Genomic DNA, 144,179 nt, shown 5'->3' with positions numbered 1-144,179 from the left:
AAAGGCTGCCGATTGAGAAAACGTTATCACTTCTAGCCTTCCACTTGACTTTATATTCAATCATAGGATCAACTTTAAAGTTTTCCTTAATGAAGTTCCAGGCATTGAGGGTACTGCCATCCATAGGATCAGGTAAGCACCAACTATTATTCCTCCAAAGCGTGTAAACTTTAAAGGATTTGGGAATATTAGAGTCTATTATCACCACTTCTGAGAATCTATCAGAAAAGGACTTTCCATTTGCCCATGGATCATACCAGAAAAAGAACTTCTTACCATCCTCTAACTTATAATCAAAGAAAGGGCCAATCTAAGATCTAATCTTGAGAAGACCTCTCTAGCTCTAAGAACTATCGAATGGTTTAGCAATTCCTTAGTAGCTAAGCTAGCTAGAGCTTGTTATCAATCACCCAATTAGCCCACATAGAAGGCTTGAAAGACACAATTAACGAAGTCCACCGTCTAGCCCGAATAGGACACAATTAACAAAGTTAACCGCCCAGCAGCCACCGGCAGCCTATCTTGTAGTGGGACGGTCTAAGTAGTGAGAGACGAAGTTCACTAGAAGTCCTCCCCAAGATTATCGATCAATGATCGAGTACAATACTCACATCAAAAAGTCAATTACGAAAATCCGAATTGACTAATTGATAATAGGGCTACGACCACTTGAAACATAAAGTATCTCAATTGTACCAGCTATTGAATGAATTAGCGGAATGAATCTTTTACCATACGTGCATATCACGATTATTGACCAGCGCATGTTCCTAGAAAGGACAGACAAATGATCATAAATCTTAAAAGCATAACTTTTGAGACAATGGAATAAAAAAATTATATTGTAAACTTTGCAATTCAAAAATTTTCTTATGCATTTTCCAGTAGCGTTGTTGATAGTCGAATGTGCAAAAATTGTCATAGAGACAACATACATGGTCCGTCCAAAACCATACAGCAGAATCTAGAGTCATGGACAAGCAGCTAAGACTCTTCATTGAAACATTCAATTATCTGACCAGAAATCTAAATGCTTCAATGAGGGGGAAATATAGAGTTTAGAATTGAAAAACGATAAAGTGAAATGAAAAATTGGGCCAATTTTTACAAATTTCGACACTTCAATCAAGAGATGGACCTCTACATACGAGAAGACTCCAGAACATGCGACATGCCTTTGCTATCCTTTAATACCCCGTAAGTCCAAATTACACAATTGGACCACTGATAGGAGTAAAATACTCCTATATCTAGAGTCATTTCCATTACGTTTTGATACATATTAACACGTATTTTGAGGTGTTTTGGTGCATTATCGTATGTGTATGCATTTCAGGAGCATTGGAGCGTAATGGAGACTATTTGGCCCAAAAAGCGGAAAGAACCGGCAAAGAATCGATTTGGCAAAGTTTTGGAGCAAGAAAATGGCGAAGAGGCATTTTTAAAGGAGGTCACGATCTGGACCTTGAGGGTCACGATCTGGACCTTGAGGGTCACGATCTGGACCAAGCATGAAAATGGTACCGAGAGGAATGCTCTAAGGAAGGTCACGATCTGGACCTGAGGGTCACGATCTAGACCAGTGCAAAATTAATTCTCAGCTTTCAAATTTCAAAGGCTCAAGACTTAGGCCCACTTCCTTATTTGGCCAAACACTCTTGTAATAGGTTGTCTTTTATTACCTTTCTAGGAGTACTATATAAACAACTTTATCTCTTCTTTTAGGGTATGCCTCATTAGTGTAGGAGACATCAATTTTTAGTGTAGTTGTAATTTCTTTTTTCTCTCTACTTTTAGAATAGGATCTTCATAGTTCTTAGTGTTCTTCAATTAATTTCCAGATTTTGTAATTTGGGTTTCATCTCCATTAATGCAAGCTTTTGGTTTTCTATCTTCATTATCTTGTTTATGATATGTCTTCCCTTCTTGCTTAAGGTAATCACTCTAACTTTTATTATGTTTATTGATTATTGCTTAGTTGTTAATGTTAGATTAGTGATGGGGGGCTAAACCCTCTTGTTTGGGGGTTGTTATGAATCCTAGTTAATGCATGATTGGGTTAGGGTTTGGGTTAGTTTGATTGTTCTAATTAATGCTCCTAAGGCTTGCTTAGACTAGCTACCTAAGTATTGTTGTTAGATTAAGATTCACCTTGAGAGAGGGTTTATTAATTGGAAAGAGTTAATTAGATGCTTAATTAGTGACACCATGGGTTAGTAATTAAGTGGCCTTTGAGTTGTGATTTATTGTAATTGCTCTAATTGTGTTTAGTGCTACGAGAGTAGGTTAAGCTTGATTAGTTGTGGTTTTGTAGCTCTTTGAGGCTCGAGAGAGCGGGAGTTGCGATTTAGAAACGCTCGACCCTCGTTTTATGACCCTATACCCGAATACCGAGAATGCATGACCTAGGTGGATTGTTGACCTCCAAACCTCGTTTATCATTTGAATTTTTGTTAATTGTTAATCGTTTTAGTCTTTTATAATTGTTAAATTAGTTGTTAGTTGCTAGATTAGTGTTAGTTGATGGTTAGTTGTTTAATTGTTACCAAAAACCAATCTATTTGTTGCTTTCCGAATTGAATTTCACAATCGAATTCATTCACTTTAAACCTCTCATCTCTGTGGGTTCGACAACCCGGACTTAAAGTCCACTTTATTACGAGTTGGTATTTTCACCAACAAGTTTTTGGCGCCGTTGCCGGGGATGAGGTTGCGTTTAATTGATTGAAAATGAACGAAGGATCATTTTACCCCCTGAACTTGGCACAAAGTATCAAAAACGTCCAAATTGAGAAAACCGGATCACTTATACCCTGAACTTGGCAAAACCGGTTCAAAAACACCCTTTTTGCTGACGTGGCACTTAATTGGAGAGTGGGATTTATAAAAATCATAACTAAATTTTAGGTATCTTTTTATACCTTTTTCAAAAAAAAAATCAATTTTTTTTCTTTCTCTTCAACATCCAAAACCGATCAAACCACCACCCTCTTCCTCCACCTCCACTGTCTACCACCCAAAACCGACAACCACCGCCCCAAACCGACCAACCACCCCCTGAAGCTGTCGGATCGTCTCCGTTGAGAGACGAACTCGTTCGTCTCTCAACAGAGACAGATTTGTCTCTGTTGAGAGACAAACCCAGATGGGTTTGTCTCTCAACGGAGACAAACCGTCGTCTCCGTTGAGAGACGAACCCATCTGGTTCGTCTCTCAACGGAGACGACAAGCTGCGTCTCTGTGAGAGACGAGCTCGTCGTCTCTGTGAGAGACGGCGAGATCCGTCTCTCACAGAGACGAGTTCGTTGTCTCTGTGAGAGACGGATCTCGCCGTCTCTCACAGAGACGGCGATGAGCAGCTGCCGGTGAAGAAACCGGCAGCTGCTCATCGGTTTTTTTTTTAAAATGAATTTTGTTTTGTAAAAAATACATAAAGATCCTTCATATTTTTGGTTAATAAAATTTGATATATAAAGTTTTAAAATTAATTTGATTTTTTTAATTATTATGGATTAATTTGAAAAAATAGATAAAATTTAGGATCATTTTAACCTTTTTTCCATTAAAAACCACCTAATACCGGAGAGTGTATCTCACTCTCTTGGGTGAGAGTGGGGAGGGTGGTTTTTGTACCATTTTTAACAAGTTCAGGGTAAAAGTGATCCCGTTTTGCTAATTTGGACGTTTTTGATACTTTGTGCCAAGTTCAGGGGGTAAAATGATCCTTCGTTCGATTGAAAATATTTTGAAATTCGGTCGAGTTAGCGTTATTTTCTGTTTTTATTTTTTTTATTGTTCATTTGTGCGTTTTTCGTGGTTTACGCTTGGTGTACTTGTTTGTGGTTGTGCATGAATTTTGTGTAGTTGTTGGTTTATCTTCAATATTATTTTTATGGTTAAACACAATTTTCCAATAGCGTTGTTGATAGTCGAATGTGCATAAATTTTCATAGAGACAACATACATGGTCCGTCCAAAACCATACAGCAGAATCCAGAGTCATGGACAAGCAGCTAAGACTCTTCATTGAAACATTCAATTACCTGACCAGAAATCTAAATGCTTCAATGAGGGGGAAATACAGAGTTTAGAATTGACAAACGATAAAGTGAAATGAAAAATTGGGCCAATTTTTACAAATTTCGACACTTCAATCAAGAGATGGACCTCTACATACAAGAAGACTCCAGAACATGCGACATGCCTTTGCTATCCTGTAATACTCCGTAAGTCCAAATTACACAATTGGACCACGTGTCAAATTCTGGGCCAACTAAGTGGCGGTAATGAAGAAATTACAAAGAGAATTAAAATAATTAAGACCCTAGTATGTCAGTTTTAAGAATCTCGATACGAAAAGTTTGTTATTAGGACTTAATTAAAAGATATAATTGGAACTAAAGAAAATATTAAGAAAAAGTTACTAAGATAAAGTTTAAGCCCCAAATTGGAAATTTACCAATTAAGCCTCGAGAATAGCAATCAAAGATTATTGACGGAAAATAATAATTTTGGGTTAGTATTATTTATTTGGATATAAATAATACGTATGTAATTGAGTTAAAGCGGATAATTAACTGTTTGGTTAAAATAGAAAGTTTAAAAGAGAAATGGTTTAAGATAAAGAAATGAAGGATTAATGTGGTACATTTGCCAAAATATATATCAGATGAAGATATGAAATATGAAAGGAAAAAGAATGATCCAGAAGAAAGGAAACGTATCAGAGAAGAAAAAGTGGCAATCCATTTTGTTTTGCCGTCGTTTCGCCGTTTCTCGTCTAAATCACGCGTTCTTTATATCGATTTGCTCGGAATTCGATTCTCTATCAATCACGAGCATCAAATAAAGGTAAGATTCAAGCTTAATTTCGGGAATTTATGATTAAAGGCTGTTTTCGTTTTAAACAAATTGAATGGATTGTAACCACGTTTCTATTATCGTTTTTGATGAAATTTGAATTGGGATTTGTGTTAAAACGAAGTGGGAGCATGACGGAATTGAGTTAACGCACGTCGGAGCGGCCCGGAAGTAGATTTCGGGCTGTGCGAATGCACAACATGGAGTGCGATCGCACAGCAGGGGTGTGCGAACGCACACTAGTGTGCGAACGCACACCAATGTGTGCGAATGCATAGAAGACTGTGCGAACGCACAGGCCCTCTTGTGCGCTCGCACGGCCAACGAAGACACTTGTTGGACCATTTTCGCCCTGTTACGACCCCGTTGCCCGACTTTAAGTATATCAGATATTGGAAATGAATCACGGACCCCGAAAACGTGAAATTTGGATATCGAATGTGACGTGTATGACTAAGGTTTTGATATATAAGAAATCTATAGTTGGAAATCGATAAAAGGAGTATGACAAGTATCTCGACTAAGTATAAGAATGCGATTAAGAAGTTATCAAAGTTAAGAGTTGTATTTGGAATAATATCGTGTCAACCTAAGTTTGTAACTTAGGATTTCAGCGTTAAGTTTACGTTTATGAATTAAATGTGCGTGTGACTTGAATAGGTTAATGACGTATCGACGAGCTGGAATAGCTACGGGATTGAGTGGTGTATGGAACTTGCACGACTCGAATTACGATATTGCATTTTTGGATAGCTGTTTCTGTGAGTTGCATTTACTTTCGCATATTATTTATAAAAGTTAATTTCATATATTATGAATATTATCGTTAATTGCATCGCATTTATATGATTTGATTGTATGATATATTGTTTTATTGATTGTTTTGAACATATGAATCTAGTGTGCGATCCGAAGAAACTAACTACCTATTGGGTGTCAATAGGTTGTGAGATCACCAGTACTTGAGTCAGTCTAGCGTGTCTAGATTGTTATTAACAAGATGAATTGCCATGATATGAATATGAAAGATGGAATATGAATGAGAGATACGAGGTGTAACTCGGTGGAACTATCTCGAGACCCGTATCCAGTGGGTTGAACTCGGTTGAACTATCTCGGGACCCACGACTTGGAATTTAGTGATTGGTCGCGGTTGAACTCGGTTGAATTATCTCGGGCCCAGACCACTTGGAATGATATGATTCGATATGAATACGATACAGTAAAATGAGTTAGGAGCTTAAGACTAGGGTTTCTATCGGATCTAACACTTGAGAAGGTAACAATATTTTCTTGTATCATGTATTGATTTATATACGTTTTAAACATGCGATGCTATATTTTAATAATATAGTTAGTAATTTGCAAGCTCACTCGGTATTTTCCAAATACTGACCCCTCACTGTTACTTTTCAGGTGACTGGAGTCGGATCAGACAGACTATCTCCTTTGTGCCATAAGTCAATTGGCTTGCATAAAGTATGAATTCATTTAGAGCTGCAGTAGTCAGTAGGTGTCAGTATACGATTATGATTTGATTTCTAACGGTATATTTAATTGTAAGCTCTATTATAGTTTCATAAATAAACAGTTTATATAGATGTGTTTTATCCGTTTGATTTTTGTACCAATTGCCATGTATGAAATTGGTTGAGATTATGACTAGAAACAGGGCAGTGACAGATATGAGATATCGCTTTGTAAGACCCCTGGTTTCTAAGAATCGTTTCGCATCAGTTTTCAGAAAATGCATATGATAATTTGATCTCTTAAGTATATTATTAAAGGATTTTTTCTGAAAACATTTTATATATAGTATTTGCGAAAAAACATTATAGTGATTCTAAGCTCGCCACGGGATTTGGAGCTACAACTCCCATTCCCTAGCGCCTGTCGCGGCTTAATAATTTGGGTCGTGACATATCCATAGACAAAAATTCAGATAGCATGGGGGCATCAAAGTCCTCACATACTCAGAATGGGCGCCGAGCCCCCAGTTCCAACATAGAAATAGGTGACAAGCCTTATTATTTAGAATGAGCATCGGGCCTCCAAGACCAGAATCACAACAGGCGTCGGCCCTCCGCTACTAGAAAATCTCAGAATAGGCGATATGCCTTCATTATCTAGAGACAGAAATCAGGATAGCGGAGGGCACCAAAGTCCTCAGAATAGGCGACAGAACTCTACTACCAGAAGTATCCAGAGATGAAAATCTAGATAGCAGCGGAGGCATCAGATCTCCATCAGCCAGAAAGCTAGGGGGCATCGGATCTCCATTGGCCAAAAAATAGGGGGCGTCGAGTCTCCTTCAAACAGAAAACAGGGGGCGTCGGATCTCCATAAACCAGAAACCAATGGGCATCAGGCCTCTACTATTCAAATATGACGGGACTAAGGCTTCCTGCAAGGCAAACATCATAGGACTATGGACTCATATTACAGCAACATCTCGGGACTACGGGCTCCCACAATTCAAGCTACGGGACTACGGCTTCCCAACATTCAAGCATTTGGGGACGTCATATGACTACGAGTTCCTAATTACCACATCAAAAAAGCTAGGCTGAATCTAGCAAAAACAGAAAATCAGATTACTTCCCACAAAGAAGAAACACAAACAAAGCATGTAAAATGCAAAACACATGAAATAGTGTACTAACATACATAACGTCACTATCAAAGTAGGACAACATCTAAAATATCAAGCAAATACAAGGGTTATGATATATTTGTCAGAATCCCAGTCCTGTAGCAACGGCTTCGTGCCTCTGTGTCGCCACCATGCTACCGGAGAGCATCACATCATCATCGTACCTAGTATGCGCACAACAGAAGAAGAAGCATGGTCTCCATGACCGCCATGGCCTCAACTCAAAATCTAAGTCCACGAGCGCCAAAGTCACCACATTTGCCGCCGGGGAATCCGAGAGGAACGTCATCTCCACTGTCAGTAGGGCCCAGCTCAGTCTACCGCAGTCTCTCCTCCAGACCATCAATACAATTGTAATACCCCATATATTTTAAAGTAATTAGATCGCTCCAGGTGTCCTAAAATACGAAGTAGGTCGGAAATAAGAATCGAGTGGGAAATAATGGTCGGAATAATTTTATAAGATTTATCGCGAAATGATAAATTTATTTGAAAATTATTATTCATCCGAGTGGGTATTAGCGGCACTAAGAAAAAGTCAAAGAAATTAATATAAAATAAAGTACAAGTCCCAAGTTAATTATTTTTACGCCATCGTCCGTAAAATAATTTTAAGAATTTATCGGTAAAGTTTCGTGTCAATCGGAGACTGTTTTAATTTTGGACGCGGACGTTAGTTAAGGTTTTGGGTTAAAGTACGAATTTGAGCTGCTTGAGCTTAGTGGCACTTTAGCCACATATATATAAGATAATGAATCATCGAGAAGCTTAAAACCTCATTTCATTTCATTATCACCACTGTCACCATCGTTTTGACTTTCGATCTTTGTTTCTCGACCGTTTTTGACATTTCTAAGCTCGAATTTATCGTATTTCAACTGGTAATTAAGGTGAACACGTCGTTTTGTTGTTCGTTTGAGTTTATTTGATAGATTTTTTATTAAAACGATTAAGGTTTTGAGGAAAACTTATCGAATTCACGTAATCAATTCGTTTTAAGCGTATTTCACATGTTATTGATGGATTCAGGTGTTATGTTGATGTTGGGTATGTTCGAATGTATCTCAAGCATGTCAGATTGAGTTTTTGAGTGATTTTGTGGCTGTTAGGACTTGTTGCCCTCGTCTGCACGACGTGCCAAGAATTGGCACGACGTGCAGATTGACAAGACATGCCAAGGCTTGGCATGACGTACCAATGCTAAGGCATGGGTGCGTTGATCGTTTTTGATCCATTTTATGTACCAACTTTGTCATGACCCAAAATCTCGAGCCGAGACCGGCGCTAGGCAATGGGAATTGTAGCTCCAAAACCCGTAGCAAGCCTAACACTATAAACAATTTTTCGCATAATCATCATATATCATGCATGACAAACACAAACACGTGTCATGCTATAAACATACCAGGCCTTACATCATCAATTGGCATTGAACAAACTGTTATAGCGTAAAACACATCGTAAACATACTTTAAAACATCAGAGTTACATTTATAGAAAACCGTTTGATACAAACATAACTTAAATCACATATCTACTGCAGCTCTAGAAGTAAAGTATTGTATTCTTTACATACTTCAAAATATCAGACTTTTGGAACAAGGATAAAAGTCTGTCACTTTAAAAGATCCTTTGACTTGAGAGAAAAAACTGTAAGGGGTCAGTATACGGGAATGTACTGCGTGAGTTCATATAATTTACTAATAAGCATTTATATAAAAAAACTTAGAACGATGCTAAGAACATTTCAATCTCGTGTCGCCAAGTAATGGATTCGATTGAAATCCTAATCCTCAGTCATGCCAAATATATTCAATCAATCAATCATTCAATGCAATGGCCCGGTCCCGGGATAGTTCAACTAAGTTCAATCGCTGCCAGTCTCTTAATCCCAAGTCGTGTGTCCCGAGATAGTTCGACCGAGTTCAACCCACTAGATACGGGTTCCGAGATAGTTCGACAGTGTTCAACCTTGTATCTATCAATCATGTATCCGACTTCTAAACTCACTGAACCGCTATCCAAAAACACCACGTTGCTCAGAAACCGTCAAGCTTCACGAGATCCTTGTCCGGTAGCTGCTGGCCTCGCCGGATCTAGGAGACACATAAACACAGTTCGAGTAAGGATCTAACTCTAGAGACACTCTAGACTCGAGACACAACATAACTCGACGAGTTCTAATCGCGTCTAACTTGACTCACTTGCATTTTACTTATCGATCCTAGATATCGCCTTAACACGACTTTAAGTTTACAATATGAACCTTAAGTCTATACGTTTAACTCCGTATATCAAAACCCTAGTTATATTTCTAATGTTCCATGTCCAAATTCCACATTTTTGGAGAAACTTTGTCACGACCCAAAATCTCGAGCCGAGACTGGCGCTAGGGAATGGGAGTGGTAGCTCCAAAACCCGTAGCAAGCCTATTATTATAAACAATTTTTCGCGTAATTATCATACATCATACATGACAAACATAAACATGTGTCATGCCATAAACATGCCAGGGCATACATCATCATCTGGCACCAAACAAACGGTCACAGCGCAGGAAACATATCATATGTATATTTTCAAACATCAGAGTTATGTTTATAGAAAACCGTTTGATACAGACCGAAACATAAATCACCTATCTACTGCATCTCTAGAAGTAAAGTACCATATCTTTACATACTTCAAAATATTAGACTTCTCAGACAATGATAGAAGTCCGTCACTTTAAAAGATTCTTTAACCTGAGAGGGAAAACAGTTAGAGGTCAGTATATGGGAATATACTGAGTGAGTTCATATAATTTACTAATAAGCATTTTACAAAAACATAAAACAATTCTGTAAACATTTTATTCACGTATAGCCAAGTAAAGGATCTGATTGAAACCCTAATCCTCAAACATGCCAATCATATTCAATCAAATTAATCGTTTAATCCATTGGCCCGGTCCCGAGATAGTTCAACCGAGTTCAACTGCTGCCAGCTTAATCCCAAGTTGTGGGTTCCGAGATAGTTTGACCGAGTTCAACCCACTAGATACGAGTCCCGAGATAGTTCCACCGAGTTCAACCTCGTATCTATCATTCATATGTCCAACTTTCACATTTGTATCCATAATCATATTCTCAGCTGATATCAATCAAAATTGGTGATCATGCAGTCCTATTACCGCCTAATAGGAAGGCACGTTATACTGGTTTCAAACTAAACATGTGTGCATCTCATGTAAAACACTTGTAAAAGTAAACATTCATTTCAAAAGTAAAGCAATATAAAACGTTTTCTTTATAAACAATACTCTTTTAAATACTTTAAAAGTAAATATATAAACTCACTCAGTATATTAATTGATTTTATTCGGCTGTCACAAGCGTCCATTTCTTCCATTTGGAAGTCAAACTCTTTCGTTGTGTAAGCTTTAGCAGCGCCTAGAAATATATCCTTCATTTGCTTGTGCTTTCTTTTAAAGTCCACCTTTAAATTGTTAAACAAATGGAATATACATACCCCACGTTGCACTTGTCCATTGTAAACTTCAGTTATTGCATTTGATATGCTTTATGTTTGTCAGAAACTATGCACATTCCTTCCCTCACACCATAAACTTCCCATAGTTTCAAAAAACCAATTACATGAATTGTTATTCTCAAAGTCTGTCACTACAAAAGCAAGAGGAACAATTCTACCTGTATATAGAAACATATTAATTAATATATTTGACTTTAAAAAATAAGAAAAAAATTAAGAACAATAGAAAATTTTACATTTTTTAATACTGTAAATCAACTGTTTGATATAGTAAAGTATACCATCATAAACCGTTAACAACAGTTTGATACTGTAAATAGTTTACAGTAGAATTCTTAAGGAAACTGTTAGAAATGATTTGATATAGTAAACCATACTATTATATACGGTTAGTAATGATATGATAGAACAAATTATAATAAAAGGTTTGATAACGCAACTGTTAGGAATGAATTGATATAGTTATATACTCTATATGATACTGTTTCTAAAAAGTTTTAATCCTTACCAGATGCATCATGGGTTGAAGCTGCAAGAAGTGTTCCACCATATGGTCCTTTTAAGAATGTTCCATCCACTACAACAATAGGTATGCAATGTTTCCACCCTTTTAGTGATGCATTTAGAGCCATAAATGCATATAAGAATGCAAAGTATGCATCAGCTTCTAATTTTACATAGGATCCTAGATTTGTTGCCTTTACCATGTGGAAATAACTTGGCAGTTGTGAATATGATTCTTTCGGTTTTCCTCTTACTAGATTCATAGCTATTCCTCTACATCTCCAAACTTTCCAATAGTCAATATCAATAATGTAGTCATTTTTGATGTCCCGCCTAATGTCATTAGGTGTATAAATTGTCTTAACATCGATGAACTTTTGTTTTATAATAATTCGCAATGACTTTTGAACTAGCTTGACATTGACTGCTCATCCTTTTCTCCAAACGACAAGTATGGATATCATAAAACTTCCGTATCACAAATGCTTTTGTGAGACCTATCTTTGATGCATATAGATTCCAATGACAATCTTCATCAATGCATTTCAATCTGTATTGTCTTGCGCATGATTTGATAACCTGTTATAAATAATTAGAAACACTTTATAAAAATGATTGTTGAAACTGTATGCATAGGTTATAATCTATTGTAAACTGTTATAAACTATAAAGGAAATTATTGTAATCAAATTAGGTAATTTATACCTTGAATTGGAAATGCTCTGATAATGCATTGAGGCTTATTTCAGTCTTCAATTCTTCTTTATCTCTATATCTTTTTCCTTCTTCTATATTCCTTGATCCTTGAATATTAACTTGGAGGTCTTCTTCAAGATTTTCCTCTCCAATATCACATAGAAGATTTGCATATTCATTCATATTAATGCTATTTTCTGAGACATCTCTTGCTGCCGAAGATTCTTCCTCTGTATTTGACATGTTACTGTGTAAAATCAATTCCATTTTGTCTTGGTTAACTGTTGCATATGATGTTTCGCTAGAATCTATTCGTTTTCTCTTTTTATCAAAAGTAACACAGATCCTGAATTTTGTGATGCCATTTTCTTTTCTTTTCAACTCTTTATAGAACATTAGACTTCTATCATCATCAATATTTATATGAGGACAATCTTCACTGATTTTGTACTTAATATCTAACTTAGCTTGTGTAAGCTGTATCTTCATTTGAGCAGAGACTATATTAATACGATTTCTGAAATTACAGTTATTTGGAAGTAGGATTCCAGATACTTTGTAATTTGTATAGCATGAATCATCTCCCCAATAGCCATCATACTGTAACAAAACTTTTAAATCTTCCATTCCTGAAAGAGAACTTATATTATATACCATTGTAATTGAAATCCCAAATGCTACCTTATAGGAGGGGGGGGGGTGAATAAGGTGTTTTAAAAATTAAGAAGAGATTAAGAGATAAAGATTGACACAAGGGATTTAGGATCACAAGTCGATCCTACTCCACTACTCAATCAAAAATTGAGATTTTGATAATTCACTAATATGTGTTTTAAAGCTCAATACAAACTAATACAAAAAGAGATTTTATAAAGCTAATCTCAAACTTACAAAGTAATTTTTCAAGGCTAATCACAAACCTACAAACACTTAATGATTAATCAAACAATTGATAATCAACAAGAAGAAAGTAAAATAATCAGTGTAAATTGATGCACAATACATGTTTTAGAAATAAGAAATTGAATGCTTGTAATCTTTGCTTGTTGATAAAGTGTCTAACCAAATAAATGTGGTAGATAAGGGGTATTTATAACCCCAACAACCTTCCCTTGAAGCTTCTAGATCAAAGTATAATTTGCTCTGAAAAAGTCCCTGTCGCGCCCGTGATTCAGTGTGTCGCGACCGTGATATTTGAACTTCAGGGATTCCGCCAATGGGTGCAAGCCAAGTGTCACACTTTGGTAGGGGTGCTCAGAAAGAGCCGTTGGACCTCCAAAGGTCATATGCATCGCGCCCGTGATGGGTCTGTAGCGCCCATGATGAAAGTCCAAACCCAAAGGGGTTTTGATCTGGCCATGGATCTCGCCTGTGATTGATAGTATAGCGCCCGAGATATGTGTATCACGCCCATGATGCCAAAGGCATCTCGGGCGCGATATGCTACTGGAACTAGTCGAAATTTGGATTTTTCGATTCTCTCTAGAAAGCTCTGATTCGATCCGGGATGGTTTCTATATGTTCCTACACACTAATAAACATGATTAGCCTCTTTAAATTGATTGTCAAACTCAAAATTAGGGTTCAAATGGGACTTGGTCCAACAATAATCTATTATCACCACTTGTAAACTATTTTAAACTGATAGAAAACACAAATAAAACTGTTATATTTACATTGAAACTGTTATATTTTAACAATTTTGATATTAAATAACATTGATACTTATGTAAGCTCTTATAAACACATTTAAATTACAAGATAAAATACAAGATAATCTTTTATAAGTACATATAAACTGTTTGCAATTATAATAAACATTTGTAAACTAGTTTAAACTGATAGAAAATACAAATAAAACTGTTATATTTTAATTGAAATTGTTATATTTTAACAATTTTGATATTAAATATCATTTGTACTTACATAAACTCTTATAAACACATGTAAATTACAAAAATATTTACAAGATAATCTTTTATAATTAAATATAAACTGTTTGAAACTGTAAGCATTCTATTTAATTATACATCGATGCTCTTTTCATAAAGTATATCATAGAAACTGTTATAAACTCTTGTAAACAAATATAAACTGAATATATGAAATAAAACAAAACTCTAGGAAAATCACTGCATGTTCATTTCGAATTAAAACTAATACACTTATAAATTGTTATAATTAAATATAAACTGTTTGAAACTGTAAGCATTCTATTTAATCATACATCGATGCTCTTTTCATCAAGTATATTATAGAAACTGTTATAAACTCTTGTAAACAAATATAAACTGCATCTTAATCTGTTTTGATATGAAATAAAATAAAACTCTAGAAAAATCACTGCATGTTCATTTAGATTTAAAACTAATACACTTATAAACTGTTATAATTAAATATAAACTGTTTGAAACTGTAAGCATTCTATTTAATCATACATCAATGCTCTTTTCATAAAGTATATCATAAAAACTGTTATAAACTCTTGTAAACAAATGTAAAGTGTATATTAATCTGTTTTCATATGAAATAAAACAAAACTCTAGCAAAATCACTGCATGTTCATTTATAATTAAAACTAATACACTTATAAACTGCTATAATTAAATATAAACTGTTTGAAACTGTAAGCATTCTATTTAATCATATATTGATACTATTTTTCGTGAATTATATTGTATAAACTGTTTCAAACAAAAATTAACAAGCGAAAATATGTAAAATTATAAGAACTTCAATAATTAAACTGTTTGCAACTGTTATATAGATTTTAGCACAATATAAATAATTTAAACAGTTTGAAACAGTTTGAAATCAATAATTAACATATTAAAAAGAAGAAATAATTCAATTTAATAATTTCATACCGTTTTTTTTTGTTGATTTTGCAGATCTTGATGAAGTTTCGATCTAAATTTGAATATCTTGTTTAGAATTTTATTATGAAGCAGTAATTTGATCGGATCTGAAAGAATTTAGAGAAAGAATGAAAATCTGGACAGAAAAAAAGAGAGGGAAATCGAGCTGAAAAATAGTTGAAAACGAGTTGAAAGTTTTTTGGAGAAGAAGAAGTTTGTTAGAAAACAAAACACGTGGAGTAAAAACTAGGTATAAAAACTAAGTGAACATGGTAAAAAAATAGTAAATGTTAGACACTGCTAGAATGGGAGAATAAAAACTTTAAAATAGGATAACAATTGCTAATATTTTCGCTATGCCTAATTTTCCCTATATTATATTGTTATTCGTAAAGTTAATAAATATAAATTAGAATAGCGAAATGTAGATATAGAGTAAAAAAGTTTAAAATTACAAAATAGAGTAAATTGATAGAGTATATTTTGAGGTGACATTTTATTGTAGAGTTGAATTAGAGGTAGATCGAAAATTTTGAAATTAGGATTTGAGGGAGGTAAGAGAGATTTGGTTGAAGAATAGTGTTGATGGGCGATAGAAGCAGCAGCTTATCATCATCATCATCATCATCATCATCATCATCATCATGCTGCGCTATAACAAAAATAACACAGGACCATCTCTTGGCAATCTTACTTCTACTGCCGGTGGATTCAGTTGTATCATTTGGGATGACGTGCAAGAGGTACAGATGTTTAGCAAGCTGTGATTCACTGTGGGAGTCCATTTGCCGACGAGATTGGGGAGCTACATCGGTGGATGCACTCACTGTGTCGTCGTCTTCTTCAACAGATAGTCAAATGTCACTGTCATGGATGAATCTCTACAAGCGGTTCTCCCTGCTTGACTCTGTTTCTTGCCATCAATTGAGTTGCCCAGATGCCAATTCTTTGCTTCCAGTCGCTAGAGCTTCTCACTCTCTCAACTTTCTCGCTGATTGCTTGGTTTTGTTCGGTGGTGGCTGTGAGGGAGGTCCGTCTTTTTTTCTTTTTCTTAATGCTTATTTTGCTGGTTGAATTTGGAGTTCTTGTTATATGTGAAGTGGGTTTCAACTTTGATTAGGCAAATCTAGAGACTCTTATGACTTAGATGTTAGTTAGTTAGTTGTTAGCGGGAATTAGCGGAGATTAATTAGTTGGTATTATGATGCTATTTTTAAGCAAGCAAACCACGGTCTTAGAGAATCAGGGGTCGAACCCCCGACCCCATGCACGGAAGGACTAGGCCCTTCAAGTGCATAGACACTTTGATTGATTTCTCAGTTGTGAATTGCAGTGGCTGTTTGAGCATGAAACCTAGGCTTTAAACTTATTGTTGTAGAGCCTAATAATTTGATTTTTCAACTTATTCTTCTATGTCTACTTTGTGTCTTCTGATGCACTATCAAAGTGTACATCATGTCCTATTATTACTTTTTCCTGGTATAGACTGTCGTCTCACATTGTATACATGTCTCTGCTGCTATGTTGTTGCTTTTGTAGGACGCCATCTTGACGATACATGGATAGCTTATATAGGGAATGAGCTTCCCAGGACATTAAGGTGGCAGAAGGTGGAGTCAGGAGTTCCGAGTGGGAGATTTGGGCACACATGTGTTGTTATTGGTGGTTTTCTTGTTCTCTTTGGAGGGATCAATGACAGGGGGATGCGTCAAAATGATACATGGATTGGCCAGATAGACAACCTTCATATCTCACTCTCGTGGAGGCTGCTCAATGTGCAATCCCTTGCACCGACACCACGTGGGGCTCATGCTGCCTGTTGCACTGATCAAAGGAAGATGGTTATCCAGGGCGGAATTGGGCTGAATGGTCTCAGATTGGGCGACACCTGGGTGTTGGAACTGTCCGAGAATCTTTGTTTCGGAACATGGCATGAGCTTGTGATTCATCCATCACCTGCGCCTCGTTCAGGGCATTCATTAACATGCGTTGGAGGAAGTGGATTAGTTTTATTTGGTGGTAGAGGATCGGGATATGAGGTGCTTGGTGATGTGTGGTTGTTGAAAATGTGTGAGAATCAGTTGAAGTGGGTAGAGATGATGTATGAAATGCAAAACATACCTGAAGGAATCTCCCTTCCTCGAGTTGGTCACTCAGCTGCGCTTATTCTGGGGGGCCGTATCTTAATTTATGGAGGTGAAGATTCAGGCAGACATAAAAAGGATGACTTTTGGGTGTTAGATATGAGTTCAATCATATCGAATCAGATGAAGCCGGCAAATATGTGGAAATGTCTCAAGGCAAAGGGTTATAAACCTGAGTGCAGGTCGTTCCACCAGGCGTGCGCAGACATTTCAGGGCGTCACATGTTTGTGTTTGGTGGAATGGTTAATGCGGAAGCTGGCGGGTTGAGGTTTGACGGGGACCTGTTTCTACTACAGCTTCAGACTCTGCTATGAATGAATAGATGCTGGGAGCTAATAATGTTCAACATCAAATACTGTCGTTGGAAAGATGTACATAATGGAACGAAGCCAGATAAGGAACTTGTATTTGAACCAACTCCATGTACAAAAGGGTCTTTGGGACTCCTACTTAAACTATGATACTCAACTGCCTACTTTGCAAATCTAGATTTTTATAGAATTTAATCATATATTTTTCTCCACTTTATAAAATTTTAAAATACATTTCCTCAAATAAAAAATATATAAATTTTGTTCTATATTTTGTCCACCATATTAATTTTTTGTAAGGTAACAATGCCAGAATTAGAAATGATAATTAAAGAGCGGAATTTTTAGATAGTAAATCATGCAATTTTGAAAAATATAATATGTTGGTTTGTTTTAATTTATTTTAATTATTTAATTTTAACAAAAAAAGTTAAAAAGTTAAATTGAACTAATTACAGTCGATTTCTAATAATTAATATACATGGTGGAATAAAAATTTATTAATTATCAGAATTATTAATTTATTGAATACTTTATAAGATGTAATATTGAAATTGGTTTCTTGAAATTTTATTAATTACTAAAATCATTAATTTATTGAGTATTAATTATTAGAAGATCTATTGTAATTAGATCAAACAAATTTGATTTTATTTGAAGTTTGACTTTGCGTTTTGGACATAAATTACAAAAAATGATTTATTTTCAAAGCTTATTTGCAAAACACACAAAGCAAATATTAAAAATAAATTTTCATTCCAAATTTTTAATAGATAAAAAATAGAAAGACACATTTTCTATTATTCATTAAAAAAATTAAAGTCTAGCAAATTAAATTTTGAAGAAATTACAACAATAAATCAATTTTTGAAGCTTTTTATAATAGTGACTCACAAATTATTTTTTGCAACCTCTCATTTTAAAAATTTGTTTACATTAATGGAAAAAAATTAATGAGGCGAGGTATTTTTGAGTGATTAAACCTAAGTTAATAGTGAACTAAAAGTAAATTATCTAAGATTTGACTCAAAATAAGCAAATATAAATTTAAAGTAAATTGAATATAAACTAAATATAAACTTAAAGTTAACTTAAATAAACTTAAAGTAAATTTAACGTAAACCGAATGGAAATTTAAAATAAACTAACCTAGAGTAAATTTTTTAGTTAATTGATTGTAAGTTTAAAATTTATTTAGGCTAACTAAAAGGGTAATGGTCTGAAAAAAGAGAAAACAACAAAAATGCCAAAAAGTGGGCTCCAATTACACTAATTGTCATTTATCTCATTTATTTTACATTCATATCACAAAACATCAAAACTTTACATTCATGCCATCCCAATAAGAAGAAGACATGTGGTCTCTCTTTCTCTTTCCACATGGTCCCCTTTTCTCTCTCATGTATCCCCTCCCTCTCTTTCTCTCTCTTTCTTATCACGTGGTCCCCCTTTTTCTCCCTCTTTTGTCCTTTTCTCTCTCATGTGTTTCTCTTTCTTTCTCCCTCTCTTGCCACGTGACCCCCTTTTCTCATACACACACCATATGTCTAAATAATTCATTTATATAACATAAATTTTGAAAACAATATTACTTTTAATTTTAAAAACTTAAATTTATTAAAATAAATAAATACACAAATAATACAATTTTTATAAATTATTTAATTTTTATGCCATGTATAATTATATATTATGATGTATCTATCATGTATAAATATATATCATGATGTATCTATAAAGTACATTTTAAAAATGTATCTATCATGCATAAAATATGTATCGGAAAATGTATAAATATATAAATGAACCTATCAAATTAGTCGGTTGATTCAATTAAATCGATAAAAACTAAAGATAAAAATTAAAAAGTTTAATTAATTCGGTTAATTAAACTCCAATTTACTACATATAATTCACTTTCTCGATCAAAAGATTTTGAAAAAGATAAATTAATCCACCTACGCGTCTTTTAACTATTTATTTTTTTAAATAATAAATTAATAATCATCTAATATAACTGAGATGTATCAAAAATGAATCAAATATGTATCGAAAATGAACCAAATATGTATAAAAATGAATCAAATATGTATAAAAATGTATCAAAAATGTATCGGAAATGTATCAAATATGTATATAAATACGTAACAAAACGAAAAAATATATAAAAACAAGAAAAAATATTTTGAACGATCGAATATTATATCAAATATGCATCAAGTATGTATCGGGAATGTATCGAAAATGTATCAGAAATGTACGTTTCGAAAATGTATCAAATATGTATCAGAGCTGTATCAAATATATCTCCAACATTTTTGTAAAAGGAATCAATCTAATTAGTCGATTGATTCAATTAAATCGATAAAAATAAAAATAATAATTATAAAATTTAATTAATTCAGTTAATGAAACTCCAATTTTATTATATCTAATTCACTTTCTCAATCCAAGATTTTAGAAAAGAGAAATTAACCAACCTACGCGTCATTTTACTATTTATTTTTAAAACAATAACTCAATAATTATCTGAGATGTATCAAAAATATATCAAAAATGTATCTGAAATGTACTAGAGATGTATCTGCTCTACAAATAATACTCCAACGATTACGGTTCTTGAAACAATAGAACTTGACAGATCAAATATGCATCAGCGATGTATGAAATATGTATCGGCGATGTATCATATATGTATCCGTTATATACGATTTGAAGATGATAATTTAAATTTAATTGTTCAAGAGCCTTGTTTTATGTTTGATAGTTTCTTAATTTTTTCTACGTAAATTTGATTCACTGTATTTCATTATTATTGAAAATTAATTTTTTAGTAACTTAATTTTTTTAATTCAATTTTTTTTTTCAATTATAACAAGTGTATCATACATATATCTATTATATAAATTATAATAATTTATTGTAAAAACAAAGCCATATAAAAAATCGTTATTTAAATTGAAAAACAGAAGGTAATTGAGAAATGAAGGGAACAAATGCCAATGACATTAATTAAGTAAAAGAGAAAGATGAGGGTCATTAATTACAGAGATTTCATATTCAATTATACTTCCTAATCATTAATTACACCTATTTCTCATTCTTGATGGATTTTCTCATCTTCTTTATGTCATCTCCATTAAATTACAAAAAATTAGCAAATTTGTAGAACCTAAAAGCTCCATTTTTTTCTTTCTTAATTATCATGAAGAGGAGGAAGAAAGGTGAGCCATCAAATTCGGATTTAGCATGGGAGCAACAATTGTCTCCAGCTGCGGGTTGATTTAGGAGAAAAAGGAAAAGAGAATAGGGATAGAGGAAGGTCAAAGGGAAGAGGTGATGCACGTGGCAGATGGCACTGGGTGAAAAAAATTGATAAATTTTGGCATTGTGTGAAAAGAATTGATCAATTTTGGCACAGATGGAAAATTAATGCAAACAATGGTAGTTGATGTAAAAAAGTAGAGTTTTGTGATTTTTTTTGTTATTTTCTCCTGAAAAAACCTCCACCTTTTAGCCCCTTTTCATTTGCACTTTCGCGTTGTAAAATCGTCGATTATAGCGAAACACACCTTTCATTTTTAGTTCCACCTTAAAACATTAAATTGACATCTTTTCCATTTAGAATAAATTCAAATCAATACCTCATATTATAATATATATATATTTAAAATAGTCCTTCATATTATAATTATAAAAAAATTATTCTTCTCTTCTACCCTCCACTCTCGATGTTGCTACTCCGACCACCGTCATCCTCTCCATAGCCGGACCATGTGGATGGAGAAATTCGGCAACGGTTGTTCTTCTCCATGTCGAGAAGAACAGATATGATGTTCTTCTCAGTCATGGGAGAAGGATAGATCATTGTTCTTCTCCATCATGGAGAAGAACAAATGACCATGGTCGGACTTCTCCATCCATAAATGACGATAGTTGGGGGCAGATTTTTTTGAAGCTGGTGGTGAACAGAGAAATGGAATCGAATGTTGTCGGAGTATGGAGAAGTTCGAGGCGGCCGGAGTTAATTTTTTATTAAATTAATTAATTAACTACATTTTTATTATTTATCAGACATCGTTTGATTTCCTCGAAACAGTATTTTTCTACTTATTTAAAAAAAATTATTAGAAATATATTTTAACTTTTGTATCTAAAGTTTAATTAAATTATTAAGAATTATTTAAGTTAATTAAGATTTTAAATTACGAAGAAGAATAGTTTTTTTCTAATTATAACATTAAAGACTATTTAAAATATATGTTAAAATATAAGACATTGATTTGAATTTATTCAGAACGGAAAAGAGGTCAATCTAATGCTTTAGGGTGGAATTGAAAGTGAAAGGTGTTTATTTGAGTGTAATCGGCGAGTTTACAACATGAGTGTGCAAACGAAAATGCTAAAAGATGGAGGTTTTTTTATACCATTAGCCTAATTAAAATAACATAGCTAAATTTTATTGAAAGTAAACTGAATATAAATTTAAAATAAATTAACTTAAGGTGAACTCTTAATATATTAATTATAAACTTAAGATAGTCTTTGTTTTACTAATTTATTATAGTACTAAAAGTAAAATTATAAATAGAAAATTATCATAATTGAACTAACTAAGGTTTTATGGTATGTAAAAAAAAAGTAGACTGAACATATAACTAAAGTAAACTAATTTAAAACAAACTCTTATTAAACTGATCTTAAACTGAATATAAACTTAATAAATTGAGTATAAATTTTAAATAAACTTGTTCTAACTAAAATTATTGACCGAAAATTGTAATATCAAAAATAATTTTTATAAATTAGAAAATAAATAGATATCAAATTTAGATTATACTGAAAATAAATTGTGCGTAATGTAATTCGAACGAAAGATTAAAAAAAATTGATTTAAATTGAACTAGTGCTGGTCGACAATGGTTGGTGGTAGCTGAAGATGTTTGATTTTATTCAAATTGTCAATTTAAAATAGTATGTGATAATTATTTATCATTATATATGAAGGATAAATAAAATGCCGACACATGGAATGAGAACAATGCATTATTAACTAAAAGCTTATTTATTATCTATAGCAAAAATAAAATAACGACAAACTATTGGTTTAGTGGTAGAGTATGTGGTGAGTGACTTAGAGATCAAGAGTTAAATTTGAAATGGTATAAATATGAGATTTTAATTAGTTATTTTAAATGTTGGCCAACTCAGATTAACCGACTCGGGTTAACTATCAACGGATCAACACAAGTTGACCGCCGCCGGATTGACTGGATCTCCACTGCCGGACCCTCTATCGGACAACAATCAGCACCAGCAAAGAAAAAGAAGAAGTAAACAAAAATGTTGGGGATTCCTCTCTCTCTAAAAAGTTGTTTTCTCCACTCTCTCTAGAAAAACTCCTCCTTTCTTCTTTGTTCTAAGGGTGGAAGAAGATGATTTTCCGGTTAACCGAAAGATCATCTTCTCTCCGCCCATTTTAATAACTATTATAGATCTACTATTCCCTTCAATAAATCCTTGTTAAAATTTTAGCTTTGATTTGGATCTTTTTTTTGAGAGAGAGAAAGAAAGCGCTTTATTGATTAAGAATGATTAACAAAGAGTTCGTTCATCGGGAAAGGCACTTCACCGTCAAACAAGCGATTTCTACCTATGGACATACCTCATTTAGCAATGGCATGGGCTATATAATTACAGGATCTACTAACGTGCTGAAAGCGAACCGGACAATGCAGAGAATTAGCAAGGCAATCCTCTACGATCAGCTGCACGTGGTCAGTAGCTGTACTCGGGTTATGGAGTCTCTGAACAATAGCAAGACAATCAGATTCGACAAAAATCTCCTCACAGTCAATATCAGCAGCCAACTTCAAACCAAACTAGAAAGCTGAAGCTTCGGCAAAATAATGCCTTGCAACACCAACACACCGCTCTTAATAACTGAGCCTGCGCTGTTTCTGCAAACAACACCCACCACTGATTGTTTCCTCTCAATCAAGACAGCCGCATCCGTATTAACTTTGATGGATAGAGCTGGAGGGGGTTGCCACGACGCAGCAACATCAGCTACTTCACCGGTAGAGCGCTATAGGCAGATAGGATTATTAGAAATCAGCGCCTGGATATTATTGAACATCCGATCTGGGAGCAGCCTGTTATTACCGAACACAATATTATTTCTATCGTTCCATATCATCCAAAAAGATAGAATAAAAGTTTGAAGCTCCTCTGCCTTTAACGATTGAGACATCGTACCAAGCCATTCTGATAGGGAATTAGTGAGCATGTTATCCACGCGCAGCGATAATGGCGATAACAGCCAAAGCCCACGAACTTCCTCACATTCCTTTAACGCATGAAGGCTCGTTTCCTCCTTTAAACCACATCTAGGACACATAACAGACACCATGGGTATTCTCTTCACCACGTTCACATTGCATGGCAGTGAATCATGTCCAATTCGCCATAGGAAATGCTTAACCTTCGGCTGAACATTACACCGCCAAATCAGCTTCCAATAACCTCTCCTATTAGAAACCCCTGATGACGTAGCTCTCTCCCTCTCCATCATATTCTGAGCTTGATAATATCCGGATTTAACTGAATAATTACCATTCTTGTTAGGAACCCATAATAACTTATCAGGTGGGAGTCTCTCACTAATAGGGATTTGAAGGATGCAATCCACGTCATTAGAATGAAATCCCAATTGAAGTTTCTCCACATCCCATCTGGCTGATTCCTCATTAATGAATTCACTAACACGACTTCCATCCTGCACATTCAGACATACCGTCAGTCTCATATAATCTGATGAAGTAATCCATTTATCCGCTTTCACATCAATGGATTTGCCATTTCCCACCCTCCACGCTAAACCACAGTCTATAACCTTATTCCCTTCCATAATACTACGCCATAAGAAACTACAATCTGGCCGAACTCTAGCCTGCAGAAACTCAGCATTAGGAAAATACTTAGCTCGAAGAACCCTAGCACAAAGAGAGTTTGGATCCTGAGTAAGTTTCCAAGCTTGCTTCCCTAACATGGCAACATCAAACGCCCGGAGATTTCGAAAACCCAGACCCCCATCCTTCTTAGCTTGACAAATAGTACGCCAGCTAACCCACATAATTTTCCTTTTATCATCAGTACCACTCCACCAGAATCTTGAGATAATACTCTGTATCTCGTCGCAAAACGAGGTAGGCAAAAGGAAACAACTCATAATATACGTAGGAATAGATTATGCAACGGACTTGATAAGCACTTCTCTTCCCCCCTTAGATAGAAAATTCTCCTTCCAACCTAAGACTCGTTTGTGTAGCCTATCTCGAAGAAAGCCAAAAATAAATTTCTTTGAGCGACCCACCATAGTCGGCATACCCAAGTACTTTTTGAAATGGCTAACAACCTTGTATCCCAGAATATTCTGAATCGACTGCCTATTAGCAAGAGGAGTAGCAGTGCTGAATAACAATTCTGATATATCTCCATTGACAACTTGACCCGAAGCGTCTTCGAAGACTGAAATAATCCTTTTAATGGCTGAACACTCCCTATCCGTGGCTTTCACGAATAACACGCTGTCATCCGCAAAGAAAAGATGATTAATCTTTTGGACCACCTCTACAAACACTACCTCCCGTGATATCCCCATTTAGCACTCCCTGCCGCAGTAATGCTGAGAAGCCCTCTGCACATAATAAAAATAAGTAGGGGGAGAGAGGATCTCCCTGTCGGAGCCCTCGCTGGGGACATAAGTGGCCACACGGAGAACCATTGATCATCACAGTGAAAGATACTGAAGTAATACAGCCCATTATAAGCTTTATGAAGTGAGCGGGAAACTTCATTTTCGCCATAATTGATTCGATAAAACTCCATTCCACTTTGTCGTACGCCTTACTCATATCGAGTTTAAGCGCTATCGAACCATTTTTCCCTTGCGATCTCTTAGTCATAGAGTGAAACATTTCAAACGCAACAATAGCGTTGTCAGTAATGAGTCTACCCGGAACAAACGCACTTTGTGCCTCATCAATGATATTCAGCAGCACACATTTCAGTCTATTAGCCAACACTTACGAAATCAGCTTATAAATCACATTACATAGGCTAATCGGACGCAAATCTTTCATAGATTCAGGGGCCACAATCTTCGGTATGAGCGTTATTAACGTGTGGTTCATATTAGCTGGCATCACACCTGTACGCATAAACTCAAGAACGCAATTCACAACATCACTACCGATAAATTGCCAATACGAATTATAGAATAAAGCACGCATACCGTCCGGTCCTAGGGCTTTTATCGGACCCATTTACTTTAAAGCCGTTCGAATCTCATCTTCTTGAAACGGTCTTTGGAGTTCGTCATACTGTTCAGGAGTTAGCACTGTATTCGTTAAGAACCAACTCCTGATTTGTGGGATTAGTGTTAGCAAAAACACTAACTTGTAGTAATCCGGAAATACGGAATCGATCCCACGAAGACAAGAGGTTTAAAGTGAGCGAACACGTAATTGGAAATTCAATTCGGAAAGCAATGATCAATTGGAATTATAATAATGGCTACGGAATTTTAAACTAGCGAAATTAACACTTTAAGCAATTAAAAACTAAAACACTTAATTAATAAACGGGATAAAACAATAGGAAAAAGGCGTTTAGAGGTTGCTAGTCATGCCAAAGTCATATCTAAGTAGTTTGGGTTGAGGTGATGGGAACTTAGGTCGGGTCAAGCTATTCTACGGAATCAATTCCGCTCTCTCGAGCCGGAATTGAAAGAGTCGAAACTTGATTAACAATCCCGAAATTTAATCCACTCTCATGCTCATAAATTTCAAGAGAGTTAATAAAGCCAACTAAATCAAGCAAACTCCACAACCAAAATAGCCCTAGATCATGCTAATGCATCTAGGTCTAAAGCATGTACTCCCCTAGGTATAGTCTAATTAGTTAACTCTCGTTCTCCTAATTAAACCACATAGCAAAGAATAAGAGGCCAACCTATTCTAAGCATTAAGCTCAAGAAGCACAACAACCAACATCACCCATAAACCCTCACCCTAATCACCTATCTAATCAATCATGGCAATCATAACAACCCCCAAACAAGGGGTTTAGCTACTAATCATCATCATGGCATAACTAATTAAGCAATAGTAAAGATTGGGCATAGAGTAAAGAATAAATACCTTGGAGTAATAATTGAACTTAAAACACATGAACAAGATAATGAAGCTTGAATTAAAAGATCAATACTTGTGTTTAATAAGTTTCCCAATATAGCAAAATCTGGAAATTAAATGAAGAACACCAAGAACTATGAAGATTCTATCTAAAATAGAGAGCAAAAAGGGAAAGAATTGATTGATTCCAATTGTTGTCTACAAAAGTGAATGATCTTTGACCTAAAATATAAAGTGCCTTATATAGTCTGGATAAAAAGGGGAATAAAAACACCCTAGTACAAGAGATGTTGGGCTAAAAAGGGAAGTGGGCCACTTAAAGCTCTATCTTCAAACAAAATTTCGTCTTCAGCTTTTTTTTTCCATGTCTTGGTCGAGAAGCTCATTTAAGTTGAGCTTCTCGATCGAGAAGCTTCTTTGATGACCCTTCGTGCAAAATGGTCCTTCATGTCTTGGTCGAGAAGCACCATGTCTTGGTCGAGACATGTGTTAAATTACACATGTTTCTTTTGCTTCTCAGCTTCTCTTTCGCTCATGAACTTCTCTTCCAAGACATGCTTTAAAAACTTGATTTCTCTTTCACTCTTTGCTTTAGCTTCCGACTTTGATATTTCTTTAATTCTTCACTCTTTTTAGCCCAAATAGTTCCGCAAACACTCCAAATCACCTGAAACGCCAACACACATAATAAGGTATCGAAACACCTAAAAACACATGTCAAAACGCAATAAAGCGATGCGAAAACTATCTAAATACTAGGAGTATTCTACTCCTATCAAACCTCCTCACACTAAACCCTTGCTTGTCCTCAAGCAAGAAATGAATCTTACTACTAACACAATCAACAACCATGGCAATTATGAACAAATGTCAACAACGAATTCCCAATCAATGAAGTTACAACTGCAATCGTCTAATATCATCAACCAAAAGCGATGCAAACAAATGACGAATGCAATTATAATGACATATTCCGATGACAATGAGACTACTAATGATATGGCAATATGTCAAACGATCTCGAGCTTACCATCATCTACGGGAAATGCAACACATTGGTTAATCAAAATTAGCAAATCATGGCACTATGTTCATAAGCATCAAGTAAGGGCATCATTCCTCACAAGGGATCACTCTAACACTCAAGTGTTTCGGGTGCGAAAGTAAAGCTCAATACATATGCAAATTCACCATAGGCTTGCTCTTAGTCCCGGACTCCACTACTTAGTTCGGTAATCAACAACTATCATATGGACTTGTTAAGGGTTGTAACTTGGCTAAGGGTTAGGGGTAGGTAAAAAATGGATAAATATGGCTACAACTTGACTTGAAAACTTACTTATAAAACACTACTAACTTTCGATCTAGCTCGAAATTTTCCGCACTTGTGAACTTTTCAATCTTTGATTGCCTTTGTTTATTTTCTTTGTTTTCTTTTTCATGCTTTTCTTATTCTCTTTTCTTTTCTTTTCTTGGCATCTAAGTTTGTTTTCACATTTTCTTTCTTTTAAGCACTTGTTCACATTTTCTTTCTTTTAAGCACTTGTTCACATTTTCTTTCTTTTTCAACAAGCTAGCATCAAATTTTTCAATTTTTAAGTTAATCAAGTCAAATTGGGGTGTTTTTAGAGGTAAAATGTTGAAGGAAAACAATGTGTGAAAGTGTGTTCAAAAATCAATGAAAATTGGCTAAGGCTCAAGGGGTGTAATCTAGTGGTAATGGGTAGGCTTTTAAGTGGTTTTAAGAAAATGGGGTAATCCTAATGCCATACTCATCTAGTTATCGACACTCAACCATATAGTCTCGAACGGACACCGAGCAAGTTCTAGGAATTAGGCAAGCAAAGGACACTCACAAAAAACAATTAGGCTCAAAATATGCTCAAATAAAAATGGTGTCATGCCCAAATACTTAATTCTTATGAAAAAGTGCCAAAGTGTGACAAATAATTCAGTTTTTGAAAGGTTTCTTTTTGTCCCAGCAGTGTGCTTCTCGATCGAGAAGCATTACTTAAAAGTGCTTCTCGATCAAGAAGCCATGAAGAATTCACTTCGTCGAAAAGTGGCCTTCATGTCTTGGTCGAGAAGCACCACTTAAAAGTGCTTCTCGATCAAGACATGCCAAAAACTGAATTTTCACAACTTAAATTTCTTTCAACTTTTTGGTACAAATCATGAATCCGCATTAAGTAACCTCTTAAAATTCAAAATTCACACAAGCCAAAACTCAAATTCACCCTACTCTTATCGAAACATGTCATACAAATTGCATTTCATTAGGCAAGCATCGACATTCTATTGATTAAACTAGAAAACGCATTTGAATAAATTCATTGATCGGGACATAACAATTGTCGAAACATTTCATACGTACACCAAAGTTACCAATCATGCTCTCAACATGCTAAGCCAATGATTTAGTGCTAGAGGTGCCAAAAACAACTACTCAAAACTAAACAATCCTAAACACACGACATAAAATAAAAGACATAAAGCAATAAACAAGATAAAACACGAGATACAATTTCACAACCCTCCTCACACTATTTCTAGCTTAGTCCCTAAAGCATAGAAATAAAATAAAGCACGAAATTGTATGAGAGAGTTAGAAAGTGCAAATCTCGCTAGTCGAACTCCGGGGTAGGGGGAGTTTGAGGTGGAGTGTCAATCCACTCAATGATGCCTTGACCATTCACATAATTCCGGAAATCCCTCCTTTGGCGCTCGATTTTATCCTTCAACCGCCCTTGCTTATATTCAATTCGTGCCATTCCCCGCCTTTGGGCCTTCTCCATCCGCTCCAAAATTTCTTTTTGTTCCGCCCAAGCTTGGCGGTTGTAATCCGCCATTTCATTAAATCGATGGTCAAAAGCGGACCATTGGGCCTCGGCCCCCCCATAATTTGCTTCCGCAAAATCTCCTTGTGGTGCCTCTTCTTCTCCTTGAGCGCTAGATTGCGCGACTCCCTTTCCTTTCCTTCGTGGTTGCTCCTTTTGCCTTCTCGGAGCCGGCGGTGGGATGTCCTCGGGCACAAACTCGGCTTCCTCCCCAAATTCCGCTCGACGAGCCGCCTCCGCTCCATGTTCCTTAATCCAAGTCGGACGCTTGTAGTAAGGAAGGACTACCCCGCTATGAACATACTTAGCCCGCTCCAAATGCTCCGTGTTAATCATTCTCGGAGCCGTGTAGGTGTAGTCGGAGGTATCGGTTAACCCTTTGCGTTGTGCCAAAAAATACACGAGTGAAGCAAACCCAAGAGGTGTGGTATTATCCGGGACCGCTTGCAACTTCCGATATAGCATTTCCGCCGAATCCACTTGATATGCTTCCACCTCGGGGTGCATAATCGCGTTCAACATGAATAACTCGCTTTCGCCCACCTTGTTGTACTCGGTTCGCCCCCCAAAAGTGTGGCCTAACCACTTGATTACCACCACCAAAGCCGTATCTTTTATGTCGTTTACTTTCGACACCCTTGCTCGGAACATCTCCTTATCGGATAACTCACGCCATGCCGCATCCCAATCAAACTGTGATGGTGTCGCTTTCAAACCCGAATTCCGCAATCGGAAATACCTTGTCAATTCACCCTTACTAAGACTCCAACACTCATTCCGCAATCGAAATTGCATGTCTCCCGGCATTTGAGGAAGGGGTTCCAAGGTGGTGAAAAATTCATATACCAATTCTTCAAATACGTCATGAGAGAGTTCCGCCATGAATTGCAAACCCAACACCGCCAAGTGACGCTTCACTTCTTCTTCTAAACCCAATTCCCTCATGGAATTCCAACAAATTCCGAATGGGATTGCCAAACCGCGTTCCTTCAAAGCTTCATACTTTTTCCCTTCTTCTTCACTACGGATTTCAAAGGGAGCATTAAATTGGCGAGTTAAGGCCGTGGTGGAATTTGGTCCGGCGGCGGCTGCTTTCCGGCGTGAAGCACGTTGTGGTCGTGGTTCTTGAGCGGAACTTGGGGCTTGGCGAGACCCGCTAGGTTTGGTGGCTTTCTTCATGATTTGGTGAGGAAAAGTGGTAGGATTTTTGGGTGGGTAGAGTGGTGGCCGGATTTCTTGAGAGGGAGGAGAGGCTATGGAGTTGATTTTCTAATTTGAGAAAAAGTGGGGAAGAAGATGAAGGGTTAGGTGTTCTTATAAGGTAAAAGATTCTTATTTGGATTTCAATGGCTGAGATTTTCTTGTTTTGGTGATCCATGTGAAGTGTGCTTCTTGTGAATGGCTTGGATCATTGCCACGTCATCAATCCATGTGCCTTTGACCCATTTGAATTTTGAAATTTGTGAGAAAAGTTCAGTTTTGGCTCAGCAGTGTGCTTCTCGATCGAGAAGCACTTTAAGTGATGCTTCTCGATCGAGAAGCAATGTTTAAATTGCTTCGTCTGAAAATTGCCTTCATGTCTCGACCGAGAAGCATCACTTAAAAGTGCTTCTCGATCGAGACATGCATAAAACTGACATTTCTCTCAAAAATTTCAAATATGAAATCCTACACAACACAAGCAAGGCAAATACCCCGAAGTTATCTTGAACAAAAAGACATAAATAACTCAAATAAAAATACTAAACTTAAAATATTAACAAGATGAAAATTAAACAAGAAAGGAAATCGAACCTCTCGGGATTGCCTCCCGAGTGCGCTTGTTTAAAGTCGAAAGCTCGACTATCACATGGCGAACTCAAGTGGGTGGGTCGAGGTAACATTGCTCCCCAATTTGATCCGTCAAAGGCCCCAAGTAAGGCTTGCAACGGTGTCCGTTGACCTTAAACGTTTCACCTCCTTGGTTTTCTAGCTCGATGGCTCCGTGACTTGCCACACTTCGAATTTTGAATGGCCCACTCCATCGGGACTTAAGCTTGCCCGGAAATAGCCTCAACCGTGAATTATACACTAAAACATAAGCTCCTACCTCAAAGCTTTTGGGGGAAATGTGAGCGTCATGCCAACGCTTGGTCTTCTCCTTATAGAGTTTCGCATTTTCATATGCCGAGAACCGGAATTCCTCCAATTCATTTAATTGCAACAAACGTTTTTCCCCCGCCGCCTTAAGGTCAAAGTTCAACTTTTTAATCGCCCAATAAGCCCGGTGCTCCAATTCCAAAGGCAAATGGCACGCCTTACCATACACAATGCGATAGGGGGTCATTCCTAAAGGCGTTTTGAATGCCGTGCGGTATGCCCATAATGCGTCATCAAGCTTCAAGCTCCAATCCTTACGAGTGCCATTCACCGTCTTCTCGAGTATCCGTTTCAACTCTCGGTTGGAGACCTCAACTTGCCCGCTCGTTTGTGGGTGATAGGGGGTAGCAACCCGATGGTACACATTGTATTTCTTCATCAAAGCATCGAATTGCCGGTTGCAAAAATGTGACCCACCGTCACTAATGATAATCCTAGGAGTGCCAAACCTATTCATCAAACGCTTGAGGAACTTCAAAACCACTTTGGCGTCATTTGTAGGCAAGGCCTCCGCCTCTACCCACTTCGAAACATAGCACACGCCGACTAAGATATATAGGTTCCCATGCGACATTGGAAACGGCCCCATGAAGTCAATCCCCCATACATCAAATATCTCTACCTCTTGCACGGAGGTCAATGGCATCTCGTCCCTCTTTGAGATGTTGCCAACCCGTTGACACCTATCACAATGGCTCACAAAGTCTTTGGCATCGCGGAATAATGTGGGCCAAAAGAATCCGCTCTCCAACACCTTAGCGGCGGTTCTTGCCACTCCGTAATGACCGGCATAATCGGATGTGTGACAAGCCTCCAAAATGGGCATCATCTCCTTCAAAGCGACACATCGCCTCAACATCCCGTCTCCACATTCCTTAAACAAATACGGCTCATCCCAAAGAAACCTCTTGGCATCGGAGAGGAATTTCTTCCTTTGATGGTGTGTCAAATCCGGAGGCATGACATTAGAGGCAAGAAAATTAGCTATATCGGCATACCATGGTGTTTCTACCTCCCGAATCACCATAAGTGTCTCATCCGGAAACCACTCATTAATCTCCATGCCAATAGGAATAGGCTCCGGATTTTCAAATCTCGATAGGTGGTCCGCCACCACATTTTCCGTGCCCTTTTTATCCCGAATTTCTATGTCAAACTCTTGCATGAGAAGGATCCATCGGATGAGTCTTGGTTTGGCATCTTGATTTGTGAATAGATACTTCAAGGCGGCATGGTCGGTGTAAATAATGCATTTAGAGCCGAGCAAGTATTGCCGAAACTTATCTAGAGCAAAGACTACCGCCAACATCTTCTTCTCGGTAGTGGTATAATTGAGTTGAGCTCCCGCCATGGTTCGGCTAGCATAGTATATCACATGCACCTTCTTGTCCTTTCTTTGACCCAATACGCACCCCAAAGCTTGGTCGCTTGCATCACACATAAGCTCAAAGGGCAAACTCCAATCCGGAGATGAGATAATAGGTGCGGTCACAAGAGCCTCTTTCAATTTCTCGAAGGCCTCATGACAATCCTTGGTAAAGTCAAAGGGAGCATCCTTTACTAACAAACTCGTTAGGGGCCTTGCAATAGATGAAAAATCCTTAATAAAACGCCGATAAAACCCCGCATGGCCCAAGAATGCCCGGACTCCTTTAACCGTAGCCGGAGCGACTAATTTCTCTATAACCGACGTCTTTGCTCTATCCACTTCGATTCCCGCTTCCGATATCCGATGCCCGAGTACGATGCCCTCATCCACCATAAAATGGCATTTCTCCCAATTGAGTACTAAATTAGTCTCGACACATCGTGCTAACACCCGCCTTAGATTCGCTAAACAACCATCGAATGAATCGCCAAACACGGAGAAGTCATCCATGAACACCTCCATAATATCTTCAATCATATCGTTGAAGATTGAGGTCATACATCTTTGAAATGTGGCGGGTGCGTTGCATAGTCCGAAGGGCATTCGCCGGTATGCAAAGGTACCGTAGGGGCATGTGAAGGTCGTCTTCTCTTGATCTTCCGGGAGGATTAATATTTGATTGTAACCCGAGTACCCATCAAGGAAACAATAAAACTTGTGTCAAAAACACTAACTTGTAGTAGTGAACAGCTGATTAAAATAAGAATAGCAACCTTTGGGACGTCCTCACCATATTTCCAAATCCCAAACTCGTCGCGAATTCTGAAGATGCTATTGTTTTTCTTTCGGCTAGACGCTTTGTGGTGGAATAATTTAGTGTTACGGTCCCCTTCCCGGAGCCAATCAGCCCTTGAGCATTGGCGCCACATGATTTCTTCCCTCATTAGACACTCATCGAGTTCAGCAGTCAGACCTGAAATCTGTCGTTCCGAATCAGCACTATAAACATCTTCTTGCAACTTTTTAATGCTATCCATCTTCAGTTTCAGTTGCTTTCTAATACTTTCGAAAGTATCATGAGCCCAAGATTTCAGTTGATTACCACAAGCTTCAAGCTTAGACATGAAATCCGTCGATCTCCCCCTATTCATATACCACGACTCGAGAACAACTCCCTCGAATTGGTTGTGGGTCATCCACATCTGTTCGAAGCGGAACGGCCTCGGAGCTTTAAGGACCGGAATAACACTAGTATCGAGCACAATTGGACAATGGTCTGAATGGTAGCGCGCTAGGTGAGTAATGCGACCATCCGGATAGAGATCTCGCCACTGGTTATTAGCAACAAATCTATCCAAGCGGATCTGAATATTATGATTGGCCTCTCGCCTATTAGACCAAGTATACACGTTACTAGAGAAACCCAGATCAACAAGGCCACTGTCGACCAACGCCTCACTGAACCCATCGATCTCCCGCTGCTCCCCATCTCTCCCACCTTTCTTCTCATAATGATTGAGAAATAAATTGAAATCACCAAACAATAATAGAAAATCACTATCATTCAGCCCCAAGCTTCGAACTAACTCACAGGTAAGGTGTTTATTATTCGATTCAAGCCAACCATATATACCAGCACCCCTCCACCTACAGTTGGCAACTACATCCGCAAATTCGAACTCAATGTGGTTATTTGAAAAACCCCCGATCTGAATATCAACATTACTCTTCCAAAAGAGAGCTAATCCCTCTTTTCTGCCATTAGAATCAACAATAAAAACTTATACGAACAAAAACTCCTACAAATACTATTAAACTCACTCTTAACTAATTTAGTCTCCATCAAAAAGAAAATGGAAGGGGAAGTATTATGAATAAAATACTTAAGTACCCGTACCGTCCAAGGATTCCCAGACCTTGGAGGTTCCAACTTAGGAGTTTCATTGCTTCCGGCGAGACTGCTCAGCAGTGTCCGCCTATATCTCAAAATTGTTAAACGATTCCAGCAACCCATCTTTAGCTTTCTTAGAGAAAAGGTTACCTGGAATAATCTCCACCTGCATATCATCAATACCTCTTTTCGATCCACCCTGAAGTCTAGCTGTCTCAGTCGCCTTCCCTGGCTTCCTTTGAGAATTGCTCTCTACCATGTGCTTTTCCTACTCTTTTTCCCACTAGATGTCTGTTTATCATTCGTTTCGGTCCCCTCAGAATGGATTTGAGTGGTGTCATTTATTTGTGCTACCTGAACTTCAATGAAATTGTCATGCGCTCCCTGTTTAGTCAAAACAGTGAATTCAGTCGATTCCATACCAACTTTGGTTTTGGTAGCAGTCCTAAACGACTGAATTTCAGCATCATGCCCTCCTTGTTCCTCCATATACATCTCTCTACGAACATTACCAGCTCTAACAGTTGAATTTTCTGGGGTATGGCTCGTCGTGTTTACCCTGCTTCTCGGTGAACCTTCGCTATGGTAACTACCCTGTCTTTCTCCCATTAAGTAACGCTTTTTAGGTGTAGCACGTAATACAGGTCCATACGGCTAGTCCTCCACTTCCGTCTCTTCAGGTTTAACTTCACAATCCGCAACTGTATGATCAAGCATCCCGCACCAGTAGCAGTAGTTTTGGATTTTCTCATACTTAAACGAAACCCAGCAGTTCTCGCCAAGGGGGTTTATAATTTTTGTACCTCTAAAAATAGGTTTTGTGACATCAATCATAACACGACCATATCGTCCCCAGTTAGCCATATCCTCATCGGTCCATTCCACAATCCGCCCCACTTTTCCCCCTATTTTCATAACAGCAGCTTTACCTCTACAATTGAGGGGAAGATTATATATCCGCATCCAACACGGGCTCAACTCCAACCCAACATCACCTAGCTGTAAATTACCACAGAGCGGTTCAAATATGATCAGTTGTTTGTCAAAGTGCCAAGGTCCATCTTTCAGAATACGAGCTCTATCATTCTTTGATTTAAATTCGCACACAAAGAGATTATCCCCAATCTCCTTGATATAGAATCCCTTGGCCAGTCTCCATGCACTCGTAAATGCGTTTTTCATATGGTTAAGATTGTAAGGTTTCTTCGTTAAAAGCTTACCTACAAGGCTAAGGTCTGCTTTCTGTTCAATCTCATCGTCAATCACATCTTCTAAATTGATCGCCTCGTCTTTGTTTTCTGTAAGATTCAGTTTGGCACACATATCAGCAATATCTCCATCCATCGCAATTGACACTGCTAAACTCAAAACAGCGGAGAAACTATGTAACCAGCTAACACCCAAACCCTAATCCTGTAACAGGAACAGATAGGGATGGCAAGCTTTCACAGGGAAAGAATTAGGGCTTCAGAGACGAAGAGAAACCCTAACCCTAGAAACCTAGCGTAGGGAAAAGGCTTCACGAAAGTCGGGAGATTTAAAGAAAGGGCTTTGATTTGGATCTTTATTTTGTGTTTTTATTAAATAAATAATAAGGTCTTTAATGTCCCTTCTTTTATTTATATTTCTTAGATCTCCAAGAACATAATGTTTGAATGAGCTTTAGATCAAAATTTTGCAGTTCTAAGAAATAGTGAGGATGTAGAGCTATCTTTTTAGGATCTAAATGAAGATGGAGATCGAAATAGTAGGCTTCAACGGATTCAAGCGTTTCGTCGAATAAATCGGAAAAGAAACTTTTTAAACACCCGCTCAACGTAATCGTTGTGTTTAAGTTTCGGGATCATAAGTCTAGGTTGTTCTCTATTTTTTGATTTTTTATAACTTGTATTTGAATTGTTACTTATTATTTAATCTCTTTTATTTTGGAAGATCATATATATATATATATATATATATATATATATATATATATATATATATTATTGTTATATGACTTTCATTTGATGTAATTTTTAATTTTTATAATTGATCCTAATTTGAAAAAGACAATCAGCACCGGCCACAACAAGAAAAAAGAAAGAAAGAGAGTAGTGGCAAGGCAAATACATGAGTCGTTCCAATTTTATCGGATGTCCCCGAAGGGACAAGGCAAATACATGAATCATTACAGGTCCTTGGAACCTAGCTCGTGGTTCTGCCCCTAAAAGGTGGTGATGGCTGGGTGGCTAAGTTGTGGCATATGAATTTGATGGTCATTGGTTCATTTGCAATGTTTTTAAAATTTGACCGGAAATAAAATCAATTTCATCAGGGTTTATGGTCCGACCAGTTAAACTAGGTTTGATCAAATTTTTTAATTTTAATAAATATAATTATTTAAAGGCTTAATGCCTTAAAAATCCCGACCTTTCGTCCCTTTTTTAATCCTACCCTAACGTTGAAAAATTGTTAATTTTACCCCAATTTGCATTTTTTTCATTTCAATAATACCCTGAAGCATAAAATTGACCTTTATTTATTTGACAATAGTTCAATAAATTTTTCTAAAGATGGTCAATTTAATATAAAAAGTTAATCCAATGCAAAAAAAAAGTCATTTTAGAGAATTTTTGCCAAATAAAAAAAAGTCAATTTTATGTTTTAGGGTACAATTGGAATAAAAAAAATGCAAAATAGGGTAAGATTGACAAATTTGCAACGTCAGGGTAGGATTGAAAAGGGAATGAAAGGTCAAGGTTTTTTTTAAAGACATTAAGCTTTATTTAAATTAACAATACATAATATTAGAAAGGTCAAACGACCAAAAAAGGTCAAACTTTTACAAAAAGTTTTCTTATCTGAAAACCTTTTAATGGTGCCCATATCATACCGAAACACGGGTTTTTGTTTCAAAAATGTTCATTTGTTCATCTAAGAGACGAACTCTGTCGCGAGTGCTTTTAAGTTGATTGACATTTTTAAAATAAAAATTCGTGTTTCGGAACGATACACACGCTTTTGAAAAATTTGGACATCAATGAAAATTTTGGCAAACATTTGGCCTTTTTGATTATTTGGCCTATAAATAAAAAATATGATACTATATATAAATAAAATTGTCTATTAAATTTGTTTATGTAAAATTTAATAATAAATGATCGGCGTTTAAGAGTATATAGAAAAAGTACGACAAAATTACAAAAAAAAGGCCAAACAAAGCCTTCATTTTCACGCGCTACTTTTTTTAAAGTACAGTTAAGATCATTACCACTTTTATTACAATTTTATTATTTTTCTGCAACACTTTTCATCAGCACGCTCTTTTTTCTTAAGCCTATACATTGCAAAAAAGAAACTACGTCAATTTCACCGACCTTCATCTTCCTCCATTTCTATCTCTTCCGCTTCCTAATTCTCCTCAACTCTTTCATATTCTTCTTCATTATTTTCTTATAGAATCCGTCTCATCCTTCCCACCACTACAAATATTTGCCTATGGATTAAGTGAGTTAAGTTTGATTTTCATGGAAATTGATTTTTCAAAGTTTATGGGTAAAATGCTTAATAAAGGGTAACTGGGTATGGAATTTGTTGAGATGGATCGTTATTATCATGTGAAAGGGATGGGTCATCAATTTTTTGACTTCACTGTTAATACCTTTCGTTGTCACGATTGCGCTTCTGCGACTTGTTGAGACCAGCACCGCTACTGCTGCCACTTTGTTCGTCTTCAGAGTTGTGTTGTTAGTGTTGGTGGCGGTGGTGCGAGAATTGCTGATGTTTCTGTTGCTGGTGGTGTAATTGAAAGTCTCTGGTGTGGAACGGCGACGAAAGAGAATGGATTGTTTATGGGGAATTATGATTTTTAAAGAATCTAAAAGCTCTATTACTCACCTGAACAGAAAAAATGGGATTTTTTTATGGGGAATTATGATTAATATGGATTGTTTATGTCACAATGGGAATTTGTTTTTGAAATTCTATGTTCTGCAGAGTATTTGGCAAATAGTTTTGTTTTGTTTTCCAATTTCTCATGTTAGATGAGCTGCTAACTTGTTCTTTCAGGTTTTATGTAGAATCAATAACACAAAGCATATAATTATAGTTGTGGCATATTAAACTATTGTGAACTTGCCTTAGTTGTGGTGTATTATGATTTGTGAATTGCATTTGCCCTGACAGTGCAAGTTGTAGCTTATTTGATACTTGGATACAAATTTGATACATTTCCGATATGTATTTTATACATATTCGGTCATTTGAACTTTTTTTTTGTTTTTAGTTTTGTTACATTTATTTTTATACATATTTGATACATCTCCGATACATATTTAATACATCTCTGATACATAATTTATACACGATAAATAATTTTAAATTGTTAACTTTTATTTTTATTGATTTAATTGAATTAACGGACTAATTCAATCAATTTGTTTTCATATGTTGAAAATTGTAGTTAATTTGGTTAGTATTATTACATAAATGTTTTATACATATTAAATAAATGGTAGATACATTTATTGTAATAATATAACACATGCATTTTCGATACATTTATTATCGGTTTGTAATTTATATTGTAAATAGATGATTGTCAAAATTTTATATTATGGATATATTTTCGATACATAATTGATACATGTCCGATACATAATATTTATCAAAAAATAACAATTCAACATGATAAATATATTTTTTAAATGTACTTAATAGATACAACGCTGATACATAATTTATACATGATAGATACATTTTTATAATATTATTTTTAATTTTATTACATATTTTTTTTGTACATATTTAATAAATCTCTGATACATATTTTATATATGATAGATACATTTTTTTACTATATAGTTTATACACAATATATACATTTTTAAAATATACTTAATAGATACATCGACTTTACATAATTTATACATAATATATACATTTGCTACATGTACTTAAATGGATATATTGTTGATATATAATTTATATATAATATATGCATTTTTTAAAAATATAATGAATACATCTCTGATACATAAATTATTCATGATATATATTATTATGAACTAGACCGGCGTTTGATCTATATCAATAATATATCAGATAAATAATTCATAAAGTTTCACGTCTAAAAATTGTATCATTTTTGTATTTTTGTATTTTTTAAATTTTAAATTTTTAATTTTTAAAATAAAATTAATAATAGTATTTTGAAATTTAAATATCAAGCAAGTAGTATATAACAATATATTTGTTCTATTAAAAAGTAACAGCACAAAGAAAAGCTCCAGGTACACACTGACCCGCGCGTGTGGCTGGTGCACCAGCTCATGCTGACACGCTGATGTCAGGGATCACGTGTTGGTGAAAGTTTTTGTTCAAATTGGACATGAAAAGTAACAAGCTTAGGGAAAAAAGTACTGCATGAAAATAACATCCTTTTTTAGGATATTTTTGTGATTGTCTCAAAAAGTACTATGTATTCAAGAAAAAAATAATTTTTCAATTTAATAATTATTAAATTAAAATTATATTTTTTTATCAATGATATGTTATACACGAATGTTAGAAATTAGTTGAAACAACATTTTAAGGAAATCCACCAACGGAAGGCAGGGTCGAACCCCTGACCTTTCGAGGAATGTATATAACCAAAGTTTATAAATTATCCTTAAAAATATGATTGCTATTTAAATAAAATTAATTATTCAATTTGTGAAATATAATTAAAATTTCAATATTTAGGTGTATATAGAATAATTATATTGTATGAGAGAAAAACAAATTCTTAAATTTTCATAAATAATAATTACTCCCTCCGTCCCACAAAGATAGGCCGTTTGGACAAACACGGGAATTAAGAAAAAAGTAGTTAGATTAGTTAAAATTAGTTTATTTGTGTACTTTTTCATTTTTAGCCTTTAATATTTTTTTAAATAAATAAATAATGTATTGATGACTAATTTTTGTATTGGTGTATTTTGCATTAGTATTAAAAAATGACATTTATTCCATATTGGAACATGGAGCAATTAATTAAGTTGAAGATAACAATGTACATTTATTAGGGGTAAGTAAGACTTTTAGGTTTAAAATTATTAACCAAAAATAGAAGGTGACCTATAATTTGGGACGCCCAAAATAGAAAGGTGGCCTATCTGTCACGACCCAAAATTGAGGGCCGCGACCGGCGCTAGGGAATGCGAGTGATAGCTCCGAAACCCGTAGCAAGCCTAAAATTTCACTATAAATTTTTTCGCGAAACATTCTCAAAACGTTTTTATAAAACTTCTTTAAACGATACAAAACGATCTTTAGAAATCAGGGTCTTACAAAGCGATATCTCATATCAAGCAATGCCCTGTTTCTCACATATATATATAAACGGTTTAAAAGCGCAGTTTAAAACCTTTATACATGTCAGAGTATAAACAACATATATAAAACCGTTTGACAAAACATAATTACACTCTAGGACTCGACTACTGCAGCACTACTGATTTATTCCTTCTTTCTGTACTCGCGGACTTCTGGAACAAGGATAGAAGTCTGTTACATCCGATACTATACACCTGAAACATAACACTATTGGGGGGTCAGACAACGCTAGGGGTGAGCATTTGGTCGGTTCGGTTAAAACCGAACCGATTATTGACAAACCGATCAAACCGACACTTGTTTATTTTATAACCGAACCGACCAAACATATAACATTAACCGCTTCATTTTCGACCGAAATTTTTTTGGTCGGTTTGGTCGGTTCGGTCAAATGGACTTTTTATGGACTTTTATGATTTTTTTAATTAAAGCCTACGTAAATAGCAATTATTCCATACAAAAAATACATAACTGAACAATTCAGCAGCTATGTCTTAAAAAAAAATACTCAACTGCTAATGACAATATATCATGATAAAACATTATAATGAAAACATAATGTATAAAAATAAAATTAGTAACAAGATATAAGTAATACAACCCAGAGAGAAAACTTAACACTCTAATTTTTGAATTCCAATTGTCCATACAATCATTCATAATTATGGTAATACATCAAAAGCACTAATAATAGCTGGAATGCAGCCTCCAAAACGAGCCTAATATCACCAATTATATCCAAGAGAATGATTCAAAATACTTAACCAAAACAACCAAAATACTTAACAAAATGTCATTCTCAACTAATCCAAAATAAAAGCAGCAGCAACGAGGACCTCCAAAAATAGCAGCATAAGCTTCCAACAAAAGAAGCAGCAGCAACCTACAAAAGTAGCAGCAACAACCTACAAAAAACAGGAGCATGATATTCTCAAAAAAAAAAAAACAGGAGCATGATTATGCAAAACAGGAGCAAACTTTTTCAAACTTTTGAGCCGCATGTAACATAAGGTAGGTTGAGTTCCACCTTGTAGGCACATCTAGACACAACAAACTCTTACTTTGAATTTTTTCACTTGCCACACATTCTTTAAATCTTTTCAACCTAGCCGGGGATTGTCTAATGAATCGCACCGCCAACCTAATTTTTTTGACCGACTCACCAATTTCTTTCAATCCATCATTAACAACTAAATTAATGATATGAGCAATGCATCTCATATGAAGATATTCACATTTAAGAATGCAATTTTTTGAATCAGCAAATTGTTCTTTCAAGAATTTTATTGCAGTATCATTTGAACTTGCATTATCCATAGTAATGGTGAAAACATTCTCATTCTCAATTCCCCACTCTTTCAAACAATTTTCTATTTCAAATCCAATATCCGCACCTTTGTGACTAGAAACCGGACAAAAGTTAATAATTTTTTTATGCAAACTCCATTCATTATCAATAAAATGAATAGTGAGACACATATAGTTAATTCTTTGTATAGAAGTCCACGTGTCTGTAGTCAAACAAACCTTTTGTCCTACATTTTTCAACAATTTCTGTATTTTTTTCTTTTCATCCAAATAAAGATCATAGCAATCACGAGAAACAGTAAATCTAGATGGCATCTTAAATCTAGGACAAGCTATTGAAAGTAAATGCTTAAACCCTTCCCTTTCCACAAACTTAAACGGGAGTTCATCGACAACAATCATATAAGATATGGCTTTTCTTATAGCTTTTTGATCGAATTTCCAAGTAGTAAGACATCCTACATTATTTTCAGTTTCATTCTTCAAAGGTTGCAAATTCAGTAGCTTTTGTCTTGCTTCTAACCTAGCGGGGAGTTTCAAACAAACAGTTATATGGTGTTGTAATGAAGACGTACCATTTTTCTTTGCATCACAAAAATACTCTTTGCCACAATGTTTGCACTTGGATTTTTTCTCTCCCCCGACTGAGATGATATCAAAATGATCCCACACAATGGATCTTGGCCTCGTACTTGTAGCTCTCTTTTTAGTGATCACCTTTTGTTCTTGAGGTTGTGCTTCTTTCTCATTCAATGTCTGTAAATTAAATTAAAAAACAGAATAAATATCAAATGTCAGTTCTTATAAAAATCAAAATCAGGTTCTTAACTGTTGCTGATCATATAATGTTAACTGTTACTACTCATATAATGTTAACTTTTATTACTCATCAAATGATAATGCTTATACCTAGATAAATAAAACATCATAAAAAAAAATTTGCTATAGAAACTAACCTAACATGGATGAATAAAAAGGCCAGTAATTAATTGCGTATTATGATTATCAAAAATTAAAATTATTTTTTTCAAAAATCAATAAATCGTTCAAAATAATTAAAGATGAAGTTAATTTTCTTTATTAGTTTAATAACCAAAATTAATTCAAAATTATAACCATTAAATAAAGGAAAAAAAACTGACCGGTTGAATCAATTCATTCTCTTCTTCGGTCTCCATTAGGTGATTGAGAATTTGTTGATAGCTTGGTGAATCAGAGATTATATCATCGTCGATTTCCATTTATGAATGAAAAGAGAAATGAGGATTGGAAGATTTGAAATAGGAAGGGAAATGGGTGACGGCTGCAGTGTAAGGAGTTTGCTAGGTTAAGAAAAATGGTGTTATGCCTTAAGGAATAAAACCTTAAAATTTAGAAAGAGTAAAACGCTGTGTATTAGTAAATGTAAAGCAAATTGTTTCATTTAATCGGTCGGTTCGGTTATAGTATAAAAATTAAATTAAAAACCGAACCGAAAACCGAAAACTAAAAATTTTAATTTTTATAACCGAACCGACCGAATAGAAGTTTAACACCGAACCAAACCGACCGAAAATCATCGGTTCGGTCGGTTTGGTCGGTTAGTTCAAAATTTTGCTCACCCCTAGACAACGCTGAGTGAGTTCGCATTTACTTAAGATATTATGAATATAAATTGCATGAGCATATATTAAAACAAACAACAATATTTGATCCGATGAAACCCTAATCTTAAATTAATACTATTTCCTATTCGTATCCTACTCATATTGTATCCATTAATATTATATCAAATCATTTTAATCCAAGTGGTACGGTCCCGAGATAGTTTAACCGAGTTACTCGTTACCACGTGACATAGTCCCGAGATAGTTCAACCGAGTTACACCATGTCACTGCTTAATCCCAAAGTGTGAGTCCCGAGATAGTTCAACCGAGTTACTCACTAGATACGGGTCCCGAGATAGTTCGACCGAGTTACCTCGTATCTTCCAAAATTATAATCCTCCTTTCCGATACCCAATCATGATTAGTGTATATTGAGCTCAAATCAAACATTTTCAAATACAAACATCTATCGACACTAATTCTATGACTGACCCGGACACTGGTGATCACACAGCCTATTGACGTCCAATAGATAGCTCGTTTCCTCGGATCATTAAAGCAAACATCACAATTTACAAATAACAACAATACGTCAAATAGTGCATCCAAGCCATATCATGAGCAAAGTATTCATATGAAGTACCTAACCCCATCTACAACTTTCGTTTAAATTTTAAACTGAAATTATCGTCCTAAGGTGTCGGAAATTGGTCCTGAAGTCGACTCCTTAAAATTGGCAGTTTTGGACTGCAAAATAGCTCACTACAGCTGCTGTTTCGGGCTTAGAAACAGAGCACGTAAACTAGTCATAATCCAAAATAAATTTGACATTCCTATAGTTCACAACGTCCTCTACAATTTTCGTTTAGATCTTCAATTCAAAATCAAACCCGAAGATATCGGAAACTAGCTCCGAAGTTGCTTCCCCGGGCTGTTTTATCGACAGCAGAACAGCCCTATGGGCTTCTGTTTACAGCCATTTTTGCAGCTGTCTGTCCATTGTTGTGGCAGTGGCTGTCCAATACTTACATTCTTTGTTCCGAAACGAACAAAACGACACCAAAATCGACTCATTCCGACATTTCGTTAGCCCGCAATCCGCTCTCAAAGTTTGACTCCTAACCACATTTTAACTAATGTTCAAAAATAGTTTTGACTAACTCAAAACGTATTCAATCCATTTTTAATCCGTCCAAACGAAGTTTAGTATCATTTTTAACTTCAATAATCAATACGTTACAACTCCGTCATTCCATTTTATTTAAACTTACTCACGTTAACTTTCGAAACCAATTATTTTTAATAGAAAACCATTGCAAATAACTCGCCAAACGATCGTCAAACATACGTTTTTAACTCAAGTTTTAAACCATTCGAAAGGGGGCCAGGTTAGCGTCGAGTTCACATCTTTCTCGACGACCGAGGGCTGCGATGGCAGCCTTCAAAGGGCTGTTCAGCTCTGCTCATAAGAGCAGAGCTGAACTCTGCTCTCTCGGCAGAATTCTGCCGAAGCAGAATTCTGCTTTTGAGAGCAGATTTCACTGCTCTTGGTGAGCAGCAATTGCAGCTCACCGGAGCAAATTCCGGCCACCGTAGACCCCTTCCGTCGTGCCCTTAAGTTCAGCCCTTAATTCGTCCATTTATTTGCTCAAAATCTCCATTAAATCAACTCTCAAACTTACCCACAACACACAACATGCCATAGCTAAAAACTCAACAAAAACCTTAAGCTTTCTATCATCAAAATCATTATAAACAACCAATAACTCATTAAATTATTCACCATACCTTGATCTCCTTGAAGTCTAGTGTTATTTGTCTCCAAAATCTTGGTGTTTGGATGAGAAATTTTGAGTGTGTGGGTGGTTGATGGAGTTCGGCTATGGCTTAGAGAAAATAGGGGTTTTAATTTTTCTTTCTTAGCTTAAAGAAGAAGAAGATGAGATAATGATCTAGTGGTTTCTATAATAAACACTTAATGGTTAAAGTACCAATTAACTCCACAATTTTCCTTTGCAATTTAGTCCAATTCCGTAACTAACGTTGCGTCCAATTTTAATACGACTTCGGAATTCAATAAAATTTTCACGATCACTTTTTAATATTATTTTATGGACGATGTCACATAATTTATTAGCTTAGGACTAAATTTTTATTTTAAATTATCCTTAATTATTAATTAGTCCCGCTAATAAGCGCTTCTAGCGAAATAATAATTTTCCAATTAAATTATTATTTCTCGACCAATTCCATTCGTTTATTTTCACCATACTTCTTGACTTGAATCTCATTTCCGACTCACTTGTCATAAATTTCTTAATTTAGGATTTGCAGCACGAGCTAATCCTTAAAAAAAATTCGGGTTATTACATTCACCCCCCCTTATAATAAATTCGTCCTCGAATTTAAACCTTCGCCACTTAATTCTCCGTTTAACAATCACAACGGTTAACTTCTAAATTGCGATATTGACTCTATCCAACGGTCACATCAAAAGGTATCTTAATTTTATTCATCTCGACGATCTTTCTTGATACTCCTTCGTACAATAACTCTTTAATTACTTCGTCTGTCTGTGGTTAAATTCACAGAAGAGAAGTCAGATTGGAACTTTCTACTTTTATCCAAAACGACTACACTTTTCCTAGGCGTTTTCCTTTATTTTGTATAGTTCATACTTGAATAACGGCCTTTGTTATCAAGTTTTTACGATGTCTGCAAATCTTCTTTAAAGATGGATACTCTTTTCATACTTCCTTAGTATGATATTTACTAGTACATTGATGTCTAATGTCCGTTGTACAAGAGATGACTAATCTCTTCGTGAACTTCTTTCGTTCGCGCATAGCTGTAAACGATTGTTGTACTGGTGGAATAACAACTGATAGGACATTAATTGTTATCCCGTTGGGATTTTAATCCCGTCGCCTATTAACTCCTTGCCTTATTAGGCTCGTATTCTTTTACTTCTTAGCTTTGGTACTCGTTAACCTTTATTCGTCATTCATTTCCTTAGTATTATATGGGTAGTGTCATCCTGGACACAAACTTTGAACTTTTCTTTTTAAATACTTTTGGTATTAATCAAAACTATATTTGATTAACTATCCCAATCCAATAGGGTAACTTATGGTTTCAAGTTACTTTAAACATGTCCAAAATCTTGCTTATCTAGCTTACTTTGGCTGTCCATATTGCTTATTCAGAAACGTTTGTTCACTAAACGAAACTGGTATCCGTAATGTTCACAATATCCTTTATCACTTCCCTTTGTACTTTGGATTGAAATTGAAACCCGCAAGCGTCGAAAATTGGCCCAAAAGTCACTTCCTGGGACTATCGTTAACTGCTTGCATATGCTGTTGTTTGAGCCTATGGACTAAGCATCCGATCAATCCTTACACTTGAATGGCTCTTTGTAGGTATCTTAGTTCAAGCTTTTATGGGTGTCCTTCTTTATTGCCTTTTGTTTCGAGCTGTCCGATAACATCTTCGTGTTATAGCTCAACCCCTTTGTTGAGTCCTTCTTTCCTATTTCCTTACATCCCTTGATGCCTATATACTTACTAGCCTTAAAGATTTCTTACTTTATTTGCTTCCTCTAAGATTTATCGGTATATATCCTTGTTTTCCTTTAGAGCTTATATACTCGCGTACCATGAGTTCACACCATCGTGTTTATTATCCATATCGATCATATATCCCGATGTCGTTATTTTTTATCATCACTGCACCTCTTACTCTTGAGGTGGCTTACTTGCCTTATGCGATTCTTACTTTCATAGGTTCTACCTATGAGGTGTGAACTATGTTCACCATTAAACTATCTTTGTACAATCTTTTATATTTGTTATTGCTCTTTATTAAAGTTTATATATTGGTGTCACAGGAAATTCCATCTGGTTTTCTTACGTTTCAAATCAATTTGACTTTGCCCGTGGGACTTTTAAAATAATTTCTTTTCAAATCGAATACAATTTCAATCATATCGTTTCAAAATCTTTTAGTATAATTGTGCATCAGAGTGATGACACCTCTCATCACTAAAGAGTTGCTATTTTAAATTCTTCTAATTGCTCGTATCAGCGAATGCATGATGTAGAGTAAAATTATGGTTTTATATCAAAATATTTATACATATATGCTGATACTACAATGTGTTTTCAATCATGTCTTTCATGCTTTCTATGGCATACTATATGTTGGGTCTTCGCACAATTATACTTTTAAAAGAAATCTCAAAACTCTACTTCTTTTGTAAACACCATAAGTCAACTCAGATCGGAAGTTCTGTGACATTTTTACTTTTCTTTATTATGGCTTTTTATCAATCTTATTGGTGTATTTTATTCTCGTTCTCTATCTTCCTATCACCTACTATAAAGCTATGTTAAGGGCATAGCTTAGGTTATTCATGCATATTTGACATTTTGTAGAGTATGTCGAACTCTTTCAATGTGTGTTCGATGTGTGTTCAATGTATGTTCTCTATGTTTTGTTCCCTTCCTAAAGGAATATCTTAGGTTATGCACCTAGGTTCTCATTCTTCCTAGTGCATCATCTATTCAATAACAATTTATCTCTAATATGATACGTCTATACTATAATGGCTTGTCTTATTGGTCAAACCATAGCTACTATAGGAAATGTGACAGCACAAAGTATACGCATCGTACTTGGGGGTGCTTGACTAGATTCGCCCCGTTCTCAGATCACAATTCCTAATCGACGACCTCTGATTCTCTTCGGGCTACACCTGGTATACGGGAGGTACACCTCTCGTTTGATATAGCGTGTGGTTGAGTCTCGTCTTGCCCAGACATGCTTGTGAGAGTCCATTTCTCACATGTCCTTCTCCGTATGCACATTGCTTATGCATATTTTATCGTAAATGAAACACGCATCCTCATCGTATACATATATTCCATATAGAACAAACAATATTTCACGAAGCAATCGATTATACGGACTCGCATCCTATCAAGGAGAGTTAGAAGTTTAGAAACAAACGAGGACCTATCAATGACATGAACCGAGTCCTATAGCTGCAGTGGTTCCTAGCTTAACCTAGTGACAATGTCAAACCTAGGTACAGACGATCACATATAAGCAATGGCCTATGAATCTAACCATTGCTCTGATACCACCTTTGTCACGACCCAAAATTGAGGGCCGCGACCGGCGCTAGGGAATGAGAGTGGTAGCTCCAAAACCCGTAGCAAGCCTAAAATTTCACTATAAATTTTTTCGCGAAACATTCTCAAAACGTTTTTATAAAACTTCTTTAAACGATACAAAATGATCTTTAGAAATCAGGGTCTTACAAAGCGATATCTCATATCAAGCAATGCCCTGTTTCTCACATATATATATATAAACGGTTTAAAAGCGCAGTTTAAAACCTTTATACATGTCAGAGTATAAACAACATATATAAAACCGTTTGACAAAACATAATTACACTCTAGGACTCGACTACTGCAGCACTACTGATTTATTCCTTCTTTCTGTACTCGCGGACTTCTGGAACAAGGATAGAAGTCTGTTACATCCGATACTATACACCTGAAACATAACACTATTGGGGGGTCAGACAACGCTGAGTGAGTTCGCATTTACTTAAGATATTATGAATATAAATTGCATGAGCATATATTAAAACAAACAACAATATTTGATCCGATGAAACCCTAATCTTAAATTAATACTATTTCCTATTCGTATCCTACTCATATTGTATCCATTAATATTATATCAAATCATTTTAATCCAAGTGGTACGGTCCCGAGATAGTTCAACCGAGTTACTCGTTACCACGTGACATAGTCCCGAGATAGTTCAACCGAGTTACATCATGTCACTGCTTAATCCCAAAGTGTGAGTCCCGAGATAGTTCAACCGAGTTACTCACTAGATACGGGTCCCGAGATAGTTCGACCGAGTTACCTCGTATCTTCCAAAATTATAATCCTCCTTTCCGATACCCAATCATGATTAGCGTATATTGAGCTCATATCAAACATTTTCAAATACAAACATCTATCGACACTAATTCTATGACTGACCCGGACACTGGTGATCACACAGCCTATTGACGCCCAATAGGTAGCTCGTTTCCTCGGATCATTAAAGCAAACATCACAATTTACAAATAACAACAATACGTCAAATAGTGCATCCAAGCCTTATCATGAGCAAAGTATTCATATGAAGTACCTAACCCCATCTACAACTTTCGTTTAGATTTTAAACTGAAATTATCGTCCTAAGGTGTCGGAAATTGGTCCTGAAGTCGACTCCTTAAAATTGGCAGTTTTGGACTGCAAAATAGCTCACTACAGCTGCTGTTTCGGGCTTAGAAACAGAGCACGTAAACTAGTCATAATCCAAAATAAATTTGACATTCCTATAGTTCACAACGTCCTCTACAATTTTCGTTTAGACCTTCAATTCAAAATCAAACCCGAAGATATCGGAAACTAGTTCCGAAGTTGCTTCCCCAGGCTGTTTTATCGACAGCAGAACAGCCCTATGGGCTGCTGTTTACAGCCATTTTTGCAGCTGTCTGGCCACTGTTGTGGCAGTGGCTGTCCAATACTTACATTCTTTGTTCCGAAACGAACAAAACGACACCAAAATTGACTCATTCCGACATTTCGTTAGCCCGCAATCCGCTCTCAAAGTTTGACTCCTAACCACATTTTAACTAATGTTCAAAAATAGTTTTGACCATAGTTGTCAAATCGAGATTCGACTCGAGAATCGAAATTGTAATTTTGTGACTCGAGAATCGAGAAGCGAATCGAATCGTAAGATTCGGCTATTTAAATAAAAATAATATTAAAAAAATAACATATATATATAACTATGAATAAAAAATATTATAATAAAAAAATTATGTCAAAAATTAATATACTACTTCTATTAAAGACAAGAAGTCCAAAAGCAATTAGGAAAGTAACACTTTTTTTTTAATAGGATTATAATATTAGAAAACTAGTAGGATTGTTATATTAGAAACATTATTTTCGTAAATCACATTCTGTTACATTGATAACTTCTAGAAAAAGAAGAATTTTGATTTGACAAGTCAAAGTGATATACATAAAATATTCCTATTTTATCTCTTCCACTCAAAAAATAATCATACTCACACTCTCTCTCCCACGTTTTTTCTTTTCACTTGTACCAAAACTCTACCTATAATATAATATATAATATAATAAAATTACATGATTGTTTTTTTTCTTTCACCATCTTCTTACTCAAACTTTCTTCTTCATTTTCATCCTTCATCCTCCATTTTTATACAACTTAGTTCTTCTAAAGCAAAATATATGGAGCTATATATTACGAATTTTCTGTTTTTCGTATTTTTCTGACCTTTAACACGAAAAATGTATTAAAAACATGACATTTTAACTGAATCGGCCGAGTCGACCGAGTCGACCGAGTCACCCGATTCACGACCGAGTCGACCGAGTCACGACCGATTCTAGCTCATCTCCGAGTCACCCTATAAAGTCGCATCGTTTTTGCTGTAACTCGGCTCGACTCGTCCGAGTCGACTCGTGACTCGGACGATTCTAACAACAGTGGTTTTGACTAACTCAAAACGTATTCAATCCATTTTTAATCCGTCCAAACGAAGTTTAGTATCATTTTTAACTTCAATAATCAATACGTTACAACTCCGTCATTCCATTTTATTTAAACTTACTCACGTTAACTTTCGAAACCAATTATTTTTAATAGAAAACCATTGCAAATTACTCGCCAAACGATCGTCAAACATACGTTTTTAACTCAAGTTTTGAACCATTCGAAAGGGGGCCGGGTTAGCGTCGAGTTCACATCTTTCTCGACGACCGAGGGCTGCGATGGCAGCCTTCAAAGGGCTGTTCAGCTCTGCTCATAAGAGCAGAGCTGAACTCTGCTCTCTCGGCAGAATTCTGCCGAAGCAGAATTCTGCTTTTGAGAGCAGATTTCACTGCTCTTGGTGAGCAGCAATTGCAGCTCACCGGAGCGAATTCCGGCCACCGTAGACCCCTTCCGTCGTGCCCTTAAGTTCAGCCCTTAATTCGTCCATTTATTTGCTCAAAATCTCCATTAAATCAACTCTCAAACTTACCCACAACACACAACATGCCATAGCTAAAAACTCAACAAAAACCTTAAGCTTTCTATCATCAAAATCATTATAAACAACCAATAACTCATTAAATTATTCACCATACCTTGATCTCCTTGAAGTCTAGTGTTATTTGTCTCCAAAATCTTGGTGTTTGGATGAGAAATTTTGAGTGTGTGGGTGGTTGATGGAGTTCGGCTATGGCTTAGAGAAAATAAGGGTTTTAATTTTTCTTTCTTAGCTTAAAGAAGAAGAAGATGAGATAATGATCTAGTGGTTTCTATAATAAACACTTAATGGTTAAAGTACCAATTAACTCCACAATTTTCCTTTGCAATTTAGTCCAATTCCGTAACTAACGTTGCGTCCAATTTTAATACGACTTCGGAATTCAATAAAATTTTCACGATCACTTTTTAATATTATTTTATGGACGATGTCACATAATTTATTAGCTTGGGACTAAATTTTTATTTTAAATTATCCTTAATTATTAATTAGTCCCGCTAATAAGCGCTTCTAGCGAAATAATAATTTTCCAATTAAATTATTATTTCTCGACCAATTCCATTCGTTTATTTTCACCATACTTCTTGACTTGAATCTCATTTCCGACCCACTTGTCATAAATTTCTTAATTTAGGATTTGCAGCACGAGCTAATCCTTAAAAAAAATTCGGGTTATTACACTATCTTTGTGGGACGGAGGGAGTATTAAATTAAGTACTCAAATTTAATTAATAAAAAGTATAATAATATATTTAAGTAAAAATAATTATTTTATTATGCTAAATATAATAATAATAAGGGTTAATTGAAAATTCCTACACGAACTTTACCTAATTTGCAATTACAACATAAACTTTAAAATTTGGCAATGTTAGTAACCAACTTTACACTTTTGGCAAATTGATACACCAAACACGAAAAACACTAACGTGGATATTGTAATATCGCCATGTGTCATTGCGTGATTGGTCGGTGTACCAATTTACCAAAATATGAAAGTTTGTTATTGACATTGCCAAATTTCAAAATTTATGCTGTAATTGCAAGTTATGGTAAAATTCGAATATGGATTTGCAATTAACCCTAATAATAACCATTCTATCGATATTTTAAAAGCATCTAGAATAATTATTGTTTGGTAAAGAGAAAAAATGAGTGTATCGTGTATGAGAGAAAGATATATATTATGTAAAGAGGTAATGTCATAAAAATTAACCAACTTTACACGTTTTCTCAATTTAATCACGCCTTTTAAAACTTGTTATCAAGAAATATCGATTTTCATTTTTTTTCAAATCCATACATAGTGCTGAGGTGACACTCGTTTATTGGTGTAATTTGTTGAGGTGGAGGTCATTTTTAACCAATGAATAATTGGCATATCAATACGGTGTATGTATTTGGAAAAAAATAAAAGTTGGTGTATTACTATGATAAATTTAAAATACGTGATTAAATTGAAAAAACGTGTAAAATTGGTGAATTTATATGATTTCTTTATGTAAAAGAGAAAAATAAAATGTATTATCTGTAAGAAAGAAAGAAAAATGAGCACGTAACTGAAAAGACATATATATAAAGACACCACACAAATACTTTTTAGACAAATAATATTTTAGTTTATATTTTCAAAACTTGGGTTTGCTGATTTTGGTCAAAATCCATGTTTTATTGGTTCAACTTGGATTTTAACAAAAATTTTAAAATTTTCTCTTTGATATCAAACGGGATTAGATAGGGGACCAGTTCCTGTTTAACCTGTTTAGTCCAGTTTTTAAAACACCGTTCATTTGAAAATGGCCAGGATGTGAAGCTCTATGTAATGAATTGATTGTTATTATTCTTTTTCGTAATAATGTATATGGATATATATATGTTTGTGTGTGTATGTACACATATTAATTTTTTATTATATTAGTATCTATTCTATTTTTAAAATTTTAACCTATATACTTTAGTATAACAATCCGTAACTTTTAACTCTCTATAATATTTATTAATTTTCATTTTAACATACGCTCAGTTCTATAGTATCTCGCACACATTTTTCCTCGAACTTTCTCAATCTGAAACCAACATTTATCTCTCCACAACGAATTTTAACCCCAAATCATAATATAATCCATTTTAAACCTTGATTTAATCATCTCACTAATATAGATAATTCATTTTAACATCAAAAACTACATCTATCTCGTCTGACGTTGGATGGTATGTGCATCACACGACATATTCTTACGTCATAACGGTGAGGAATACTATTGATGTGATCTTAATGTCATGCTACTAAATATAAGCAATTTTTGACACTATTCGTGTACACGACACAACATGATATTTAGCGGTTTCAGATTGAGTTTATAGGAGTTTGGATCATATATAGGTTGCACACGATTAAATAGCAGGTGAATAAATTAAATTCGTCTAATCCGTCTAAACATGTCTAGACTTACTTATTACTTATATACATCTATTAGCTTGTTACAATGAATATTTGCGGTTGTTTAGGGGATTTGTAGTTTGATATATACTCATTTTATTAAAACATGTTTGTATAAGTAATTGTGTTAAATGACTCTTTGTGTGCATTATGATCTATTATTGACATTTTTTTATTAAACAAATTAGACAATTTAAAACGTGTCAACTTGTTAAAAAAATGTATCGTGTTTGACTTTAACATTTTAACACGACTAGTTAAACAAATCGAATTCCCATTAAAAAATAATGCATATTTATAGAGGAATGCACAATACATTCATAAAATAATGACACGAATTACCAGCTCTCCTTCGACAATCTAACTTATTTCCACCAAAAAAAACAATGCTATATAAAACTTGGAATAAAATAAACCAAATCAAATAACCAAATTTAGTAGACAAATTTAGTTTGGTTCAATTCAGTTTTATATTATAGAAATATTGCGGTTTGTCAATATGATTTTTTTAAAAAAGTAAAAAATGACCATTTATTACTGAACTGAAAATTCAAATAAAACTAAAAAAATCAACCAAACCGATTAGCTCAATTTAATTTGAAATACTTGGAATACTTGAATTTGGTTCGTTGTGGTTTTAGAAATGATATTTTTTATAAGATTTATTACTTTTTTACATCATTATCTTTTTAAAATCTTTACATTTCATATTATTTCTTTTTTTAGGTTACATTTTTAAAAAATTCACTTTCTATACTAGCTTGTATTTTTTTAACATTTTTTTGATTTTTTTTTAAAATTTTTACCATTATATTTCTGCATTTATTATGTATCATATATTTAATTTTTAATTTGTTTCAAATTTTTTATTTTTTTTAACTTTTTCTACACTGTTTGTCAGTTTTAAGATCAACCAATGTCAACAATATGTAATAAATTGGGGAATTTGAAATTTAAATCTTTTATTACATTAATTTTTTCTTTTTTCAATGTATTTTTTATTTTTTTGATATATTTTTTTGCTCATAATTAGCATGCACTTGCTATTTATTATATATTTAATTTTAATTTTTTTCATATATAATGTTGTCTTCTTCGTCAATTTTAAGATCAACTAAATATCAACAAAAATTTAAAATATTATTATTTCGTCTCAATTTAATTTTAATTTTTTTCATATACAATGCTATTTTTTTGTCAACTTTTAGATCAACCAAATATCAACTTATTAAATTTTTATTTTTCTTCTATGAAACTACATTTTAAAACTATTGTTGTCATTTTGCCCCTCCTAAAGATCGACAAGTGTCGATTTCGACAGTTTTAATGAATTCTTTTTAATCTGATGATCCTTTAAAAACTAGTGTCGGTTTACGTGTTTCACACATGGCTCGTAGTGTTACTCGTCAAATATTAAATAATAATTAAAATAGTAGTTTATTAAAAAATAATTTATTTTATTTATAGAAAATATATATATTAAATATTAAATAATAATTAAAATATTAATTTATTAGAAGTAGTTTACGTTAATTAGAATTCTAAATGATAAACATCATTAATTTCTATTCAAACACAATCAAATAATTTCTACTTGGAACCATTAAAATAAACCTTGTTCTATTAAAACTTTGCTTCCAGTTAGTATATTGCAACTTTAGATTCTTTTTCAAATTAAGATTATATGTTAGTTATACAATTTTTAAAATGAGATCAATTACTAAATAACACATTCAAATTCTAAGAAAACTGGCGCGGGTCCGAAAACAATTAGCAAGTGGGATTTTATTGAATCAAAATCACATTCGGTAATTGTGGAATCTAAGTTTAGTTATAACAAGGTGACAATAATTATAATCTATACTATATAAAAATTAGACTTTAGAATCTTACCTTATGAAAAAATTACAAAACTATAAAATCTTACCTTATTAAAAGATATTAAACTTTACCGAAATTTACATCAATTAGTAATAAATTATCACAATTTTAAGAAAAAATTAGAGAATATAGCTGAATCATGGTATTTCCTCATCCTAATAGAATTTTATCTTTATTAATTGTTAATTCAATTAGTAATAATTAATGATCATAAAACTTGCTATTAAAATAAATTTGAAAGGACTGTTAGGTAAATTTGTCTATCCCCTCCCCATCCGTATTTTTATATATAGTATAGATATAGATTTTATATATAGTATAAATTAACTAAATGTCAACCGAAGATCAACACATTAATTAGGATCAACGTTCACTGTTTAAGCATTGGCCAATGTTCTACTTGTGGGAGAAATTCTTAGGTAAATTCAGTCTATCACGTCATCTGTGGACTAAACTTATCATATTATGACACGTCATTAAAATAATGTCACTATCATAATATTCCTATTCAAAAGTGTAAATAAGTAATAAACAAAATTATGATTGTGCCATTATTTTTTTAATGGCGTGTCATAATATGATAGGTTAGTACACAGATGACGTGGTAGACTGAATCTACCTAAGAATCTCTCCTACTTGTGGCTCATTGGAAAGAACTTCAACCTAAAGGATTTGAAACTTGAATTAAAATATTACCAAAAAGCAAAAATGGCAGATTTTCTAAAATTGGTAAAAACTTGTTGCAAAATTTAAAATCTGCAAGAAAGATTATTAATTACTGAATAAAAGACAATTTTTTTATTGATATTGCGAACCTGCTGTGGGACTCTTTCATTTCCAGAAGCAACTAGTGAAAAGTTTTATTCTTATTTAAACCAATAGCTTTGACAAAAAAAAATTTAAACCAATAGCAAATGAATATTGTACCCTCTCCTTGTAAAAACACCGATATTCATATTATTCATATCACTTTCATGCCACAAAATTTACAGATACTAGTCGAATTTCCGCACAATTGCGCAAAATCAATATAATATTATTTTTTAAAATAAAGTTCAATTTTTTATATTATATTTTTTTATGTGTTAAAAAGTTATATTAGACAAAATTTTAAATTTTCTTTTGATAAAATATATTCTTGTCTACATATTACTAATATACAATTATTAGAAGAAACTTTGATATAAAGAAGAAAATATTGTTGTTTGTATTATCTATAAAACTATTTAAAATATATAAAATTTAAATAATTTTAAATAATTTTTTTATTCTATTTGATTCTAAGTTAAATTAATTTTAAGAATTGATTGTTTTATAAAATTAAAAAAATGGTTTACATAAATTGAAAATTCAAGAAATCCACTAATAATAACTCTTTTATTAAAAAGAGTAAAAATTAAATAAATAATTATACAAATTGAAAACTTATAAAATGAACTCATGAGGCTGATTAGGTAAATTTACTTTCTTTCTGAGTTTTAAATATTTAATAACTTTTTCTTCATATTTAATTTTATTGAACTTTTTTTTATTGAACTTAAAATATTATTATTATTTTCTAAATCTTCGATTATAATATTATACAATTATACACCAAATATTCTTGACATAATTGTTGAATGGTTTAACAAAAACAGCATTAGAAAATAAGGAAAAAAAGTATTTTTTTTTGAGTAGGTGTAAGGACTTTTTCCATGTGTGAAAAAAAATACAAACTATGAAGATAATATATTTAAGCTTTAAATTTAATTTAGAGAACCTCCATAGCTCTTGAGATTAAATAAAATAAAATTTAAATAAATTATTTATATAAATCATGAAATTTGCATAAATTGGAAGCCTATAACAAAATAAATTTAAATAATTAGTTTTAAAAATAATTATTCGTGATAAGACTCTATTGGTCCACTCAGTTATATATTATATTAATTAAAAGGTTTAAATAAATTAGAATCTATTTTAAATAAATATTTTTAAGAAAGTGGAATTCAATTTTACATATAAAATTAAAATTTAATAAAAATTTAAAATGATTAAAACTACATCTTTTAAAAAAATATAGTTTTTTTATGATACAGAAAATTATATAAAATTAGAATAACAATATTAAAAGAAAAAGGAAACAAAACAATCAATTTATTAAATGGAATTTTTTTAAAAATTTATTTTATCTGTATTGATATTATACAAAATCTATCTTGTACATGCAAATATGACTCTCAGTACTTTGATGAAGATGAAATTATAATTGTATTTTCATGATAGTTGTTGAATTTTCTTTAACCATAAATACATTTATATTATATTGTTATACTATTTATGGAGTCTGCCTTCTGATCCGGTTGTGCGACCTACAAAACAGGATAAAAGCTAATCAGACGGTGATTTTCCGATTAACTCTCTGATACTAAAGTCAGTATTGAGTTTTGAGCAGAGTTTTGAGTATATATTGTAGTTATGTGTTTAGGCATACCTCAAACTTCTTTTATAGTAGATGATTATATACCTTATAGAGTTGTAATAGGAAGGTGAATCCTATTTTGTAGGATTTGACCCTGATAACGAGTGATATTCCTTATTTAGATATTAGTCCTATTGAGGAACGTCTTCCTAAATAGTCTTCTTAAGTTGGAGGTTATCTTCCAAAGTTGGAGTTTGTATCCAAATAGGAAAGATACTCGAGAATATATAGCAGATCTGGCAATCTGTTCGAATCTCGGGATTGATGCGCTTTATTTGAGTCCTCTGGGATTCGGTCTTCTTCCTTTCGGATGGTATGCTATTCCAGTCGAGGCGGATCCTATGGATTCGGCCGCCCGTTTTATCTAGTTTAGCCCTTTAGGCGGGAGTCTGGTATCGTCTGAGAATGAATCTCTTGCAACTCGGCTCCATTGTACTTAAGATAGGATTCAGTATCCATCATTAGTCCCCCTGCAAGTGAGTTGAAGTCTTGGTATTTATGCCTTGGTAAATTTTAGCTCTTTTGGAGGTGAGTCATTTTATATTCTGGCGATCCGTTTTGCTTCTCCAACAAGATTCCTATTTTTTTTCTCTCTGCCACGTGTCGTTCGCTGATTCTTTGTCGTAATTTGATTTTAAGACAATTGTCTGTTCATGTCCTCTTTAACTCGTATTTAAACTGTTCGTGTCTCCTATTTCCATTCTTGCTCTTTGAAATCATTTTCGCTCTTTGAAAACATTCTTGCTTCTCTGAACATTTGATTGTGCTTCCTTATTCTTCAAGTTTAATTTCCAAGTAATCCTTGTGGTTGACTTAGAGATTTAAATTAACTTCTTTGCTCTGAGTAGCTTTTGCATCCTTTAACTTCTGGGTTTCATCATTTTCGGTTTTCTGGGTAGTGAATTCTCTTGGTGTTCTTGGTGTTCTTCGTTATTTCCTTTATTTGATCTTCTTCTTTTTCAATCTCTTGTAATACATGTTCCTGTTTAAAATGGCGACTAGGAGGACGAAGACGGAATTTGCCTCAATGGATATTACCGATTCCTGCCTTAGCGAAGATGAGGTCCGGGATATATATTATAAATATAACTTCCCTTCTGTGTATAGAGTCAAACTTCCTGGTTTCGGAAAACCTGCTTTTGGGTCTCCCGGTTCGCCCTGTAGGGCTATCATCTTTTAGGAGCAGTTTGCTGCTGGTCTCCGGTTTCCTTTAGATCCCTTTTTGATAGAGTTATGTAGAGATTTAAGGATCTCAGTAGGAGAGCTTCACCCTGGGACTATTAAAGTCCTTCTCGCCTTTGTCGAGGCGCGTAGGCTTCGGGGTCAATCCCCTTCTCTTAACGTTTTTTATTATTTCGTAGAGTTAAGAAAATGTGATAGTTGTTTCGTTTTTGCTGTAGGTCGTAAGGGTCGCTCTTCTATTTATTTGCCATGTTTGGAAAGAGGTTGGCAAAGACGCTTTTTCATAGTTACTCATAATTTTTCTTTTCTTCATTTTCCGGATGGTTTTTTCATTTATCGTCTTTTGAATTATCCTTCTCCTTTGAACTTATCCGAGTCGATCCTTGCTTTTTATTTGTCATTTCATAGTATATTTCAACGTCCTGTTTTCGAGGTTTTGGTGAATAGTCACGTTCGGTGTCGATGGCTTCCTTTGGAAGATCCTTCGCGCGGTTTGGCGGATCTTCACTATGAGTTTCTTGAAGGTATTTATTTCTGATTTTGTTCCTTTTCTTTTCTTTTGTAGGATGTCTTCTTGTTCTGACAATCTGCTTTCCGGTTTCAAAATAGATCTGGACATTCCGATGGGCGAGCCCGTAATAGATGCTGATGCCGAACCAATTCCTGAGGTTGAAGCTCAAGTCGCCTTAGTTGGCGACGGAGTAGTCGTCGTGGCGGAAGAGGTTGCGGTTGGCGAGCCTGCAGATGATGAGGCTTCTATCACCATTCCCCCTGGCTTCGGTGATTCCTTCGGAAGAGGTGGAGGTGGTAGACCTTGACAAGGCCATTGTTCTTGACTCTGAGGAAGCTTCCTCGAGTTGCGGTCCTGTTGATTTGCCTTCTCGGAAGAGGCGTCGTGTTGATGAGGGGTACCCCTCAGGGGAAGGCCCTTGTGGTAGTTCTTCTTTCGCTCCGAAGTTAGCAGAGTGGATTGAGGGCCATGACCCGGCGAGTCTATTGAACCCCTGGGTTCTGGCTGAGTATATTAGGAGCCTGGCAATCCCCAGGACATCACCTGGTTCGCCTCCAAGCCCGGTCATGAGCTTACGGATATCACATGCTTTCATGACTTCTCGGTGAGTCATGTTGATTTTGGTTTCAGCTGTTTAATTTTCCTTTTCCTTTTTGGTTTTGATTTTTCTTTGTTGACTTATTTTCCTTGTTGTTTTTTATGTCAGGCCCTTCAAGCCGTGTTGGTGTTGAACGATCGCCAGCAATGTGCCGATGAGGAAGCTGAACGCCTCGCAGCTCTTTTAGCGACGTCTGAGTCAGAGAAAGCGAAGCTGAAAGCTTCGCTGCAGGAGCATGATTCTTTTTTTTTTGAGACTGAAGGCTCAGGATGCCATCAACGATCGCCAGTTTAAGGTTATCGAGAAGAAAACCGATGATTTGACTCGGGAGATCGAGGAGCTTATAACGGTGAATACTTACGTTGGAGAGGAGCGAAATAAATTGAGGGCAAAAGTGGAAAAACTTCACGTTCGTATTCTTGACACGGAGGCTTTTTATTCCGCTTTGATCAGCGAGTATCGTCTCGCCATTAGGAGAAAGCTTTTAGAGCAGAACCGGGATATTGATTTATCTGGCGTGAATAGACTGGATCCTCATGCCATAGCCCATGAATTGCTCGCGAAGATGGCAAGGATCGTTCGTTAGGAAAGTACATTTTTGATTTTTTGGTCTTCGCCCTTTTTGTTGTTTGTATTACTTTAGTGATTCTGTAATTCGTACCTATTTTGAATATACAGTTCTTCTTTCTTCATTGTTGATTCTTATTTGAATGCTTGGTTTATTTTACTTTTGCTTTGAATTTTGTCTCATAGGTTTGCCTGTGCTTTAATTTATAGTTGTCGATGTTTTTGTATTCCCGAGAGTTAATCTAAACTCTGTATTTTAATGTTCTTTGTATTTTCCGAGTTGATTTGTACTTTGCTTGTTTAGTTCCCATATTTTTTTAGAGTTAATTTAAACTATATCATTTGTTGGCGTTTCTCCTTATTCGAAAGTTAATCTAAACTCTATTTTTGACGTTTTGTCTTGTGTGAGAGTTAATCTAAACTCTGATTTTTATCATTTCGCCTTGCTTGAGTTAATCTAAACTCTGATTTTTGGCATTTTTCCATTTGTTTTCCCATTCTTTTTTCGCGTTTGATAGATCACATATTACTTGAAAACTGAAGTTTTATTAATATAAATGACTGCTTACAGAAATTTCAAGATAATTGTAACACCATCGGGTATGACACAAGGTCTTTACTAGCGAGGGGTTATTTGATTCCTACTACTCCCCTTTCTTCTCTGGTTTGTTTTCTTGAAGATCTACAACGGACTCGTCGTAGCATTTCTTGGCGATGTTGTGATCTCCTCTTAATGTTACTACTCCCTTCTCAGTTGGTACTTCCATTGCCAGGGCTCTTATGCTGGTTACTGCAGCTGAATCATAGAGGAATGATCTTCCAAGAATTGCATTATATGTCAGCTCCATGTCTACTATGTTAAATAGGGCATGACCTTTTTGTTGATCCCCTTTCTGGGCCGATTATAACCTCCAGAGACACAGCGTCTAGTGGGTTGATAGAGGGGCCTCCGAGTCCTGATAGCAGGATCCGTACTCGGCGCAACCTGGCTGCGGTCCCTCCTAGCATCTTGTACGCAACATTCGTCATAAGGTTTACAACACTTCCTTCGTTAATGAGGATTCGCTCCATGTTCCAGTTTTTCATGATGGTTGTTACCACCAGAGCGTCATTATGAGGTGTTTTCACATGCTCGTAATCCTCGACGTCAAAGATCACCGGTGGCATGTGTGTCTCTCTGATATTCATCATTTCTTTCCTTTATTTTCTCCTAATGGTCGAACTGCTATGCCCTCCTCTATTGATCATGTGTATAGTTCTCACAATCTTGGATGGTCTTTCTTCTTCCTTTTCTTTTCCATTATCGTCCCTACTTCTCTTTTCTCCCTTATCACTACTTTTTGTTTTGTGGGCTATGAACTTCTTTAGCTCGCCTGCATATATCATTCTTTCTATTTCCACTTTTAGGTCCCGGCACTCATCCGTTTCGTGCTCGTAATCCTCATGAAATTTGCAGAATTTCATGGTGGCCATACTAGGGTTTTTACGTTCTCCTTGATCTACATGAGGACGTTGGTTCGACTGGTATTCAGCGGTGTGTAATTGCGTTCATCGTCTCGGGGGTCGTACCTCGGCTCTGCTCTCTTCAGGCCTTCTCTGTCTATCTTTCGATCTTGATTTTGACTTCTTTTTGGGTTTTTCCTTCGATTCCTTCCCTTTCGCCTCTTTTCCACGAATAGCCATGCGGCCTTCATCAACCTCGAAGTATTTTTGGGCTATGCCCATCACGTTTGAAAAAGCGGTGGGTTTGTTAACCAGTAGCTTATCCACTAACTTGCTGAATCGCGTTCCTTCTCGCAGCGCTTCAGTTGCCATGTCGACATTCAAGTTGTCTATTTTCATAGCTTGTTTGTTGAATCGTTCTATATAGCTTTTTAGCCTTTCTCCTTCCTCCTGTATGCACGACCTCAGGATGCTGGTGGTCATTTTGGATGGTATATTAGTGAGGTACATGTTGAGAAATTCCGTCGATAGTGAGGCGAAGCTCGTGATCGACTCTGGCTTGAGTTTGTTATACCATCTTTGGGCGGTCCCTGTGAGGGTGGTCGGGAACACGCAACACAAGATCGCGTTTGATACGCTTAAAAGTCCCATAGTGGCAGTAAATATGGACGTATGTCCCTCGGATCTCCTTCTCCGTTGAAAGGTGGCAAGGTGGGCAACTTCATATTGTAGGGAATCATTTCCTCCATTATCTCAACCGACAGGGGCGAGCCCTTCAACTTGAGGTCGTCTATGTCCAGTTCTTCAGATTTTAGCCTTTTTAGTGCTTTAGCGATCTTTTCTTCCAAATCTTCCTCAGCGACTTATGTAGGTTTGTTTTTTTGGGGCGATTCCGAGGACTCGCCTTCGTCCTCCTGATTTTTCTTTTTTGACTGTGCTTTCCCTGCGTCTTTCTCCTATGTTTTGCTCTTTGGTGGTGCATCCTCCTTTTCTTTTTCTCTTCCTTCTTTTCTTTTAAAGTTAAGCCCGCTTCAGGCATCATCTTGATTCTCCCCGTTACTGGGAGTCTCTCTTGGATCTTCCTCTTCAGAATCATCTTTTCTTTGCTCCTGATTTTCTGGGCTCTCTACGTCTTCGCTTCTCCTCCCGTTTCTTCCTTCGTTCCTTCCTTTGTTTCTTTGTTTGTTCCTTCCTTCGTTTCTTCCCCTGGTTGGTCCTTGATGACCTGGATTTGTGGTTTCTGTCCTGCACCTTCGTCTGGTAGAAAAACGGCTGAAGTTTTCCCTTAGGATCTTCATAGTTTTATCACGGTTGCCGTTCGTTCGTTTGGCCTCATTAGCCAATCTGTCCAAATTCGTCTGGACAACTTCCTGTACTTTCTTCAGAATTTGATTGTACATCTCTTGTGCTGCCATGCCTGGCGTTTGCTCTCCATCAGCTTCTAAATTGGGGAAAGCAATAGGATTTCTTTCTCTGATCGGGTAGGTTTGGTACTGGGAAGTGGAGAAGGAAGTCCCTCTGTTGTTACTCCCTCCAGCAGTGCTACGAATTCCATCTTCGGTAACGTTGATTATCTCCGGGGTGTGTTGATGGGTTTTGGGATCCATCGGTTGTTTGTCTTTCAGGTTTGCTTCGTAAGAAGTCATCTTCTTCAATAGAATTTATTTGAGTTCAAAAAGCTCCTCCGATTTGAAGTTTGTTAAGCTTTTTCCACAGACGACGCCAATTGATGGAGTCTGCCATCTTATTCAGTTGTGTGACCTGCAAAACAGGGTAGAAGCTAATCGGACGGTGGTTGTTCGATTAACTCTCCGATGCTAAAGTCAGTATTGAGTTTTAAGCAGAGTTTTGTGTATATATTGTAGTTATGTGTTTATGCATTCCTCAAGCTCATTTTATAGTAGATGATAGTATACCTTGTAGAGTTTTAATAGGAAGGTGGATCCTATTTTGTAGGATTTGACCCTGATTAGAAGTGATATTCCTTATTCAGATATGAGTCCTATTTAGGAACGTCTTCCTAAATAGTCTCGTCTTTCTAAGTTGGAGGTTATCTTTCTAAGTTGGAGTTTGTATCCAAATAGGAAAGATACTCGAGAATATATAGCAGATCTGGCAATCAATCTGAATCTCGGGTTCGACGCGCTTTGTCTGAGTCTTATGGGATTCGGTCTTCTTCCTGTCGGATGATGTGATATTCCAGTCGAGGCGGATCCTATAGATTTAGCCGCCCGTTTCGTCTGGTTTAGCCCTTTGGACGAGAATCCGGTATCGTTTGAGAATGGATCTCTTGCGACTCGACTCCATTGTACTTAAGATAAGATTCGATATCTATCAATTATCTAAAGACATTTGATAATGAGTTCTATATCATGAAGAATTATTTTTTGATGGACATGTAGATTTATCACTCAAAAATGTATAAAAAAATAAATAAATATTATTAAAAATTTATTGGAATTGTTTTTGAAACAAATTAGATAACTACTTCATATAAATAAATTTTAGCTGTAATTAAATATTTTATATATAATGATTTAACAAAAAAAATTATAAAAAAAATTAAATCAATAATTTATATAAAACATATAATAAAAAAATTATAAATACTAATAATTTTTAAAATTTTCATGTGTGTATGATACTAAAGAATTAAAAATTAAAAGAGAATTCACATAAAAGTACAGACTTCGTAATGAACAAATAAACGTTTTATTTTCAACAAATTCAGTCCTCTGTCTGATTTATTTTCATACCATATCTCATGCATGTTCGTTGCATCTGTAGCAAGAACAAATCAATTTACTTAAAAATTAAATTTTTATAATTAAATTAAAACAAAGAAGAAAAATCAATTACATAATGGATTTCAATAGTTTGGTTATATTTTAGGGTATAAGTGAATGTTGCGTGTGATGAAATAATAATATCTCATACACTGTAACTCATAGAATGGGTTCAGTTCCCAAAGAAAAAACCACCACTATCCCCTGCAAATGAAAATAGAATGTTCACCAAAAAAAACATGAAAATAGAATGATGCAGTAAATCATATGAAGAATTGTATAGATAATGCACTAATTCAACTGCTCAGATTGTATTAACTCACAGTAAATAGAAATTTGTGTCCTATATAAACAATGGTTAAGTAGTTTATTGAAAAATAAATACTCTCACCGTAATAATCTTAAATTGAAAATGATAAAATTTAAATAACTATTAGCTTTCAAGATTAGCTTTCAAGATTAGCTTTAAAGATAAGCTAAAAAAGTTGGAGAATTTATTTAGATTAAAAACCAATTAAATCATCAAACTAAAATAAGTAGTTTAAAAGAGTTGGAGATTATCAAAATACTTTATTTGGTGAGAATCAATGAGAAGACTCCATTGATCCTCTCAATTATATAAGTATATAGATATAGATTGTATGATCGATGATTCAGATCTGAAAACCCAAATCGCCAATGATAGTGTAACTGTAATAACGAAGATGATGACATCGATGGAGAGGATTGTGTAGTCTAGGCGAGATCTTAGCCGTTTGAGAAGAATTTTTCTTATGTGATGGTGAACAAAATATAGAAAAGGGAGGATCCTACCGTGTGCAGTTGCCGGAGGGATAAATTGAGAGCATCAAAGAGGTTAGGGTTCAAGCGATGCTCGTCATTGGCAATTAGGGTTGGAATGATCTGAAGGGAAAAGAGAGAATGAAAAAACTATGCGAAGGATGAAGAAGAAAACAAGAAAGAAAGAGAAAAGTAGTATAAATGTTAAGGTGTATCAATGTTCCGTATTTTAAAAAATACAGATGTAATGTTTTAATAAAACTTACAAGAAGTTGGGCAGTTATATAAAAACCCCTTCAAAAATTTCAATTCTGATTCGATTAGATTAGGTTCGATTGAGTTCCAACCAAATGCACAGTACTCCTGAAATGACAACCTTCATATTATCCTCTTGCGATATCAAAGATGCTAAATTATGAAGATGTCAAGATAATAAAAAGAGGGGAAAATCGTTTTCTACAAAAAAAAATGAAGCACAATATTGTATGTCACATATGAGTAATTTGTCAGCATGGAATACAAAAAATTGTACCAATGTGGAGTGGAAATTTCGATTGAACCAAAGTAAAAAGAAAATTAATGTTAATGATGAGCAGCAAACTGCCCTTCCTTTCTGCTATGCGTCCTAGCAGTTTGCGGAATTGCTCCATCATGCCGGGTAATGATTCTGAGAGGATGTGCTTCTGTGTTGAAGACCCACTCATCTAATGGGATGACCGACGAAGGTGAAAACAGAAGATAGAGATATTTAAGCGTCTCTGCAAGGAAAAAGCTCTGCATCGTATTGTCTTTAACACCTGTATTCACCTGAGATTCACATCACCAACACTCGCTTACATCAATAAACAATCTACGTACATCAACTATAAGCTTCCTGTCCACAATTGAACACGTTTATACACAAACACTTATAAACATATGGACGACACTCGGTTCACTACCCCAAAAGGAATATGTAGTTACAGCAGTTCATCATCCTAATTCAACCAAATTGAAAACCAATCAAACTCCTGAAAGACGCAAAGCAAATTCAACTTTTTCCACATTATCAATTTCTTTTTACTTTGGTGCTTCCATATCGTGTGCTAGAAATACTCAAATACTGTTTTTTCATTTCTAAGTACATGCCTGTTGGTCCCTTCTATTTGGAATTAAGGACAGATCCATCAATTAGCAATTCCGCCATATGCAAAATTTATGCATGCTACTTGTTAGAAAAAAAGTTGAACAACATTCACCAAGTGGAATCTATAACAAGCAAGGCCCTAGCCGCTGAAAGAGCTACACTAGAATTTTGGATGACAATGAATTAATAGAATAAGTAGCACGTTAAGAACATGTTTTTTTCATTCCAAAAGTCATCAATAGTTTCTCTCAAAAAAAAATCATTAATAACAAAACCATAACTGGAGTTTCACCAAATAACTTAATGTTTTGGGTTGATTGATTATTTGACATTTCAAAGCCTCTAAGATCAAAAGGCAAAGAATTCAATTCTTGGCAACCCCCATTTAGTAAATCGAATAATTTACTTCAAAATAAGGCGGCTTTGCACTTGTTCGCGCTTCAAGACTAATAGGTATTCACGTGCAAGGGTGTGCTAGAGATAAGAAAATCATAATTGGAGTCTTGCCTAACACAATAGACTTTTGGGTTGATCAGTTATTTGATACCAACCAAATAAGATACGTTATATCAGTCCTCTCAAGAAAAGAATTAAAGGGTAACCCAAGTTAAGTAAAATGTAAATAAGAGCAAAATATCACTTGGTTAGAGTACACTTACATCCTTCAGTCCAACATATCCAGTCTCAATGCGTGAGTTCTTTTCAAATGCTTGGAAAATATTCCAACCCCACTCCTGATATGTCTTGTTACCAGTGAAACGCCACAAGTAAAAAAGTGATTCAACTGTTTCTGGTCTTAATATATTCCACGATGTACCAACATTCATGTCCTAAAAATAAAAAAATGTGAGAGGCTGTCACCATTACGTAATAGAAACAATGACGGTACAAGGATATCCTTTCCTGATAAGAAAAGAAGTACACTTAACAGAGACAAGGTGATTACACACAAAAGCAAAGACAACCTTGTAGGGAAACGATCTGGCATAAAACAAGAGATGACGAATCCTTCAATCTAGCTCCATACTTCTTGAACATCTTTTCCACATCTAACTTCTCCACTATAATGTAAAAGTCTTTCAAGCACTAGGCCAGGAATTTAAAGATTTGTAAAATAACTTGGCCGTTCTTTACTGACATACAACCACCTTCTTACACGTGATTGACTATGTCTGTTTTTCCTTTATAGGTTAAAAGAACAATCCCTTGTAAAATAATTTTATTTTGTTCTTTTGTTACTTTAACAATGGTTTGCTTTTCTCTTATTAATGTCAAAATCATAAAAAAAAATTATAATTATAAATAAGATTGATGAAGCTTGAACTAAACACGAGCTCTATGAAAAACACAATAATTTAACTGAACTTGAGCTTGAGTGTAAGCTTTCTAAAACTCAACTGGATCTCGAATTTTAGTTCAAGTTCCTCAAACTCAACTCGACTTAGTTTAGATAACACCCTCATCTTCAACTAAAAGCAAACTCTATAAATACACGTTTATTTAACTGAACTTGGGCGCGAATTTGAGCTTTCTAAAACTCGACTTGACCTCAAGCTTGAATGCAAGTTCCGCAAAACTCCTTTCGACTTGGTTAAACTACACCCTAGTCCTACCACTTAATCACTTAAAATTACAAAGTACAACCACAGGGAACTTTTTTGTACTTGCTAAAAGGAATACTGTGATGGTAAAGGGTAACTAACCTGGTCAGAATGGAAAAAATAGTTCTCTCCAGCCAATTTTGTTGGTGTTGACTGGTAAAAGTTGTAACAAGTCCAAGCAAGCTGCATACGGGAAGAATTACATTAAAGTCCCAATACTATGAGTTCCCTAAGAAATGTATTGCAACCAGTATTTAAATGAAACAGAAAGTCAGTGAGCTAAAGGTTGTCCAAGCTGCAATACCTGAACACTAACACAAATTTTAGCCCCTAGATGCATTTTATAAGTGCATTCTTAGACCAACTTTGATGAATTTTTATATTTTTCTAGCATTAAACTTATCTTTTCCCAAGTTTCTTAACAATCGAAAAGCAATCTAGAAGATCTGGACAGAAACATAAAATCGAAAAGAATTACACTAAAGTCCAAATACTATGAGATCCCTAAGTAATGTAATGCAACCAGTATTTGAGTGAAACGGGAAGTCAGTGAGCTAAAGGTTTTCCAAGCTGCAATACCTGAACACTAAAACAAATTTTAGCCCCTAGATGCACCTCATAAGTGCATTCTTAGACCAACTTTGATGAATTTTTATATTTTTATAGCTTTAAACTTATCTTTTCCCAAGTTTCTTAACAATTGAAAAGCAATCTAGAAGATCTGGACAGAAACATAAAACCAAAAAGAAAGGCCCGTCAGCCGTGAAGGCAGCACAAATTGTTTTGACCATGTTGCATTATAACTGACATTATTGTTGTAAATTTGATAAGTGCTATTTCAAATACTTTGAGCAGGATTCAAACCTTTTCAATAATAAAAGGTTAAACTGCAAAGTTTACTGTTTCATGAGAAGAGTGATCATATAAAGGTAAACTTTAATCTCTGATCCTCTTAGTTATTGGCAAACAAAGCTCAACTTCTAACCTCAATTAAGGCGATAATAAGAGTAATATTAAGTAAAAGCTGCTCTAAAAAGTCGATTGTCTTATGCATATGTGTGGGTCTCTAATCATGTGCATGTTTAAATGCATGTCTAAAGATCAAATACTAAGGCCTTTCCAAAGCCTCTAATCGCCCTGAAATTTCCCCAACCAAAGGACTCGAAGAAAACAAAGGAGTTTACTTATTTGGCATCAGGGATTGTAGAAACTCAATGAACCCTGAAAGTGTTGGGTCATGTGATAGATAATGTGGTTGGAATCCACCTTCCACGAACCAATTGGCTTGTACTAAATACCATTAATCTTCACTAATAAGTCACTTAACTTTCCCTCACTTTGTCAATATAGGATGCATTCATATCCCCAATACTTTTCCTTCAAGTGGAACTGATTCTAGGGAATTCGTCAATTACTTACTGAAGATGGACAGCTCTTTATCTTTAACAATTCGTGGTATGCCTCTCTCTAAAGTCCAAGATCATTAACAGGATTAGCCTTCTCTACTAGCCCACCTCCAGATTTCAAACACGAGCCTAGGATTGTCCTACGGTTAAACTAGTTGACGTTCCGATACAATGTAGAAACTTCATGTCCCACGAGAGTTTTGGACCAAGTGATAAATAATGAGGTTGGAACTTGGAACCCATCTTGCGAAAAATTAATTGGCTTATGCTAAGTACCATTAACCTCCATTTATAAGTAATTTAATAATTTAATTTTTTTTCCTTAGTTATCAAATGAGTGATTTGTTCACATCTCTTCCAACAAAGAAGAAATTATATGCATCCATGCAACATTCACTCAAAAACAAAAATTGAATATACCTTGAAATTATGACAAAGTTTCCAAATATTACAACCATGGGAATATTGTTTTTCTTCAACTCACTCACATCAATTTAAGAGCTGAGTGGTCGACCCATTAGCTTATGAATTTGCGGTTTTTATCGCAGTTGAAGCTTTGTGGGAATGTAATGATATGATGTTTCTACAAGTTAGAAAGCTTTGCCTTTTCCCTCCTAAAACTATTGATGTTCACGCATGTTTTGTGGACATAAAAACAAGAGTAAATCATTCTAAGGCCCCTCACGTTTGTCATAATTCACAGTTTGCGACCCCTTGTTTGAAAATCAAACGATTTGGTACATTAGTTTTGATTTTGTAAAGGGTTAATGTCATAAAAATTCACTAACTTTACACGTTTTCTCAATTTAATCACGTTCTTTAAAACTTCTCATAAAAATACACCAACTTTCATTTTTTTCCCAAATTCATCACGGTGCTGACGTGGCACTCATTCGTTGTTAAAAATGACTTACACCTCAACAAATTGCACCAACGAATAAGTGCCACGTCAGAATTTGGGAAAAATGAAAGTTGGTGTATTTTTATGAGAAGTTTTAAAGAACGTGATTGAATTGAAAAAACGTGTAAAGTTGGTGAATATTTATGATATTACTCCTTTTGTAAACTATTAGGCTCTTCTGTTAAATATAGGTACTAAATCGTTAACGGAATGAAATGTGAAGTACCAAATCATTTGAAAATGAGGTACCAAATCGTTTACATAATTAAAACTGAGGTACCAAATATATAATTGAAAATGAGGTACCAAACCGTTTGACAGTAAATTTCAAATTATTAATAGAATTAACAGAAGGGCCTTATAGTTTACAAAATCAAAACTGAGGTATCAAATCGTTTTATTTTCAAACTGTAAATTATGACAAACGTGAAGGGTCTTAGAGTAATTTGCTCTATAAAAAATCATTGTAAAAAAAAGTATTGAAATATAATTAACTAAAGAAAATTAAGTAATTAATTTTAAAAATATTAATATTAACTTTATTTAAATATTAAAAACATTCATACTTATGTTTATTTTAAATTTTGTTTTTATTTAAGATTATGAAATAAGTATAGCACCCAGAATTTTGAATATATGCACCATATCCATGCACTCTGCCATAGTTGTTAAAGCGCAAGGCGCACGCGAAGCGCAAAGGGCGCACGCCCGAGTGAAGCTCGGCGCATGTATGTAAAAAAAATTAAAATATCTAATTTGTAGTTAAATAAATAAATATACCTTCACTAGTCAACTGATTTATATGATTTTTTATTTTCTATTTACTAATTTAATAGTTAAATTTTATTTTATGAACTTAAATATATTTTTAATTTACATTTAGAAAGCTAAATTGGCATTTTTTGCTAAAAAGAAGAGTCATTTAAAAAGTTAACCATTACTTATGTTAAAAGACCCCATTTAGTATAGATTAAAGCCTTTAAATGTATAATATTGGTCTTGGGCTGACTAAAGAGGGCCCAATAAGACATTAAAGGAAACTTCTATTCTCTTTTCCTGTCGTATTCTAATTTTCCAAACAAACCCTAGCTACAGCAGCGCCGCATGTCTGCCATTTCTTCTTCCTCCTCCTTTATTTTCTTTTTCGCCTGTTTTTTTCTTGAAGTGTCCGGGTAACAGAGGCTGCGCTTTGCGCCTCGCAGACATCGCCTCGTCGCTTTAGCGCGCCTGGATGAAGGTGGTCGCCTCAGGTGTTTCTGAGGCGCACCACCTGCGCTATGCGCTTTTCTTGCGCCTTAGAGGCGCGCTTTTAACAACTATGCACTCTGCATTAAAACCGCAATAATCCTATACCTAGGCCATAATGCACCTTATTTTCAACCAATCTTCTAATAAATTTAGCAAGAAAGTTTGTGAACACAAATGGCTCGAAGGGATATTAACACAATCAAAGTGACATGGATTAAAAGTTTGAAGAGACAATTCGACAAAGAAAACTCTGAAGAGACAAAAGGAGAGTACATAATAAATAACTTTATACCTATTATACTTTTACTTTGGATTCGGACAGTTACAGGTTTAGTGGAACTTCTAAAGCTGAGCTTTTATATACATATAGTGAAAACACTCTATTACTTTTGTCCCAAATGTATAAAAAGACTTTCAATAAATATAATTATTTCTAATTTTTAATTTATTTAAACAAAATAAATTTTCATCATAATTAGTTTTTCTTTAGTTAAATTATACTAATATTATATTTTTAAGTAATACGTTGATAAATCATAGTATAGTCAACAACAATATATAATAGTAATTAATAACTTAAATTTTAATATTTAATTATTAGTATAAATTTTCAAATAAAATATAAGCCTTATTTATGGGTTATAGTTTGAAGCTATTCGTATCATGTGAAAGTGGCTGATAAATATATTAGTCTATTTTGGAAAAAAAAAAATCAATTTGTTAATGAAAGGTATTCGATCGATATAAAATTACAATCCATTCATACTTCCGTCTTATTTTAATTGCTAGTATATTTATTTTAACACAGTCATGTCAATAATTAATAAAAAAAATATTTTCAAAAATACAGCCAATCATTTTATATATAATAATAATACACAATACAAGTTCCAGCAATGAGCGCATCATGATGGCGGTTGCTTTCTCTACACGTAAAATTCAAAACTTAAATGCAAACCAGCAACAAATGTGGTGCAATCACACTCAAAAGATTGGTGGCGACTCTAATTCAAGGCAAACCATTGAAAAATGAATCAATGAGTATAGGAGCCCCGTTCGCAAGACTATCATATCTTAACGAATTTTCTCGCCAGCCCCGCGAGAGCTGGCGACTCAACTGGGGTGAAATGAGATTTTAACTTATTTTTTAAATTATTGTTTTTTTTTCATAAATCTTGAAATTCTAACAAAAACATGTGTTTTTTTAACCGCAATTAACAAAATAAAATAAAAGTGACTATATATGAATTATTATTTATAGAAATCGAGTTATTTGATAGAGTACTTAATATTGATATTTTAAAAATAATCATAATTTATCAAATTAACTAATTTTCAAACACAAAAAATTATTAAAAGATAAAAGTTAAAGAGTGAAGTGTAATTTATACTTCATATAGGGAGGAAATGAATTACTTTTTCACCTTGTTTTGACATATTAGGCGTTATCAATGCAGCAGTCTTTAAAGAGTTTCCTTCTTCGAGATGTATAGTATAATAAACACCAGCTTCATCCCTAATTTTCCTTAACTTCCTTTCTATTTTCTGAAATTCTTCATTTAACTTAACAAAGTAACTCTAGAATATAGTTTACAAGCACCAGCTAATTTTCCTTTCTATTTTCTGTAATTCTCTGTTCGTCGTGTTACGGACCGTGAAAATCCTCGCACCGAAACTTGGTTATATTCCGGAGTTCTCTAGAATTCTCTTGAATTCTCTTCGTAAGTCCCTTCACAAGACTCTCCGGAATAATCTAGAAAGCATTCTCCAAGTCTCTTATAGGAATTCTTTAGAATTTCCTCCTTAAGTCTAAGAGTTTGCTAGAACTCTCTAGACTTGTGTAGTTGTACATATTTAGTTCTATCTTTGTATAGAACTGTATAGAATATTCTAGATGTAGAATATGGACCATTAGATCAAGTAGATCTTAGCCGTTCATTGAGGAGGTGGAGGAGTATATATAACCTCACTCTCTCATTTGTAAAGGATCCAAGAGTTGTGTAATCAAGCTTTCATAAAGTAATACAAGCTTTCATACGTTCTAGCCATCTTACGATCTTTACTTCCGCTTAAGTGTCTTTAAACACTTCGAGAGAGGCTGACTAGTAACTTGCTCGAGAAAAGTTCACTAGTGCCGCACGGATCTTTGGTTAGAAAATCCAAGCCCGTGACAATCGGCATGGGCAACATTAGGATATTTCTACTCGTTTTCTTGTGGTTGTATGATTGATTTTATGTCAATTAAATTCTTATAATATTTTTGTTGAATAGGCGATAAAACTTTCCAAAGCAGCTGCAAGTGCTCAAGAAATGATAGACACCCTGTTCCGGAAAAATTGTATTGAGTTAACTCATTGCGGGAATATCAACCATAAAGAAATGACAGAAACATGTTTCCAAAATATATTTTGTCGGTGAACTCAGTTGGGCATGGATGGAGTATGCGAGGCCTGGTGGCGTCTTGTTAATGTCTGAGATGCCCATCTCCAGACGGAGCATGAGAGGAAGAAGCTTAACGTGGACGTGAAGACCTATCGAGACCGTTCAGATATTGTAATATTTTATTTTGACTTTTAGAGTTATGTATAATTTTTTTTAATTTATAATAATTGGTTTTTTGTTTTAGAAAATGAAGCATGGGTCCCCACTTCCCGCCGAAGTAATAGACGATTGCATTACAATCTTCACTTTTGTCCGTCGACAATGTCAGGTATTTGCTTTCATCTTCATATTTTGTCCAAAACCTAAAAATAATTTTTTTTAAAATTAATGGTTGTTGTGTTTAATGATTTGCAGTTTGATTAGTATTTTTTTCGGATTAAATTTTGGAATATCTTTGGTAAAAATGCTCAAACTGCATATCAATCAAAACGAATAATGGAGGCCTTTTTCCTCTAGAAAGAAGAGCAAATCAGGCGGCAAGTCGAGAGTGCAACTCTAATGAGCAGTCTGACGATGAACGATTTGCTCATTCTTTTTAAAATAGCTCAGATGACAAATTTATCTGTTGATCAGGCTACAAGTGTAGCTAAACTGATGTTGAATCCTGGAAATAAACAACATGATGCATATGCTGGTGTTGATAGCGAGGAGGAGTAGATGAAAATGAAGGAGATCATAAAGAAGATGCGTAAGTTTAACAAATTTTGATTTTGAACTATTAATGTCTTATTTGTAAACCCTAAACTGAAGTGTTAATTTTGTAATTTGTTTATTTGTAATGTCAGTGTACATGAAGATGAAGTAGATCATGATGTATTACTGTCAGTGTCTCACCAACCCACAAAATTAATGTTCTTGCAATACAAATAAACAAATTACAAAATTAACACTTCAGTTTAGGGTTTACAAATAAGACATTAATAGTTCAAAATCAAAATTTGTTAAATTTACGCATCTTCTTTATGATCTCCTTCATTTTCATCTACTCCTCGCTATCAACACCAGCATATGCATCATGTTGCTTGTTTCCAAGGTTCAACATCAACTTAACTACACTTGCAGTCTGATTAACAAATAAATTTGTTTTCTGAGTTATTTTAAAAAAAAATGAGCAAATCGTTCATCGTCAGACTGCTTATTAGAGTTGTACACAATCGACTTGCCGCCTGATTTGTTCTCCTTCCTAAAGGAAAAAGAGGCCTCCATTCTTCGTTTTGATCGATACGCATATTGAGCATTTTCACCAAAAATATTCCAAATTTAGTACGAAAAATACTAATCAAACCGCAAATTAAACAGAAAGATTATTTTCAGGTTTTGAACAGAATATGAAGATGAAAGCAAATACCTGGCATTGGCGATGTAACAAAAATAAAGATTGTAAAACAATCGTCTATTACTTCGGTGGGAAGTTGGGACCCATGCTTCATTTTCTAAAACAAAAAAACCAATTATTATAAAAACTAAAAAAAATTACACATAAATATAAAAGTCAAAACAAAATATTACAATATCTGGACGATCCTGGTAGGTCTTCACGTCCACGTTAAGCTTCTTCGTCTCATGCTCCGTCAAGAGATGGGCATCCGAAATATTAAAAAGACGCCACCAGGCCTCGCGCACTACATCCATGCCCAACCGGGTCCACCAACAAAATATATTTTGGAAACATGTTTCTGTCATTTTTCTAGAGTTGATATTCCCGCAATTAGTTAACTCAATGCAATCTTTCCGGAACAGGGTGTCTATCATTTCTTGAGTCCATTCTTGACCACTTGCAGCTACTTTGGAAAGTTTTGTCGCATATTCAACAAAAATATTATAATTTAATTGACATAAAAACAATCATACAACCATAAGAAAAAGAGTAGAAATATCTTAACTTTGCCCATGCCGATGAACAGAGAATTACAAATGATAGAAAGGAAGTTAAGGAAAATTAGTTTGTGTTTATAAACTATTTTTTAAAGTTACTTTGTTGAGTTAAATGAAGAATTTCAGAAAATATAAAAGAAAAGGGAGATTAGGGATGGAACTGGTGTTTATTATACTATACATCTCGGAGAAGGAAACTCTTTAAAGACTGCTGCATTGATAACGCCTAATATGTCAAAACAAGGTGAAAAAGTAATACATTTCCTCCTTATATGAATTATAAATTACACTTCACTCTTTAACTTTTATCTTGTAATAATTATTTGTTTTTGAAAATAAGTTAATTTGATAAATTATGATTCAAATTAATTACTACTAAAATAACAGTATTGATTATTATATCATAATAAATTGATTTCTTTAAATAATATTTCATATATAGTCACTTTTATTTTATTTTGTTAGCTGCGGTTAAGAAAATACATTTTTTTGTTGAAATTCTAAAATTTATGAAAATTTTATGAAAAAAAAACAAGAATTTAAAAAATAAGATAAAATCTCATTACACCTCAGCGGAGTCGCCAGCTCCCGCATGACCAGCGAGAAAAGTCAAAATTCGTTAAGATATGATATAGCCTTGCGAACGGGGCTGAAACTCCTATACTCATTTATGCATTTTTCAATGGTTCGTTTTGAATTGGAGTCGCCACCAATCTTTTGTGTGATTGCCCACCTTTGTTGCTGGTCTGCATTTAGGTTTCGAATTTTACGTGTAGTGAAAGAAATTGTGATCATAACACACCCATTGCTGGAACTTGTATTGTGTATGATTATTATTATTACTTTATGTAAAATGATTATTTGTATTTTTGAAAAAAAATTATTTATTTTAATTATTGATGTGACTCTGTGTTAAAAAAAATATACTAGCAATTAAAATAAGAAGGAAGTATGAATGGATTATAATTCGAACGAATGATCACTTTACCCCCTCAACTTGGCACAAATTATAAAAAACGTCCAAATTAGCAAAACAGGGTCACTTTTACCCTGAACTTGTCAAAAATTGTACAAAACCGCCCCTCCCCACTCACCCAAGAGAGTGAGATACACTCTCTGGTTTTAATGGTTTTCCAAGGTGGTTTTTGATGGAAAAAGGATTAAAATGGTCCTAATTTTTTTAAAACATTCTAAATTACTACCTAATAATTCTAAAAAACAAAATATAATCCCTTTAATTTAAAATTTTATATAACAAATTAACCCTCAAAATTCATAAATATAACAAATTAACCCTCAAATTTCATATATACAACAAATTAAACCCAAAATTTATATATTTTTAATAAAAAAAATTAAAATTTATTAAAAAAATTTAAAAAAACTGAACAGACCCATTGGTCGTGACCCACGGGTCTGTTCTTCTTCCTCAAGAACAGATCCCATGAAGAACTGACCGGGGTCTGTTCTTGAGAGAACAGATCTGTTCTCTCAAGAACACATCTCCGGCGAGGAGGAGCTCCTCCTCGCCAGAAATTGGAAATTTTTTTTTTGGAGGAAAAATTCTAATAGGTCCCTAAGTTAATTAGGGTTAAATTATAATTAATTTGTATTTAAATATAAATTTATCAGAGTAAATTATGATAAATAAGACGTATATTTTCAAAATAGATTAATATATTTTTAAATTATGATAAATAAGACGTGTATTTAAATATAAATTTATCGTGATATTTTTTTTCAAAATAGATTAATATATTTTTCTTCAAACTATAATCCATAAATAAGACGTATATTTTCATTTGAAAATTTATACTAATAACTAAATATTAAAATTTAAGTTTTGTTGTTGACTATATTATAATGTATCAACGAATCACTTTAAAATATGGTATTAGTATAATTTAACTAAAGAAAAACTTATATATTATACTAATAAATAAAATTTGAAAATTTATTTTGTTTAAATAAATTTAAAAAATTTATATTTATTTAAAGTTTTTTATTCATTTGGGACAAAAGTAATGGAGTGTCTTTTCACTGTATCTATATAAAAGCTCAACTTCGAAAGTTCCACTAAACCTGTAATAGTCAGAATCCAAAGTAAAAGTATGAAATGTATAGAGTTATTTATTTTATACTCTCCTTTTGTCTCTTAAGAGTTTTTTTATCGAATTATCTCTTCAAACTTTTAATCCATGTCACTTTGATTGCATTAATATCCCTTCGGGTCATTTGTGTGCACAAACTTTCTGGCCAAATTTATTATAAGATTGGTTGAAAGTTAGGTGCATTATGGCCTAGGTATAGGGTTATTGCGGTTTTAATGCAGAGTGCATGGATACAGTGCATATTTTCAAAATTCTGGGTACCATACTTATTTCATAATTCTAAATAAAAACAAAATTTAAAATAAATATAAGTATAAATATTTTTAATATTTAATTTGTTTAAATAAAGTTAATATTAATATTTTTAAAATTAATTACTTAATTTTCTTTAGTTAATTAAATTACAATACTATATTTTCAGTGATTTTTTATAGAGCAAATTACTCTAAGACCCCTCACGTTTGTCATAATTCACAGTTTGAAAATAAAACGATTTGGTATCTCACTTTTGATTTTGTAAACTATAAGACCCTTCTGTTAGTTCTGTTAATAATTTGAAATTTACTGTCAAACGATTTGGCCCTTCATTTTCAATTATATATTTGGTACCTCAGTTTTAATTATGTAAACGATTTGGTACCTCATTTTCAAACGATTTAGTACCTATATTTAACAAAAGGGCCTTATAGTTTACAAAATCAAAACTGAGGTGCCAAATCGTTTGATTTTCAAACAAGGAGTATCAAACTGTGAATTATGAAAAACATGAGGAGCCTTAGAGTAATTTGCTCTAAAAACAATAAATATGGACAAATAATGATCGAAAATACCTCCTCTGCAAGTGAAAGAAATTTATGCGACTGAGCAGGTGCATATCCAGATAATCCTAAAGCCAGCATTCCAGGAGCAAAGCATGCCAACTCATCCATCTGCACAAAACATAGTCATACAATACAAGGTGTTGATTTCTTTATATAGATAGAAGAAAAAACATCTGAGAGGGTATGCTAAAAACTCCAAAAACTACCTTGTCTGTCAATACGTCTCCACTCTTCTCACAAATATATGTAAAAGATGATGGTGTTGTTTTCCTAACCAAACTCGACAAGCCTTCCATTGATTTCTCCCACATTTCTCTGCTTTCGAAAAACCACATAGAAGTTGGGCATTAGAAATTCGAACAAAACCATAGTACTGTAATGAGATTCAAATGCAACACACATAATATAAACAAGAAGACAGAGAAAAAGTAGATTTATATTAATATAAGCCTTGTTAATTAACCAAAAAAGGTAATTTTATACATTACCTTTTACAATTCAGTGCACTGATCAAGAATACACCAGAGTATTGCCGATGCAGCAAACATAATTTACTGATTTATCCCATGACATCATTAAATTTCAAATCTTTTTAATTAACCAAAACATGCATGAACTAAAATACCATTTATAACTTCATCATTAACTTTTTTCTTTTGAAAAAAATCACAGTTTATTTAAAATTTTAAATCTTTTTAATTAGATAAGTATGACTGCGTATGATAAATAATTTAAACAAGACAGAAAAAAAAGAACAAGTAGGTGTATACATATATAATTAATAATTCTTTTGAGAAAAAAATTATAATAAACCATACATTTTGGGGGGAAAAAAACAAGAAATTTAAATATTACAAAATTTGTATGATTTAATATTAACTTAGTGAAATTTTTTTCTTTAAAATGACACATTGATCAAAATTATTTTAAAAAAATTTAGAAAAAATTCAAATTAAAATATTAAAAAAATTATAAATTTTTAACTCATAAATTATTTGAAAAAAAAAATGTCTTTAAAATGACACGTTTATAAATGTATTCTTTCAATTTCTATAGAAAAAAAATATGATTACTAGAGAAATATCTAAATGTTTTAGATAATAATTCCTTTATGAAAAAAAAAACAACCTTAAAATCAAACATTGATTACGCTTATTCTTTAATTTTTCTTAGTAAAGAAGAAATTTCAAAGATTAGAAAAGCTATAAATTCTTAACTAATAATTCATTTGAGGAAAAAAAAACTTTAAAATGACACATTGATCAAACATAATATTATTAGTTTTGGGTTAAATGCAAATAAATTCATGATCTTTAGATGAAATTGCAATTCTATCACGTCCTTTTAAACTTGAAAATGTCTTTCACGACTTTTTTTCAATCCGGTAATTTTTCAGCTGACGTAGTCCCCAAAGTTCCATGTCGCAAGACAACTCACCATCCATACATCAAACAAAATGTTTCATTTTGTGGATTAATTGCAAATAAATTCAAAACCTTTACATGACATTTGTGATAGAATTCATGTAAAGGTCGTGAATTTTTTTGTAATAAACACTATTTTTTGAGACTAACAATTAAAATATAAGGGTAGTTTTCACACACAATGTACTCAACTCGGCAGAAATCAAAAAAAGACAAATTTGGTTTCTAGAGTAGTAGTAAGGGAAAGAAATTTAAATTTTGTCCATTTTTGTAAGTGCTCAAGTAGAAAGTAATAAACTAATGAAAATGGGCTACAAAAACTATTTGAAAAATTATTAAATAGATTAGATTTACAGTCCCAAAAAATAAATGAGCGAATTACTATGATTAGATTTACAGTCAAATCATGTAATTACACTCTTGGAGGTGCCTATGAATTAAGCAAACACATCAAGGTTGGCAATGCTCGTAAATACTGAGTTTAGCTACACTTTCTTCCGTTATAGCAGCAATAAGAAAAGGTATTAGTTAGCAAGCCCTATTTCATTCCAAGAGATAAATCATGTTAGATCTTCTCTTTCTACAAAATCAGCTTTCATACATCCAAGTTCAACCAGAGTTTCTACATCACTTTCAAAACAGTATGAATTAATAGTTAAAATTTAACTACTGCAGCAAAGCATAACACAGGATGTCTAAAGAGAACTACATTAACATCCAAGCCTGATGTATGCCACCACTTACAAAGGGTTTAATAATGGTGTTTTTGAATGTTAAAAGAAGCAAAAGTATTTGGAAAAGAAAAAAATCTGTATTTGAGGATGTTGAGTTTGTCAAGTAGAGATAAAAATAATTAATAAAACATTTGTCTTTCCAGTGCTTTTCCTTTCATACTTGCAAAAAATACAGCACATTCTTGTGTTTGTAACAAAAAGTATAAAGTTTCGATGTTGACTGACGCGGAGGTAGATTAGATTTTCAATAGAACTCTATGATTTGATAATAAAAATATAACCCACTTTTAACCAAAAAAAAAAAAACTAAGACCTTGAACTTCACAATTGTCCTAGTTGTAAGACATCTCAGTTACAATTAGATCTGCCTACCTCTTTATTGCTCGATTACTGTTGAAGAACTTTTCAAATACTTTACTTTAGTTCTGTGAAGTGATAAATCAAAAAGCAACTTAGATGAAGTCAATCTTAAAATTCCTATATTTTTAGAATTATGTCATAAAATAGCAGTGGATATATCTGCCATACTAGCTAAATATATGGTAGGTTTTACCATATCCCCAACCTTCAGGAATCAGGAAAATTTTCCTTTGAACCTTAAATTCATTTAGTCATAAATTTTCCCCTGAACATTACAATGCTTTATGGAACGAGAACTCATCTTTTTTCTCCTATAATTTCGTTCAAACTAATTTACATTCAATAAAAATGGTCTAGGATTTCATTAGTCATGTAATAAACATAGCCAGAAAAAAATGACTTATATTATGCTTCAAAGACAGAAATTTAAGATTTAAAAACTTTTATCTTCAAATTTTAATCAACATAACAATAGTTATTGCTGGTATAAATTGAATGATAGGACTTTGTGCCCAAATCCAAAATAAGAATATGGAACTCTACTTTCTTTTTCTTCCCTCTGTATCATAATATGAAACCCTCAAGTCATAAAATCAAAAGAAACAATTCAATTTAAAGTATTTTTCTGGTTGAATTCAAGGGGAGAAAGATAAGCCTGTATATTATATTGTACAAGGAAAACCAAAAGGAACTTGAAATATCTCACCTGTAGAGTCTCACAGATGAAGTTTTATTTCCTTGAATCCAAACTTTAAGCAAATACTCATAAAAGCTGCAATCAAAACATTCATGTTAAACACAAGCATCAATAAAGCTTTTGATTTTTGCACTTATTCAAATAAGAGGGAGCCATTAATAAACTCTGGTGCCACATTAACATATGAGATTTCAAGTGACCAATACCTATCACCCATAGCACCAAAAGTTATTGTAGAGAATGATCCTATTCCTCGATCAGGATTAATATAAATTGGAAGAAGACCGTCATCAGGAAAAGTTTTGTTAAGCTCCATAATAACATTCTCTACCTGAAATATTTACTCTCAAACCAACAGATTATTTGTAGGTCAAGTAGCAAACATAAATAATTTTGTTGTTTATAAGGAAAAACACAGATAAATTAAAGAAGCTGCTTATTAGAATTATGTCTGCATACCAAGGAGCTGGCTTTATACTATATTATGTTAACAACTTCAAAACAAGAATGACAAGCATGATATGCACACAATGGATGATTATACCTTCAGCTGATACTTTGGGTCTCCTGTCCTCTGCGAAAGCGCAATAAATTCGAGCTGCTCTGTTCCAGAATCTGCAAGGATACTGTCACCCTGAAACATAGAAACAAATTTCAAAACTGAAAACTAATGCATAACCATCAATTTTCTGATTAGACTTAGTAATGCAAGTTTTCATGATCACTTAACGAAAAAAAATAAAAATACTTGGTCCTGCAACAAGGCTTTAAGAAAATTGAATATTGAAATACTTCAAACGCATATAATAATTTTAAAATTAAGATTTATTTTCTCGGAGACATCAAATAGGCACCATCGTTATTAGGACAATCTCCTACACATTGCCTTAAAAAAATTATACATTTGGGAGATATCAAATAGGTATACGGTAGAATAATAATCATCAGGACCAAGTACTTTGTATCATCCTAACAAAGTTATTCATTGCTGTAGAATGTGGAGCACATGAAAGCGGGAATATCGGACTTCTTAACTGGGTTTAGGCAGTCACTTACTGAGGAAACTCGGTCTATCTAGGGAATGTGATAGCTCTAACTGATAGAGGAGACTCTCACAATTACATAAGTTTGTAATGTGAAGTAAACTTCAAAGAAAATTATGTCTCTTACGTCTCTAGCCTCTAGAAATATACCATAGGTTTCAATTGTATTAATTAGTTCAAAGCAAAAAAGAATATAAGGATACTTACAACATGATAGTCAAAAGTATTTCTAACAATATAATCTTCAAAATACATTTAAAAATTACATGATTTGTATTTTTTTAAGTCCAGATATTAATATCACATAAACACCATAATCCTAATAACAAAAGAATCGCAGCTCATTAGATTTTGACAATATTTCGCTGTCACCAAAGTCATTAATTATATAATTTTAATTGTATGAATTTAAGTTATTAGAACCAGAAAACATTATAGAAGAGAACATTCCATGAACTCTCCTCCAACATAAAAGGGGGATGAAAACTAAAATTGAAAGAGAGAAGATAATATCATAGTGTTTGGGGCTTTAAAAGAACAATTCCTTATATGAAGATACTAAAATAGATCCGCCACTTACACCTGTCCATCCAGGATTATGTGCATTTCCATGTGCCAAGTTTATAATGTTATAAGGGATTCCTGTTTTTGTATCCCATGCAGGAAGCAATCTGTCTGCAATGTCTTTGGCCTTCTCAAGGAAAACTTTGTCCCCTGAAAGATCATATGCACTGAGTAGTCCACCCACAACTCTGAATACAATTGAAAAGGAGATGCATATCAAGAGAACAATTAATCTAGTAAATACAGCACCAAAACATGCCAAAAGTGCTGAAAATAATTTGACAAAAAAAAAACACAGTAAACCTGATAAAGCAACCTTATGGTTGTTTCAAATACACTAGCATCATAATCCTTGTTAAAATCCAATGAGTTGGCAACCCACCTACAAGAAATCACACAGGACCGAGCTATAAACAATATAAAAGGAAGAAAAATAGCAACACCCTAAATAAATTAAGCAATGATGAAAAAAAAAATTAATGAGTAAGACCAACATACTAGACCTAAATGGAAGCAACATGTTTGATGGGGACAACTTTAGAGTACAGTATTATACATATGGTGCTTGCCATGATAAAATCTGCAAGTTCAAGGGCTGATAACAGCTATCTCATGAAAATTGTATGAATATGACAATACATACAGCTCCTCTCCAAGCACTCCCTTTCCAAGGATCATAGTTGAGTAATGCTTTTTTATGCATGCATTTCAGGACAACTTCAATGCCTCTCGGCACGTACCATATTTTTTTATATTTCCAACTATCTATCACTGTCTAAAATGCATTAGTTCTTTCAAACATAAACGTTGAAAAGGAAAGCAATAATTGTATTCTAATATTAGAAATCATTATACATTGTAGTTGTAAATACTAAAGTCAATGGTATAAATTAGGAAAGAAGGCTAGGACCAAAAGGTAGCTATTTATGGTTGGTTTTCAGATTTAGTTTCCTAATTTTGTGTATTCCGTTTACGTAATCTCTCTATATAGAGATGTGTTTTCCTCTAAAATATATGAGAAATAGAAAGTTTACATGGTACCAAAATCTTCCTAAAAAGAGAAAAAAAACCACTAATTTTTTTTCTCCTCTTTCCTTTTATCTTCTGCAAAACCATGTCTAGTGTCACCTCTACTATGGCAAAAGCAACATGTGGAATCATATGGATATACCAACTTCTGATGGAAATTGGTATAAAAATGTCTCTCCCGGCAAGACTTTGGTGTGATAATAAAGCTGCACGTCATATTGCCGTTAATCTGGTGTTCCATGAGTGAACAAAACACATCGAAATTGATTATCACTTCATTCGGGAAAAGCTACAACAGGGTCTAATCGCTACTTATGTGAAGACGGGAGAACGGATAGGGGATATATTTACGAAAGTGGACCACTTTTGTAACAAGATGGACATAATTAATATTTATGCTCCAACTTTAGGGGGGGGTTGTAGAATATTCTAGAGTACTATGTAATATAGAATATGAAGTAAATAGTAGAAGGCCATAGAAAGAATATTCTAGAATTATTAATTAGAGAAGATTCAAGAGATTAGAATATTCCAAAATTTATTGTGTATATATATATACCTCTTTGTTCAATAGAAAATACACACAACAAGTTTCAAATTTATTTCTACTTTCTATAAATCATTATATTATATAAAAACAAAGTATAGATGATAGCTATTAAATTATTGTCTCGGACACTTTATGTTCAATTTTAGTTTATTAGTATACGATACAAGTCGAAATATAAAAACAAATATTAGTCATCGTATAGATTATGTTTTGCTAAAAAGAAAGCAAATAAAATGATACGAAACATAAATTTGAAGAAGCTATTAGGTTGGTTATTTTTCGAATTCTATAAATTGTGAATGTTGGAAAGTAAGATTTAAGGCCTTTTTATATCAAATATTGTTACACTAATATCTATTTAAAAGTGTATAAGAAAATCTTTTACACTAATGCATAATAAGCTCATTGATCATTTAAAACAAATACTATGTACCGATGCATTTTTCATAACTACATTCGTCTTTTATATTTATTGCATTAGGTATTTATAAGAGAATGCCATGTACTTTCTATAATGCAAATTTCAAAGATAGATGTTATACCAATTTATACAAATAAATGCCAAAAAATAATAGTGTTAGACATTTGAATATCAAAAATATTTATAATATCTAATAAAAATATATTAAAAATAAAAAATGCACTTAAAAATAATAAATATTTCTTTTAATAAGATATAATTCTCACAATTATTATTCTCAATATTGCATTAAATAATAGTTCTAAATATAAACACATAAATACTTTAAAAACCAGGAATTATAAAGTAGGACATGTGTTTCCATAAGAGATTGCCATGTTTTGTTTTACATATATATATATATATATAAAGAAGTTATATGTATCAAAAATATTTATAATATCTAATAAAAATATATTACAAATAACAAATGCATTAAAAAAAAATTTAATAAGATATAATGCTCACATTTATTTATTCTCAATATTGCATTAAATAATAGTTCTAAATATAAACACATAAATACTTTAAAAATCAGGAATTTTTAAGTAGGACATGTGTTTCCATGAGAGATTTCCATGTTTTGTTTTATATATATATATATATCATATATGAAATTAAGAAAAAGATCATATATGAAAATATATGGCACCAATATAGAAGATTAAACTCACTCTCTAGCTCTTTGGAACTGCTCATCTAGACCCATTATATATAATGTGTCAAGGGAATCAACTAGAGTTGCTCCAAGACCACCAAAGCTGTCAATGCCAATTTTTGTTTGTGGCTGATAAACACATAAATAATAGAGTTAGCACTGTACTTATACAGGTTCTACAGTAACATGAAACACTATGAGACAATAAGATCACTCGTAAACATTTCTAACTAATCTGAAATATAAAGACAGAAGAGAATACATGGACCTACTTGAGACTGGATTTGTTTTTTTAATCAGTAAGCATATTTATAAAAAAAAAATAAGCCTGAAATCACATAACTATGGTAGTAAACAACATTCTATTTTTTCTTAATTAAAGCATAATTTGTAGGTGCGGACTGCATATCAATCTGCATTCTTAATGAGTTGAGAAATTTCATCGTGTGGCCTTTCTTGATCAAGAAAATTAGCAATTATTATAGAGAACTAAAAGTAGGTTAGATTCAGAAGAGTCAAGTCATTAACGGAAACTTTTTAGTAATTACTATCATTTCAGGTCTACTATCTTCTTGTCAAGTTGATTATATATACTCCTCGCCGACTTATCGTTGCAGTTACACCGAGGAACAATGATGGAGTACGTTGAAAACAAGTCTAATAAAATGCATGCTAAAAATGGTTCTAACACCCAAGAACTAGTCCGGAATATGTTGGATGATGGAAAGCCTATGAAGTTTTAGAAAATTTTTATTATTAGTGGCAGGGGTATGGGAAGCCAATTAAGTTTTAGAAATTTTTATTATTAATTACAGGGGTATTTTGGTAATTTCCGTTTCTGCAAAGATGTCGTTGCTATAGCAGAAATCCAATTTTTTTATTTCAGTTTTATTGCCATAGCAGAAATCCAATTATTATTGGCATTTCCGAAGAGATTGTCTAAACTCGTACTAAATGGAAAAAGAGAATCCATATAGCAGACCCCAATTAACTTGGGACTAAGGCTATTTGATGTTGATGATGTTGATGTTGTGTGCAGGAGTCATATTTGGTTTAGAAGTTCCTAATTAATATTGGTCTTGAATTTTGTTAAGGGTTTCCAAATCCTGTTAGTATTAGATTAGTGTAAGTCTATATATACTTAATATATTATTATGTTTCCGCAGTTAAATTTTCATAATCAAATATATTTTTATTTCAGCAATCTTTTGCTTAAGAATTATGTGGCTCAATTCAATAGGTGAGACTTTTAGGCCTTCTAAATGTGACTCTTAAGTTTCTTTACTTTCTTATTATTTCAGGTCTGAATTTCAGGTAAATCTGGTCCAAAATTCAGTTCCAATCCTCAAATTACTCGTACAAGACACTTACAGACAGCTCATCCACGTCACAGTAATTGTAAAAAACTCATCCACTACTTGGACATTTGAGTATTTGACACAGAATATAGACCTACCAAATTCAGAAAAGTACTATCACTCCCTTAATTTTATCGAATCTCAAACACTGCCCACACAGCCCAAAGTCAAACCAAGAACATGTGAACGTTAAGTCTATGTTCAGTATGTAACAGAATGTTTAGGAATAATAGAATTGTCAGAAGAAGGGATATGAAAACTTCAGATGATAATAACCAAAACCTGATTTGTAATTTTCAAAACCAATACATTTGTAAAATAATAAGCATTGAGAGAATCTTCTTTCCATAAAAACATGCTCATTTTAACTCCAACCATATATTCATTAAAAAAATTAAACTTTGTAGCCAACAAGGCCCAACAACTGACATATGCCAACAACAAGACTAATTGGGTTGTGACCTCTTATTGTATGCAACCCCGTTTTCTCATATATTAAGGTTCCAAAAATTGTAATGAAAACAACAAACAAGTGATCAATGCTCAACTCAAAAATCTAATATAGTTCATGCATAATGCAATCAGAATTACTAAAACTATACCTGAAGTTCATCATGGCCCCAAGCATACTTCTCATAAGAACTCCATGCATGGATCATAGCTTCCTTTACTTTTTGTCGTCTCTGAATTTCAACAGGATCATGAGGGACAGCCTTTGGGGAGGGCCTGTTAGTGTTGAACAAATCAATTGCTTCTCCATGCATACTTTTAAACTCTTCAAGCTGAAAGGACAAAATGTATTAGCACCATTTTTAGTTAATTTAAAACATTCGTTAAAATCTTGTTTTTCCATTTCAATAAAGCGAAAATTACTGAAGCGGAATGAATAAGGGAGCTAGGATGTTTAGACATGAGACGGTATAAGAAGCAAGTTTAACATAATTTGGGAGCTACAGAGACTGTTCAAAACCAAGCCAAAGCTAGAAAGAATAAGAACTCATGAGGACAACAAGAACGGAACAACATAAAATTTGAGTTACTTCCACTGGAACGATGTCACAAAGCATAGATCCATCATAACCTCCGCTTCGAAACAAGAGAATGATGAGTTACTGAATAGTTGGTCCATTACTCCATCACACTTAGTAATAGGGCTCAATTGGTAGGTTCAAATGTTAAACCGTAGAGGTCGATACAACTAACGATTAGGTTCTTTGCTCGATCTCCACAACAAAGCAAGCCAATGCAATAAATATAAAAAATAAAACTAAATTTTGGAAATTAAAGAGTGCAATGAACAGTGTTAGACAATAAAAAAGAAAAGGCATGTGTTCTTACTTTTGCTTTTAACTGATCAACATCCTCATTCAACTTGGAAACTTCAACCTGCAGATTATGAGGCATAAATAAACAGCAATTGGTTGTAAAATGTATGAAAAGATAGAAGAAAGAGAGTCATAACCTGGTGTTCTCTGAGGAGGGTCTGGCGATCCCAAAGGACAAGAGAAGCAGAAACAAACACTATAAAAAGCAAAGCTAATCTTTTGGGTCTTTTTAGGTAATAAGACGGATTACAGTATCGCCATTTATGCGATGACGATGACGATGACGATGATCTACTACTTCTTCCTATCATTTCTCTCGAAACCTAAACCTCAACAATCCATCAAAACCAAATATCGCATATCAACTTTTTTATCTATTTTCAACTTCTTTTACTTTTCTCCCTTCCATATTACTGCTATCTATATATTTTCTAGGGTTATAAAATTATCATTTTTATACCTATTTTCAATTTATTCACCTTATTCAAAAACTAGAACAAATTACTATGAAGCCCCTCACATTTGACATAATTAACACTTTAGTCCCTTTTATTTAAAAACTAAACTATATGGTTCCTCACATTTGCTTCCGTCAATATTTTAGTCCCTCCATCCATTTTTAGTGTTAGTCAATGAAGTTAAAGGACTTATGGGTAAAATAATTATCAAAACTGAGGGACGAAATCGTTGACAAAGGGGTGAAATCGTTGAAAAAAACAAAAGTGGGGGACCATATAGTTTTGTTGACTTCGTTGACTAACATTCAAAATGGACGGGAGGAGTAAATCGTTGGCAAAAACAAAAGTGAGGGGCTATATAGTTCATTTTTCAAACAAGAGGAACTAAACTGTGAATTATGTCAAATGTGAGGAGTGTCATAGTGATTTGCTCCAAAAATTATCATATAAAACCAGTATATGATGGAAAATTACTCCAAAAGTTAATTACATGTTAAATTACTATTTTTATGAAAAAAATTAATTTTATCGCTACTTGATGGAGTCTGCCTTCTGAACCGGTAAATGAGACCTGCAAAACAGGATAGAAGCTAACCGGACGGTGGTGGTCCAATTAACTCTCCGATGCTAAAGTTAGTTTAGGCTTTGAGCAGCGTTTTGAGTATATGAATGTAATTGTGATTCTAGGCATATCCCATGCTCCTTTTATAGTAGATGAATGCATACCTTGTAAAGTCATAGTAGGTAAGTGAATCCTACTTTGTAGGGATTGGGCTACTTTGTGCCCTGATTTAGCGTGATCTACCTTATTCAGACATGAGTCCTATTTAGTAATGTCTTCCTAAATAGTATTGTCTTCCTAAGATAGAGCTTATCTTTCCATGTTGGAGATTGTGTCCAAATGGGAGGATACTTCGAGATATTATAGTAGATCATGGCGATCTATCCGAATTCCGGATTAACGCGCTTTGGGCCGATTCTAAGGGATTCGGTCTTCATTGGTATATCGGCGGATCTCAAGGGATTCGGCCGACTTCCTCATATATTCAGGTCTTCCATCGAGAGTTAGGTATCACCTAAGAGTGGATCTCCTGTGACTCGGCTCCATTGTATCTATCGTAGGATTTGGTATCCATTATTAGCCCCCCCCGCAAGTGAGCTGAAGTGATTGGTATTCATGCCTTAGTAGATTTTGGCTTTTTGGGGCTGAGTCTTTTTGTATTCTGGGCGAGTCGTTTCATATATTGGCGAGTTGCTTTTCTTATCTAGTAAGATTCTCTTTCTTGCCACGTGTTGTTTATCAGCGAAAGGCAGCTTCTGGATGAAGAACAAGTGTCTTTGTGCGCCATTTGTCATTCATCCGATTTGATTTTTAGGGTTTCGTCTTTTCAACTTCTTCGTCTTCTTGGGTTATATAAATGTTCATTTTCCTCTTTTTTCTTCACTTTTACTTTCATTTTTCTTTGCAGTTACTCTATCAATTCCCAGCAAATTCTCAGTAAATTTGGTTGGCTTTGTTTTTTACCTTCAAGATTCCTCGTTTTCAAGTTGCTCCCTATCTCTCCTTTGATCCGACGTATTTGATTGCAAGGTATTTGTCTTTCCCTTGGTTTAATTTCCTGTTTTTGAGTTTCTGGATTTCTTTGTTGTTCCCGTTGTTCCTGTTCTTCGTCTTCTTCTTCCTTTGATCTTTCAAAATCTTAATTTTGTTGTCATTCCTTGTTTCCCTCCCATTTTAAATTTTAAATGTCAGAAGTAACTGAGGGGGTTCGGGGTGCTCGTGATGAATTGGAGTATACCCGAAGTTACCTGTCTGTTGAACAGATAATTGGTTATGCTGAAGAATTTGGTTTTCCAGGGTCATATACTATTTTGAGACCTGGAAAATCATATCGGGCAAATCGTAGTACAGATTCGTCTTCTAAGATAGTAATTTTTCACGAACAACTGTTAGCGGGTCTTAGGTTTCCTCTTGAATCTTTGATCATAGAGGTTTGTCGTAATTTAAGCATTCCTTTAGGTCAACTTCATCCCAACGCGGTTCGCCTTCTATGTTCTTTTATGGAGTCTTGTAGGGCTCGGGGGCAAGAGCCTACACTTGGTCTTTTTAATTATTTTTATGTTTTCTCTCGCCGAAAGGGCGAGGAGTTTATTTTTGCCGGCGGTCGACCGAACCGATCTCTTTTTAGTCTTCCGTCTTCTTCAAAGTGTTGGACCCCTAAATTTTTCTTGGTTCAAAATCCTTCCTTTTCTTCTTTTTCGCGGAGCTTTATTGCAAGTAAAGTTTCGCTTACTAATATTCCTGAGTTGACCGATGGGGAGAAGGATTTTGCCTTGTCGTTGTTGTCGGATTGCCGCTTCAATAAGCCCAAGCACAACGTCCTTTTAGGGCAATATTTAAATCGCCGTGAAATACTTTTGGCGGGTCTTCCTTTAGAAGGTATTTTTCTAACTTTTTTATTATGTTTGCTGTTTTGTAGGATGTCAACTTCTCTTGACCATTTGCTTGACAATTTTCATGTCGATATGAGTGTAGATATGGGCGAGGTCTAGTGGCGTTCCACTCCTACCGCCGTTTCGAATCCGACCCCTAACTCGGTGGATCTCGCGCCTGTTGTTGTTGATCAGGTGCCTTCTGTGAGTCCCGAGTCTTCTTCACTTCCTGCGATGGTTTCAGATCCTTCTCTGAAGGAGTTGCCTACCGCTGGTAAGAAACGTCTTGCTGAGGATCAAGCCGGTGCTTCTTCCAAGCGTCCCAAGAAGAAAAAATCTCCTAAGGAGACTTTTGTTGATGAGGCGCCTCGGTTCGCCGCTTGGGTGGATGCTCAAAATCCGCCTCGCCTTTCCAATGTTGCTATTCTTCATGCTTGCATGGAGAATATTATGATTAAGGAGGACATAGAGTCCATAGATCGTGACCATGGCGATGGTCTTGCTGAGTTCGCATGTCTTGGCGGTTTTTCGGTGCGTTTTTCTTCTTTTTATTTTATATCGCCATTTGCTACTTTGTATTCATTGTTTCTTTGTTATTTTATTTTGTAGGTGGTTCAATCCATCGCTGTTCTGGAGCGTCGCCATAGAGATGCGGTGGATCAACTGAAGAAACTTCAGAAAGACTCTGAATCTTGGTTGTCCGAGAAACGAAAGATGGAGGAGGAAGATGGTGAAGCGACGGGTCTGATCCAGCAGCTGCGCTCTTCCGCTGCTGCCAAGGGTCGAGAGATCTCTGCTTTAGAGGCTCGGGTTCAGACTTTGTCTGATGAGATCGAGTCTCTAAAGTCTTTTTCAGATGTTCTCACGAAAGAGAGGGATGATCTGAAGAAAGAAGAGGAGCGTCTCCGCCGGCGCCTGGGCAACTCTGGGAGCTTTTATTCCCAAGTCATGGCCTAGTACCGGTTGGCGATTGGGTCTAAACTGCGGGAGCAGAATCCTGGCATCGATCTTTATGGGGTTAATCAACTGGATCCTGCCTCCTTGGCGAAGGAAGTGAAGGCGAAGCTTTATAAGTAAAAGCAAGATGCTTTCCAAAAAGTTTAGTTTTTATTTTCTTTGTTTTGATTTTTGTATTGGATCGAGGCGGATCCTTTGTAACCTTTTATAATTAATATATAAATGATCTTTTTTGTCCATTGGTCTTCTTTCTTTATTTATTTCCAGAGTTAATCTAAACTCATGCTTTATTTTTGGAAGTTAATTTAAACTTCTTTGATGTATGATCGCGAAACCAGATTGGTTTGGCTGTGTGATTTGTTTGTAGGTCCGATTGGATCTTTTAATTTTATTCTGACTCAGACAAGTCTAGATTGTTTTTAACTAAGATTCAAACGACTCTTGTTAAATTGTGTATATCGATTTGGGACTCAAACGAGCCTTTAAAATTTTATATCTTAGCGCCAAATCTGCTTTTATTTCGAAACGGAAATGAGTACATGCCACAAACTAGTCTATTGGTAATACTTTCTTAGATGCTCTACCACTACTGCATATCATCCTTTTTGCGACGGAAAATTCTGTCACAAATTAATCATATTCCGTCGCAAACGAGCGTTTGCGACGGAAGAAACGGCGCCGGAGAAAGGAGAGGATGCCGCCGGAAAATGGAAGAAATCGGAGGGAGGCGCGACGAGCAGCAAACGGCAGAGAGAATGACGCGTTGAGAAGGGAACGGACCTACGGCGGCGTGATGGCGAGGAGGGAACGGACCGACGACGGCTTGGAGGGAACGGACCGACCGAAGACGAGGAGGCAGTTTTCAATTTTTGGTAAAAATGTGAAAAACGGCTGAAGAAGAAGAACTGCGCGCACTTACTTAGGGCTGCAAACTTTGCGACGGACTGTAGTGTCCGTCGCAAATTGTGCTTTAATGAAACGGTTCGTTTCATTAAAGCACAATTTGCGACGGACACTACAGTCCGTCGCAAATTTTGCGACGGCTAAAGTTAGCCGTCGCAAATCTGTTGAATGAAACGACGCGTTTCATTCAACAAATAAAATTAGCGACGGATATTTATGTCCGTCGCTAATTTTTTTGGCAAAACAAAAGGCGGGAATGGTCCCGCCAGGAAGGTGACGGATTTGCGACGGACTTTCCGTCGCAAATCTTGCGGGAGCTTTCCCGCCATCAATTTCAAGGACAACTGCGACGGAAAGAATATCCGTCGCAGATTCCATCGTTAAAATAGGAAATTTGCGACGGATTATGTATCTGTCGCAAATTTCTGTTGCAAAAACCAGGATTTCTAGTAGTGTACATTCCAATATCTCGGTACCATGGATCCGGTCATTGTTTTCAGTTTGTAGGCGCCTTTGCCAGTAGCGTCTTCTACTATGTACGGGCCTTCCCAGTTTGCTTGTATTTTCTTTACTCCTGCATTCCCTCTGCCGATTTCTGCGTTTCGTAGGACTAGATCGCCTATTTGGAATTCTCTCAAATTTATTCTTTTGTTGTGGTATCTTGCAGCTTGTTTCTTGTAAGCCGCGGCTCAGATTATTGCTCCATTTCTTCTTTCCTCAAGTAGGCCTAGACATAACCTTTTTCTTCCCTCACTGGTCTCCTCTTCTAGGTAGTTCACCCTGATGCTGGGTACGCCAATTTTCACGGGGATCACTGCTTCAGTACCATAGGCGAGTCTGAAGGATGTCTCGCCTGTTCCTTTCCTTGGAGTCGTTCTGTATGCCCATAGAACATTGTAAAGTTCTTCGGCCCAGTTCTCTTTATACTGAGGTAACCTCTTTTTTATTCCTTGTGCTATAGTTTGATTGGTAACTTCAGTCATTCCATTTGTTTGAGGATGCGCCACCAATGTGAATTTCAAGTTTATCATTAGCCCTTTGCAAAATTCCTTGAATCGCTTGCAGTCGAATTGTTTTCCATTGTCCGCTATTACTGTGTAAGATATGCCGAATCGACATATCACTTCATTCTTGAAGAACTCTTCTACTCTGGCTGCAGGTATGGTTGCGATGACGCCACTTTAACCCATTTTGTGAAGTGTTTGATTGCGACGATCAGGAATTTCATTTGATGTTTTCCCGTTTCGAGTGGTCCCACTATATCGATTCCCCATGTGGCGAACGGCCAAGGGCTCTCCAGTGATCCTTGGGTACTGCTGGCATACGGCTGACATTGTCATGTTTTTGGCATTTGTCACATTGCTTTACTAGCGCTTTTGCATCTTCCTTGATGGTCGGCCAGTAGTAAACCTGGAGCATTGTTTTTCTTGCTATGGTGATCGCTCCTTCATGCGCCCCGCATATTCCTTCATGGATTACTTTTAGGATGGAGCCTCCTGTTTGGGGCGAGACACATCTTGACCAAGGATGAGTTAAGGAGGTTCGGTAGAGAACTCTGTTATGATATGAGTAATTGGCGGATTTTTTGGATGACTCGGATGGCTTCGACATTGTCAGTTTGTAATTCGTCGTGATCTAAGTATTTAATCAGCGGGGTCACCCAAGAATCAGCTTCCTCGATCGCCATGACTTCTATTTCTTTGGTTCTTGGTGATTCGAGGGTTTCCTTCAACTGCATTTTTGTGAATAGGTCCCCTAATTCCGATGCTGATTTGGCGATGGCGTCAGCGTCTGTATTTTTTTCTCTTGGGATTTGAATGATCTCCCACTGCCCTCCTTGCGTTTCAAGTTGTTGAAGTTGCTTCATGACTTTTTCTAGATATTCGATCATTCCAGCCTCCTTGGCTTGATATTATACTTTGACTTGATTTACTACTAGCTGAGAGTCGCTATAGATTTTTAGAATCTCCGTTCTTATCTCCAGTTCTAGGCCAAGGCCAGTAATCAAGGCTTCATATTCGGCCACGTTATCGCTGGCGGCGAATTGAATGTTCACTCCGTACTCGATTTTGACTTTCCCGGGGCATTGAGGATGGCTCCTGCTCCGGCTCCTTTTTAGTTTGAGACTCCATCTACGTGGAGTTCCCATATTAGCTCTGGTTTAGGCTGCTCGGCTTCGCCAGGAGTTATTTCCGCTACGAAGTCCGCCAAGGCTTGCGCTTTAAGAGTTGGGCGGGGTTCGTATCTTATGTCATGTTCGCTGAGCTGGATGGTCCAATGGACCAGTCTTCCGGAGGTTTCTGGTCTTTGGATTGCCTTTCGCAATGGTTGATTTGTTCTAACTACCACGTTATGGCTCTGGAAGTAGTATTTTAGCTTTTTAGCCGTGGTTACTAAAGCAAGTGCCATTTTTTTGATCTCGGGGTATCTTATCTCCGCGCCTTTTAGGACTCAGATGATATAGTAGATTTGCTTCAGCTCGCCATCTTCCTCCCTTACTAGCACCGTTCAAATGGTTTCTTCCGTGGTGCAGATGTATAAGTATAGCGTTTCTCCCCTTAACGGTCTGCTAAGTAATGGGGGGGGTGACCAGGAACTTTTTCAGTTCTTTAAATGCTTCTTCACAGTCTTTGTTCCATTCGAATTTTTGTGTTCCTTTAAGGGCTTTGAAGAAAGGCAAACATCTTTTTTCTGAACAGGACATAAATCTACCGAGTGCTGTGATTCGCCCATTGAGTTTTTGAAGTTCATTTATGTTCCGTGGTGCCTTCATGTCCATGATTGCTTTGATCTTTTCTGGGTTTGATTCTATTCCTCTTTGGGATATCATGAATCCCAGGAATTTTCCTCCTTATACTCCGAATGTGCATTTGTCTGGGTTCAGTTTCATCCTGAATTTGTTTAGTATGTTAAATGTCTCCTCCAAGTCTTTCGCGTGAGTTTCTTCGTTCTCGCTCTTGATGATTAAATCATCCACGTACACCTGGACTCGCTTCCCTATTTCGTCTTTGAACATGAAGTTCATGAGCCTTTGATATGTTGCTCCTGTGTTTTTCAATCCGAAGGACATCGCCGTATAGCAGTAGGTTCCTCCCTTCGTGATGAACGATGTTTTCTCCTAATCTTGTTTTTTCATTTGGATCTGGTGATAGCCTTGGGCTGCATCTGCTAGGCTATACATTGCGTGTCCGGTAGTAGAATCCACGAGTTGATCAATGTCAGGCAGTGGGTAACTATCTTTGGGGCACGCCTTGTTTAAATCGGTGTAGTCCACGCATATTCTGTTTTTTCCGTTAGCTTTCTTCACGATTACTACGTTCGCCACCCGTTCGGGGTAATGGACTTCTCAGATGAATCCGACTTTTTCAAGTTTTTCTACTTCTTCCGCTATTATTTTTTTGCTTTTCTTCGGAGAACTTCCTCTTCTTTTGTTTGACGGGGTTCGCTGTTTCTGCTACGTTTAGGTCACGTGTGATGACTTGAGGGTCTATCCCGACGATCTCCGAGGCCTTGGCGGCGAAAGTTCCGATGTTACTTTTTAATATCACCGTGATGTCTTTTTCGATTTTGGGATTCATATTCGCTCCAAGGTTTACTCTTTTCTCTGTGCCAAGTTCTATTACTTTGTTTCGCCTTCGGGTGTGGTTTCTTTCTCTTCGATATCATGGTTGAGAATTTCTTCGATCGGCATTGCTTCGCATGATTCTTTTATTGACTGATCGTAGCACTCTTTTGCTGTGGCTCGGTTTCCTTGTACTGTAATAATTCCTTGCTTTGTCGGTATCTTCATAGTTAGTGCTTTTACACTAGTCACAGCTGCCGAGTCGTGGAGGAAGGGTCTTTCTAATATCGCGTTGTATGGCAAATCGATCTCCACGACACTAAACCGTGTAGGTAATTCCTCGCTTTTCCTTGTCCTCCCCAGCTTGACATCAAGTGTAATTATTTCATTGGGCTTGATTGGGGAGCCCCCAAATCCCATTACAGGCGTGACATTCCTCTTTAATTCTGCTAGATCCCTTCCTAGGCTTTCGTAAGCCTTTCTTGTTATTAAGTTTATTGCGCTTCCTTCATCGACCAAGATCCTTTCGACATTCCAGTGTTCGATGACCATGGCCACTACAAGAGCTTCATTATGCTCTTCGGCTATTCTCCCGAAATCTTCCTCGTCGAAAGTCACCGGCGGTGGAATTGAGGATTCTATTGATTTCCTTTTTCTTCCTTGCGATATGTTCCTTGCTTTGTCTTTCAGGTTCATTCCTTCAGAAGTCATCTTCTTCAATGAAATTTGTTTTGAGTTCAGAAAAGCTCCTTCGAATTGAAGTTGAGTTAAACTTTTCCCACAGACGGCGCCAATTGATGGAGTCTGCCTTCTGAACCGGTGAATGAGACCTGCAAAATAGGATAGAAGCTAACCGAACGGTGGTGGTCCGATTAACTCTCCGATGCTAAAGTTAGTTTAGAGCTTTGAGCAGCGTTTGAGTATATGAATGTAATTGTGATTCTAGGCATATATCATGCTCCTTTTATAGTAGATGAATGCATACCTTGTAGAGTCATAATAGGTAAGTGAATCCTACTTTGTAGGGATCGGGCTACTTTGTAGGGATTCGCCCTGATTTAGCGTGTTCTACCTTATTCAGACATGAGTTCTATTTAGGAATGTCTTCCTAAATAGTCTTGTCTTCCTAAGATAGAGCTTATCTTTCCATGTTGGAGATTCTGTCCAAATGGGAAGATACTTCGAGATATTATAGTAGATCATGGCGATCTATCCGAATCCCGGATTAGCGCGCTTTGGGCGGATTCTAAGGGATTCGGTCTTCATTGGTATATCGGCAGATCTCAAGGGATTCGGCCGCCTTCCTCATTTATTCAGGTCTTCCATCGGGAGTTAGGTATCACCTAAGAGTGGATCTCCTGTGACTCGGCTCCATTGTATCTATCGTAGGATTCGGAATCCATCACTACTTTTAAAAAAAATCAAATCTTTGACTAATTTTAAACCATGATACATTTGAAAAAGATTGAAAGGTGATGCTTTTATTTATGGAATAACTCTCCCCGAATTTAAACTCCAACTATTTTTCTCAAGTCTACTTAAGTGGATGACACATAAGCAAAATAATAAAATAATAAAGAGCAAATTACTTTAAGGTACCTCACATTTGTCATAATTCACAGTTTGGTACCCCTTGTTTGAAAATCAAACGATTTGGTACCTCAGTTTTGATTTTGTAAACTATAAGGCCCTTCTGTTAGTTTCATTAATAATTTAAAATTTACTTTCAAACGATTTGGTACCTCAGTTTTAATTATATAAACGATTAGGTACCTCATTTGTAAACGATTTGGTACCTCACATTTCATTCCGTTAATGATTGAGTACCTATGTAATAACCCTGAATATGATACGATAATTGGATCGTGCCACGAGTCCTAAATTATGAAATTTAGGCCAAGTAGGATGGAAAAGAGGACCCGAGTAGGTCGACATAGAAATTTAATAAGAAAATTTCAATATTAATAATATTGCATAAGAGAAATGAAATTGGGTTAAAAAGATAGATAAGAGAAAGTGACTGAAAGTACACTTTAGTCCAAAATTGGAAAATAAGCTTTTAATTCCAGAAATATAGAAATTTAATAGATTAATACGGGAACTAGTGTTTATAAGAATAATATCGATAAAATGGTCGTCGATAATTAATAAAATAAAATTTGGACAAAAAAACTAAGAAAAAGTGCAAGTTAGCTCAAAATTGGAAATTTAGCGTTTTTGGCCAAAATTGCAAAAATAAATAATCGGGAGATGAAATTATTAGATATGAGATTAGTATTATTTATTTGAAAATAAATAATATGGAATTTATCGGACTTAAAAGAATTAGCGTTTGACGGACTAAATTTGACAAAAGAAAAGTTAGAAATTAAGACATAAGGAGGTGGCAAACTTAAGGACCAAAGAAGGACTTATGCCATAAATATAAAAATAAGAAAAATGAGTTAAAAATCAGCAAAACTCCATTTCTCTAGCTGAAATGAAAATCATCCCGTAGCTCCATCTTCCAAAAACATTCCAAACTTCAAATCATCATAACTCTTTCGTTTCTTAACGGAATTGAGTGATTCTCGCGGCCACAGAACGAGGAAAGAATCCTCTACTGGATTTTGGCTTCAAATTGAGGTAATGATGAGCAGATATGGTTAGGGTTTATGCTATTTCAGTTCGGTTTTGAGGATTAAAATTAGAAATTTTGTGAATTGATGTTGTAGGATAATCTTGAGTTTATATGGAGCAATATGGATGGTGAATTCATACTTAGGCCTTTGGTTTTGATCATCAATCAAGGTAAGGATCCATTTCTGAAATTAGTTGAGTTTTAATTGATAAAATGGATAGGAATTTGGCTAATGGATTTGGCAATGGCATGAAGTAAATGATATGTGATGGTTGATGATTATAGTCATAAGATTGTCTTGTATTGAATGGAATATTGGCTTAGGAATGGATTAAGGGTTTGGACAAGGACCTACACCATTGATACATGAGTATTGATTTGTTCTAGTCCATGGAATGATGATGAATTAGCTGAATTAGAATAGAATTGAGTGAAGCTTGAATGTATGAAAATTAGAAAAACATTGTTGAAATCTGTCATGCAAAACAGGTCTGTTGTGAGGGTTATACCTCAGGATATATAGCTCCGAATTAAGTTCCGTCTGTTGGTATGGAAACTTAAGAGTGTCTTCTAAATATTTTTAGGTTTAAGTTTTAGCTAATTCAGACTCTAAATTGTCCAAACAGATCAGGACATTATGACGCCCGTAACAGTTCTGAATTGTGGACAGCCCAAGTTGTTAACTTAAGGACCATTTTCTGACACCTTCGGGTGCTAGACTTAGTCCGAGATCTAAACAAAAGTCGAAGATGACATTCTGAAATTTAAGAATGTCGGTTTTGTTTAGAGGTCGGACTACTTTACGGTTAGCAAACATAGTCGACTACGGGGTCGATAACGCGACAAGTTATGAACTTGTTTATTCTCGAGTCTATGTATCTATTGAGTTAGAATCTCACTCGAAATCTACATGATTTGTCCTAGGTTCGACAAGTCAACCTAATAGCGGAAAAGGAGCTCAGGGAGCTTACGCTATAAATAACAAGGATTTTGGAGAAGCAAGTTGTGAGTATATTTTACTTACTCGCATTATCGTAATTAAATTTATGGTTATATACTATATGAATAGTACTTGAACGCATCGCAAATGTGTATTGTTTGGATTGTTTTGAATTGGATTTCTTGGATTAAATTGGTTTGGATTAAATTACTTTGGATTAAATTACTTTGGATTAAATTGTTTGGATTGTTTGTATACGGATTTGATTGGTTGTTTTCTATATGGATTGGTCTGTATTGTTTGGCTTGGATTTTTGTATTGGCTTGAATTGATTGGATTGGTTTGTGTCGTTTGTATACGACTTATTTGTATTGCTTTGTATATGCAACTTGTGATTTGTATATGGTTCGAATTCGAAATGTGATATGCCTTCATGGCTATTGGATAGTCATTTGATTTGGTAAATGATGCATTAAAGTGTTTGTAGTTGAAGTTGTTTTGAGATTTGGTTTTGTGGCCAAATGGTTATTTAGTTGTGCATAAATGGTTTGAGATTTATGATGGTGATATGCCACTCTGTAAGGATGTATGTGAGAGGTGCTGAGTTGTGATATGCACCTGTGATTATGTGCTGAGATAGATATATGCACATGGGAATATTTTGTTAGGTGTCAATGCGCATGACACCGGGCTAAGTCCTGAACGATGGTCGGTGAAGGGAGAAGGGCCGAGCCTGCTAATGAAGTAGAAGGGTTAGCCGTCAGGTGGCCTAGAAAGAGTTTGGCTAGGCTGTAAGTCAGTGTTGTGTTCCTGGTTACAGACTTAGGGTTTGATGAATTATTACAGAGATGTATATCACAATTGTTGAAATGATGTTCATGTTATTATAAGTTTTACAGATGTGGAGAATATTGAATATGCCTTCTTTGTTTCTGTTGATTATGGTTGTAGATCGCTTATAAGTGAATATTGTTGTTACTTATGTCACAGCTATAACCTTTGGTTGGGTGTGTATGGGAGGTAAAATGAAAATGAGTATGATTTAAGAATTAGAGATTTACCCAGTCTTATGATGGAGTAAAAGTATATGTATATGAAAGGATTGTGTTTGCATAAAACATTTTCAAAATGCGATGCTATTTTGATAATAAGGTATGCAACGTATAACTCACTCAGTTTCGACTGATTTCCCCCCATAGTGTTTGTTTTCAGGTACATAGACTCTGCACTTGGCTAGAAGTCCATTCTTTGATCGGAAGTCAATCTTGAAGTATACAGTTCGGACTTCCGTAGTTGCTGCAGTAGTATCTTGTCTGACCAGAATCGTGGTCTAGTACAACATTTTGATACGGTGTCGGTTTTCATATTCTGTCATTATATATACATATGTTTTGTACACGGAAGGTGAATACCCGTGATATTTGCTTTATAATTTGTACAGAGTGGTTTGTGTTATAAACAGGTGCTAGTAGTACAGTTTTCATACGTTATATTGCCGATTGTTCGGTAATGTATATTTGTATAAACGCTTCCGATTAAAATGAAAGTTTAATGTATGATGTTTGAGAAAAGGTTTTAGTGGTTTTTAGGCTTGCTACGGGTTTTGAAACTACCATTCCCATTTCCTAGCGCCGGTCTCGGCTCGAGATTTCGGGTCGTGACAACCTATATTTAACAGAAGGGCCTTATAGTTTACAAAATCAAAACTGAGGTACCAAATCGTTTGATTTTCAAACAAGGGATATCAAACTTTGAATTATGACAAATGTGAGGTATCTTAAAGTAATTTGCTCAAGAATAAACTAAGATTTACTTAGGTGTCATCCATCTAAATGGACTTGAGAAAAATGAAGGGAATTTTGAACTTGAGGGGAGTGTAGACGCTTATTTTCCGGACAAGTAAAAACTGATAAGGTACTGAAGCGTTGAATGATGATTTTCAAAGAAATTTATCCGGGTGACGAGCTTGTGATCTACTCATTTGGATTCAAACTAGTCAGATCTATACGCAATTGCAAACTTGAAGGATTGAAACGTAAGTAACTGCAAATAGCTTATAAAAATCTAAAAAAAAAGTGATTTAAATCTCAGAAATTGGAATAATTGCAGTATTATAGAAGTTTATGCGACAATTTACAAGTTTGACGGATAAAAATTGACCATACCCAAACCCTTAAGATCCCATAAGTTATTTTGGATACTTCTGAGCACCAAAACTAACCTTTAAGCAAGTAGTAATACGAATTTTAAATTAAAAAATCATAATGATAATAATAAAGACTTAATCCTAATCAGACTTCTAGAGTTATCACTCCAACACTTTCACATTCCTGATGAAACACGAACACCTGGTAAGCCCTAGGTCAACCCGAATCACTATAAATAGGACCCTAAGACAGTCTAGCTAGGGTTTAGAAGGGTTAGCAAAATTCATCACCCAGAAAAAGAAAACAAACATTAAAAATTCCCCTATTGGACGAACCACACACACACACACACCATTCGATCAAACTGAGATAAAACGCTTCAATCATTTAAGAACGCATTGATGCTGTAATACTCCAAATATTTTAACGTAATTAAATCGTGTCACGTGTCGTGAATTCCGATAAATTAAATTAAAATGAATTTTAATTTAATTATATCGGGAATTTAGAACAATTTTTATTAAGCGTATTAGCGGGATTTGAGAGAGAAACTTAGAAAATTAATATAAAATAAAATATAAATCCCGTAACGGATTTTATTTCGCCAAAGTCCGCGAAATATTTGATAGTATTTGTGCTAAGAGTTTCGAGTCGATCGGAGACTGTTTAAAATTTGGACGCGGATAAGTTTTGGACAAAATTGCAACTTTTGAAAAGTTTCAAGGACCAAAGTGCAATTTAGCCAATTATATATAAGAAATGAAAAATGTGATGAATGATCCAGAAGCTATCAAACTCATCTTTCTCTCTTCAGTAACGATCCTCATCATTCCGTCGCTCGATCTTCGTTTGTCGTCCGTTGTCGACGTTTTGTAGCTCGAATCGAACATATTTCGACGGGGAATCACGGTAAGCTTGACGTTTCGCCTTTTGAATGGATAAATTTGATTATATATCGAGTTAAAGTTTTAGCCTATCGAGCGGTTTTATCGTTTTAACAATTATAGGATTGATTTTAGCGTCCTGAGTTTGGATTTTGTGTTATCGAGGTGTTTGAGCGTTGTTTGAATATTAGGGATGCGTAATTAGGTTAAAAGCACGTCGAGATCGCGCCAGGGTGAAGACCCGCGGCTGTGCGCCGCACAAACCGGCTGTGCGAGCGCACAGTAGACTGTGCGGGCGCACAGTCATCCTGTGCGGGCACACAGTCCCCTGTCCAGCCGCACAGGCGGACGCGCGCACGCACAGTGAATTCGTTAGTCGTTCGTTTTGGGGAATTTTCCGTATTCGCGTATCGAGATTGAAGTTTACTAATTATCGATTAGTTTAAGCCGTGTAACCTAACGAGGTTAATTGAGAATCGTTTCAGAAAAGAGTTACGAACCGAAACGGGTTAAAAACCGTTTATCGGGATTGAACACGTGAGAAGCACGATAGTCTATAAGTATAGTGTGTCGTGTCTTGATTCTAGAGTCAATCCTAGAATAGAATTTGATTTGAAGTATTATTTTAAAATCGTTTTAGATCCGGCGAGGCAAGAAGCAGCTGGACCAAGAGCTCGGGAAGCTTGACGTTTCTGAGCACCGAAGTATATTTGGATAGCGTTTTCTGTGAGTTTATATAAATTTACTTTTAAAGTATTTACACAAGCAAATATTTTTATATTGCTTTAGATTTTTGAATTGAATGCTTTCAATGCAATGTTTTTATATGAAATATGTATATGTTTGGTTTGAAACCAATATTGAAACGATGGAACGTGCTACCTATTGGGCGGCAATAAGACTGCGTGATCACCAGTTTTGTTTTGTTACAGCTGTACATATTATTATGAATACGAATATGGAAGTTGGTTATATAAATGTGGATATGCAAGTGAACTCGGTTGAGGTAACCTGAGCCCCGTCTAGTGGGTTGAACTCGGTTGAGTTATCCTGAGGCCCACAACTTGGGATTAAGAGGTTGGTCGCAGCTGACGCGGTTGAGTTATCCCGGGGCCGGACCATTTGGATCAGTTTGATTTGACTATATACGTTTGGCATGTTCGACGATTAGGGTTTCAGTCGGATCTTGTACTTGGCTACACATGATTTAGACGTTTCTGCATTATTTTATGTTTTACATGAATACTTATTAGTAAATATATGAACTCACTCGGTATATTCCCGTATATTGACCCCTCATAGTTTTCCCTCTCAGGTGAAAAGAAGTTTTTTTTGAAGTAACGGACTTCTATCCTTCTTCCAGAAGTCTATATTTTGAAAGTATGTAAAGAAACAGTACTTTACTTTTAAAGCTGCAGTAGATAGGTGTCGATGATGGTTGGTATCAGAGGGTTTTTATAATTATTACCCTGATGTTTTCAAACTTATGTTTGTACATATGATGCTTGCTGCGTTTTAATGTTTAGTTTGCCATTTGATAATATATGGCCTGACATGTTATTGCATGACACGTGTATGTGTGTGTCATGCATGACGTATGATATTTGCGAAAAAATTTATTTACGTTTTTAGGCTTGCTACGGGTTTCGGAGCTACCACTCCCATTCCCTAGCACCGGTCTCGGCCCATGAGATTTAAGTCGTGACACTGCACATCGATCTGAAGCTTGATTTCACGTCCGGATCACTAGAAAACGAGCCAAGGAATCAGAACGGTACTTTTGAGGACCCAAATTATTCTTTTATCACTTTTTATCACATATAATTTAGAACTGCTTATTTGATATGTTAGGACGTATGCTAGTTTGTTTTGCTGTGAAATTGCCTAAAACTGTGTTCTTGACTGTCTTTGCCATGATTGTTATACCTTTAAATTCTTAACATGATTTCCATGAAATTCATATTAGAAACATGTATATAGGTTATTTATATGTGTTTTTTTATCATAGTATGTTGATAATTCAGACGCCTAGAACTTATGTTTATAGCTTAAACTGCCATGATTGCCATGCTTTGTGTTCTTTGATGTTCATTTCCATAAAATCTGATTATAAACATGTTTTAGGATGTCCTTAAGTGTTTAGAATGTTTATTATTCACAGCATGTTTTTTGTGCTTTGTGATCGTTTTCCAAGTGAATTTGCATGAAAATGGAACCAAGCGACGAACTGCCCCTCTGCATGTTGTGGTGCTGCTGCCACCCTGCCATGCCACCATGGTGCCATGGTGCTTCTTTGTTCTTCACTCCCAGACGTTTCCAAATCTTACAAAATGCTTCCAAACCTTGTTTTTGTGTTTTCGGGTTTGTTTCAACTTGAAATTGGGCCCCTTTTGAGCCCACTAATTAGTAATTAGTTGTAGGATCTGTTTGTAATTTGTAACGGGTCATACCCGATCTGGATCGGGCCTCAAAGCCCAAAATTATAATTTGTCATGTCATTTGGGCCTCGAAGCCCAAGCCCGACAAAACCATCAACTTCTAGAGGCGATTCCGGGTTCGTTTGAACTCGGAATTAACATGGCCTAAAATCTCGAGTTGAGACAGGCGCTAGGGAATAGGAGTGGTAGCTCTGAAACCGGTAGCAAGTCTAAAACCATTGTAAATTTTTCGCAATTCAAGATCATATATCATTTATAATCTATTTTCAGAAAATACTGTTAAAATCTTTCTTTCGTTTAACGAAAACACATTTCTGAAAATTGGTGTTGTATCTCTGGAAACCATAATGTATCTCAATTGTGTCACCACACAACTAGCTCTGTTTCAAACACAATACCCAAAATCTTTACAATCGTATAACCAATATACTAAATAAAATACTGGTAAATCATTTTCCTTTTACAAACCAACGCAGCTTTTCAATCATATACACATAACGTAGTTCAAATCAGAGTTTATCAAAATTAAATGAACTACTGAAAACAGAAAAACAAACTTCTCGATACCCAACTACTTGTAACTCTAGAATCAAAGACAATGACTTTCGGAATTATTATGAAAGCCCGACCATGTTGTAACTCGATAACCTAAAAGGGCAAAACAAATGGGTCAGAAATAAATTTCGGAGTGAGTCTACACATTTATAGTTGAATATTAAAATCGCATATAAGAAAACTTTTATATAAAAAGTATTGCCAAATAATCTATCAAGATGAAACCTTAATCCACAATTTTCCTATCAAACAAAATATAGTATGAAGTTAAATACGCACACCATAGTTTGAAACAGAACTGTCGACACAATTCTGTAGTGGGTACATGGGCCGTGAAAATTTCCATCGCCTCAGAGTTACCCGTTAAGTCTAGGCTATGAACATTTCCATCGTCATTTGACTTAAAATAATCATTCCTGTCATTATACCGATCACAAGCTTAGTCTAATATCAGTACTAGTGATCACGCAGTTCTAATGTCACCCAATAGGAAGCTCGTTCCAATGGATATTTATTGGTTCAATTTATACTACTGCGATTTATTATTTTAAACAGTTTAAATATAAATATTCAAAAGTAAAAACAACGTAAACTCACAGATCCCCTAGACATATGCTTATGGTAGCCCGTTAGTCAAACACCCTGGTGTTCTGACTCGGCGGATCGACAATTTGTCGAATCTAATTGATATTCAAACATCAAAACAATATCAGACATCGACTTCCTTACTTTAGTAGTATCGTATAAACATATAAACTTTAGTACAACTCCTGTCTATAAACGACTCTCTTATAATATAGACTCTATTTCCATTCTCGATATAACTAATAATAATCTTTTTCTTTAATCAATCGATAGTCATAACATTTTAATAAACCGATTACTTCTCGTTTTAAATCCCTTTTTAAACTTCCGAACATCCTAGTTTACATTTAACAGTCCGCTAAAATCCATTTAGGTTATTTTCTGATCGAATGAAACGAATCGGACCAAGTCGGGTTAGGGCGAAAGCCCGAAAGCATATGCTCCTCTGAAATGCTTTGCGTCCGCACAGCAACTGTTGTGCGTGCGCACAACACGCTCATCGTGCACCAGCCCCGGGAATTTTGATTCCCGAGCCATTCCAACTTACTCTGGACTCCGAAAAACACTAAAAACATCAATTCAATCATAATCCAACTCAATTCCACAATCAAAACGTTAAACTGATACAAATTCGACCGATTCGATTATAAACTCAATTATAATCCAAATTAATAATAATCGAATTCAAATTAACGATTATTATTAATAATTGGAGGAATTGAAGTCGGGATCGAGAAATCGGACGAGCGGAGCTAACCTTAATTGTTTACTATTGGCGCGCGCTCTGTTTCACCTAAGCAGGTGAAACAAAAGAGAAAAAATGAGGAAATGAGGGTCACTGCCTCATTTCCTTTCAAATGATTTGAATATATAGTAATGACTAATTTGTTATTTGGTACTAGCTCAAAATTGTATTTTAACCCAAATTCTTAATTAGTCGTCCGTAGCTAATACGGAAACTAATTTCAAATTTTGCAAAAAAAATATCTAATAAAATATAAAATGAATAAAAATATAATTTTTATTCGCATGAGACTTATATATTTTTATTTTAATTCTTAACGAAAATTGAGTTCCCGCTCAGTCCCACTTGATAAAATACACTACGTCCAAATTTCATAATTTTTTTACGATAGCTTCTTAAAATTATTTTGCTTATTTTAACATTAAAAATATTCGCTCGGGACTTATAAATTATTTTATTTTAATTTTCTAGTTTTGTTAGTCCCGTTCAAATCCGAATATTAAAATTTAAATTTTAAAATCCTATAATTAAGATACACATTTAGGGACACTTATAAATTAAATTTACGCTTAAATTTAATTTATGTACTCCCGCCTAATAAAATCTTGACATATGACCTATTCTGACAAAATAAAAATTACGGGGTGTTATATTCTCCCCTCCTTATAATTTCGTCCTCGAATTTAAGACTTAAAGCCATGTAACTCAAATAACTCCATAACACTTTTCATACATGCTTTACGTAGCATAGACTTAACTTCAGGCAAGGGTTTTCGAACCCTATCCTTATAGTATTCGGGTATGAACCATGAATCGTTCACTATGAAACTAGTTTGTTGCTTACATCTTTATATGATTCGCTATCTGACACAATCCAGCGTGTCCTGAAATATTTCCTTTCTTTATGACCTATTGTCACGATCCAAATCCATGAGTTGCGACTGGCGCTAGGGAACGAGAGTGGTTGCTTCAGAACCCCTAGCAAGCCTTAAAAGAAAACCTTTTTTTCTTTAAAAACCTTTTATAAAAATCCATTATAAATTTTTCGCGAGTCAAACAAACATGCTACGCATATCCAATCACATAATTATCCATCGTATTATTATTCTTTCTATTCCGCATTCATGTGAGCATACATTATTGTTACCTGATGCCTAAGTTTTGGTTACCTTAGCATGACATATCAATCCTTTTCCATAACCTCATACTAAATAGACCAAGCTGATCATACAATCACAATCATATATTTATACAAAAGCATATAAACAAAATAAAGTCAGACTCGACACTAGCCTGACATCCTCGTCATCTCGACGGCTAACTAATACCGGACTATCTACTGTTTACTGCGGATTCACTAGATTAAAAACTGTACAACTCTTCAAATCCTAAAATGTACCTCCGAGAACAAGAAGTCGGCAGGTTATCTTCAAAACATTTGAACCAATCCTGAAAATGGTTCAACTTTAAAACGTCAGTTAAAACTGGTGAGTTGGCACGTTACAAATAAACATTAACAAAATAGATAATACATATATCCATATATATTACAGACGAAACCCTAAACCTCGATTCATAGCTATTTACCTCGAATCATATTTATTCATAATTTCTTTATTCATATATTAACTGTGGAAATGAGGAACCACTACCGTTAACAATGCAATATGTTGGTTCGAAGACCACTGCCATCTGACTATCACTTATCCAAGAGTTAAACGTTGGTTCAAAGACCACTGTCATTAACTATTCAGACTGTTGGTTCGAAGACCACTGCCATCTGATTTTCAGACCGTTGGTTCATAGACCACTGCCATCTGACTTTCAGACCGTTGGTTCATAGACCATTGCCATCTGACTTTCAAACCGTTGGTTCATAGACCACTGCCATCTGACTTTCAGACCGTTGGTTCATAGACCATTGCCATCTGACTTTCAAACTGTTGGTTCATAGACCACTGCCATCTGAGTATTACTCATTTTCCTCAATGTTTAATTTCTTTAATTTCGATCGATACTTACTAAGGATATTACTAGTGTACACGCAGTCCTATTGCCACCCAATAGGTAAGCTTGTTTCGTCAGTATTATATTGACACTTTCCGAACATATATAATATATACTTTCAAATGATAAATCTTTATAAAATAGCTGATAGTTAATGTCGAAATGTAAAGTACAACTCACAACTTGCTACCCCAAAACCTTGACACCTGTAGCAGTTCGATCCTCCATTCGCTGCTTATAACACATGGGATCCTAAGACATTAAGACAATGTCACTATCTTAATCTAGAAAAATTATACACATAACCTATCAAATCAACAAATCATAACATAACATTTAAAACCTTATTAAAATCTCATTTGAAAATCTATTGGAATCTTGTTATCGTATTTAGCTCTGGTAAAACCATTTTTCTCAAAACATAATACCAATGACGCATCTGGCACGTTGATCGAATGTCTCACATTCCATACCTAACGGAAACTTCTCAACCTCGCCCTCGTATCAACCCGTCGACTTAAGCATTATCTTTTAAGTCTGGTTTTCCGATATGGCGGTTTAAATCAAAAAATCCACATTTTCTACCTCGGAGTCTAAATCGATAAAACATTTTCAAAATCAAACTCATTTGTCAACAAATGACTAAAACAGCCCCACATTGGCTTAAATCCCACTTTCGGTCAAATTACCAAAATAGTCCTCAAACTTTTCAAAATTGACCATTTAGGTACTTTCGTAAATCAATCAATTTCAAAATCGACAAAATCACTTAAAACACCCAAAATAATTTAGCTTCAGAGTATATATATTCATAATCTAGAATATTGGTAAAAATACCAAATAATCCCCTTAACTTGCAAAAATGTACAATTTAGTCCTTAAACTTTAGTTTTCGGCAAACATGCCCAAATCTTTCAAAAATCATCAAAATAATTTAGAATTCTCAAAATCATTTCAATTCAGTTCATACCTATTTATTTTCTAGAAATTTGGCTAATTTACCGATTAGTCCTTCATTTTGCAAAGTTACAATTTTGCCCTTAAACTTCCAATTCAACAAACATGTCCAAATCATACCAAACTTACACCAATCCATCTACAAACAATTCTAAACATTCCCATATCAAAATTTCAATCATCAAAGAAAGAATTCCATGACATGCAACCAATCTTAAATCAAAATTACAATCTTTTAATTTTCTCCATAAATCTCAAAATTACCTACTTAAGATCCAATCCAATTAATCACAAAATCACATTTAACTCATCAATTAGACTCTTGATCAGTTCATGCATGTCCGATTCATCATAACTAAAATTAATAATCTCCATTTGATCATAAATTTCCACTTAAACACCAAAATCATTAAATAACTAACAATCAACACATGGGTTTTGTATCTAATACTCAATCACTTGCCTATATAAGATTAAATTTCGTGAAATTTGGACGAAGATATTTCATTAACCGGAATTTGGATATTCGGAAAGAAAAAGTTAAATAAATAAATCAGAAAGCCCGAGCTAATGTTTTTCACGCAAAGATCCGTGAAATGTTATTAATGAGTTATCGTCAAAATTTCATAAATTTACAAAATCATTTTAAAAGTAAGTTCGGCGAATGATTAAGGATATGGGTTAAAGTACAATTTATCCCTTTAAGCAAAAATGGAAATTTAGCCAATAATATTTTGAAATAAAGATTATATTAATTTGAGACAATTAAGAATTGTTCGGAAAAAGGATTTCTGAGGTGGTTTGAAAGTTAAGTACTACGGTTAATTGAGAATTTTAGTTAAAGTGTAAATTACCATTTTGAGCTAATGTGGACTTTTGCCCAACAACTTGCTAAAGAAGGGATTAACTCATTCATTATCTCATTTCTCCACCAAAAGCTCCATTTCTCTCATTTTTTTAGCCAAAAAAGTTGAACACCTCTCCTTGATGCCAACCCCGTGATGTCTTCACCAAAGCTTATGATTTTGGAAGCAAATCATCACAAATCCTAGGGTAAGCAAGGTAAGACCATCAATTTAAGGTTTCTATGGCTGATTTTAGTGATATGATGATTAGAAATTCTAGGGTTCTTGGAGCTAATTTGGGGATTTTGTTTGATTGTTGTGTAAGGTGAAATTAAACTTGTATGGAAAGTTTTATTAGTGAATCTTGAAGCTTGGACCTTCGGCATAGGCGACAAGCAAGGTGAGGGATAAATTCTGAAATTTATTAGGTTTTAATTGAAGAAATATAATGACGTTTTAGCATATAGCTGTGGCATTTCCATAGAATTGATAGTGTTTGATAATTGATTGTTTAAGTTATGAAATTGTGTTGTGATTAATGGGCTAATAATTACTCATGGCCCCTTAACTTTAAGGGTACGGGCGCTAAACCCCCTGATGTCTAAAAACGGGCGCTAAACCCCCTGATCTTTGTGGCAGCGCTCACAAAACCCCATAAGCTCCAAATTTGACCAAAATACCCCTATCGCCGTCTTTTCTGGTCAACTGACATTTTTTATTTAAAAAAATTGACGGCGCCACGTTAGTAAAATACCTTAAAACTTCAAAATACCCAAAATACCCTTAATTTATTTTAGAAAAGGACAAAAAAAAACCAAATCTAACCTAAACCTCTACCCTAACCCAACAGCCGACCGAACCACTACCCATCAACAACCCAACCACCGCCGGAAAATTTTCCGGTCATCAAAAAAATATGTTCCTCAGGGAACAGATATCTGCAGATCTGTTCCTCAAAGGAACAGGTCGTTGGATCTGTTCCTTTGAGGAGCAAATATACATTTTTGATGACCGGAAAATTTTCCGGTCATCTTCGAATCGGAGAAGATGACTGGAAAATTTTCTGGCGGTGTTCGGGTAGGGGTAATGGTCGGGTTAGTTGTTGGGTTAATTCATTGGATTAGATTGAGTTGATTTTTTTTTTGTCTTTTTCTAAATTAAATTAGGGGTATCTTGGGTGTTTGAAATTTTTAAGGTACTGTGCTGACGTGCCAGATGATGTGACAGTGCCAGATTTTTTTTAAGAATGTCAGTTGACCAGAAAAGACGGTGCTAGGGGTATTTTGGTCAAATTTAGAGCTTAGGTGAGCGCCGCCACAAAGATCAGGGGGGTTTAGCGCCCGATTTTAGACATCAGGGGGTTTAGCGCCCGTACCCCTAAAGTTAAGGGGCCATGGGTGATTATTAGCCTGATTCATGGAATTTTTGGTATGAAATGATGATGATAGGTTCGGCCCCTAAGCTAGGTTGATGAAATGAGATTCAATTGATTATATAAGCTTGAATTTAAATTGTTATAGCGGAATATAGATGGAATTTAAGTCAACTTTGATTGAATAAGGTTTGATGGAAAATGATGATAAGTGTTCGGTCTAAGTATGAAATTCATGTTCAAGTAAGTTTGAAAATGTTTTAATCATGAATTTCAAGTGTCTATAATTGTGTGCAAGGGTTGGTTTGTGTTAATGCAAAAGTATGATATCGATTAAGGTTTTTGTCTCGACGCGTAATAAGTTACGATTTGAGTTTACGCAAACTAGTTTGACGTTTTGTAGGAAATTATTCTACAAAACAGCCATATTGCGAGAGCAATATCTTGAGTTGTATAACTCCAAATTAAGTTATGTTAGTCGGTATAGAAACTTAAGGATGTTATCTATGATTGTCTAAGTTCAAGGTTTTCCTAAATTGGTCTCTAAAATATTCTGATGCAGAACATTTTATTGTGCAAACTGCCCTGCAGTTTTTAGAACAGCACAAGGGATCAACTTTCGGGCTGAAATCTGACACCTTCGGGTGCTAATCTCATCTGAGACCTAAACAAAAATCGTAGGCGACATTCCGAACTTTAAGAATGTCAATTTTGTTTAGGGGTTGGACTGTTTTAAGTAAACGGTTTCGATAACTGAAGTTGGCAAGAAACCTAGTCTGGGTTAAAACAGTTATAGCTGGAATTTTATTTGATTCCTGCTAATATCGATTTTGCGTAGGCCCGACAAGGTGAATAATGACGGGGCACGAAACTTAATGATCAAGATTAGCGCTTTGCTTATGAAGTAATGGGATAGCAAGTGGTGAGTACACTTTAAATTACTAGTCAATATTCATAAAGTCACGTATTTTAATACGAAAGGCTGACTATATGAATATTTATACATTTGAAAAGTATATGTATCGTATGTTTTGAAATTGTACTATGTCGTATACTTTGAAAATGATTATATGACTTATTATGTTGTTTTGATAATAACATGAATCAATGGAAAGAATATATATCCTTAAATACCGGGGAAGGGTAAAGCAATATAATATGAATCGAACATCGAATAACATACGAGCATCGGACCAAATACGAATAAGGAAATATAGTAAATTCTGATATGTACTATCAAACATAATAAATACCCATATGTGCGTGCGTTATATATGTATGTTATTAGATTGTAATGTGCATGTCATGGTCCATTAAGGATTAAGAAAACAAAACGTGAAACACAAAAATGATTAACAAACGAGATAAGAAAATTGTACTACGGTACATCAATAACAAAGATTAGAGATATGAGGTTGAACTCGGTAGAATTATCCCGGGACCTATATCTCATCCACTCTCGATAATAGTCTTCGTGACTCATCTGAAAATAAAATTAAGAATAATACATCAAAAACCAATACGAGATAAGATCGAGGATTGATACGAAACTAACCATCCTATTAGACAACAATAGGAACGATACGATCGCCAGCAACAGTTCAGAAAATCTGTAGTATCAGAGATGAAGACGTCTTCCTTTGCTTGATAGACACGAGGTTGAACTTGGTGGAATTATCTCGGGACCTGTGTCTATAATCGTTTGGATATAACAATAGTACGAGTCGAGGACTGTACTATATGGTTATGGTTGATCTCGATTGAATTATCGCGGGACTAAACCATCAAGAGTAAGTTACAAGAATGGTACGAGTTAACTCGGTGGAACTATCCCAGGATTGTACCATACGGTTGTGGTTAACTCGGTTGAACTATCTCGGGACCAAACCATCAGGAACACATTACAAGCAACTTGTCAGAAGTGCAGCTCGACAATGATCCACTACAACAATACGAACTAGGATCTCAATCAAAAATCTAAGAAACTAAACAAGAAAAGAATGACATCAAAAACAAAAAAAGAAATGAAAGATGCCAAATATGAATATAACATAAAGTATATGTTTATGAAAAGTATAAGAGTTATGTAAGAAAGTAACGAATATACGTAGTATGATTGTCATGACCCGATTTCCACCCGAAACTTGAGTCGATACCGGCGCTAGGGAATGGGAATGGTTGTTCCGAAACCCGTAGCAAGCCTAGAAAAAACAATAAAAAGTTTTTGCGTTTTAAAAACATAAAAGGTCTCAATCTCTTTCTGCAACTATTTGAAAACCTTTAAATAAACATGTAATCAAAACCATGCGATTGCATTCCTGGACTAAAGGTGGTACACGTGCATAAAACGTACGTTATAATAACTCTGTCTAAATGAAATGCTAGCGTTGCAAACCAGTTAACATATCAAATAACCGGTTAAAGAATTTTGTACAAACATGAAGCTTTTATCAAAACCAAGTTTCTTTATAAACAACTGGAAAAGCCCTTTTCATACAACACATGCATCTGTCCTAAAACATTAATACTAACAGTAGTTTCATATCAGAGTAAAACATTTACAAAATGAACTACTGTGCGATGACGGAACTATCCTGCAGCTCTAGAGTGACCTTACTTAATTACAACTTCTGGAGAAAGAACTGGAAGTCCTGTCACACCCAAAAATATTTATTCATCTATGAAAAGGAAACCAACAGGGGTAAAAAAATGGGTGAATTCACATATATACTTAAGCATATTAATAAAAACAGAAATCGCATGTAAACATACTTTGTGCAGCCAAATAACAGATCCAGATGAAAGCCTAAGAGAAACCCCATTTGTTTAACTATAGTTAACATTATAGTTTATGCTCACTTGTTTAACATAGGATGAATTATGAACTCACAATGTCACAACCATCTTAGTTCTGTGTAGGGTTGCCAGGCTGTAAATTGAATTACTGACGCCACTGGACTACCTGTTAGGTCTAGGCCGCTTTGTAAGCACCTAACCATAAGACCCAACTATTATGCAAGACAATGCAATAATTTATTAATACCGGTGATCACAAAGTCCTATTGTTTCCCAATAGATAGCACGTTCCAATAGATCTATATCGGTTTCAAATTTACTCTATTCAATGCAATTTCAACTACATTTGAGTTATAAATGTTTTAATATTCAGAAGTAAATATGCGAACTCACAAAACCGTTATTTACAACACAGTTTTCGATCACCCTCTACTCTCCTGGTCCGGTAGCACACTGGCTCGTTGGATCTAGTTAGAAAACAATTGTTAAAATACAATTGAAATAAGAATTCTATGTAATACCCCAAAATAATTTAAGGTAATTACGCTGTGCCACGTGTTGAGATTTCCGATAAATTAAATTAAGGAGAATTTAATTTAATAATATCGGGAATTTTGAATAAATTTTTATAAGTTAATTAGCGGGATTTGAGGATTTAACTTCAAAAATTAATATAAAATAAATTATAAATCCCGTGGCGGATTTTATTTCGCCAAACTCCGTGAAATAATTTACAGTAATTATGGTAAAAGTTTCAAGTCGATCGGAGATCGTTTAAAATTTGGACGCGAATAGGTTTTGGACTAAATTGAGACTTTTGAAAAGTTTCAAGGACCAAAGTGCAAATTAACCAAGTATATATATGTAACCCTCATTAGAAGAAACAAGAATCAGATCACCTCTTCCTTTTCATTTCTTCGTTCGTCAAAAATTCGCCGTTTCCGTCGCTCGATTCCGTTTCTTATCCGTTTCCGACGTTCTATAACTCAAAACGATCATATTTCAGTGGCGTATCACGGTAAGCTTGACGTTTTACCGTTTAAACGGATATATTTTGAGTTATATCGATTCAAAGTTTTAGGCCACTAAACGATTTTATCGTTTTAATCGATATTAGGATTGAATTATAGCGTTTTGAAGTTAGATTACATGTCTGGAGCTTGTTTGGAATGTTTTTGCTATAGGAAGCATGTCGAGAATCGACTACGGGAACGCACAATCACACTGTGCGAACGCACAATCACACTGTGCGGACGCACAGTCCCCTGTGCAGTCGCACAGGCAGACGCGCGTACGCATTGTGTTTTCGCCAATCGACCTAGTTTTTTGAGAAAATTTCGTACGCGTATACCGAGATTTGAAATTGATTAATATTCGACTAGTTATCGATTAATTTGAGATGTTAACCTAACGAGGTTAAACAAGAATGAATTCTAGAAATGGTAATTGACCCATAAACGAGTTAGATACTGTTTATTAGAATATACATGAGAAGCACTACGATTAATGAAAGTAAAACGTGTCGAGTCTTGAGTCTAGAGTCAATCTTAGAATAGGATTCTGATATGAATCAAATGTTTTAAAATTATTTTAGATCCGGCGAGGGAAGAAGCAGCTGGACCAGTAGTTCGGGAAGCTTGACGTTCCAAAGCCCCGACGTATTTTTGGATAAACGTTTTCTGTGAATTTATACAATTTTCTTTTAAAGTATTTATTCAAGCAATTATTTTATATTGCTTTATGTTTGAATTACATGTTTTATATGAATTTCACATACGCTTGGTTTGAAACCAGTATTTCCGATGGAACGTGCTACTTATTGAGCGGCAATAGGACTGCGTGATCACCAGTTTTGATTTGATAGAGCTGTGAGTTGATTATGATTATGAAATTCGAGATTAGATGTATGATTTCGATACGAGTGAGCACTCGGTTACGGTGTAACCTAGAGTCCCCGTATCTAGTGGGTTGGACCCACCAGTGAGTTGGACCCACCAGTGAGTTGGACTCGCAACTTGATATTAATGATTGGGTTTCATGATAGATGATTAGTATGTTCGAGGATTAGGGTTTCAATCGGATCTTGTACTTGGCTGCATATGATTGAATATTGTTTTACAATTTATTTGAATACTTATTAGAAAATGTATGAACTCACTGAGTATATTCCCATATACTAACCCCTCACAAATTTCCTTTCAGGTTAAAGACGCTTTGAAGTAACGGACTTCTATCCTACTTCCAGAAGTCTGTATTTTTGAAAATATGTAAAGAAACAGTACTTTACTCTTAGAGCTGCAGTAGATAAGTGTTTTGCAAGTCAGCTTGTAATATATAGTTTTCTGTAAATATAACTTTAATGTTTTAAAGTTTTATATGCTTTACTCTTACTGCGTTATTAATATTTGAGATTGCCAAAGGATATGTATGCTTGGAAACTTTGGTTAGCATGACACGTATTATGTATGTCATGTATGACGTTTATATTTGCGAAAAATTATTTTACGATTTTAGGCTTGCTATGGGTTTCGGAGCAACCACTCCCATTCCCTAGCTCAAGTCTCGGCCCTGAGATTGGGTCGTGACGTTCTAACTCTAATGAGTAGACTTTATAGACATTAATAGACGTATAACATATATAGTCTATTCTCATTCTCGGTGTAAATTTATGGTCCTTTCATTATTAATCAATTTGATTAATAGAGGACCTAATTAAAACTTCTCTAGGTTCTAATTAGTCAAATTCCCTTAATTGTCCACATCCTTTTTAGTCCTTTAAACGTCCCGATTTGCGTTTCAAAGTCCTTTTGAATTCGAATCGAACATACCGTTCGAATTTGTCTGAACCTCGTCGATTCGGAGCTCGACGTGCGAATGCCAACGGAAGTGTGTGCTGGCGCAAGTCCCTTGTTGGCGCAGCGGGACGTGAGGGTCCGGGTAGTATATTTCAATTCAAAATAGAAATTCCAACAATCTGGATCCTAAAGTTGATCATATCAACAACAAATGGATCGTCGTATCATTTAGTAATTAAAGCACGCATCTAGGAATCGTAAGAAGAATACCTATGTCGATTCTCCAACGATTCTTGTAGTCCTGAAAGTACGGGGACCTCAAGCTCGTCAACATGAGTATGCGTCCGATTGAATCCTCGCCTTGAAGTAATTCACAAGAGTTCCACTTGCCGAGTAGCCCTAAGCTCAAACTCTCGCCGCGATTACATCCTTGCTCGGATATATGAAAAACGTCGCCAAGTTTTTCCCGTGATTGATGACTACTTGAACTCCTTCAAGTATTTTCTCTCTCTACAACTTGGAGTTTTAGTGAGATGTGTCTTATATGGTGTGTTGTAGTGTGATGAATGAGAAAAGCCAATCTCTATTTATAAGGTAGAGTCTTGCTTAAGAATGCAACACCTCACGTGCCAGGTGTCACACACCAAGCAAAGGTGTTGCCACCACAAGACACCTTTCATGTGGTGATATCACATAGGTGACATCATATCGGTGATGTCATCATATGATATCACATATATGACATAAGCTCATGACCTTATCTCATTACATCATCACCATGACATCATCATCCCACTAACTTATGATTAGTGCTTTAAGTATCATTAATTACACTAATTAATTACTTAAGCCTTCTAATTATAAAACTTGGTTAAAATATAATTAGATTCCTACTAATTTATAACTCTTATAAATTAGTCCCTAATTAACTTGGACATAGTACTATTAGGTTCCTACTAATTTATAACTCTTACAAATTAGTCCCTAATTTGTACTTGTTTTTCATCTTAGATTAATTTCCGAGATACGCTAGTATCTATATGAAATTGATCTTTCGTAAACTCAATCGGTTGCACACTCTATTGTGTGTGACTAACTATGTTCACATCTAAATGGCAACGAGAGTCATAGGAAACGCCTTTCTTATATTAAATAATTAAATCCCGTTTAATCATTAATACTCGTAGATCGAGAGTGACGTCTAGAAATATATCACGACCCCAAAATAGATATGAATGTTTCGATGCATTCTTTATGAACCAATGTTCATAATTACCGTACACTCAAAATTCTCTTCATCTAAGATTCCAATCTCGACTACTGTCAGGGTTAAGTCAAACATTGTTTGTCTTGATCATATGATCTCATCTCTCAGTTCTAATTCTTGATAAATATGACTTCCACTAGAAACAACTTTCTAAGTAAGTCATATACATCTGCGCAGATTTTATCATCCATCAAGAACAATTCGAGATAGCATATAATCTTGTCTCCGTTCATCCAGAGTGATGAATCCGTTCTAGGTTAAACCCCTATCTCCATATACAACTAATTAGAGCCAACACATCCCGCGGCCCTAGCTCATGAAATATCTAATGTTAAGGAGTATCAAACTCTAATCACCTATATACAAGATAGTGTCACCGCAAGTCAAAGGACATTTGTACAATTATGAACTAGATGACATTAAATTGACTTTGATGAATTACCATGTATAAGTCATCTAGCGTCACTTGTTCGACTCACTCGACACCTTGAGTTTCCATATATTTATTCTTATCCCCATCAAGCAGTATGAGACTCACTACTTCCTATAATTAGTAACTCTTTACTAATCGGGAGAATAAACAGAGGTGACGATATTTTCGGGATAATGCGATGCCCTTATTCCTAGGATCCCATCGATCGTGAACGGTTATTTAGATCACTTGTATAATAGAATCTGTCACTCATATTCTTAACACCTTAAGAATAGATTTTATCACAATTTGATAAGGACAATACGTAATAAATTAACACTTAGTTGATAAGACACTTAGTTCAAATAAAACATATATATCTTTGCCATTGGGATTACTTCTACAAATATACACGATTAAATGGCCCTAGAGCACATACTACTAACAACCCTGTGGCCCACACAGGACAGTGTGCGATCGCACAGGACACTGTGCGCTCGCACAGTTTCTTTGAGACTGTGCGCTCGCACAGTCTGGCTGTGCGTCAGCACAGCCAACTGTGCTTGCGCATAGTGGTTGTGCTTCACGCACATCCACGGGAATTCATTCCCGGGCTCAATCCGACCTACTTAAACTTCATTTCTCAATTTAAGACGCCAATTCATATACCATACATCTCAATTTCGCAATCAAAACGTAAAATAAATACGTTTACGTTCGATTCGATACGGTAACTGTTATATATTCAAATATAATCCAATTTCTTTAGAACCAAATTCAAAATAACGGTTATTACTTCGATTAATAATGAATTACCGAAGAAATTTGAGTTAGAAACGAGAAATCGGATCGAATCTGTCGAACCCTATTGTCGTCGCTTCAACAGGAGCAAAACCTAACTTTTTAGCTTTTGAATTCAAATGAAATGTTCATTTGAATTGTTAATATATATATTTAGGTTAAAAGCCAAACTAGTCCTTAGGGATTTACACGTTACTTTAACCCAAATTCGTAATTACTCGTCCGTAACTAAAACGGACAACGAACTCCGAATTTTATGAAATTTTAACCATGAATAAAAACGTAAATTTTATTCTCAATGGACCTATATTTTATTTAATAAATTATTTAAGATTTATTAGGGCTAAATTAGACCCACTTAATAAAATTTCTATCTCCAAATCTTATAAAATTTTATGAGTAACTTCTTAAAATTATTCCGTGAATATTGACTCCAAAAATATTCACACGGGACTTATAAATTATTTTATTTTAATTTATAAGTATTTCTTAATTTCCATTTGTTAAATCTTAACTTCTATAGCTATTTTATACTTCCGGAGACACTACAAATTAAATTTATCCTCAATTTTAATTTACGTTCTTCCGGTCCTATTACTTATTCCATACGTGGAATAATTTAGTCCTTTAAATTTACTGGGTATTACAATGATTTGAAAAGATTATTTTCTATATAAAGCGGTTTTCAATCGTTTTCACCCTTTATGTATATTTACTTGTAATTTGGTGAACTCACTCAATTTTATACTGACCCCGTTGCTCCTCCATTTTACATGAATAATAAGCTATGATTTGGAGAGTCAAGTTTCCGAAGTTTTAATTCTCGGAAGTCATTTTTACAAGATGTGAAAGAAGATTTTCATTCTAGCAGTCCACAGTAGTCTAGATGTTTTGGTTATGTATTATCTTAAGCGCTTTAACTCTGATGTATGTTTCAAATGGGGTCACATGTATTTTGATATATGAAATATGTTTTATAAAGCGAAAAATTTACAAGTGTTTTAGCCTTGTTACGGGTTTCGGAGCTACCACTCCCATTCCCTAGCGTCGGTCGCGGCTCGAGAAACGGGCCGTGGCACAACTTTAATGTTTAACAAACTTTCGAAAAATGTTTTATGCTTAATGCATTGTTTGTTTTAGCAAAAAAATTCTTAGTGGTTTTAGGATTGCTACGGGTTCCGAAGCAAACATTCTTGTTCCCTAGCGCTGGTCGCGTCTCTCGATTTTGGGCCGTGACACCCAGCCACATTTTCATCATATCCATTTACAATCTATGATTTAAACATCATCAAAATCCTTTAAGCTTGAATTCATCAAAATGGCCGAACCTATCAACCATTTTTTTATCCAAAATTTCAACAACTTAACTTATTCATATAATCAATTCATAATTCAGCTATAACAACTTAAAAGCAATGCTTATAATCATCACTTAGATCATACATCATTATCTTGCTTGAATGCCAAATACCCTTGTTCATTTTTATTTCAAAATTCTTTCATTTCTTATTAATAACAACACACTTTCATAACTTAAAATCATCAACTAATCAAACGTCATATATTTCATGTAATTGACGAACCTTAAGCCAATTTCTCATCCAATTCAATCAACAAACTCAATCAAATTTCAGAATTCAAAGCTCACCTTGGTTGATGTCCCTATGTCGAAGGTCTAGCTTTCAAATTCACCATCAAAGTTCTTCAAATAAGCTCACAATCACTTTACAACAATCAAACATACAAAACCTCCATTAAACCTCAAACCCTAACTATTTCTTTTCATTAATTCACCAAAATCAACCACGAAAACCACAAATTAATGATCTTACCTTGATTAGCATAAGATTTGTGGTTGATTTGCTTCAAGAATCATGAGTTTTGGTGAAGAAATGATGATGGTGGCATTGGAGGTGATGGTTTCGGCAAAATGGGGAAGAAAATGGGAGTTTGGAGGTTATCTCATTATCTTAAGAAAATAATGATAATAACAACTTCCTTAGGAAGTTTGTGGAAAAAAGTCCACTTTGGCTCGAAGTGGCTAAAAGTCCATTTGAGCTCAAAACGACTAATTTGCTCTTTAACTTAACTTCTCGATTAACCGACGTGCTTAACTTTCAAACCACCTCGAAAATCCTTTTGCAATTAATTCTTAATAATATTTCAAGGATGTTGGCATGAAAATTATTAGCTCGAGACTTATGCTTTATTTTAGGGGTAATGTCATAAAAATTCACCAACTTTACACATTTTCTCAATTTAATCACGTTCTTTAAAACTTCTCATAAAAATACACCAACTTTCAGTTTTTCCCAAATTCATACACGATGCTAACGTGACACTCATTCATTGGTGCAATTTGCTGAGGTGTAAGTCATTTTTAACCAATAGATGAGTGACACGTCAGCACCGTGTATGAATTTGGAAAAAAATAAAAGTTGGTGTATTCTTATGAGTAGTTTTAAAGAACATGATTAAATTGAGAAAACCGTGTAACGTTAGTGAATTTTTATGGCATTAACCCTTTATTTTATGTCAATTATCTTAGCTTTCACTTAATCCCGCTAATAACCGCTTTAACGAATAATAATTTCTACCTCAAATTATTATTTCGCGATCTAATTGATAATCTCATCCTAATTATACTTCTTATCTCGTCTTTCATTTCCGACCTACTTGACCTAAATTCTGTCATTTAGGACATGTGGCACGATCCAATTATCGAAACACTTTTAAGGTTATTACAACCCTTATGTATTCTGTTATGATTAATGGTGAACCGCAAGGCTATTTTGCTGGTCGGAAGGGTATCAGACAGGGGGATCCCATGTCCCCCTTAATTTTTGTTTTGTGTATGGAGTATTTCACAAGGTCCATGCTAAAGAGTACTCTAAATGGCTCAGGGTTTCAATTCCATAAAGGGTGTAAGTCTCTGAAGTTGTGCCAGCTCTCATTTATTGAGGACTTGTTTCTTTTTACCAAAGGAGATAATGAGTCTATTAGTGTTATCAATAGATTCTTGTAGGATTTTACCAATTGCTCTAGGCTGGTTCCTAATCAGCAGAAAAGTGCAGTTTTATTCTATGGATCCTCTAGAGTGGAGAAGGATGAAGTTTTGCAAATCCTTGGATTTCAAGAAGGTAGTATTCCTATCAATACCTTGGATTACCCTTATTTCCACTAGACTATCAAAAGATCACTGCAGTAGCCTCATTCAAAGAATAACTTCTAGGAAAACCATTGAACTGTTAAATGTCTTCCTTATGTTGGCAGACTCCAGCTAATCAACTATGTGTTGTTAAGTCTTCATATATATTGGTATTCTATCTTTTTGATTCCTAAAGCAGTCATTAAAGGTGTTGAAGATTTCAGCACAAACTTTTTATGGTTTGGGACTAATTTTTCTAAAAGAGGAGGTCTAGTTTGTTGGAACAAAGTTTGTGATAGGAAGGACTGTGGTAGTTTCAGTGTCAAGCCAGTGAATATCTAGAATATTGTTGTTGTTGGAAAACATGTTTGGAATTTGGTGTCTCTCAAGCCTTCCTTATGGGCTAGTTGGGTGAATGCTAACAAGTTAAAGAAGCTCAACTTCTGGGGTATTGTTAAATCCTTTTATAGTTCCTGAAGTTGGAGGAATCTCCTCAAAGTCATACCTTTTATAGCTCTTTTCATTGAGTATAGTCTTGGCAAAGGGGACAGATTCTCCTTCCGGTTTGACCCTTGAGTTTTAGGGAAGTCTTTGATTAATAGATTCCCAATTGTCAACATAGAAGATACTGACATTAAAAAAAATGCTTTGGTCTGTGAGCTCTGGAGGAATAATCAATGGTGCCTTCCTGATCCTTTTGATACTTACACTCAAGAGGTTTGGTCCTATATCAAATAAATATGCAATGTTAATCCCTTGAAGAATGATACTGTCATCTGGAAAGGCCACCCTAGTGAGAAATTCTCTACTAATAGTTTATGGAAGAAGTTTTTTCTTGAGAAAAGGAGAGTTAACTGGTATAATCGGATTTAGTATACTGGTAACATTCCTAGACACTCTTTTATTTGATGGCTTGCCATCCAAAACAGATTGGAAACTAGAAGCAAGTTGTTCAAGTGGAAAACTGTGACTGATGACTTGTGCTATTTATGCAATGAAAAAACTAACCCTATAGACCATATATTCTTTGAGTGCTATTTTTCAAAGGAAATATGGTCTAAAGCTCTTAAGTATGTTGGCATTATTAGGCATGTTTTGCATTGGAGGAGAGAAGTTAGTTACTTCAACAGCAGGAATATGATGGCTAGGAAAAGGAAGTTATTTAATGCTGCAATTTACCATATTTTGGGGGCTAGAAATGACTTGATCTTCAACTAGAAGAGGCATTCCTATAACCGAGTCTTTAATAAGATAAAAGCTGATGTTGCCATTAGGAATTATCATAGGAAGTAGGTGTTTCTTTGTTGTATTTTTGTCTGTTTGTTCTTGTTGGTTGAGATTAGTTGGGTGTAGTGAGCTTCTTTGGGTTTTAGTTGGGCCAGTTTTGGGCCAAGTAGAGTTGTTGCCTGTTTTGTGGTGTACCTCCTTTTTTCAGGATTAAAATTGCTCTTTTAGTAATTGACCAAAAAAAACAAAATGAAATGTATATGTACTAATGCAGTTATGATACGCAATGTCTATGGAAGATTCTGGATTTGTAATCGCGGGCTTATACAAAAAAGTAGGTAGTAATTTGTATGATTCTGACGATTTTCCTCTTGACATTTCAAATGCCTTTTATTTAACCTCCATGCTATCATATAGTTGATTTTGATTCAATTTGTAGTTTCCATATCATTCTTGATGTCTATGGGAGTGTGTGTTGATTTTACATTTAAATACCTCATTTTAATGGATTCAGCAATGTATGATAATGAAGCTTGCATGTGAATATTGAATCTTGTATCGATTGGACATGTGTGATTCATGTTTTGTTTCAAATGATGAACTGATTCATCTCACCGTTACTTGATGCCTTCAAATACCGATCACATTCATTGACACATCTTACCAAAAGATGTCTTCAACATAATTTTATAACTTTTTGATGATAGTGAAGACTGACTACATATAATCGCAAACATCTTTGAAAAACTGAATTATCTTTGAAGGATTGTTCAGCTGTGAATATATCTTCTACTATTGCATTTAATGGCTGCTGACTTATCTGCTCTGTTTCCTTTTCTTTTTTTTTCTTTTGGTTGATGGTTTTAATAGTGTCTTATGCAAGAAGTTTATGGTGATGTCTTATTTCAGCAAATGGATCATTGCTGTCTCCTAGATGTATCTCAATCCATTACATATTTGACAGACTGTTGTTGTAGCTTGAGTATGAAATGTTTATGGAAATACTTCTTGTAATATGCTGATATAATTGTATATGTGATGTATCATTATGCACCATTATATAAGGATGGTACATGGTGAAATCCATCTTTTTTTTCTTAATTTCCATGTAAAAGTTGAAACTTGAATCATCAATGATCTTTAATAGTGGATATTGAATCTTGACTTGGTTCTTGATTTCAACTTTTTGTTTTTCTAAATCCAATTTGAGTTCTTCTGATATTACATTCAGAAGATTCAAATATGTTGAATCTTGTGGAACTTAAGTAGCAATTTGCCCCCTCAATTTGTAAGCAATGAGAAATTAACACATAAATTAACTTTAGGGGCAAATCAATCACGAACTTGGTGATTATGGACAACTAACCCGATTTTGGCAAATTACCCCTTCAACTTGTAAGTTAATTGTCCCATAAGTTGGCAATTTGCCTCCTCAACTTGTAAGCTAATTTTCCAAAATGGGGTTAATTGCTATAATCACCAAGTTCGTGACTGATTTGCCCATAAAGTTAATTTTTGTATTAATTGCCCATTGCTTACAAGTTGAGGGGGCAAATTGCTATTTATGGCAATCTTGTGATATCATGACTCTAATAACTTCAAATTAACCATATTTGTTTGTTTCTACCTATCTTCTATTATATTGTATCATAACTAGTATAGATTCCATCTAAATACAAAATTAAAGGGGTTTTTTCATAAATCCACTAAAAATATTATAGTGTTATATTTTTACCTCACAATATTAGTGTTGATAGTAATCTCCCAAAAAAATAAAAAACATTGCGCAAATCCCTCATAACCAAAATTAACTTAAATTAAGAGACCAACGAGTTGTAGCTCAAATGGTATAAGCGCTAGACAGCAAATTGTCAAGGTCGTGGGTTCAATTCCTCCCACAAGCGCTCCCCCCTTTCCAATTATAAAAAAAAAACTTAAATTAAGAGAAAATAGAACAATTATAACCCTCCAACCATTTCTTCTTCTAACCAAAATCTAATTCCACTACAAACAAACAGTTCTAAACGAACACACAGATTTTGTTGGGCCAATCTCTCACTCAAATCCATCACTATCACTCCTTATATTCGCAGCATTTGATTCCTTTTCTTCTTCTTTGTCTCTCACGCATGCGCCCTATAGATCACAGTCTCTGTCATGGTGATCGCAGCAGCTGCTTCTTCACTCTCTCTTGGTAATACTCATGAAAAAACTTTCATCTTTGTTCATATTTTGATGAATACCCATTTGTGTTTGGATGTTTTGAGGATACCCATTATGATATTTTCAATTCAATTTTGTAGTTTCAAGTCTGTATTTTTAGTTTTTGTGTTGGGATTTTGTTTAAATTGTTGATCATACCAATAGTATCTCATCATCTATTGGTTTGTGACTATTTATTTAACTTTTTTTTTATCTTGTTGTTTTATTTCTATGAGAAATATTGCTAAGGTGTTCATTGAGTAAATTTGAAGAAGATCTTACTTTGAATTTGAGTTACTTTATTTGAATTATAGATCAGAATCCTACATGCAAATTTGTCTTATAGAAAAATCTCTAAAAACTGAAATAATGTAGAAAATGAAATCAAAATTCTTTTTTAATCTAGAGTTGCCTGTTTTACATTTTGTTCCTATACTTCCTCTTGATCTTTGTGTAATACCCTGTAAATTTAAAGGACTAAATTATTCCACGTAAAGAATAATTAATAAAACCGGAAGAACATAAATTAAATTTGAGGATAAATTTAATTTATAGTATCTCCGAAAATATAAAATAGTTATAAAAGTTAAAATATAAAATTTGGATATTTATATTTTAACTAACGGGAATTAAGAAATGCATATAAATTAAAATAAAATAATTTATAAGTTCCGTGTGAATATTTTTTGAATCAATATTCACGTAATATTTTTAAGAAGTTACTCCTATTTATCAAAAAAAAAGAAGTTACTCCTAAAATTTTATAAGATTTGGAGATAGAAATTTTATTAAGTGGGTCTAATTTAGCCCCAATAAATCTTGAATAATTTATTAAAAATAAAATATAGGTCCCGTGAGAATAAAAGTTACATTTTTATTCTATTTACGAATTATGGAATTCGTGGTTAAAATTTCATAAAATTCAGAGTTCGTTGTCCGTTTTAGTTACGGACGAGTATTTAAAAATTTGGGTTAACCAAACTATATATAACAACATTTCAAATGAATTGAATCATTTGTATTAGAAGAACAGAAGTTAGGTTTTAGGCTTCAGAGAACGGCGACTAGGTTCGCCGATTTCAATCCGATTTCTCGTTTCTAACTCAAATTTATTCGGTAATCCGATATTAATCGAAGTTATAACTGTTATTTTGAATTTGGTTCTATAGAAAATGGATTATATTTGAATATATAATGACTACCGTATCGAATCGAACCGAACGTATACATAATAATTTTACGTTCTGATAGCGGAAATGGGTAGATTGGTGTGTGAATTGATGTTTGGAATCAAAAATAGGCATTTTAGCACGTCCAAAAGTGCACGAATGTGCACACAAAGTGCACGAACGTGCACCAACTGAGGTGCACCAACGTGCACCAGGAGTGCACGAACGTGAACCAGATGAGGTGCACGAATGTGCATCACAACAGTGATGCACGAACGTGCACAAGGATGCACGAACGTGCATCACAACAGTGATGCACGAACGTGCACAAGGATGCACGAACGTGCATATGAACAGTGTTTCAGATTTGAGTTTTAGTTTTATGGACTTTGGAAATGATTAAACCTTAACCAGGACGTTAAAACGACTGAAAAGGACTTGGACAATTAAGGGCATTCAATTTATTAAAACATAGAGTTGTTTTAATGAAGTTCTCTATTAATTAAAGTTATTAATAATTTGAGGACTATAAGTTGATATTGAGAACGAGAATAGACTATAGACTTTATATGTCTAGTAATGTCTATAGAGTCTACTCTTTAGAGTTAGAATTCTTATTTGAATTATTTTTAACAATTGAATTCTAACTAGAGCCAATGGGTCAGCGGGCAACCGAATTAGTAGAGTAGGGGACATTCAAATCTTGTTTTGGGGATAGCGGTTCTGTGAGTTTGCATTTTACTTTTGAATATTGATAATCAAAATGTTTATAACCCAAAAATGTTATTTAAATCGCATTGTATTGAGTCAATTTGAAACTGATATAGATCCATTGAAACATGCTACCTATTGAGGGCCAATAGGGCTGTGTGATCACCGGTACCGATATTATAGACTAAGCATGTGATGATATTTAGAGATAGGAATGATTATATTAAGTCATTGGGCAACAGAAATGTTGGTGACCCTAACTTAATGGGTAATCTTGAAATAGCAGTAACTTGTTTACAGCTTAGATACCCAGTTTTTTTTGAGATGGCAGTGATTAAGTTCACGGTCTAAATTGATGTATCAAACTATGGTGTGATATGTAGTGGTTCATACTATAGTTTTACCTATTAGGGTGTGATGTTTAGGGTTTCATCGGGATCGGTTGTCTGGCTTCATAATGAATGTTTCTCATGCGATTTCTGCTTTATTAATATTCCTAAGTAATTCTGTGAACTCACTCAATATTGACCCCTTTGATATTTCCCTTTTACAGGTAAATAGATTTTTGATGTGACCAGACTTCTAGTCCTTTCTTCGGAAGTCATTTTTGAGTAATGTCACTCTATAGTTGCAGAGTAGTTCGGTCCATCCAACAGTAGTTCATTTTGAAATAGTTTACTCTGATATGAAACTACTGTTTTGTAGATATGGTTTTGAATGCTGTGTGTTTGTACAAAAAGGGCTTTTGCCAGTGTTTATAAAGTAAAACTGGATTTGTATTAAAGTCATATGTTTGTACAAAGTGTTTTAACTGATTTTATACTGTTGGCATTGTATCCGGACAGGGCTATTGTGATAAGAGAAAGTTGTTGCTATACTCTGGTTCCTCGAGATACAATCACAGTGTTTTGATTACATTTTAAGATAAAAGGTTTTCAAATACCTATGAAAAGAGATTGAGACCTTTAATGTTTTCAAAATGTGAAAAGTTTTTACTGTTTTTCCTAGGCTTGCTACGGGTTTCGGAACAACCATTCCCATTCCCTAGCGCCGGTTGCGATCCATGAATTTGGATCGTGAAACTTTGAATGCAAATGGAAGATAAGATTACATGTAATATGTTGTGAATAATACGAAGTAGAGAATGAAGATGGAAATTTTATGTGAATCGGGAAGTGCCCGTTTAGATTTTCAGCTTCAGAGTAATGCCAACTTTACTTCTTTTTTGTGCAAGATTTGGCTTGATTATAATAATTTACTAAATTATATAGGAACAATAAAAGGTCTTGATCAGTATATTGTATGTCTCTCTGAGCACGACAACATTTTCTCCGATCAGATTCGATTTCATGGTGATTGACTTGCCTTTTCGGTTTACGGGTTTCCAATGTACGTATTGATCGTGTTTCTTGGTTTTCTTATACATTTTTGGAATTTTGTTACTATTTTTATTTAGTTATTTCCTTAAGATTTTTCTAGAAATCTAATTCTTTGTTTAGTTCTTGAATTGAATCTTGTAATCTAGTTGCTTGATTTCTTTATTATTATTCTGATATGTGAGTGTTTGTTGTTGAACAATTTTTGCAGTGAAAGCGAACATGATAACTTACCCGGTCTGATGGTCCTCCCGATTTCTCTAAGGCCTCAACCAAATGTTCTTCAAATTGCTGCTGTTGAAGATAATCGCGACTGAACAACTGATTGACTTTGATTGCGAAATGTGAACTTTACCTGGAATTAATCTTCGATGTTGGTCTATATTAATTAGTAGTTTTGGGAAGAGTATGTGATAATGAATGTATAATTAGTGGCATTAAGTGCAGGTTATGATTTTAGTTATAATTGTTTATTTGATGGATGAAATTAGTTTGTTATGTCATCTGTTAGTTGAGTTTATGGGAGTTATATAATAAACAGAGACCTAATGGCTTATTGTAGTTTTATTGGTACAAAAGATATGTTAGTCTTCTCAGAATTCCTGTTTTTTCGATCAAACAGAGGTATAAATTGTCTTATAGTGATTGCTTCAAGCATGGAACTAAACTCTTTTGATAAAATAAAATGTTTTCTTTAATTTAATATTTTAATTATAAATTACAATTTATGTAGTATATAATTTATGTAATATACATTAAGTTGACATTTAGTTAAAAATACGTTTACATTAAGTTGATATTACCTTAATTTTTAAAATTATAATAATTTACTAAAATTTTACTTCAGATTACGTTAAGTTGATATTTAGGTTTATATTGAGTTGACACTGAGCCGGCATTGAGTTGACGTTGAGTTTACACCGCAGATTTTTCTAAATAATTTAATTTCAATCTACTATTAATTTATTTTAAATGGTATAAAATATAAAAAAAAGGAGAAAAAAACAAAAATATTCCAAAATAAATCAAATATTACTCAAATAGCCAAAATCCAAATTCTTTACATTCATGACAAAATAAGGAAAAGTTTACATTTTCTAACCAACCACTAAATAATAGACACATGGCACACTTAAACTAAAAAAAAGTCAAGAAAATATGCTAAACAGCTGTAAAAACGCGTCAGGAACGCGTCTGACAGATGTGTCAGAAAAGCATGCCAGTCACGCGTCAGCGCGTGTCAGCTTTTGGAATTATTTAAACAAGTATTATTTATGTATCTTTTATGTATCATTAATGTATCAAAACTTATTTGCAACTCAATTTTAGTTTTTATGATTTTATTTGATTAATTAATTAACCAATTTCACTAATTAGACAATTGTACTGAATTTAATTATTGGATGAATCTGTTTTAGGTCCCCAAAAATCTAAAAACTTGAATTAGCTGAGGATGTGGTTTTTTTCATAATGGATTCTTTAAATAGGTATATTTGAATTACTTTTTTTCATTAAAAATAATGTATCGACGATGTATCTACAATGTATCAGTTTCTTCAAAATTTATTCGTTGAAAATAATTATTATAAGTTAGAGACTGATTCTAAAAGTTATAATAAGTGGTGTATCTATGATGTATTAGTGATGTATCAATGTTGTATATATAATGTATCGTTAATATATCTAATATATTTACATAATACCATATATATAAAAACTGAACCAACTTAAGTTTTAATTAGAGATAGCTAAAAGTTTAAGACAAATCAAGCAATATGTTGTTAATAAGAGCATATGATTTAAAAAATTATAATTTATGTTGTATTTACAAAATTTATTTCGTCAAAATAATAAAAAAAGATAGAAATATGTATCTACGATGTATTAGTTGTGTATCTATGATATATCAACGATTTATCTACAATGTGCTAGTGGTGTATATACGATGTATCATTAATGTATCCAATATGTATATACATAATAAACTGAGCTAATAACTATATAATATCTTCATTAAATTTATCATTAGTTGAAGTTAATCTTTGACATACGAGTTTATATCAAAAATGTAAATATTTACAATACATAACAAATCAAATTTCAGAAATAATTCATATACATCTTAAAAACAATTCAGATACATCTCAAAAACAAGTCATGTACATTATAAAAATATTTCAGATACATCAAAAAAACATCCCAGATACGTCTCAAAACTGGCTCAGCTACAATCTTAGAAATAAAAGAAGCAGTCTAAACTTTTTGCAAAAACTTTTGATGAAACCATCAAACTACAAAATAGAAGATAAAAATCAGTAGAAAAAAATACGTTAATAAATTAAATAATATATATAAAGATATAAAAATGATACATTTCATATTTATATAAGAGTTAAGATACATTTTAGATACATCTAATAAATAACTAATATGCGTTTGAGAACCAGCTTGGCTGAGAAAAAGAATGTCTCAATTTCAGGTTCAGATTGCGATGATTATAACAGGTAGAGTAGCATGAGCACAAACAATAGCAGCAATTCAAATTCTACAAAACTAGCATACAATCCTAATTTGTCACATCGGCACTATATTAATATGATGTGGCATTATCATCCTAAAACCGACACAATTCATTTCATGGCTCTTTTCATATGAATCAGATGATGAATTAAGATAGAAAGCAAAGAAGCGTATAGGCTCGCATAAAAAAACAATTCACACATCCATGATGAGAGCAATTGAATTGATACCTTCATATATTGCAAATTTTAGTTCCTTAGCTCCTATATGGACATCACAATCTTATTGGTGTACGGAAATATGGTACAGACATAGAAAGGACATGATATCAATTTTGGAACTTGTCAGCTTCACGCATAGTAAAGCTTTCAATAGTATTACTCATCAAGGCATTACCATTAGACAAACCAAATACATAAATTAACAATAAACAGTTACAATATGCTAACACATAAACTATTATAAGCAGAAACCTAACAAGCACATGTAAAAATATATTTTCTTTAATCTTTCATTTTGAATACCGCTTCACATCTCCCGCACTCTTCTTCTTTATGTAGCTCCATCAACTTTCCTTTTCCCCAAGCTTACTCTTTGAAGCCTTCAAAATTTCATCCCCTACCTTATCATCATCGTCGTCAAGTCTCTCGTTCTTACAAACTTAAAGTAGTTAACTACATTCATACACAAAACAACCACATACTAACAAATGCAATTACCTCATCTTCGAAGATATTAAATCGATTAAAGTTAATCACTAATCCATGAACTATAAGAATAAAAAATAATTTTATTTTAAATTATAATAATTTATTAAAATATTTATTTTTAGTTGACATTCAGTTAATATTAAATTAACATTAAATTGACATCGAATTTATATTGAATTTACATTAAGTTTACTTTGTGTTTAAATTGAGTTGATATTGAATTTATATTAAGTTAATATTAAGTTTATTTTTAAGTTTATATTAAGTTCACACCGACCACCGCAAAAATCTTTAAAAAATCTACTTTCAATTTACTATTAGTTTATTTATCACTTTATAAATTTATATATAATAGTGAAATTTTTTAATAAATTAATTTGATTAGAGTAAGTTAATTTTATATTTATTACCAGTTTATTAAGAATTTATTTTTGATTAGTTTACATTGACTTGATATTAAGTTTACTGTCACGACCCAAAATATTGAGCCGCAACCGGCGCTAGGGAACAGGAGTGGTAGCTCCGGAACCCGTAGCAAGCCTCAAACCACTATTAATTTTTCGCAAATAATAAACAAATAACACAACACAACAGAAGCAAATAAACGAATATAATATATAACCAAAATATTTACACTAACTGTTCAAAACCTCGCGGGCTCTAGTTACCGTACCCCGTACGAAGTGGCCTCGCGGCACTATATACATCAGTTAGTGAAACACAACATAGTATCGGCATCTGGGGCCGTGAATAAAACATAAAACACGTAGCCTATCAAAACGTATAAACAAGACAACAAGTAATATACACATTCAAAATGTACTGCTATCTAGGCTACGACTCTGTCAACGCGGGACCACTACTGCAGCATTCACAGAAGTCAGAAACTATACATACACAACTGACTTCTGGACTTCAAAATTGGCCTCTAGCTAAGTCCACACACTAAGCACCTGAAAGACATCAAAGGTGAGGGTTCAGTATTTGGGAAAATACTGAGTGAGTTGGCATTTACTAACGGTATTATTATAAAAACATAGCATCGCATTTCAAGAAAACAATAACATAAAATAATAAACAGGTATTTGATCCATTCGAAACTAATATCCTAGCATGCGACATAACTTTCAAATAATCAAATCATACTAATTCAGATAGTCCGACCCGGGAGTGCTCACACTCTACCCATCGATCGCGACCTATCTCTTAATCCCAAAGTGTGAGTCCAACTCACTAGATACGGGGACTCCAAACTACACCGTAGCCAAGTGCTCACTCGTATCGAATTCATTATCCAACTTCGAAATTCATATTCAAATCATGTCATACATATCAAATCATTTCTCAATGCAAACACACTAGACCGACTCGATACTGGTGATCACACAGCCTATTGACACCCAATAGGTAGCTAGTTTCTTCGGATCGTATACTAGTTCTCGTATATAAACTTGATAGAAACATATAACATTTAATCAAATAATATAACATGCGATGCGTATAAATATTATATAAATCTATATAAAATAACTTTAATATATAATACACGAAAGTAAAGTGCAACTCACAGTGACCGCTATCCACTCTATAATGAAGTCGATATGATGATATGCTCGTACTAATCCACTTCTGCTGACCCCACTGCTCGCTGATGTGTCTGATAAAACGTCTAATAGTTAGACGTGGATTTCATGTTTATATGTATAATACTTTTAAGTTCTAAGTTCATTGGATTCCACTTCTAGTTTGCTTGAAAACTCGATGATCCTTAGTCGTACTTACGACTTATCGAGTATTCCTCGTACTCGGAAATTATATAACTTTCTTAACTGAATTCTTACTTATCACATTAACATTCATTTATATAATGTTTTATATCCATTTCAAGACATTTGACTGAGTTTCATACCCAAATCAAGCTATCGGATGCCATTTTTCGCTCACGGAAGTGCCCCGAAGATCGCCGTCGAAGTGGGGCACGTCGTGCTAGCTTGGCACATCGTGCCCTTCATTTTTCATGAAGGTCACGACGTGCCCTTCACTGGTGCACGTCGTGCACCCCTGTGGTGCACGTCGCGCACCAGCACGACGTGCTGAATTTCAGCACGTCGTGCACCCTTCGGGGACGACGATTTTGAGGCTCCTGGACCATTTCTGAAGCCCCAAATCACTCCAAATTCATTCCAAAACATACCTAGATCATTTAGACACATTATAAACACTTTTATCACTTCAAAATCAACCATAAACGCCTCAGAACGTCGAATTCAATATAATTACGATATAAACGGTAAAACAGCCACTTAATCTTCATTTTTCGTGGTAGAAACGTGTAAATCACCTTGTTTTTATGCTTGGGAGAGATAGATGCTTGAATTCCGAAGAGATCGACGCAAAAATTGTCTGAAACGGACGTCGAACGGAGAAACCGTGAAGAAACGAAGTTGAACGATGAAATGTATAGGGTTTTCTGGATTCTTCCTCTTCTTTAATCTGATTCTTTCTTTCATAATTATTTTCTTATATATCTTGACTAAAGGTTAGTTTTGATCATTCCTTTCTTTCTTCGTTACAAATTAATCTTTCAACTTTTCTTTTATTCAATTTAGTCTATAACTAAATCGATTAACTCTTTAATCATAACTTATATGTATTATTTATACCCGATAAACAATACGAATTCCAATATTAATATTTTCCCGTCAAAACTTATAAATTTCCATTTTTTAGACGTAGTGGCTAAATTACCACTTTAGTCCCTGAACTTCATTTTGTGACTTTTCTTGCCCTTTTTCCTTTTAATTCCAATTCCATTTTTAGAATTGAAATATAACATTAATTTCCACATAATTACTTTCCCGAAACCGACCTACTTAAAATTTTATTTATCTTAATTTCTCGGAAATCTTTCCGATATCGCCACTCAGACAACTCAAAACTGGACACGTGGTCCAATTAGGTAATTAAATCTGTTAGGGTATTACATTTACATTGGGTTGATATTAAGTTCATATTGAGTTTGTATTAAGTTACACCGACCATTGAAAAAAAAAATTAAAAAGTTTACTTTCAATTTATTACTAGTTTATTTGTCATTTTATAAATTTATTTTTAATAGTGTAAATTTTTAATAAATTAATTTGATTAGAGTAAGTTAATTTTAGTTTTATAATTAGTTTACTAATTATTTTAAATTAGTTTATATTGAGTTGATATTATTTAACATTGAGTTTACATTAGGTTTATATTAAGTTTATATTAAATTTAGACCGAACACTGCGGAAAATTTTGAAGTTGGGTTTACATTAAAATTGCATTACGTTCACATCGGCCACTGAAAAATTTTCAAAATATTTATTTTTAATTTACTATTAGTTTATTTACACTTTATAAATTTATTTTTAATACTTTAAACTTAATTAGAATAAGTTAATTTTAAATTTATAATCAGTTTACTAAGAATTTATTTCATATTAGTTTATTTTCAGTTTACATTGACTTTATATTAAGTTGATATTAAATTTACATTAAGTCTACATCGACCACCGCATAAAACCCTATTAAATTATTTTTTTATTTATTATTAGTTTATTTGTCACTTTATAAATTTATTTTTGATAGTAAATTTTTTTAACGAATTAATTTAATTAAAATAAATTGATTTTAAATTTGTAATCAATTTATTAAAACTTTACTTTAGAATAGTTTATATTAAGCTGACATTCATCTTATATTAAGTTTATACCGACCACACACAAAATTAAATAATTTATTTTCAGTTAACTATAAATTTATGTGCCACCTCATAAATTTATTTTTTAAGAGATGAGTTCTTAATTAATTTATTAATTTTATTTTATTTAATTAATATTAATTTTCTAAAGAGTTTAATAAAAATATCCTACATTGATCATTATAAAAAAAAGGTGGCCATAAGCAAATAAAAAAAATCAATATTACTAAAATTTAGAGCATATTTCATATCATGTAGCTGATAATCACACATTATGCGATACATGGGTCAGCTTAAAATACATGTACCACTTTCTATTTAAAATTAAATCTAGTGCATACAGCTCAGCAGTATAGCATTAGATTCTCAACAATCATCAACCTAGAAAAATGGTCACTTTTAAAAGAAAAATGCTATTTAATCCACTATTTTGTACCACTTTCATTGTCTCTCCTTACGTGGCAGCATTTAATTCGTTCAATTCCCCTCTAAAAGTGTATATTTCAAAAAACAATTTTAAATGCATCCACTAATTTGTTGTCACATCAGGTGGGTCAAAAAAGTTGGGTTAAAAAGAAGGGTTATATAGCATTTCTCCTTTTAAAATATAGTAGAAATTTAAGATAACTGGCAACTAATTTACTTTTATTTTTCCATTTACCTCTTTTACATTGTAAATGATCCTCATCTCCTTTATCAGAATTCACTTGCCTTGAATTATGGCCTTCTTTTCTGAATAATAGCACGAAACGCCGCAGCAGCACAATCAACTACCTGAATTTCTGAATATAGTCTCTGTCGTCTTTAGAATAGTTTATATTCTTGCTATAATCATCTTTTTTTTTCTTAAAATCATTATTCAAAACATCACCATCAATTTTACTTTCAGATAATCTATCCCCCATGCTTAGAAATTCAACAGATTTTTTCTCGCAATGAACTGCGTTCTTCCACGTATCCAGATAAGATTCTCCATTATCAAAGCATCTCAAAATGACACAGTGTGATGCGCACACAATAATTATGTGTGCGTGGGAATAGTGAAGGTTAAAAAAGAAAGACAAATACAATTTAGATACACATGCAAACAGACTTTTAAAAAAGAAGATTGTTGCAAAGTAATATTTTGTTGTTCACTAACATAAGGATTTCATAGATTGAGTCATATGGTGTAAGTTTTTCAAAATTAAAAAGTTTCTCAAAATTAAGTTTAATTTTTTATTAGTATTGTATCCAGAACAAATTTCATACATAAAAAAAGTGAATTCCATCTAAATACAAAAAATTATAGTTTAATCATAAATGTGTTGAGAATGGCGTTGGGTTTTGAAGGGAGTTTCTTGGTGGATAGTGTTGGTCGGAAAGGAGGCTTGGCCCTTCTTTGGAATGATGCGTTTCATGTGGAATTTAATGATTCTAGTGCAAATTTCATTGATGTATCTGTTTCAACTGTTGATAGTACAAAATGGAGGTTCGCGGGGTTTTATGGGTACCTGGAAAGAAGTAGGAGGAGCGACTCTTGGAAGTTGCTTGTCGAGCTAAGTAAGCAACAAAGCAGGTCGTGGTGTGTTGTTGGGGATTTTAATGATCTGCTATTTAGAGCTGAGAAGAAGGGAGGTAATCTGCAACCGATGTGGATGATTAATGGGTTCCGAAAAGCTATTCTAGAGAGCGGTTTAAGAGACATGGGTGCGTCTGGGTACCAGTTTACTTGGGAAAGAGGTCGGGGGTCGGCACCATGGGTGGAGGAGAGGTTAGATCGAGCTCTTTATAACGGAGAGTGGGGTGCAATTTTTGGTAGTGCGGTTGTTCAAAATCTGGACAGATCCACTTCTGATCATAGGCATGTGATGATTTTGCTTTGTGGGAATGTTAATAGGAAGAAGAGTAGTAGATTCAGATTTGAGAACTTGGGGGTGACAAAAGGAAGTTTGTAAAGTAATGGTGGAATCCAAGTGGAGGCGTATAGGAGCTATAAGTGTGACTCAAAATATTCGTGAAGTTAGCTCAGGGCTGGCAGTATGGAGCAAATCAGTAGCCATTAATTTCACTAAAGAGATTAAGGCTAAGAAGAGGCAGGTAGTGAAGTATCAAGGTAGAAGAGATGAGGTTGGTGTAATCTGTTATAACAGGTCTCTAATGAGCTTCACCAATTGTTAGAGGACGAAGAAGTGTTTTGGAAACAGCGGGCAAAAAAAATATGGTTGCGAGATAGGGATTCAAATACTCACTACTTCCATTCAGCGGCTTCAAGTAGAAAGAGGAGAAATAGAGTATTGAAGTTGCGAGACGAGGCATGTAATTGGAAGTCGTCTGAAAAAGACATATCAGCTTTAATGAGGAAATATTTCCTTAACCTGTTTACTGCCTCTAATTTGGATAGTAGACAGATCCAATTTAAGGTTAATAGATAGATCAGTGAGGGTCAGAATAAAGATTTATTGATGGAAGTTTATGTAGATGAAGTGAGGAAGGCAATGTTTAGCATGCATAATGACAAGTCTCCAGGCCTTGACGGCTTAAATCCTGCGTTTTTCAAAAGTTACTGGAGTATTGTTGGGATGCATTTAGTAGCCATGTGTCGTCGGTTTTTTGATACAGGCAAGCTTGAAGATGGAATAAATGACACGGGTATTACTCCGATCCCTAAAGTAAAGAACCCGGAATTAGTCTCTGATTTGAGACCTATTTCTCTATGTAATGTAGCTTATAAATTTTTTTCTAAAGTCCTTGGAAATCGTATGAAACACTTAATGCCTTTAATTATTGCTGATAATCAGAGTGCTTTTGTCGAGAACAGACGCATCATTGATAATTTTTTAGTAGGCTATGAAATTGGGCATTACTTGAGGCGGACTAGGAGAGGTAAGAATGGCACAGCTGCTTTAAAAATTGATATGAGCAAAGCCTATGGCAGAGTAGAGTGGTCGTTTGTGCAGCTTATGATGCAAAAAATGGGGTTCAGTAATAGATGGACAAATTTGATTATGGAGTGTATTTCTTCTGTCTGTTACACTAGTGTGGGTGATTGTTATGACGATGACCCTATTAAGACGGGGGCTAAGAAAAGGGGACCCTCTATCCCCATATTTATTTATTATCTGTATTGAAGGGTTGAGCTGTCTACTTACAGGTGAGGAAAGTAGGGGTCAGATTCATGGAGCAACTGTGTGTAGGGGGCTCTATCGAAAGTCACTTATTTTTTGCGGATGACTGCTATTTGTTCTTTCGAGCTTCGGTTGAGGAGGCAGGAATTGTAAAAGAAGTGCTAGGCTCTTCTAAGAGTTTGTCGGGGTAGAAAGTGAATTTTCAAAAGACTAACATTATATTTAGCGGCAGTGTTGCTAACGATATCAGAAAGGATATTTGCAAGGTGTTGAATGTGAAGGAGGTACTGGATCAAGGCAAATATCTCGGTCTTCCATCGTTTGTAGGGAGAAATAAGAGACAAGTCTTTAATTTTATTCGTGATAAAGTGTGGCAAAAAATTAAGGGATAGAATACAAAGGCTTTATCGAGAGATGGAAAGGAAATTTTGTTGAAAACCGTGGCTCAGGCGATGCCAAATTTTGTTATGAATGTTTTACTCATTCCGTTAGACTTATGCGCTGAGTTGGAAAGGATGATGAATTCCTTTTGGTGGGGGAGGAATATTGAAGCGAAGAAATGAATTTGTTCGGCAAGGTAGGATAGGCTTTGTAGTCCCAAAAAGTTTGGAGGAATGGGATTTTGTAAAATCCATGACTTCAATATTGCGATATTGGCAAGGCAAGCTTGGCGATTAATTCAGAATCACGATTCCTTATGAGTAGGGTTTTCAAAGCGAAGTACTTTCCAAAAACTTTGTTTTTGCATGCCAAGTTGGGTTCGAACCCAAGTTTAGTGTGGCGTAGCATCTTCGCTTCTCAAGAAGTCATTAAAAAGGGTGCTCGTTTGCGTATTGGGGATGGTAGAATTGTGGACATTTGGAAAGACCCTTGGCTAATGAATAAAGAATCAGGTTTTATTGTTTCATATCAAAGACTAGATTTATATGGCACAAAGGTTTGGCAACTTTTCAGAGAAGATGCTCGAGAATGGGACCTGGACATTATCCGAGAGCTGTTTGTAGAGGATGACCAACTGAATATCATGTCGAT

At 34.5% G+C, this 144,179-nt stretch overlaps 4 protein-coding genes and 3 long non-coding RNA genes across 10 annotated transcripts; 2 read left to right on the top strand and 5 right to left on the bottom strand.

Moving 5' to 3' along the window:
• Window positions 1–15,519: 15,519 nt before the first annotated feature.
• On the top strand, window positions 15,520–17,770 carry LOC126679414 (F-box/kelch-repeat protein At1g51550). The gene is made up of 2 exons (XM_050374435.2): window positions 15,520–16,132; window positions 16,642–17,770. Exons 1-2 carry the CDS (start codon window positions 15,688–15,690, stop codon window positions 17,559–17,561), a joined length of 1,365 nt encoding a protein of 454 aa, XP_050230392.1. The 5' UTR covers window positions 15,520–15,687; the 3' UTR covers window positions 17,562–17,770.
• A 17,875-nt stretch (window positions 17,771–35,645) lies between these two features.
• Window positions 35,646–38,363, bottom strand: LOC126678321 (uncharacterized). The gene is made up of 2 exons (XM_050373223.1): window positions 38,348–38,363; window positions 35,646–36,346 (listed from the first exon to the last, which is right to left on the bottom strand). The coding sequence occupies exons 1-2, from the start codon at window positions 38,361–38,363 to the stop codon at window positions 35,646–35,648; spliced, it is 717 nt and encodes a 238-aa protein (XP_050229180.1).
• Window positions 38,364–41,236: 2,873 nt separating this feature from the next.
• Window positions 41,237–46,186, bottom strand: LOC126676513 (uncharacterized). Its single transcript, XR_007640314.1, has 2 exons — window positions 46,032–46,186; window positions 41,237–41,555 (listed from the first exon to the last, which is right to left on the bottom strand). It is a non-coding gene; the product is annotated as an uncharacterized LOC126676513 (long non-coding RNA).
• LOC126676512 (uncharacterized) lies at window positions 41,957–44,272 on the bottom strand. The gene is made up of 3 exons (XM_050370731.2): window positions 43,799–44,272; window positions 43,232–43,412; window positions 41,957–42,253 (listed from the first exon to the last, which is right to left on the bottom strand). The coding sequence occupies exons 1-3, from the start codon at window positions 43,895–43,897 to the stop codon at window positions 42,081–42,083; spliced, it is 453 nt and encodes a 150-aa protein (XP_050226688.1). The 5' UTR covers window positions 43,898–44,272; the 3' UTR covers window positions 41,957–42,080.
• A 3,395-nt stretch (window positions 46,187–49,581) lies between the features above and the next one.
• Window positions 49,582–52,585, bottom strand: LOC130014635 (uncharacterized). Its single transcript, XR_007640313.2, has 2 exons — window positions 52,481–52,585; window positions 49,582–49,821 (listed from the first exon to the last, which is right to left on the bottom strand). It is a non-coding gene; the product is annotated as an uncharacterized LOC130014635 (long non-coding RNA).
• A 14,877-nt stretch (window positions 52,586–67,462) lies between these two features.
• LOC126677340 (mannosyl-oligosaccharide 1,2-alpha-mannosidase MNS1) lies at window positions 67,463–91,182 on the bottom strand. 4 transcript variants are annotated; one of them, XM_050371903.2, is made up of 14 exons: window positions 90,903–91,179; window positions 90,779–90,826; window positions 90,043–90,222; window positions 88,099–88,211; window positions 85,702–85,767; window positions 85,402–85,573; window positions 84,323–84,412; window positions 83,985–84,109; window positions 83,788–83,853; window positions 80,770–80,878; window positions 80,573–80,671; window positions 69,862–69,942; window positions 68,818–68,988; window positions 67,463–67,839 (listed from the first exon to the last, which is right to left on the bottom strand). In XM_050371903.2, exons 1-14 carry the CDS (start codon window positions 91,074–91,076, stop codon window positions 67,615–67,617), a joined length of 1,719 nt encoding a protein of 572 aa, XP_050227860.1. In that variant the 5' UTR covers window positions 91,077–91,179; the 3' UTR covers window positions 67,463–67,614. The 4 variants fall into 4 exon arrangements, 2 of the variants coding, with proteins under 2 accessions (XP_050227860.1, XP_055961409.1); XR_007640499.2 differs by lacking the exons at window positions 67,463–67,839; window positions 68,818–68,988; window positions 69,862–69,942 and adding exons at window positions 76,571–76,963; window positions 77,105–77,189; window positions 77,266–77,540 and having other exon boundaries at window positions 90,903–91,182; XR_008790567.1 differs by lacking the exons at window positions 67,463–67,839; window positions 68,818–68,988; window positions 69,862–69,942 and adding exons at window positions 76,571–77,189; window positions 77,266–77,540 and having other exon boundaries at window positions 90,903–91,182.
• Window positions 91,183–101,547: 10,365 nt separating this feature from the next.
• Window positions 101,548–102,860, top strand: LOC126677341 (uncharacterized). Its single transcript, XR_007640500.2, has 3 exons — window positions 101,548–101,703; window positions 101,793–101,868; window positions 102,623–102,860. It is a non-coding gene; the product is annotated as an uncharacterized LOC126677341 (long non-coding RNA).
• The last annotated feature ends 41,319 nt before the right edge of the window (window positions 102,861–144,179 follow it).

This window comes from Mercurialis annua, linkage group LG4, assembly GCF_937616625.2.
Source record: "Mercurialis annua linkage group LG4, ddMerAnnu1.2, whole genome shotgun sequence".
NCBI classification, from domain to species: domain Eukaryota; kingdom Viridiplantae; phylum Streptophyta; class Magnoliopsida; order Malpighiales; family Euphorbiaceae; genus Mercurialis; species Mercurialis annua.
The sequence above is the reverse complement of the archived record's forward strand: the minus strand, read 5'-3'. Positions and strand labels throughout refer to the sequence as shown.

Coding starts and splice junctions, on each gene's coding strand:
- LOC126679414 (XM_050374435.2), top strand. CDS start 15,688: ATGGGCGATAGAAGCAGCAGCTTATCATCATCATCATCATCATCATCA. Junction 16,133..16,641: donor CGGTGGTGGCTGTGAGGGAG/GTCCGTCTTTTT, acceptor TTGCTTTTGTAG/GACGCCATCTTGACGATACA.
- LOC126676512 (XM_050370731.2), bottom strand. CDS start 43,897: ATGGAAATCGACGATGATATAATCTCTGATTCACCAAGCTATCAACAA. Junction 43,413..43,798: donor AGAATGAATTGATTCAACCG/GTCAGTTTTTTT, acceptor TTTAATTTACAG/ACATTGAATGAGAAAGAAGC. Junction 42,254..43,231: donor TTGTGATGCAAAGAAAAATG/GTACGTCTTCAT, acceptor TGTTTTTTGTAG/GTTGTTGCTGCTACTTTTGT.
- LOC126677340 (XM_050371903.2), bottom strand. CDS start 91,076: ATGATAGGAAGAAGTAGTAGATCATCGTCATCGTCATCGTCATCGCAT. Junction 90,223..90,778: donor TTGATCAGTTAAAAGCAAAA/GTAAGAACACAT, acceptor TTGTCCTTTCAG/CTTGAAGAGTTTAAAAGTAT. Junction 80,879..83,787: donor TCATCTGTGAGACTCTACAG/GTGAGATATTTC, acceptor TTTCGAAAGCAG/AGAAATGTGGGAGAAATCAA.